Source organism: Uloborus diversus, chromosome 1, assembly GCF_026930045.1.
Source record: "Uloborus diversus isolate 005 chromosome 1, Udiv.v.3.1, whole genome shotgun sequence".
Lineage (NCBI taxonomy): Eukaryota > Metazoa > Arthropoda > Arachnida > Araneae > Uloboridae > Uloborus > Uloborus diversus.
In genome coordinates, this window is record NC_072731.1 from 195,090,638 (window position 1) to 195,234,816 (window position 144,179).

The 144,179-nt window shown below is 32.4% G+C and overlaps 1 protein-coding gene across 1 annotated transcript; it reads left to right on the plus strand.

Annotated features, from left to right (window-relative positions):
* The first annotated feature begins 2,066 nt into the window (after positions 1–2,066).
* LOC129218091 (hemicentin-1-like) lies at positions 2,067–118,848 on the plus strand. Its single transcript, XM_054852288.1, has 18 exons — positions 2,067–2,257; positions 30,772–31,016; positions 36,370–36,696; positions 58,896–59,234; positions 62,536–62,666; positions 63,629–63,815; positions 67,244–67,534; positions 68,132–68,404; positions 76,940–77,215; positions 82,963–83,152; positions 84,706–84,863; positions 87,043–87,309; positions 94,938–95,204; positions 97,621–97,749; positions 107,532–107,565; positions 110,708–110,889; positions 114,301–114,389; positions 118,581–118,848. The coding sequence occupies exons 1-17, from the start codon at positions 2,067–2,069 to the stop codon at positions 114,354–114,356; spliced, it is 3,543 nt and encodes a 1,180-aa protein (XP_054708263.1). The 3' UTR covers positions 114,357–114,389; positions 118,581–118,848.
* The last annotated feature ends 25,331 nt before the right edge of the window (positions 118,849–144,179 follow it).

A 144,179-nucleotide genomic window follows, 5' to 3' on the forward strand; every position in this document is an offset into this window, starting at 1 on the left:
GTTTTTATCTGAGGGCCGCACCTCATACTGAAATGATTCTTGCAGGTCAGAATACATCTAACATTTTCAAAACGTTTAATACTTTTCTAAATAATATGAGAAAATATATAAAAGGAAAGATAATTAAAACCAACAACTTTTGTTATTATTTTATTACTATTCTTCCTTTTAATAAATGCAGTTGTTTTTCATAAGCCATTTCTAAATATATATCTCCTGATTTGAAACATTGTCATTAATAGTGCTTTTCGATAAGGAAAATTAAACAAAAGAACGGGCCACACGGATCAGCTTATCAAACCGGATGTAGGCCGCGGGCAGTAGATTGGATTTTAGTTACCACTGGTTTAGACAGTAAAGTATCAAATTACTTATTTAGATCATAAAGTCAATAATAATGCTTGCTTATATAGAAAACATGATACAAAATGTAAACGATTTGAAAGGATTCCCAATTTAAAAACGTACATTTTAAGGTGAAACAATAAAGTACCTTTTTTGAGCATATTTTTGCATAAAAAGAATGATTAATTTAAGAATTATTAAATAGTATCTTTTACGCGTAAGCTTATTTAGGCAAGTAGTTTTTTTAACTCTTTTAACTTTAAAAGAATATATAAGAGAATATGAAAAGAAAAAAGTTTTTTTGACGACAAAAAATATTCAAGTATAAAAGAAACTTTTAAAGACATCAATGCAAGAAATAAATTCTTTTGTGCAGAGAAGTGAATGACAATCAACATCGTTTTAACACTCAAAATTAGGTAATGTTTTACCGGATGTCTGTACATCCAAAAACTATTTTGCATTGAAAAAAAGGGTTCCCTCTACCCTGAAGCACGTGTTTGTAGTAATCTGCCTATTTTGTGCGTCAACAGGGTGTTGATGGCCATTTATCAACTTAATGTCTTATTAAGACTTGTTTTTTGACAAATTTGGCGGGGTTTTTTTTAATCTGTTTCAATTTGGCCACTGTTGGTGATATTTAGAGAGAAAACTATTGAATCACATTGAAATTGCCAGTAATTGGGAAATGACATTAAATTGGAGTAAAAGGAAGTCATGTGATGCACACATCAGCTCTTTTTTTTTTTTTTGAATTTCGTTCTAAACGTCAAATATTAATGTGTCGACCACAACTAAAATGTTAAATACACTTTTTTTTCATGCGGTAGACAAAACTAACATGACATACACTGTAAAAAAATGTGTAACCTTACTCAGTAAAAGCAGTGACAGATTAGCTGTCTCCATAGCAATGGAGTAACTTCACCGATAAAATTGGTGTAACGTTCATACGTTACACCAGTTTTATCAGTTAAGTTACTCCATTGCTATGGAGGAAGCTATCCGCCAGAATAAGGTTATACAAAGTGCAAAATGCTTCCACCGTATTTACGGAGTTACACATTGTTTTACAGTGTACACTATTAAACAGATTAGCTGTCTCCATAGCAATGGAGTAACTTCACCGATAAAATTGGTGTAACGTTCATACGTTACACCAGTTTTATCAGTTAAGTTACTCCATTGCTATGGAGGAAGCTATCCGCCAGAATAAGGTTATACAAAATGCAAAATGCTTCCACCGTATTTACGGAGTTACACATTGTTTTACAGTGTACACTATTAAACTGATGGAACTCTTTCATCGAAATTTTAAAGTTTTAACACAAAATTTTTGGCAACAAGTAAAGGTAAAATGATTTTATTCGTCGAATTTAATAGTAACTTCATTAGTCATCACGTAAATTGTGTTTTATTTATTTTGTCGATGGTGTTGAAAACTAAAATGAAATGTTAGTATTTTGTAGTTCGATGAAGCATTGATTGAAAGACTATTATTCGTATTTACTAACGTTTTACTACAGATTTTTTGCATTGATATTTTGTTAGAAAAGTAATAGCTATAAAAACCAATTTTAAACGTGTTTTCAAACATGATGCACTCCAATTAAGCGTTGTAAAACATATTGGAAAAAGAAGATTATGCTAATCTGCGAAACATAACTTGGACACAAATTCCTCATTAGTTCCGGAAAAAAAAATGTTAACAAGGAACAAAAATGGGAACATCCTTTATTCCTCGAAAAGGAAGGAGCCTTGTCATGAGATTCTTGATTGGACAGCTGTGCGAGACTGAATCAATGACTGGTCTTTTAGGGTTCTTCATGACTCGTAAGCACATTGGGACATCTGAGGCAACAGCTGCTGGAGAAAAGGTAAAATATGGATCTTTTATGATAGATTTCGGGAGGTAAAACAATTTATTCTTTGAATAACTATTCTGCTTAGTCGTTTTGGTGAAGCATAAGCTCAGAGTTGCTCATTTACTGTATCGTAAAGTGAAGAAATCCGATGTACACTTCGTTTACTTTGTTATTAACAAAAAATTGCATATTTTGTTAACAACAGAGTGATTATTATATACTTAAATACTTCATATTATTTAATGCACTTAATTATGCATTAAAAATGTGCTTTTGTTTTACATCATGCTCTCAAGTACAAAACGTATTTGATGTACTTGGTCAATCCTCAAAACACACAAACCGAAAACCTATTTCCAAAATACTGATTGCATATTTATTCATACAGCATGATGTTGTGGTATTGATTATAATTGTGCGAAAATATTTATGATTAAAAAGAATTTGATCCCTAAGAGGAAGATACATAACGTAAATCCTTTTTTGACGCAGTTAGCAATTTAAGTGCTGATTTTCATTTGCAAACTTTCATTTAAGAAACAGAAGGATTTTTTATTCTACTAGGTAGTTTGAGATTGATGCAATATTACTTTTGATTAACAGTACTTTGAGATCTGCGGTAAGTTCTAGTGTAGTATAAATCCGGAACTAAAAGAACTATTCTCAATACTGAGGCAGAAAATGTGATAAATTTATTCATAAACATTTTCCAACTAGGGCAGTTTTACTCCAAAGTCACAAGGTTGCAATAGCTGAGCTGTATTTTCCAGAAAATATTTACACCAGAGTATATTTTTTAAACTAATGTGAAGGGCATGACAACGAAAAAAATGTTAAATAATATTCACACAGCAGACAAAAACAATTAAAATATTGCAAATAAAATCATTTCGAGTTTTCAAAACACATCTCCATCAATAACGAAGAAATCGCTGGTCAAGTACATGCTAAAGCATTTTATATTTCTTCTCACAAAGACGCTTAATTTAGTTCCACTATTTTTGACGTCCATAAAACGCGGAAATGATCAATTAATGTCATACGGCTATGATTAATCCTTAGAAAACAAGACCAATGAAAACGATTTTTTCCCGTCTTTTCTCCATTCTAAAGTATTAACAACGTTAGCAGCTTCAATCATTTCTAAAGAAGCTAATGATCATAACCGGTATGACGTCTTTAGATTAACTTCTTAATGATAAATCCTGATATATTATACGTTTATCCCAAAAAGGCTCCCAGCATCATGTAAGTGATTGGATCAATTAGCTACATATTTCTTATCAATCCAACCTGCCACTCTGTATGAATATTATTAATATCTTGGAACTTAGCTGAAGAAACTTTGATAAATAACATTATATGCTTTATTAAAAATGTTTCTGGCACCAAAAAACAAAATTTACTTTTAAATATTTTCATGTTTTCAATATTTTTTAAATACATTTAGTTGTTAGTACCGCTTTTTTTATTTTTTTTTCGGAAGTATTTTTTCAGTTGACGCGAACTTTTGACGTTCCATAATCTTAGCAGTAAAATCAAACGGTAAAATCACAAGAGGCAATGATGAATGTTTATTTGAAGCAAAACTTAATAAACTTTATACTCGGGCTTAATTATCCATATTTCCCTATATAACCATTTTTAATTTCTCAGTTTCAGCTCCAATTTAATTTAAACGTTTTTTAAACATTAGCAGTCATTACAGAAAACTGTCAGATGATAGTATGCTACTTCATTTCTTTATTTTCTTTCGTTTTTCCGAGGAACACAAATTTAGTTTTGTATTCTTTAGTTTCTTAATATTCATTGTATGGAACAGTAGTTGTTCTTTAGAGGTTAATTATTTTGCCGGAAGCGTGTAAAACATTACTGCTGGCGCTTTAGTGCTGTTCAAACGAATATGTCACATTACAAGGACGGTATTCTGACGGGCTTCTGAGACGTAATCGATTGCCATACGAATAGCTGTCGTACTTTAAGAAAGAGTATAGAAATCCTTAGAGAAGCAGGTGTGCCAAACAGGCACATTGATCACCACTTCTGTTTGAGGGATATGGTACTTGATCGGTATTGGCGACACTGAAGCATTAACATGAAATTTTGGATGATATTATTCAAATTAATCATTTAAAAATTAAACTGTTGGACTTATGTAAGCATGAATACCTTCATGTCTATGTCGAAACCAGCAGTGGGTAAATTGTATTGATACACAAGTGAGCACCATAGAACACTATTTTGGAAATATGACTGAGATGTGTGAGTTATGACATGATTGACTTCCCTTTATAAAGGTTTTGGCAACATTCGGAACATTGCCAATTTCCACCATGTAAAATCCATAGAAATCTAAATGGTAAACTTTTGGTTATCCCATGCTACATGAGATATATTTCGTAATTCAGAAAAAGTAACACGAGTGCAGGTCTTCTGGGACTGTTTATCGAGTTATTACTAAATAACCAGCTATAATTTCTTTCAAATAAATAGCAATTTAAATATTTTAAAAGGCACTGTGGGATTGGATAGTTTAATATTTTAATCATTTTTACAAAAAGAAGACTAAGATGACAGGATGATGTCAAGGTACATTGGATATGTGAAATTAAATAGTATTGATTTTATATTTCATATTTAAACTTAACTCAATTATTTTAAAACCGAATAGAGTGGAGTTTTGAAAGCTCCTCTGAATATCAACCGAAAACTTTCCGAGTTTGTTAAATTCCCGATTATTATGAATACTTGCGCAACCGGTCTTTTGTGCGGAGTTTCTTTCGTTCGGCCAAATTCGGTTTTCTGCATTTTCACGGGTAATTGAGAACTCAACTGTAGGGTAGACTGGGGCACGTTTGCGCTGATTTTTTTCAATGAATTTTCCAATTTTTATACTGAGGAAATAGTGGTTTTATGAAGCAGTTAATGAAATCAAAATTTGTATGTTTCGTTGTTGCTCAGCTTATGTTTCTAACCGTAAAAAAAATGTTTTTTTAGTCCAAGTCGGTTTCGAAGTCTTTCCATGAACACGGGGCAAGTTTATGCATCGAGTAGGGCACGTTAACGCATATTAAAAATGATAACAAGGAGTAAGTGAAATTATTATCCAAATTTAAAAGTTTTATTTCTCTTAAAACACTTTGAAAACAAGAAAATCTCAAATAATTAATTAAAGCGCAATTTATAGGCTAAACAGAGATTATAGGGCTTATTGCTAATTAAAAACAAACTATTTAGTCATCTTCTTCATCACTGATAGATTTTAGTAGCAAAATCATTTTGAATATTTTTCATGGGACTGCGTTTTGTCATCTAAGACATTGAACCCTGTCTTGTCCTTTTTTCGATTGGTTGTGTGATTTCAAACAATAGATGCAAGAACAATTGAACAATTTGCTACTTCGTGAACAGAATCGTTCACTAATTTCCTGTTTACAGAGCGTACTAACTTTTTACCTGTCGCAAGTTTTGGTTTCATACTTTTTTCTTTGATTTTTTCTATTTCTGTTTCAATAGAAACTTGTGAATTTTAAAGAAATTTCGCCTTTGTGTTTTGTTCAGCCCATTATGTTTTTTTTTATCTTCGTAGCTTCTAACTGTTCTTGACTGAGATCATCTTTAATCGGAGTATCAGTTAGGATTGTGAGCATCCTCTTTTTTTTCCTTTCCAGGTTATTAAGCTTTGGTCCTACTTTTTCAAATGGTCTCACTTGGGGTTGTCGATATATGACGATGTGGAAGGCCTAGTAAGAGAAATACTTGGATTATCGATAACCCATTTCATTATTTTCACGTATGACGTGGTTCTGTTAATGTTTTAGACGTAATGTCTTACCATCATTAAAATAAAGAAAATGTACTCGTATTTCAGGTTGAATTGAGTATAAATTGAGCATTGAGTATATAAGCTGATCAGGCATGAAGACAACACTGAATACTATATGATAGTAAGCTATAAGATACGAATCTGTTACTTAATTAAAAATGAAGGGTGATTTTCAAAACTAAACTTGAAAATACTGAAGGTTTGAAACAATATAGGGCGAAAAAAGCGTTTGGAAACCCCGTTTAGAAATAAGACGGAGTAATAAGACAAAAGAATGTGCGTAAATGTGCAGCTATGAAAATGCGTAAACGTGCCCCGTCGGCAAGTTTGGATTTATTTTTAACGTGAAGCAAAATTTAATAACTTTTCTTTCCATACAAATACAATTCTTTAAAAAATATAAAAATTCGGCCAATTTTTATATATTTATTTGTTTCCAAATGTGTAATATTTATTCACAATAAGCTTCAAAACGTTTAACACAAAATTCACTCAACTTGGTAGAAAACAGATTTTCCCATCCGCATGCTAAATTGAAGCTCGACTGATGCTCAAAAACTTGTAAGAATAGGGTCTGGTGGGTAAAGTGGTCATAAAATCGTAGGTTTTCAACTTAGGTGAATAATAAATTCAATAAATTCTTTAAAAACTTAAACTTTTTTTGTTTTTATTTTACATTGCATTATTAAAGAACACGGTACATTGAGTTTTAGGAAAATAAATATTGATTTAAGTAGCATTATAACCCTTTCTTTTCCCTTTGTATTTATGACCACTTTACCCCATGGGGAGGGGGAAAGTGGTCATAGCATGGGGTAAAGTGGTCATAGTTAAAAACAGATGCAAAACCATTATAAACAACCCTAATATTTGTATATTTTGCTTATTTTTATAGTTACAAGTATATGCACAAGCATATGTGAGTATACACGAGTATATACGTGTCGTGTAAACATTAGTAAACACGTTCATATATGAGTAGGTACATGTATGCATCAGGTACATGCATGCTCGTGCCTACTCAAGCATATACGTGTATATAAGCATGTATACGTGATAAGCTACAGGAGTGCATGCGTGTATACACGAGTATATACGTGTCACGTGTATGTACGGGTATATATGTGTGTAAACGAACATCATATGAGTGTATGCACTTGTATCTTGAGTATATACGTGCATACATGAGTATATACGTGTACAGTAGACGTATACACGCATATATATGTGTACATACACAAATATACGGGTATACACGAGTTAATTCGTGGATACATCCAGTGTATGTTTGGGGGTACGTGTCTACTCACATCGTGAAGCACGCGTATACGTATGTATACGTGCAAACATGGTTATATACCTGTATAGACGTATATACGTACATTTACGTGTATACACAAGTACATGTATGTATACACGAGTATACAAGCTTATATACATGTCTGCATACAGAGTGAAAACAAGATCTTGGGCAAAAATCTAAGGGGTGTGAGAGGGGAGGATAAGAAGTAAAGAATTACAAAGAACTTACGTTTGCTGACGCGCTACATGCACACAGTGCCAGAAACTGATGGATGCAAAACAAATCACCAATTTGTTACAAAGATGATTTTGCCCAAGATTTTAGTTTTTAAGAAATATTTAGAGCAGTTGTTAAAAGTTACGGCCTGTAGCTCTAATACAAGCATCGCAACAAAGGTGCATCGGCTGATGAAAGTTTTTCAAAAGTCTTGTTATTGTAATAGAGCGTGCTTTGTGATTGTGACGCACATATATCACAGCTGCAGGCCGCAAATTTCATCAATCGCTTTAAAATTTTCTTGAAACCTAAAATGTTGTGTAAAATTGTCTTTGGGTAATAAATTTTTGACCAGTTTTGCATCCATCAGTTTCTGACTTTGCGTGCATGTAGCGCGTCAGTATTGTGTTTGTTTCCTTATGTGATTCTTCCTTCTTATCCTCCCCTCTAACACCTTTTAATAATTAACTTAAAAGTTTAAACTCATCCTGTATACTTGTATATCATATGCTTGTATGTAAGTGTCTACTCGAGTACGTACGCGTATATGAGTGTCTACCTGAGTATATAAGTGTATATATACATAAATGAGTATATACGTTATAGTCAAATGTATATCTGTATAGATTAAAAATACTTGCAGATACCCATATATGTATTTATTGATGCATTCATGTGAATACGTCTATATACGTGCCTACACGAGTATATGCGTATACTTACGCATATACTCGTATATTTAACACCATTTACTGAAAAAACAATACATATTAAGTGAAATTAATATTTAATGCATATCTGCCTTATACTTAATGATTAAGTGACATTAGAAGAACAATACTTGTTAAGCCTAATATTATGACCACTTTACCCCATCTTACTAAAATTGTTCTAAAATATTATCTAAAATAGATTCAGCTAACTGTTCATGAGTATGAGTTCTTGAGACATGTAGGAAGCTTCCTATGCAGTCAATCTGTTCATAATTCTAACAAACAAAATTTCCCAAAGAAGCAGGTCTTTAGATTTAAAAACTTTTCACACTGACACAAAATACTTTTTTTTTACCGAATAACATTTTGCCAGTTGTAAAATTTTGTACTCAAAATGTAGTTTCTTACCACACTACTCTATAATAAAACTTTCACATTCATTCGAACATTTATTTCTAAGCTATAGCCATTTATTTGACGACTGACCACTTTACCCCATTGACCACTTTCCCCCACCAGACCCTATTTGCTAGGGAGCAGCATCAATCTAGTATGACTGTTGTCTCTCCAGTTATAACTCGTTTTGGAAAAAGGGCACTGCGTAAACGTGCCGTGGTCTACCCTACGTTTAAACCACCTAGCAGTTATTACATGTGTACACAGTACAGCCAAAAGAACACTATGGATTATGTTATTTACGAAAGTACGTTAATGAAGCATCCCATTGATAAATTGTAACATTGAAAGTGAACAGAAAAAAAATTTAAACTAAGCATTTGCCCAAATGTAGTTAAAGTTGACGTTACAGCTTATGCATAATTTATGTTCATTAAAAAAAAAAACGAGATTGAAAATATTCCGCATGTTAAAATAATTCACAATCACCAACTTTTATTTTATATTTATATTTTTAATTTGTAAACTAACGTCTCAAATAAAAAAAAGGAAGGATTTCATGTACAGAAACTATAACTTTTTCTTTTCTTAAAGTTTAAGTAATATAACACCAGGTACGACGCAAAGATCTCTTTAATTATTCAAAAATAAATTTAAAGACTTTAGAGCTTACGGTATTTTATCAGAATCATAAAATTTTTCAGCATTAGTTTTCCGGTAAAGCTCTACCCTATTTTCAACGTAAATTGCTTGCAATCCCCTACGTACATTTTATTTTTCTCTTAAATTCCTGGAGTCATTTTTTAGAAGAAAGCATTTTCCGCTACTAAGTCATGAATAATGTATCCTTATAATACCATGTTCTTCGGTTAAAAAAATTCAGGATCAAGTCAATAGACTATTTATTCGTTTGGAAGGTTTCAAAATATCTTTATAAGTTTGGCATCAGCTTGAATAACTTATACTTTAGATTATGATAGTATTAATGGTAAAGGAAAACGGTTTGTAAAAGTGTTTTACTAGATTTTGAAAACGTGTAATGTAATGTTTTTTTTTTACTTTCCATTTTCATTCATTAGTTTTAATGTATTGAAATTTAAAACATACACTGAAAAAAAAAACGACGCGTCACTGAGTATTTCCGTTCAACGTTTCGGGATTTCACCAGTTTTTATCTATTTCCCGCGTAAAATCAAGTATATTTGCATCAACGTTTCCTGCACTGCTACAAATTGAACGAATGTAGATTTTTCATTTTTTAAAAAAATATTTTTAGCTAGCTGTTCAAAGATTGACTGAGCGTATTTAATAAGTGAGTCGGCTTTAGTTCGATTACGGCCCGTCTAGATTGACCACGCTGAATAAGGGCAAATAAGTATCTGGATAGCTGCGTCATTGCAAGGCAAAGGAGGTACTTACTTGCAATTCTGCCTTAGCAACGGCCAATATTGTATTGGAACTTTTTTAGTAAATCAGGAGGGTTCTAATCAGTTACATTTAACCGAGGTAATTTCCCTTGAAGCTTCCAGACAGGCTTCAACCATGGAGGTTTCCCAATTTTTCAGAAATATTCAAGGATAATTTCATGAAGGTTATTGACTTTTAGCGGAAAGGGGGGGGGAGGTCAAAAATAAGGATGAAACTGTATAACCAACAGAGGATGTTACAATTATATTTGAATAGTTTAGCAAAACATTGATAGGTAATTAGTCTTATGTTGCTTTTCGCGCAAACTCACTTAGCTTAACCTTACGTAGGTAAAAGCATCGACTAGGGGGTGCCTTTGGTTTTTGTCACTTGAAGCTAACATGATTAAGCGAAAAACTCACCAGGTAAAGACACCTACACGGGATGTATCTATTATTCGGTAACACAAAAATAAAATTAGAAAACAACTATTTGCGCTTATTAATTAATTAATTTGCACTTCAAAAAATTATATATATATATATTCTCTGTTAAAACGCAGTCAATACGAGCCTAATTAAACGTTTTTGGTTTGCCTGACCCTCCCGCCCCCTATCCTGATAATAACCCTTGAGAAATAACCCTGACCAATTACACTTGCAACAGCATTTTAATCTTCACTTTCATTTTTACACTCTGGTGTTTAAAAAAAAAAAAAAAACATCACCACATACTGAGTGTTTGCTTAAAGTTGTGCCTCAGTTTACGTTCTGAGCTCCTTAAGCATATTTCTTTCCTCTTGATCATGTACATTAATTACGTTTAAAATCAAACTTTTAAGCTGTCTTAAATATACTTTACTCTATGAAGGCTATTCCGGAACTTTATTCAGTACAAAGAGCTTCAAGAACACCATAGCAAGCAAGAATCATACTTGAACATATGGTCGTATTTTTAAGAAGCGGTAATAAAATTGCTGATTGCCGTCGCAACATATGTGTCGCAGTGACAACGCAGCAACCCATTCTGATAGGCTTTCTTTAATCGCTGCGTTGTAATTTTGTAGTATTAAAGGAACCATCTGCAACTTGTGTAACCGTTCTTAAAATGCAAAATGTAATGTAAAATATTCATTTTGTAAAAAAAAAATGTTGTTTTCATCCGTCAGGTTCTGAGTTTGTGTGCATGCTGCTCATCAGCATCTTGTTTGTCGCCATATTCTCCTGCATTATTATAAATAATATGAGAATTTACAAAATAACTTTGAATTTTATTTATTAAAGACACTTTAATAGAAATGCGCAGTTGAGAATAATTCGTAGTAAGGTACAGAACAATTATTAAAAAATAATAATAATTTGAGATATAGCGATTTGGATTAAAATTAAACTTATAAAACTAATTTGACAAGAAAGAAAATTTGATCATTATTTAAATGTAGGGGAAACCCGGGCAACGTGAATACCATAAGCTTTTCTTGATTATTTTCGTTTAGTTATAACTTTAGAAATTGAAACAAATGTTTATAATCAGTCTTCATTTAATGAACTTGCGTAATGCAATAACAGTTGTCCTTAATATTAATTACACTATTAGATATAAGGCCAGTTTTCAACGATGGCATAAATATCCACTTTGCCCAACACCCCGGGTAAAGTGGATTCGTTACTAGGGCAAAGCGAGCAGCAACATTATTTGTCATGAAACTAAACATTAAAAATAAAATAACCATCGAAAATTAATGGAACATATCCGAAAACCATTTTTTTGCTACAATGGTAATTATTGTAGTTATTGCAAACAAAGAAATTAAATTTAAAAATAAAATAAACGCCGAAAATAAAAGGAACATATTTAAAAACATTTTTTTGCTGCAGTGCTAATTATTGTTGTTATTACAAACAAAGAAACTAAACTTAGGAATAAAATAAGCATTGAAAATTAAAGGCTCATATTAAAAAGCATTTTCCTACAATACTAATTATTGCAGTAATTATTGTAACAAGCAAAGAAATTTTTTAAAAAAATCAATATCTAAAATTTAGGAACATATAAAAAAGAAAAAAAAAAACATTTTTCTTCTACAATACTAATCATTGCAGTTATCACAAACAAAATCATTACCATATTCGAATGCTGAACACTCTTTATGACACCACTGAGTACAAACACATTGTATCCTGTTTTCCATTGGCTGATCATCTTCTTCAATGAACATTTTATCACAGAAAATGCACCTTACATCATCAAATTTCTATACTTCCTTAGTCTTATCATTATCTTATGCAGTCCTATGTTTTGTAGCAGAGATTTTTGATTAGACTTTTTGGTACTTGTTCTTTTTAATAGTCTTCTGAGAAGCTTAAGTCGAAACTTCATCTAGTTACTTCATGACTTTTTGGATTTTTCAAATTTTTGTCTCTGACTGTCCTTTACTGGAGTACTTGTAGGGAGTGTAGATATCTGTAGTTTTTGTTTACGTGTTGTTATTGGTTTAACAGGCTGAGGAATAGGTAGTAAAACTGAAGAACTGTAGTAGTTCGTAGAACTTTCAGGTTTGGGTGAAGCGGCGGGAACATCATTGCCTTGGATTTATTCTATTGTTTCAGATCCCATGGGAGTATAAGGACGGTCTTCAATGGTAGTATTGTCTTGATATCTTAATATTGAGGGACTTCCAGGTTCAGATGAAGTGACGTGTCATGACAGGGCAAAGTGAATATGGTATTCACTTTGCCCAATCCGCTATGCCCTTCAGGTACATTTTTGAGGTTGCTAAAAATTACTAACAAACCAGAGCATCTAAACTAGTCGTCTGCGAGTAGTTGAAAGCTACATAACCGTAAATCAAATCCCACTCATAACAAAGAACATGTCACAAATAGTATTAAAGTTATAAATGAAACACTAACCTCTGTTAACTAATATTATTTTCCCCAAAACATATTTTATTCGCTCACTGGCGTCGCGTGAGGGGAACTCGTCCCGACGTGTTTGCCCCACACGGAGCGGCAACAGGCGACCGTTGCTATGACAACGCGGCAGGCGACCAACTAATTATTTGGGAGTTATAGGCTAAATTTGCTTTTCCCGGTGTATCCACTTTAGCCGGGTTTCCCCTACATACAGATATTCCTGATAGAATTTACTAAAACAGATACACAAAAACATTTTACAGTACAGCTCCATGAAATAATGAAAAATTAGCCTTTGGTACGGTTTTCAAAACTGAGGCACCACCACATTTAAGGCAACTAAGACCAGCTCATTAAAGGCAAAAATAGGAGACATTCGGAATTGATTTGGCATTAATGTTGGCGATCATAAAGTTTATCATACAGATCAATTTCTTGCGTTTTAATACCTCAAATGAACTTCTGTAAATTCACTGACCAGTTCCACAATCCTTTCAATTGCCCAAGTTTGATACGGAAATTTAAAGGATGCATACTTAAGCAAATGTATAGTTCCTAGAAGTAATAAAATTTCCTTGTTTTCCACTTCATCACTCAAGTGGAGGTAAGTATAAACACGTTGGTCAATCAATTAACTCTTTAACTGTTGTAGTTTGAAGCTTCAAATCTTAATATTGGTGAAAGAAATTCTCTAATAGCTATAGAAGCGTTTCCTGATGGATAATCTTTTGCGTTGTATTGTACACCGTAGTGCAATCCAATTCCTTTGTATTGTGCCTCTAGTCAAATGCCATGACCAATAACCATTTCTTAAAAATGTCAAAGTAAGCATTTCTTTGGATCACCAGATCCAAGATGTTTTAAAGATCATCAGACACCTGACTTGTAGATTTTGTATTTTTTAATAACTGTACAGGTTCACGGAAGTTTGTTCTCTTCTTTAAATTTCCTTTTTTCGAACCATAGTTTTTAAACATATAATTTACGAGCTTAGTAATTTAGTTTGCAAAATATGTAGCATTAGTACTCCTTCAGCAGGTGTTGAGGAATGTTAATGACTGAAAGTTCTTCGTTTTGAGAGAGCGCGATCAGTTTTACACTTTTGCTTCTGTTTACATTGACAGTCCATCAAATATAATTTTGCTCGCTTTTTCTGTCAATTTTTAAAAGTTCGATTTCGTCCGACTGAGTTCAATCATAGTTAATATACGAAAACAGTTTTACCAATAATTCATTTAATGTTCATCTTTTACACTTTGGCTGTATAATGGCTGTAGGTTATTAAACTGGTTAGTGAGTCGGTGGGTTGGGTATTTCGGTATGAGATAAGATATGGATTAATGTGAAAAATTTTATGCTCGCGATCATCGCGCGCAGTTGAGTAACCAGTCCAAACTCAAACCTTGATTTAAATGTAGAAACTTGTTTAAAATATTATAGTTGTTGTGAATGTATGGTACTTTACAAATATATAAGTCGAGTCCTGTAAATAACAACTCTTCTTCGGAATTGCTTGGTGAAACACAAAGTGCAACCACCTACATGGGGTTGATTCTGGGCAGTCAATGGAACAAAATATAATATCATTTTCCGCAAACAGCTGTATACTGCACATTTATTGTAAAAATAGCTGTAACTAAAAGAAGAAATACTGCAAAATGCAAAATAAGCTAAAAAGGTCGATTTCTGTTTAATTTCACGTAAATTTGAGGCTCACGTACGAACTAAAAACTGTAAAGGAATGTAAGTATTTTGATAGATATATGAAAAGACTATTAAAGGAAAGCATTTAAACGGTATTAGAACAAAAAAATTAACATTTCAGTTTTTATAAAAATACTTGAAAATTGATAAATTTTACCTTTTTTTTCTAACTTTTCTACCAATGCGCGATCTGAAGACACAAATATTTATTTTTTTTAAATTATTTTTCCTATGTTTAGAATATCAATACACAACTTTTTTTTTTTTTTGGTATTAGAAGTTGCTTAGCGAAAATTTTCTTTTTTCGACCCACCCTAATCAACATGCCACTGTTCGGATTCATAGGATTAACATTGGCACTTACTTAAAAAAAAAAAAATCATTTAAGTCCTGGTATGCAAACGGCGCCAAATACTAATCAGCAAAAATTCAAATCAGATATCACTATTGTATTGATTTTTTCTTTTTCTTTTTTTGCTTACGAGTGCAACTTTTTTAACTCTTTAAAGTGCTCGCTCAATTAAACGCGCGCATTGACGACATTTAACGAACGTGGCCAAAATGCAATCGTCACTTATGAAAACTTGTAAAGTCAAAATCCTAAAATCGAAAATTTTAGAACGTAATGCTGCACTGTTTTGTTGTAGAAAAGGTTATTACTAATTAAAAAAAATATATATATATATATATATGTATATATATATATATATATATATATATATATATATATATATATATATATATATATATATATATATATATATGAAAAAGTATATAAAAAAAATAGATAGTGATATTATAGAAAATATGTTTATAAAAGAAAAAAAAAGTGTTTCAAAATTAGTCCTAAAGTTAGTTTTAAAAGTTTGCCTTAAACCACCAGAATAAAAGATTTTAGAGAAGGATTATGCATTGTACACTTATACATACATTTTTTAAAACAGAATTGTGCTTAGCCAAATGCGAATTTAATGTGCGCCTTTTGGGTCAATATACGTAACCCCTTTCTGTATACTTGTACAGAGATTAGCATTTTACTTTTCCGTTTGCATACGTAACTTTTAAGGATGCTCTTTACACATTTTCTAATTACCAAACTAATTAACTTCCAATGGTTTCGTTTTTAAAACCTTGTTTTCCCATGAAAACAAATATGATTTATGCTTCTTTTCACGATACATTTCCGACGTAACCTGTTACAAATTTTCTTCCAAGAAAACTCTCGTGAATTAATCATTCTTTGAAGTTTCTTTCAAGAAATATTACTTCAGTCAAAACTTGTTTCAAAAGTAGTAAATTTTAAGCCCACCAAATGTTACCACCTTGACTAAAAATAAGTCATGCATTTTTTAAAAAGTTCATAAGCTATTTTAGTCTTAGAATGTGTTACTTTATCTTGGTTATCCTATAATTACGAGTTTCAAATTAGTATTAAAAACCGATTTTAATATTTATAAAAGGCTAACTCATTTTGCTTTCCAACAAAACTTAATTTTAAGTACTGATTCTTTATGTAAACTGTTTAACACTTCAAGCTAGATTAAATCATATTCCGTAAATTTCATCTTATTTTTCTGGTTCTCGGAAACTTTTGAAAAATTTCTTAAATAATATTTAACTGTAACTATTCGGCTGAACGTAATTCTATGAAAAGAATTAATTTAATTGTGCTTTTATGCTTGTTTAAGGTAATTCACGTAAAATTTATTCATAAATCTGTATCAATCTGCATACATGAGTTTAATGGGTAAAACTTTGAATCTTAGAACTAGTTCTTAATTAGAAGCCTAGGCCTGTATATGCATAGCGTTGTTTGAAAACTGTTCTTTCTGATAAAATACGATACGTCAAAAATAATGACCCATGAAAAAAGTTTCTTTCTCTTCAAGATTTTATTTTTTAATTTTAATATTGTATCGCACCTACAACCCCCCCCCCCCCCCCCGAAGAAATACTAAGATAAAGTCGAGAATTTAAAAAACCATGTGATTCGCTGCTTATTCCCTATTATCCTATTACACTAGCAGGAATTTTGAGTATCTGAAACAAAAGCATAAAATATTCCTACTCCACTGCATTTGGTTATAAATTCATTTAAACTTCAGTTTTTGTCATTTGCTTTAAAACTATGTTATTTTTCTTTTTTTAACGTCATTTGTTTCACCACTGTTTTTTTTTCCACCATATTAAATGGTCATTGCCATCAGTCAAATTTGCTTTTTCAAAAATGTCACAAGCCAATTTTGTAACATGCAAATTGTTCAGCGATTCATTAACGGAACGATGTTCCGATGATCATATCTATTTCCTATTTTACAGGCATCGAAAACCAATACCCCAATACCACCGTCAGGCATTCTAAAATATTAATCGACATATATGGACAACAATCCGATCACATTCTGTGGGATAAATCAATCCCTGGGCGATAGAACTAGGAACATTGGATATCTAAATGTTTAGAAATTACATATATATATAGCAATGACTTACCTAGCACACCGGTCAGCTGTTGCGGAAATTTGTGGCATCAACTCACCCCCCCCCCCCCCCCCCCGATTGCAAAGCAACACATTTAAAAATCACGCAAACACTAATACGTTTCTTGCAAAAATGTTTTACTCTTTTTGAAATGCCCTTAATTTTCCAACTTGAAACCAATTTTCATTCCTTTTTATTCTTTTTTTCTTGTTAACAAAATAACACACATCCGTTACATTTTTTTTTCGTTATTATCAAATCACATGTGTTAAGTCTGCGTCTTTTTGAGAACAGCACAACGGCGTATTATTTTTCAATTTCGTTCACGTATTTTTTCCCTCGTTGATTTTCACAGGTAAACTTTATGGCTCTTTTGGTATTGATTTCACGGATAATGATTTGCTCAAATTATTTGCTGAATATTATCAAGAAAACGCGTTCTTTCCACAACTTCCTTTTAATTTAGTTCTTTTTTTTTTTTTTTTTTTTTCAATTTCGTCTCTCTAAAAATGTGAGGAAACCAATAGTAATTATTCATTCATTACTCATTTTGATGGGACTACTTCAGTCATATCTTTTCAAAAATGCTAGTAAAACATTATTTTTTTTTTTAAAGAAGCGAATGTGTTTACTTAAGACTGTACACTTTGCTTTTTTTTTTTTTTTGAGCAATCACGATTGTTTATTGGCTTATTGTTGTTACTTCACCGTTCTTGGCGTTTGGTTTCTTTTTCAGCATGAACCAGTCGCCTCTGCAGCACCACCACCCACCGGCCTCTGGTCCTGAGCGCTGTCCCTCGGAATCCGCTGCTCCTGGTCGGTGGTGTCCATGTCCTACAAACACGCACGCTCATACACATGCGCACTCTCACACATACAAACTCACACACACACGTCTACGTGCATACACACAGGTCTACACACACACACACACACACACACAAGCACACACATGCACGCACACACGCCTTCACCCACCAATATACATACGTAACCGCTCAGGAGGAGGGACAGGTTTGGGGGACAGGAGCCGTTTCTAGAAACAATAACTCCAATAAGTAAGGTCGTGTCGTAAATCGTGATTGCGAAAAATATAATATGAATTCAAAATTTAAGAATTTAAATTATTATTATTATTATTATTATTATTATTATTTTTAGTTTTACTTGCTGCACCTTCAGATAATGAAGAGTTAGGTCAAATTAAGTGACCTATTTCAACATTGAAATAAGTATATTCATAACTGTTCACCGTTTTTTTATGTGAACTGGTGCTTGATTCACCTTTTTAATGTTGTTTCAGCCGTCTCAGAAATGCTTATACTACTGAAAATTGACACATTATAGGTAATCATTGCCATGTGCTTCTTTTAATTTTAATTATGCTTTGTAACTTTTCTATTTTTATGTGAAATTTCACTACGAAGCATTGCTCTTTATTTTTTAATTTTAATTAAAAAAAAAAGGTCACGGTCAGACTAACTGTTTACACACACAGGAGGCGCGTAAGATTCGAACGAATAGACTTCATGAAACATAGCTGTTGATCGTTCGCGTTTAGTGTATGGGCCTTTCACGTGTAAATCGTCAGTCTCGTTAGATTGTAGGGGAATGTGAGGAAAAATGAAATGGTTAAGATGACTGAGCTTTTTCAAAAAGAAAAAAATTGGATTTTTTTTTTAAAAATTTACAGTACATAAAGAAAGAACATTATATTTTATGATAAAACTTGCGTTGAAACAGTATTTTTTTTATTTTTGGCAGCAAACTTGAGATTTTAAAAGAAAGTGAAAAATTGTCGCTTTTTTTCTTCGTGGAGCAGGTGAAAAATAATTTTTCTTATGAAATTCTTCCTTTTTGATTATAAAACATATTTTTGATCAAAAAAAAAAAAATCAGTTAACAAGAGGTTGATTGACTTAATGAAAAAATAATGACACAATAAAGGAATAATTTAATGAATAAATCAACTAATGTATAAAGAAAAATAAATGAGCGAGTAAAAGAATGAATGAATAAGAAAATAAGTCAATGAATGAATAAATAATTGATTACTACATGAAGGAATGTGAATGAATTACTTTAAAAATAAAAACGTAAGTGATTTATATTGAATGATTGAGTGAGTAAAGGAAACAAACTACATATTTCACTTCGCCCCATCCCCTTTGCCTGTACTTGACTAATGGTACAATTCATTTAAAATAAAAATAAGCTTAATATTAATTAAATTAATATTGCATTGAATATTAGGAGGTATCAATTAATATTTAAAATTTTAATACAAAATCTTTATTCTTTTAATAGTAACAAAAATATTTTTTTACTTACAACAAAATAATACAATATGAGTATCAGTTTTTTTTTTTTTTAATTGCCTGTATTATTAAATGCTTTAATCTTTGGCGGTATTTTTTCCTGACTGGAATAAACTACATATGTTACACATATTTAAAATATTACCAGATAGGTGGAGCTAATAGCAAAGTAAATATTTCACTATTTTACTTTGCCCCATGTCCCCCTACTTCATATGCTGATTTTATCGTTTTTCTTTTTCCTTCATTCTCGTTTTTTCCCCAGAAAAAACTGCAAACATGATTTTTTTCTTTTTGTTAATCTTTTAAGTTTTTAACTTATCACAAAACATTTATTACGAAAAGCATTATAAAACTCTTCTTAAGCATGAGTTTCCTTTATGTTCAGCCATTTTCATCTGTCGATTGCTTATCAAAGAGTTGTCTGACACTAAAAATACAGTTTTATGAGCGAGTAAAAACATTGTGGTGAATTTTGGAAAAGACCTATTTTATTGTGCCCTATTTTAGTGATGTATCTCATGCGAAATAACTTTTCATTCGTTATGAACTGGGCCATCATAAAATGTGCTTTCTGGTTGAAGCAGTCGTAAAATGACTACTAAGAGTTTTTATTTATATATAGGAAACTTAAATTTATTTTCCTGAGAATTTATGGAGTAGATATGTGATATTGTTACTGAAACACGGGATCTGCTTTCTCGGGGACTGAAACTGAGGAATTACGCTTAGAAAACATTGGCTTTTGGATTTCAATTTTGGTATTTTCTTACCATACGAGCTGTATCCAAATAAATAGTGTTGCGCATATATGCAAAATAGTAGTACTACGTATTTATGTTTCAAGAATGTTATGGAACATACGATGCTTCCGATGGAGGTCGATAGCTGACCTAAACAAAAACGTTGTTTAAAGAATCATGGAGAAACTCACGGTCCATATTTGGTGCTAGGACAGCATAATATGATTTTCAGGCATCCTTGCAGACAATCCACATCAGCTTGTCCTGAAAAGGACTGATTGTTTTCAAAAATTTATAACAGGAAAATGGTTAATGATAAAAAAACAAATTTTCCACAAAATTCATAAGGTGGGCCGTAAGTTTCGTCCCCCAAAATTCCAAATTTTAGTTAAAGAATTTTCCAATAGATGGCGCTGTAGATTGTAAGACCGTAAATCAACGAAAGACAAAAAATTACAGTTAGTTTTCGAAAAATGTTTTAATAAACAGAATTACACAGCAATATTTTCAAAATGCCTGCCGCCGGTTGCAATCGGAAGAAATATCAGTAAGTTCCAATATTTTTTTTTTTTTTGACTTCGAGGCTTACTATCTGCAACGCCATCTATTGAAAAAATTTTGAACTAAAATTTTTAACACTGAAGGACGAAACTTATGGCCCGCCACATGAATGTTTTGCAAAAATCATTTTTTTATCATTAACCATTTTCCCGTTATAATTTTTGAAAACAGTAAGTCTTTTTCGGACACCCTGATGTTGATTGTCGGCAAGGATGCCTGAAAAAAAAAAAAAAAAAACCTCACTTAATCAAAGAAAATTAATATTCTATTAAAATTCTCAAACGAACACGAAACCAAAGGTTTGGTTACAACAAAAGGTTTGTGCGAAGTCCTTTGACTTAGGCAAATCCAAGGTGTTTATTTGGAACTGATGGCGACCATATAGTGCATACGCCCAACAGTGAGGCATGGAAACGATCAGTAATTGTCTTAAGAGTTTTTCATCACTATGACGTCGTCTCCCACTTGCACATTGATGGAATTATAGATCAAAAAAATTTAGATCATCAGGAATTGAGTTAATCTTGCCAGAACAAAATGACCTTTTAGCAGGATAATGATCCCGAACATTCCTCCAAAGTGGTAACATATCAGTTTACAGCTAACAAAATAAAATTACTGGACTGACTAGGTAGGCCACCTAACCGCAATTCATATTATTCAATGCAGAGCTTCTTCAGGATCATCAAATAAAATGAGAAAAGCTCTTTAACATGGGAAAACTAGTAATATCATGTCCAGATGATGTGCTGCACTAATTAAAGCAGAAGGATAAACTACGTATGAATGCGTATTTCTGTACGATACTACATAAAAACAAATTTAATTCAGTGCAATTTAGGAGAAACTGAATCCTCGCAAAGCATTTAGTTTTTTTTTTTTTTTTTCAATTTAAAATTTGATTTTTCTTCTAATTTGCACTTTTTGTACATGTTGATAGCTTTTACACTTGTAGGATAACCAAAGGTACAAATGATTAATATACATCTATTCAAAATTCAGCGTACAGAAATTTCTAGGGGGGAAAAAAACAAATCGTCTCAAGCAGCACATATATACTATATACACACGAGTGTGTGTGTGTATGTGTGTTTTGTGTGCGTGTATGCACTCGTAGCTATATAAACAGTTGATTTCGTTTTAAATATAATCTAACAGATAAATATGTTTATTAGTACGGTTGGTTACGGAAAGTTCGTCACCCCCCTGAAACTCAAAAATGGATCAAGTTTTTTTATTTACAATGATCATGTCATATTTGATCACAGTGATTGGTTTTTGATTTGATTTGGATTTCGTGCATTTTTCTTTCTAGACCATAGAACCTAGTCAAAAAACAAATTCTGAAAAATATTTTTTTGGGGAATTCAAGCAACATTTTTCAAAAACGTGTTTCAAGGTTAGTTTTTATTGTTATTTTTATAACCGTCAAACTTTCGCGAGTATTTTAAATTAAAAAGAATATTTGCAACAAGAATTTTTGCACAACATTTTATTAACAAGTCTTTAAAAGCGGGGGTCCCACTTACCCGGTACATTTTTGCTATAAGAAGTAATAAGAGGTAAGCGAGCTCTCTCACTGTGGGATAACTGGATCCCCCCGTAATAGTGAGGATTTTAAAAAGAAAAGCTACTCTGATGAAATATTTATTTTTGTGAAATTCAAAACAACTATGATGACCTAGTAGGAATTGATGGTTCAGTTACAAAACTACTAAAGCTGGTGATTATGTATTTGTGAAACTTACATCAAAGAAAACTATAAAGGTCTAATGTTGGAAGTTGATGATACAAATTAAAAAAAAAAAAAAAAAGCTGTTGCATTTGAGAGAACGAATAGGAATAGTGACACCTTTTATTGGCCTGTTATAGATGATTTTGGAATTATTACTGAGAATGAAGTGATAATGGTTCTTCCTTAGCCAAATTGAAATTGATACGGCCATTTAGTGTTTTCAATTTATTTTTCTACTTAAAGTTTTGGCTAATTTACCAACATTGATCTTAAATAGCTGTATTACGTTTATTCAAAACAACTTTATATGTATAAATTAAAATAGGTACCAATAGGCTTTCAATAAATTTCACAGATGTGATTGTTTTGTTTTTTGTTTTAAACTTTTCTGAATAAGTTTCAAATGACAGTAGATTATTCTATCTCTTTTGATTGAGCCAAGAACCTTTTAATAGCTCTTGTTGCTTACTTATTCCTTCAGTATCCAGTGGCACATTAAATCCCCATCATATTTTGTCATCTCGTAAGTCAGCCTCAAAAATTATTGGTACTGGCCAGCTCGCTCATTCTGCCTGAATCTTTCCAACTTTCACTTTCGGATCATTCTCCAGAAAACATGACTTTTGAACACAAATATTTTTTTTAATTTCGAAACTTTTTTTTTCGTTCTTACATGAAAGTATTACCTGCTACAAGTAACATAAGCTATGGTCCAGCTAAGTTTCACTTATTAAACTCATAAATAAAATAAATTTCAAAAAAAAAAGCCTTGTTCATAGAAATTAAAAAAAAAGAAAAAGACTTTTAATATTTAAAAACCGAGGCCAATTTAATATCAAAGAAGTAATTTTGTTAATTGGTGCAAACAATCAGCTATTTTAGTGATTAGTCGGACTGTAATATTAAACCCTCTTAATTAAAGTACCGCTTAGTTAGTAGTTTCAAATGTATGTTAAAAATAGTATTTAGTAAATTTGAGAATATACTGGCAATTCATAATTTTGGTAGAATGCCTATTATTGATGTATTTCTTCTCCATCATTTATTTTCACCTCTGAAATAATGACATTCATAAGGTCTGTCACGGAGGTGAGGAATTCTCCATTAATATAGGCCTAGTAGATACATTGTTCAGGGATTTTTTTTCTTCGTTGCTGAAACCTGAACATGCTAAGCATATGAAAACATGTTCACTTTTTTTAAAATTAATTTACATCCCTGAAATTCAATTTCACGGAGGTGAGAAGTCAGAATAACCATACTAAGGTCTTGAATCAAAATCTATATTTTTGTTTTTCGACAAATATCTCACAACTTCAACTATGGCTGAAAGTAAACAACGGGGCACCCTTGTATAATGGAAACTAAAATTTGATGTCATTACTGCCACGTGTTAACGAGGAATGGCATTTCGTGCTTAGGTAACGGAGGTGAGAATTTATTTTGTTACATGTCTTCTTGTCCTATTAAAACGAACTAAAACACAATGTTTAAAAAAAATAAATATCCATACAAAATTAGTATTTGAGACACTTGTGAAAGGAATAAATAAGTATATACTTTTAATTAAACAAGTTCTTAAGCAACATAAACAGCCACACAAATTGTGTGACATGCCACGGAGGTGAGAATTCAAATGTTGTGAACCAAAAATATACTAAAATGAAAATTATTATTCAAAAATTGGTGGCAGGTTTAAATAGACATATTTTTGATGAAATTAAAAATCATTGTTAGATGAATTGTTCCTTAAAGTTTTTTCTGTAAAAGCCACGTGACAGAAAAATTACAGTTTTTTGAAGAATGACCCTTTTTTTACGCATATCCAAGTCGAGATGGAACTTCCTCGTTTGCTTTTGTGGCCTGACCCCTATCTAAAGGCCACTGTTGAAATTTTACTTGAACGCTTTCTCGGTACACTAACAATCCATCGTCATCTTTTTTGCTTCATATTAATTGAATCGACAGGTTTGAAAAGGAAATAAGTCCAAAAATCGAGTTTTTGAAAATTAAAAAAAAAATGTATAAGGTTCGTAAATTTCATTCAATAGTTTCCGGCATTGTGCATGGGTTTGAGAGTTCGGTTAAGTGTAATGTAGTATCGTGAAAAAAATATTGGAACTATTTAGAATTTTTATAAATCTGGTAGAAGTTGTTGGATTTATTTCTTTCTTAAAGCTTACGACATTTATCGGGGTAAAAATAGCAAACAACTTTTGAAATTAGTAAGAAATTGTTTCTTTATTTAAATGAAAGTTACAAAAGTGAAAAAGTGAAATTATGAGAAGTAAAAATTAAATTATAAAGGAAAAAACACAAAATCAATCATTCAATGATCTTCATCCTGATGACATGTAGTAGACCAAGTCACCATGGCGTCGTAAAATGGTTTCTTTTCGTCTGGAATGTAACGAAGAATTTTTTTCAGATCATCCATTTTTTTTAAAGAATTTATTGCAAGTTTAGCAATGTAAGCTGGACCCGTGGGGAGTTTCACATGAGTTCTTGTTTTTTTTGCAAGAGAAAACTTCATTTGACAGGGCCATCAATGAACTCACAAATAATTATATATCCTGCAGTTGAACATTCATATATTACATTTCTGTATTTTGAAATTGCGAATGTCTTCGTTTTATCAATATTATGAACTTGAACACCTCTTTTCCGTTGTAGGAAACCACAAACTTCCGACACTTTATCGGAACCTCCCGATGCCATTGTTGCAGTAAATAAGTTAATAATAAATAATTAATTAATCATACTTTGATGGAAATGACGATATAGACTGATACACTGAAAAATCAAACGTTTTGTAAACCAACAACGAACGAATATATAGTGAATATTTAAAATAGTTTTTTCAATTGGTTAAGTTCGAGTAACTACTCGTGCTGCAAACTAGCGGACTAATTAATTATAAGTTCTAAGAAGGAAATAAATCTCGGGTTTGTTTCCTTCTTACACATGACACTAAATTCAATGCATTATAACTATCTCTAGAGAATGTTTTTTATTTATTTCTTACCACCCACATGTAGATTGAAGCTTGGAGATATTTTAGATTGCAAAAACAAAATTTGAAATTTTTGGTCTTTATTCCCTTCTTAAACCTACTGATTCAATTGCAAGCGATTATTGCTTTGTCTTTTAATAAAGTATTTTTTATTTAATTTAATTTGCGGCCGAAAATATTCTTGGTCATCATTTGCCAACTGCAAACATACATTTTCATACATTTTTTTTACATGCTTGGTACTTTTCCGTAATTAAGTTTTATATGAATGTCATTAAGTTAAATATGTTAATCATTATTTTCAATCAGAACAATTTGACCTCAAAACGTTAGTTAACTTTATAAAAACATTTCTATTTTTCAAACTGATAATTTCATCACCCGTTTCTCTTTTCTTATCAACAATTGTTCCAAGAATGTAAATCTGTTAACACCCTCTATTTGGCCACTTTCCAGTTTAAATTCATTTTCAGTTCTCTTGTTTATTCTCATTGTTTGGGTCTTGTTTTTATTTACTTTTAACCCTACACTTTCTGGGTGGTTTTCAAAAATATTCCTTTTGAATAGCAGATCTTTGAATTTTCCTGAAACCTAAAACAATAGCACTGTAAAGGTCTATAACTTACACTACTGCAATACAGTTTCATCTTATTCCTGTTTTTGCTGCTTTATTCGTATTTTCAGTTATTCAAGCAATTAGAACAATGCAAAGTACTCGTTTTTTCCCAATGTCAGTGCTTAAGATCTCTATGGAATCTTTGTTTACTTCCATGAACCAATTAGACTTTTCTGCAAAGTTATCTCTCATAGTTATAAGTTTTTCAGGATTGCCATATATTTTCAAAATCATCCCTAGCATTACTCTATCAATAGAATCAAAGGCTTTTAGAAATTACATTAAACTTAGCTGACTACTTTTAACTTGCTCTTTTCTAACTCTTTAGTTAAAATATTTGATATACATAGATTAAGATTAAGGTGCTTATATTTTTCATAAATTTAACTGTACTTGATTTATTATTTATTCGTGAAATAAAAGGTATAAACTAGCAATTAAACTGGCAGTTGTCTAACATTTTACAATCTTTATTTGGCATCGCTCATTCTCGCAATCTTCGTTTGAACTAAAGATTTTTCCGAATATATTGGAGTAAAAAGTCAGGATTCAATAAGGTTGTTTCCCTCAGTCAAAAGTACTACTTTTAGACAGTTAAATTGATAGAGTAAGCAACACAATTACCATGGAGCCAGAAAAAGATTTTATTTTCCCAACAGTTATTTATTACTCAATTTTTTAAAAGTCCAATTTTGGAAGCAAAGTATCGTTTTTATGACGTCACAAGTGATGTACTTTGGCACGCTAGTCTACTGGAGCGCTGAATGTTTACGTTTTGCTGTCAACCGCGTTTCCAGGTTATGATAATTTGTCCTGTGCGCTAATGGCATCAGTGTATGACATTTCATCATTTGTGGTGTCATGTTCTGAAGCGTAAAAAAATGAATTTCAAACTGCGCACCAATTAAAATAATTATTAAAAATGTTAAACTTAAACAAATTATTTAAAAAATGGTTAAATCCAATGTTTTTAAGCTTGCACTTTCAGAAAAAAATTCTTTTAAAATTTTGGAAACAGCCCCATTGATGGCAATGACATTTTGGGGGGGGGGAGGGGGGAGGTTATGAGTCATATTACGTCTTCGATGTATCGAGTTATAGTGCAAGCCATTCTTACAGTAGACACAGAAATACATACGAAGATTAAGTGTTAATATAAATCAAAAATAAATGTATGGCAAAAAAAAAACTTATGTTTCGTGTTTTTTTTTTCTATTTTACGGCGTTGTTCTTTTTAATACCTTTTTTTTAACATTACGTTAAATTACGATCTTAAATATTTATAGAGGTTTTTGCCTTTTTTGTGTGTGTGTGAAATTATTGGAAACATCAGTTGTAATTTGTGTGAGTTATTATTTATTTTTAGCAAAAGTTTACTTACATTAGATCATAGTTTTAAGTGACATTTTTGGGAAAAAGAACATGGAAATTATATTCTTTAACACGTTTTTACATAAGACGGTAATAGAAACCCTCTAATTTTGTAATTCTAAGCACCATTAGAAAATGTCCAGCAAACAGTACAGCGGCAGCAAATGGTGTTTTGAGAAAAATGTATCAAAAAAAAAATGCTGAACATAAATAAAAAAACCCACGTGGAAGGTGTAGTGAAGCACCGTTTATAATTTTCTCTTGCATACGTTTTTATAAATTATGCGGGTTTTTTTTTTTTTTTTTTTTTTTTTTTTTGAAATAGTTTCTGTAGAATCTAATACACGTTAAATATATCGACAATTATATTTGGTTGTTCAGAAAATAATTTCGTTTTCTTTTCGCCAGGTTTCGTTGTAGTTTTTCATACCAAACTTTGCATTTCTATCCTATATTCGTAACACATTTTTACAGCTTATGTGGTAAGACTTAACTTGTCCAAAAGTCCATATGAGTCTACGCAGTACATTTTGGTTCGTGATTTTTCAAATATGAAGAGATAGAGCAGAATTTTTAGTGTATTTAACTTTTTGGTATCGAAAAGGCAAAACTTCTCTTCAAGAAATAAAAAATAGCCGATGTATACGGGGAATATATATTGATAGTACGCCAGCACCAAAGCTAATTTGATTCGGCAATTTTGATGTTGAAAAGACACCTCATTCTGGAAGGCGAATTGAAGCTAGTAAAGACACAAAAAGATGTTGTAAAACAATGAACAACAACGCCAGTGATCGTTAGAAGATTTTTTTTTTTCAAATTGAACTGGTTATGTCGATTAGAAAGGCCTAGGTTTAAACTACTGTCGGGGAAAAAACGAAACTACTTTCCAAACAACGCAATACGTTTTTCTTTTATATGCTTTTTTCATACAGCCCCTTCAAAAACGTACAAACGATGCTTCATTTCATTGATAAGAATGTAAGAACTATTTCGCCAAGTTTTATAAAGTTTCTAGAATTTTTTGCACGTTAAGCTAATTTAATAGAGGGGGGATACACTTGATTTATTATTTTTCATATGTAACAACAACTGCTCATTAAATCATTTATGTTCTACTCATTGAAACTGGGAAAAATCAGAACCTTTGGAAATTAATTATTTTATGCAATCAATATTATTTTCGACACGTGATTTTACGTATCACACAAATGAAGGCAGACTCAAAAAAAATTAATTTGAATTTTAACATCTTGAAATCAAATTATGTTTTTCGCACTCACGAGTGTGTGTACGTAGGCGCTTGTGTTTGTGTGTATAGGGTATGTGTGTGTGTGTGTAAGCATGTGTGTTTGTATCTGTGTGCTGGCATAAGTGTGTGGGTAGTTGTGTGTATGAATGTGTGTGCGTGGGGGCGGGGTATGTGTATGTAGGCATATGTGTTTGTGTCTGTGTGCAGGCATGAATGTGTGGGTAGTTGTGTGTATGTTTTTGTGTGTGTATGTGTAGGTGTCTATGTATGCGTGTGTGTATGTGTTTGTGTGTGTGTGTATGTGTTTGTGTGTGTATGTGTTTGTGTATATGTGTAGGTGTATGTAGGTGTATGTGCTTGTGTGTGTGTGTAGTTGTGTATGTATGCGCGTGTGTGTAGGACATGGATGCAACCTGGAGACGGCTTTCCCTATAGGAGCAGCATCGTGAGAGCCGGTCGACGGTGATGGTGCGGAGGATGGCGGTGGGAAAATAAAATGATAGAACGCCAAAAACAGTCAAATGAAAGCAATAAGCAATCGTGATTGCTCAAAAAATGGATGGGCTCGGACAAGAATGTGATATGCCATAAGATGTGAAATTTCAGAAAGCTAATTTCCAACTTATAAAAAATATTTGCAGAATTTGTGAAAGGTATTACCAATTCAATGTTCTGCTATATTGAAACCAGAAATGTTGTTCTCGAATTGACATAATCCATTGTCATTATTATTTCAGTTTTATTTTTGAGAAACAAAATTTTTGATCGAAAAGTCATTCCTTGTGGCTTTTCACATTTCAGCCCGAGCCCTTCAATAATTTAAATTCTTATTTACTCCTAAAACTATTCGTAGATTGTAATTACGTGGTATGCATTGCTCTTTTTTTTATTATTTTTTTTAAACGTATTCACTGTTGTATTAAAAAAAAGTCATGCAAACGTATTGTAATCAAATAATGATTGGCAAATTTGCATCATTAAAAATATATACATAAGGTCAGAAAAAACTACTTAATTCTCCCCACTTTCTCTCCGCTCATTTCTAAACCGTACGAAGCCATAAACGACTTACTACTTTAAGCACTTCCATTCTCATTCCATTAATATCTTTAATACCCGTCGAGATAAAGCGGATGACATATCTCCACGCACTTGATAAAGTGTGCTTCGTTAACAGCCCCAATCGGCAATTGTGGGATCAGAGATAAGCAATAGAAGAATCTCTAAAACACCAGAATCGCCGACTCGTGCCGAACAATGCATTGATATGCGTAACCGACGACGCTCGATTAAATGGATTATTAACTTAAGAGAGAAATGGACAGAGCAGATAATCACCTTGAGCTCGTCGGTGCTTATTCGAAATGAAGTATATTAAATATTGAATGATATATATATATATATATATATATATATGTGGCAACGGCCTAAACTCAGAGAAACAGCGCATGCAAATCTGGCAAAGTTTATTTAAAAGGCTCCAGCTGAGTTGGCTAGCGCGTGGTATCTGGATTGATGTGTTGTGTGTAAATGTTAGATTATTCCGAGATGGAACTGATTAATTTATATTTATTTCTTTTAATGGTAATGTGTTTTGTTGCAATTTACAATAAATGTTCGCTTTTAACAACTGGATTACCCGTCTCTACATTGGTGACCTGAACACGCAGTTATCAGTTGGTAGCGAAATGATTTCAAGAAAGAATGGGTCGCAGCAATTCGCCGGAAGGTAATTTATTTCGACGAAAAACTTCAATTTTTTTCAACTGTCTTGCTTTTCTGTGCATGTGTCCTTTGAGGTTCTTGAGTGTAGCATTGTACCTAAACTATAAGTTGTTTCATGTTAGTATGGAAACAAAAGAGAATTTAAATTTGACTCAAAAGGAAGTAAGTGCTGAAAACTTAACTTGCAATAGGGTTTCTGTAAAAGTACCTAATTTTTGGCCTAATAATGCGAAGTTATTTTTTGTACAACTTGAAGCTAGTTTTAGGTTAGCTGGCGTTACGGTTGAACAAACGCAGTTCGATCATTTGGTTGCGTCGCTAGATGCAGAAACTTTGTCTCATGCTACCGATATTTTATGTCAGCCGCCAGAAAAACCATACACCGCACTTAAAGAAAGATTGTTAGCGGAGTTCGAATTTTCTCAGAGTCGTAAAGTAAAGACATTAATTGAAGACTTAGAATTAGGTGACAAATCTCCATCTATGTTATTACGAAAAATGAAAGAATTAAGTGAGAGGCATGTAGACGATGATTTTTTAAAAAATATTTGGCTTCGTAGGTTACCGGTACCAGTGCAAACAATTTTAGCGGTCAGTTCTGAAAATTTAGAAAAGTTAGCGGAAATGGCAGACAAGATTTGCGAATATACTGGGTTGGTTGTAAACTCAATTGATAAGCAAACTTTTAAATACCAAACTGCTAGTACTGAAATGCAGTTGGAACAATTGCAACTGAAAGTAGACGAACTTACTAAAATTGTAAAAACACGCAGTCGCTCAAGGTCTCCAAATCGATCTCAGGGCCGTAAACAATTTAATTTGAGAGCTGAAAAGCGAAATAATTGGTTATGTTGGTATCATTTTAAATTTAAAGACAAAGCTACCAAATGTGTAAAACCATGCGCTTTTGAAGCGAAATTTTCAAATTTTTCAAAATCGTCGGAAGTTTCTATGACTTTTACTAAAAAAGGATTTAGTCGCAGACTGTATATCACTGATATTTTAACTCAAACGAGCTATCTAATTGACACAGGTAGTGATGTTTCTTGTTACCCAAAATCCTTTTTGAATTTAGACAGCGGAAAAAAAGAATTCACTTTGTACGCTGCAAATGGATCTGGGATTAATACTTACGGTACTAAGTTATTAAATTTAGATTTCGGGTTAGGACGCAGATTGAGATGGCCGTTTATCATAGCTGACGTTACAAAGCCTATAATAGGGGCGGACTTTTTGCAGCATTTTGAATTGCTAGTCGATTTAAAGAAAAGGCGTATTTTAGATCCGGTGACTAAATTTAGTGCAAGCGGTCGATCGATATTTTGCGAGGTTCCGAATGTAAAAACAATTTATGGGAATTCTGAATATCAAGAATTGTTAAAGAAATATATTGAGATTACACAACTTAATGTTCTTTCACAAAAGGTAATGAAACATAATACAGTTCATTTCATTCCGACTGAGGGACCCCCTGTTTCAGCTAAAGCGCGTCGGTTACACCCAACGCAACTTCAAATAGCTAAACAGGAATTTGAATATATGCTTGACAAAGGGATTTGTAGACCGTCAAAAAGTAATTGGGCTAGTCCTTTGCATATGGTCCCAAAAGGCGAGTATGACTGGAGACCAACTGGCGATTACAGAGCACTAAATCGTATAACAGTTCAGGACAAATATCCAATTCCTCATATTCAAGATTGTGTTAGCATTTTACAAGGAAAAAAAATATTCTCGAAAGTTGACTTAATAAGGGCGTATCACCAGATTCCTGTGAACCCCCCTGATATTCCGAAAACGGCTATAATAACACCTTTTGGGTTATATGAATTTCCGTTTCTAAACTTCGGGTTATGTTCAGCAGCACAAACATTTCAACGCTTTTTGGATGAGGTTTTGAGAGGGTTGAATTTCTGTTTTCCATACCTGGATGACATTTTAATCGCGAGTGAAAATCACCAGCAGCATAAAAAGCATTTAGAAGAAATTTTTAAACGTTTCCTTAACTACGGGATCGTTATAAACGAATCAAAATGTGAATTTGGGAAAGAAACTATAATTTTTTTAGGACATATGATAAACAGTAAGGGGTGTATGCCAGATCCAAAAAAGGTGAAGGCAGTGGTAGAGTTCCCTAAACCCAAAACTATTTCTGAACTTAGACGTTTTTTGGGTATGATAAACTATTATCATCGCTTTATTCCAGATATCGCCGTGATTTTAGCGCCACTTCATAAGTTTTTAATTAAAGCAAAAAAACGAGATAAGAGGGAAATTCCGTGGGATACTGCTTCAGAAACAAGCTTTGAAAAAATTAAAAGTACTTTAGCGGAAGCGACTTTGCTTTATCACCCTTCTACTAATGCAGAACTTGCTTTAACAACTGATTGCAGTGATTTTGCGATGGGTGGTGTATTGCATGAATTATCCCCCGAAGGTCCCAAGCCTTTAGGTTTTTTTTCAAAGAAACTATCGGCTACTCAATGTAAATATTCAACTTATGATAGAGAATTGTTGGCAGCATATAGTGCAATTCAGTATTTTCGATACATGTTAGAGGCAAGGAAATTTATTTTGTATGTAGACCACAAACCTCTAACTTTCGCATTTCGGCGGAAACATGAAAAATCCTCCCCCCGAACTATCCGTCAGTTGGATTTCATATCTCAATTTACTACGGATATCAGATATTTACCTGGCAAGGGAAATTTAGTTGCGGACAGCCTATCGCGAATATCGGAGATCACATTTTCATCTCTAGATGATATAGAAATGTGGGAAAAATCACAATCTGAGGATGAAGAACTTCAGGACGTTTTAGAGGGACGAATTAAGTACAGTGGTAAATTAGCTAAAGTTCCTATGCCTGGTACCGATAAATCTCTATATTGTGATACATCAGGAAATTATAATAGATTCTTTGTTCCGCAAATTCTAAGGCGTAAAATTTTTGATACAATGCACGGTTTGTCTCACCCCGGCATACGTGCTACAAAACGTCTTATCGATAGCAAATATGTCTGGCCAAATATAAACAAAGATATAACTGCTTGGTGCAGAGCTTGTGTTCCGTGTCAGCAGACTAAAGTACATTTGCATACTAAATCCCCGTTAGTTCAATTTTTAGTTCCGGATGAGAGATTTTCTCATATTCATTTAGACATAATAGGTCCACTAACACAAGTTCAAAATTTTAAGTATTGCTTGACTATAGTGGATAGATTTACGCGGTGGCCTGAAGTTGTGCCAATTACTGATATAACAGCAGAAACGGTAGCTCGTGCTTTCATTCAATCATGGGTTTCTCGATTTGGTACTCCGCAAAGGATAACATGTGACAGGGGCAGACAGTTTGAATCTGAACTTTTTACGAGTCTATCAAAGATGCTTGGCATAAAATTAGCAAGGACATCGCCGTACAGACCCCAAAGTAACGGTCTGGTGGAAAGATTGCACCGACCATTGAAGCAAGCTTTGATGTGTTACAAATCCGATTGGTTTGAAGCACTTCCATTAGTGCTGTTGGGACTCAGATCTACGTTACGTGAAGACCTTGGCGCGTCCGCGGCACAGCTGACTTATGGGTCAACTCTACGGTTACCTGGACAGTTGTATGAAGAAAAAACTTTATCTGATATGCCTGACTACGTTGCACGTCTTCAAAGACTGATTAGCTCGCTAAGTCCATCTACTCCTATTCGGCATGGTCAACAACGGATTTATATCCCTAAAGATCTGCAAAACTGTACACATGTTTTTGTGCGCTTGGATGCTGTAAAAAAGTCATTGCAGCCGCCATACGAAGGGCCTTATGAAGTCCTAAAGAGGATGGACAAGAACTTTTTGATTTCGGTGAACGACAAGGAAAAGATCGTTCACATCGATCGCTTAAAACCAGCATTTTTAATTGCTGGAGATTCCAATCCAAGGACTCCTGGAGTTACAACAAGGTTTGGCCGCAAAGTACGTTTTCGTCTCCCAATGGTCTTGTGAGACTGGTGAGGGAGTCTGTGGCAACGGCCTAAACTCAGAGAAACAGCGCATGCAAATCTGGCAAAGTTTATTTAAAAGGCTCCAGCTGAGTTGGCTAGCGCGCGGTATCTGGATTGATGTGTTGTGTGTAAATGTTAGATTATTCCGAGATGGAACTGATTAATTTATATTTATTTCTTTTAATGGTAATGTGTTTTGTTGCAATTTACAATAAATGTTCGCTTTTAACAACTGGATTACCCGTCTCTACATATATATATGTGTGTGTGTGTGTGTGTGTGTGTGTGTGTGTGTGTGTTTGCCTGTGTGTGCGTGTTTTACACGGAATATGTTATCACATCTATCTATATTTTCACATATACATCGTTTTACAAATTTTTGATGGATTCAAACCTAATTTAAAAAAGCTTAAAACTAATTTATAAAATAGGGGTTAATTGTGAGAATTAATATATATAACATGTATAATTAATATATATAACATGCCATTACTCTTTCTCAGGCTCTAGAATAATTCAATCTGTATAGTTTTAGCTAGGTAGAATGTACACTTTTTTTCTGTTTTTTGTTCATTTACTTGAGTTTAATTTTGTGGAACTATGTTCATCAGTTTTGTAATTTTTGAAGTGAAAACTTCTTTAGGTGCGTTGAGCTTTTCTGAGGTGAGGGGAAAAAGGTGGTACTGAAGTCTACTAAGGCTCTTTTCGGAGAAGCTGCATGTTGATTCATTTTAAACCATTTTCTCTCACATGTTAGCGATTTAGGGTTATTACAAAATAAAGTCAATAGGGAGACATCCATGTCCCTATTTGATGATTTGCATGTCTCTAATGGTTTCCGGATCTTACATCTTGTGTCTTTCACTTGCAGGGGCTACGTAAATTCACGTGGATATAGAGATAGACCTACTTCATTGGCTCAGTCAAAAGAAGCAATACGTCACCATGTGTCTGTTATATCCTCTGAAATGTTTTTTTAACACTAGGGTAACGGCACCAGTAACAGACATGCTTAAGACATCGCTCTCAGGGTTAAACAATTTTCTGAGCCTTTTAATGTATCTAGACTTTTAAAACTATTTTTCTTTCATGCATCTACATCTCTTCTACCGTTTGACTGCTTCTGGAGCCTCTGAATTAGTTAATTCTATTTTTATTTGCTCAATTTCGAAAAAAGATCCGACTCTCAGTAACAGACACCGACAATACTGATGATTCCCAGTAACAAATATTGATGAGGAAGTGACGGACAGATCTCCCGTTTTCTCTTCAAAATGTGCAAAAATTCTTTATTTTTAATTCTAAAACCTTATTAAATTCAAATAAACATGAAACACCGGTACACCTCGTGGTAGCTGTTCATAAGCTTCCACAACTACCTTGTAGGTACCAACTGACTCATAAAATTCTCTCTGATAACACTAGATGGTTGCACCGTATCCATGGGTCGCAGCAACACCAGTTTTACCCGCATAAATTTTTAATATTTAAATCCAAACTTACGACTGTCTGTTACTGGACCCTTGTCTGTTACTGGTGCCGTTAATCTATAAGGTGATTTACATCGTCTAATGGTTGTAATTTTTAATGACGGGAAATACGTTTAATAGCCCCTAAATAAAAGCACATTTGTTGATCAGAATGAGCTGTATTATAGCATTATTCCGTTTCTTGCACTCATGTGCCACTTTTTAGTCAAAAATGCAACACTATTCTAAACAAAAATCCCCCGTGTTTCTGATCGTATATGTGCAATCCACACTGCTTCAATAACTATAAGGTTTTAAAAAGTTTACTGATTATAAAATCATCCTAGGTATACATTTATCTCATGCACTGATGATACTTGAATACTTAAAGCAATATTTATTTCAGGTCGAGAGCACATGGTATCCGGTCAAGTAGGGTCATCAGTAGTTCTTCCATGTGAGGTAGACACTGTCCATTGTGGTAGAGTCTACGTCATCACGTGGACGAAGCGTCCTTCCCTTCCCGAAACTGCTGACTGGAGCAGAGTTTACTTGTATAGCGACACCCATTCCCGTCCCATGGGGGATCTCGCAGGACGGGCCCATTTCGGTCCCAGAGACGGGTTGCATCTGCGGAACCTGGGAGTCGCAGACGAAGGGATCTACAAATGTGACGTCACCTACGTGCACGGGAAATGCCCATCCCTTACCCTCACCAGACTACGAGCTTTGAGTAAGTAAGATGCACTAATGTGCAATTTTCTCCTTATTTATAAAATGATATAAATGCCTTTTTTTACTTGAATAAACAATTCATAGCCTTATGTTTCAATTGTTAATAGGCTAAATATGTTGTGATGAAGTAACGAAGAAGTTCCGTCCAGAACTAAACAAGCCTACTTTCCCGTACACCAATATAGGCCTTCTATTATATGATCAATATTCTCAAAACTAGCTAAAATTGCAAATTATTTAAAAATTATTTTTTCAATATTTTAAGTTGATATCTAGAAATAAAATATGCCTCGCTTATCAAAAGAATTATGTGCGTAAAATAAATAAACGAACAAATAAATTAGCAGCACCTTTTAAGCAAAGCAGCGAATATTTTTTTCCATATAAAAAATGTCTTTAATCGCTTTCAAAAAGAATTAAAATTAATAAGCTCATTACAATAAACACATCAAATCAAAAAAAAAAAAAAAAAAAAAAAACTTTGTTTTTCCCAGTTGCCAAAGCATAATTTAAAAAATGAATTAATGTTCTTTCAGAAATAAATAAAAACAATAAAACGTGAACTTAAAGAAATATATTTCACTGTCGAAAAAAAAATCGTCTGCGCATTTCATTATGTAGAAACATAAAGGACTCCGAATTTATCCGCCAAAAAACAAATATATAAAGTAAATCTTCAGCGTGAAAATAAAAACATATCATTTTTACAATAACTATTTCACAGTAAAAAACATGGCTGAGGAGTCGGAGTCAATCTCATTTTGGGACAAAAGAGTCGGATTCGAAAGTCAAAGGTTTTTAAAGACTCATAGTTGGAATCGAACCCTTTTCCCTTAAAGTTCGAACTTCTGCCAATGTTTAAGGAGTCGGACTTATTTTGGGATAAAAGAGTCGGAGTTAGTCATTTTTCCCGTATTTCCCCGTATGCGCTAATGTTAAGATTTTTTGAACTGTTCAAAATGGAACGAAAAATTTTGAAATCAAAAAATGAAATATATGAATGAGGTGTCCTTGCCGAGATCTTTCGGAAAAAGAAAATCGTCGAATCGGACTATTCACTCAAAAGTTATTAGGGAGGACAGACAGACAAACAAACCGACAGACAGACATACCGACAGACATTTTATCCCATCTCAATACCCTACTTTCCAATTTTTAATTTGCCGATGCTTATTAAATTATTTTATTTATTTTTGACTTTTTTTTTGTTTTGCGCAATATTTTAAAGATGCATTAAGCCTTCTTTCATGCTTTTTTCTTCTTCTTTCTCTGATTTTTAAAGGGAAAGTAGGCTAAAAAGTGTTGCGGTATACTAAAATTAATTCGAAACGTTCCGTGAAAATAATGGGCAGTTAATGATACCAATTTCTGCCAATAACATATCTGGTATAAAACAGGAAAGTTTCTGCAGAAGTAAGTAACTTTCCTGAAATTAACCGGAAATCCTTCAGAAGAATTTAGAAACCAATCATCACAGTCATGTATCTGAAATGAATCACAAAACTACATACATATGTATATATAAGCTTGGTAGTATTAGCTTATAGCTGAGTTTTCCCAAACTGTTGTCCGCGAGTTTATGCGAGGTGGTCCGCTGTGCTATCCAGCTAAAACGTTGACTATAATTGAGATTAAAGGGCGAGTAACGATATTTTAATTTTAAAAAAAAGCACATTTATGAGGAATAAAAAAGTTCTTGCTTAAGTACAAGTAGGAAGCAGCAGTCCCCCCCCCCTTTCGGAATTCTCGTATAACACACACTACACATTGATTAGTTTTGTATACATGACGTAGTTCATACTGTGACGAAACTATTTTAAGAAAAATGCAAACACTGAGACACATTTTTACAGCTTAGATAGTAATATTTTAAATGAAACTTTTGTTCCAAAATTTTCAAGACTAAATTTCAGTCATGTTTCGAAATTTCAAATAATTGCTAAAATAGATCAAATGCTATAGCAAGGCTTTACTTGATACGATCAAATGAAGCCTTGGCTATAGTTTACAGTGGATTTTAATAATTGTGGACTACCATTATTTTATAAATTTGTTGCATAATATGCTTTAGTTCATTCAGCAAAATCATTTGAACTGAAAGTAAACGTTTGACGCTTGAGATTTTCATACAGTCACCAAATTTTGGGCAATCGTCCTTTCATTTTGGCCAAATCTTCAAGGCCTAAAATATTTAGTGCTCAGAATATATTGATATTATTAGCATACTTCATACTATATTGAACCCGCACCTGCTGTACTCTATTGGGGTGCATTGAGAAACAAGGATCGGACGCCACGGTGCCACCACAAGCGTTCGGAAACGCTTGCGGGGAAACCGATGGCGTCACATAACCGCGTTCGGAAACGTTGCGGTCGCTTTCTGGCGGTCGACCAGGTAGCAACCTGTCGCACCTCTGTCTGGACGCAGTTAGCGAGTTCACAAACGTCACAAATTCTGTATTGGCCAATCGGGTCGTGTTTCATGTTTTGATCGTAACGCACCTGACTTTCCCATCATGAAAGTTACCCTGTATTGGAGCGTCGTTTGCTGCTTAACTAGAACTACCACGGTGGAGCCACGAGCGTTCGGAAACACAGCTGTTCCACCAGACTTCCTAGAGAAATTCCAGATACGTCATAACCACACCGGACTAACCAGTCGGTGTAACCGGCGGATTATTTCCGAACGCAGCCTTATTGTAGTTAGTATGTGGTGAAATGATGGAAAAGAGCGTTTAGCAAGGTAGCACGGGTGCAATATGAATTAGTTGATATTCTTTCTGTATTAACGACAAGCATATTATTTACTTCCTTTTACGAAGTAAAGGGAAGTATTGTATTCGCGAAAAAATGTTCACCCAAAAATCGGCCTTAATTTTCCTTTTGCTCGCCCCCGAATGAATGTTGATTTTTTTTTTTTTTTTTTTTCAACCCGACCAAAAGTGAATATTTACCTAAGAACGTATAAAAAACGCGGAAATATCCACTTTGACGATCCCGAATTAATTACAACAAGTTTTCTCGTGACGTCCGTATGTATGTGTGTATGTGTGTATGTGTTTATATTTGTATGTTGCGTATGTATCTCGCAGAACTCAAAAACCGTACGTCCTAGAGAGTTGGAATTTGATACGTAGACTTCTAGTGGGGTCTAGTTGTGCACCTCCCCTGTTGGTTGTATTCTGTTGTTCCTAAGGAGTTTTTTTCCACTTTTTTGGGGTGAAATCATTGTTAATGTCAAAACAAATTCAAGTGGTGTTATAATTTGGCTAACACTTGGCGACACATTTGGAGGTTTTTTTTTTTTTAAATCTGGTTTCATTTTGGCCCTATTGGCGATATTTAGAGAGTTAACCATTGAATCACATTAAAATGTCCAATGTTGGGAAAATTAAAAAGCGATAGCTTTTGTGCAAGGTAAATTAGATAAAAATGGAACAACGTTTAAAAGCACAAAAAGGAAGCTTGCTATGGGCAACCCTTTGAGTCCCATCCTCAGTGAAATCTACATGGACTTTTTCCAACGGAAATTGTTTCAGTTATTTGACTTTCCACTCTGGCTTAGATATGTTGATGACATTTCACCCTCTTAGATTGCACTGTCGATTTTGTTCCGTCTATCATTGATTTAATTAACTCCGTCGATTCTAATATTCAGTTTACTGCTGAGATTGACAACAATAATTCTTTGCCCTTTTTGGACGTTTTAATCACGAAGAATAATAATAAGTTCTCTACTACTGTTTACCGAAAACCATTTCCTGTCTGTCTTCCCCCACACTCTCGTTCATGCCACCCGAAGAAGCAAAAAATGTCTGCTTTTTATACTTATGTCAACCGAGCCATCTCCATATGTTCTGATCAGACCCTTCTTAATAATGAACTTAATTTTTTGAAAGGCGTGGCTCTGGACAGGGGTTATCCTCTTCAGGTCATCGACAGGGTTTTCTGCAAACTTTCAACCTGGAATAAAACCTCCAACATACTGTTACAAATTCTGTAAATAGTAATTATTGTAGTAACGTAACCTGTAAATAGTTTCCCGCAATAAATATACAGCCCCTATACATTCGGCTGAAGTATACGATCCCCCTATTTTTCATTGATAAGATTTGTGAATGAAAAGAAATAAGAAAGTGTGGAACTGTGTAACATTTTCTGGAATAGTTGAAAGATCTCTTTCGGTGTGTATAAAAAGCCGTTATGCATGATAAAAAGTTTAGTTTCGATTGAGAATTTGTACTGAGAGTGTATTAGCTCTGTTTATTGCGAGGCATTTCGCTGCGTTGTTTTTCGTATTTGGAAGTAAATACGTGTGTAACCGTTGAGTTTACGGTGTTGTGTGATATTTGCTTAATTGCTGATGATTAATTTAGCACTTGTTGACGATCTTTCCTGTACATAGTGGAAATAAATTTCCTGTGTGTTTAATCAAGAACTGTGTCGTCCTTTCAAGAAAGTTGGAAGTCGCACCGAATCCGTTACAATACGTAGTTTTTCTTCTACAAATTTTGTGGTTTTACCGTTTTATCCACACATTTCTTTTCGTATTTCTAGAATTCTCAGTAAATTTGACTTTCGCGTAATTTACAGACCCATAAATAAACTTTCTTTTTCCAAACTGAAGGACCCAATCCAACCACTTGATCAGTGGGGCATATGTCACATTCCTTGTCAATGTAATATTGCTTACGTGGGACAGACAAGGCGTTCACTTAAATTTCGTTTGAAAGAACATGAAAACCACGTTAAAAAACAGGAACTGAACAAATCTTCAATTGCTAAATATTGTTGGGACACAGGGCACAATTTTATCTTTTCGGAGGCTAAGATCATTTGCAGACCTACAACAGTAGGTGAATTATATTTTCTAGAATCCATTTACATTCATAAAAACTTAAATAATCTTTGCAATGAGTCTTTTGCTGTTCCGCATTTTTCTAAAATCTTATTCAATTTTACATGTTAAATCAGCATTCTTGTTGCAATTCAGGACATTTTTTTAAATTTTTGAAATTTAAAAATAAAAAATAAAAAAAAATGATGTTAACCCTTGAAATTCCAAAACCTTACCCGGAAGTAATCAGTGACACTTCGGCATTTATTTTAGTGTAGTATAGGAGGCTTTGGTAATGTTGTTTATCCTCTATTACATATAATAGATAGATTTTTTAGAGCTTCGAATGAATCTAATCCTTTACCACTTTGTCTCCCATGTTGCGTTGTGTTCTAGTGTCTGATGTGTCAATGAAAAACTATTCAAAATATCTCTCCCCCCCCCCCCCCAACTGAGCCATTCCCCTCCCCCAAACTGATACTTAATCTTATTACTTTATTTCAGAGACTCTCCGAACTTAATTTTTTTTTTTTTTTTTGGAAGGGTGTAAACCCTCAGTTTGCCGAATGGATTTAAAAATTCTCTCGAATGATGATCATTTTGCAAAATGGAACTTCAAACTTCGTCAAGTAAGGAAATTTTTGGGAGGTCACAGTTTCCTCCCATGACCTCTTATCGGGGCGAACTCTGCTTCAACGCACTAAATCTCAATACACGTTTTCATGAGCTTAGTAAATTTTCTTTTCTTTCTTTTCTTCACTGACGGCTTCAAATTCCATACTTTAGTTAACAAGTATTAATTCTCAAAAAAACTGAATATATGTTAGATATATTAAAGTTTAACTGTAGCATTTAATTCAATGTGTACTTCTTTATGTTTGGTTGGTCATATTTCCTTGTTACTTACACTATCAGTTTAATTATTATAATCCGCCCAAACAGCATTATTGGAAAAGCATTTCTGCTCAAAACCAGCATAACAATGTGAAATATTGATTCTTCTTTCGCATCGATTTACAAATGCCTCCAAAATAACAAGCCTTGATTTAACTAAAATTGAAGCGTACATACGAAAGTAGCAGCAATTCATTTTAGCGCAAAACCGAATCATATATTTGCAATGCAAATTCAAATGCTCTTGAAATGGTGCATATGGCATCTTACGCCGTACTGGTGATTTCATTTACTAGCTGTTGGATTATAACATTGATTCCTCGAATTTATTTCATTATATTTCATGGTGATTTAAGCAAAATATTTTGGAAAGCTTTCGTGAATCAATAGGAGGCAGCTGCAGAGAGCATATCTCGTCTTGGAATAAATTTTGTCTTCTGTCAATACCATCATAACGGAATTATTATTAATGTTTCTCATGAAGATAGTTTAAATTGAAGGCCATGTTCCATAATGTAATAAAATGTATGTCATGATTAAACCAACACATACGCATTTATGATGTAAACATTTTCAGTATTAGTGATAATAATAACACGATAAAATTAACTCAAAGTACAAATTGTATTAGGAAAAACATAATCGTATTCGAAGAATGAGAAGTAATTGAATTTAATATTGTCAGAATCCAATTTCAGCATCTTTAGATGTGAAACATTTTAGAATCGTAGAAGTTTTCAAAGAATTTAAAATGTGTATATCTCTGAAATTAATGGCAGTAATGTCACAGTTATTGCTGCCGTGGGCGGGTAAAGCGCAGTAATTGCAGATTTCACATTTTTACTTCCTTTTACAAAAAAAGGGAGTATTGTATTCGCGAAAAAATTTTCACTCAAAAATCGACCTTAATTTCCATTTTGCTCACCCCCAAATGAATGTTGAGGGGTTTTTTTTTTTTTTTTTTTGGTTTTTTGTTTTTCGACTCGACCACACGTGGATAAGTGCCCAAGAACGTATAGACACGCAAAATATCCATTTTGGCGATTCCCAAGTTAGTTCTCGTGACGTCTGTATGTACGTATGTATGTCGCATAACTCAAGAACGGCAATTCCTAGAAAGTTGAAATTTAGTACGTAGGCTCCTGGTGGGGTCTAGTTGTGCACCTCCCCTTTCGGTTGCATTCGGGTGTTTCTAAAGGGGTCTTTTGCCCCTTTTCATAGTTAATTTCGATGTAAACTTAATTGGTGTTATAATTTGGCGGACACTTGGCGAAATATCGCCAGTGTTTTAGACACCAAGTTTTGTCGCCAACTTGGCGACAAATTTGGAGATTTTGTTTTAAATCTGGTTTTGATTTGGCCCCTGTTGGTGATATTTAGAGAGTAAACTATTGAATCACATTAAAATTACTTATAATGGGAAAATGACATTAATTTGGAGTGAAAGGAAGTCATGTGAGGCACACATCAGCTCGTTTTTTTTTTTTTTTTTTTTTTTTTTTTTGCATTTTGCATTTTGCATTTTGCATTTTTGTTATCTATTATACGTTAACTTTATTGTACAAGCTTGCTCATTTCGTTTGCATTGAAAAAAAGAAAAAAAATCCAACATTTCACGATTGTTCTTATTAAATCCAAAACGCGTTTCTTCAAATATCTCGAAAACTCATTTCTGCAGATACTGCCATTTATCTACCCACGGCAGAATGATTTTTAATTATTAAAAAAAAAACTGATATACTGTAGAAGATGCACAGAAATACTACACTATTTAATAATCACAGGTTTTACTTTTTTATTTTATTATTTTTATTTATTACTATTATTAATTATAATTATTAATATTATTGTAATTATTATTCATTTTTTTTAAATTAAAACACAAATCGTATGTTGGATTACTATTATAGTGGAAATCAATAATAATATATTTCTCCTTTTTGTTTACATAGAAAATTTCTTACACATTTATATTAAGCTATAAGAGATAACTTTAGAATTTCACCTAGTAAAACAAAAAAATAAAAACATATTACACATCTACTTTAAACTCTATTTTAATGCATACATTAAACATATTGTTAGTTCTCAAACGAATGTGAAAACAGCTTTTATTCAAGTAATCAGTTTCCACACAACAACAGACAATTCATCCTCAAATTGGACTTGCTATCCACCAGAATACTTTCACTATAATCACTTCACGTTCCAAACTCATAAATCTGAATACTAAATTAAAAACCGCGCATGTGATCGTTTTACGAGCTCACATTAAACCACGTTTAAGAAATTAGGACTGCTCCCTGTATCAGCTTCCCGTGATTTTTCCCTTCGCCATTTCCTAGAAAAGGATAAGATGGTCCCGCCTGGGGATTTCTGGACAAAGGTATGCAAAAAGGTTAGTTTCGGGTGCAGTATTTCCTACTAGGTTAAATCGGAGGCAAAATGAAGTGGATTACCGACTTGGATAATTTATTGATATAACTCTTTGAGCTCGAACAAAATTTGATTTGAATCAAACTATCTCCAATTTTAACCTAACTTATATTTGTTTTAAATCATCAAAAATTTTCCAACAGTATCACATTTTATCGTATATATATATATATATATATATATATATATATATATATATATATATATATATATATATATATATATATACAGTGAAACCTGTGTAAGTTGACCACTTGCGGTCAACTTTGCAGTACTTTGGTAGTCAACTTATAAAGGGCGTAATGGTTTTTTTTTTTTTTTTTGTCATTTCTTGCACCATGTATTCATTTTTTGACTAATTGACACTTACTCTCTTCGTTCAACTCACTTTCATTGTTTAACATTACTTTGAAACAATAATTAAAAATGTTATTCAAATATTTTTAGAGGTTATTTTCTCAGAATGACGAATAATGTGTCATGTAAACTTAAAATTTCAGTAAATAGATAAAAAAACATTGTTTATAAAAAGTTACTTGATATTAATAGTTCTAAAAATTCATAGCTAATCGAAAATAACAAATTTTTCGCTTATTTTTTTTCTCATATACATTTAATACGTTTATAACCCTGATGATCTACCTTTCAACAAAATGACTTCTTTTTGAAGTTTGGCGCACTTATTAGACACTAGTTTTGGAAATTCCATATATGTCAGCTAATTTTCTCTGGATTTCTCCCTTTTCAATAAATTTTAATATTTCGTACTTTTTATCAATCTCAAGTTCAACTAATTTTCTTTTTGAAGCCATTTTATGTAAAACTATAACACAAAGAGCAACAAGCCGGACTCTCATAATTCTAAAAGGCAGTTGAAAATCAAAATGTCCTATTTCTTGATCCTTTGCACCAGAAATACTGCAATTCAAGTAACTTTTACTATAGCACAATTCCAGTGTTGCCACAAAATATTGCAACTCGAAAAAAATACTTTGTACTTTTCTACTGACACATGTTTTCCTTGAACAGAAAGTACAAAAGGGAATCTCAAATCGAACAACAAAAGAAAAACAAGTTTGGAGAATAAAAGGGTTCTTAGTAGTTTTCCAATGTGGGTTAAACTTACAAGGAGGTTTAGTTATGCTGCTGTTTTATTTAGTTAGTAAAATGCTGGTCTGGTATCAAAAATATTCTTGGAAAGGTATAAAAAGAATAATAATAAAATAAAATAATTTGCTAAATTAAGTTTTAAAAAATAAACCAAGTGGTCAACTTACAAAGGGTTTTTCACAATACTCCAAACCAAATTTGGGGTACATTATTGATCAAGATAGACAGGTGTTCAAGATAGAAAGGTTACAAAGGTTTTCCTTCATTATACAAGATAGGACTAATTCCGTTCCTGACAAAAGCAGTCAACATAGACAGGTGGTCAACTTTACAGGTTTTACTGTATATATATTAGGATAATCCTTATTTTTGAAGTTGTAGATATTTTACGCGATGTCCCCTCTATTTGTTTCATTATACAAATAAATTATCCTTGCAAAATTTTAAGTCAATCCATGAATATTAACCGATTCCCCTAGGGACCCTTTTTTGAGTTTCGAAGAAAGAAATGAGAGTTTTCTCAATTTTATGCAAAAATATTCTTATATTTTATATTTAAAGTTATTTTGTACCTCAATAGATGCTGCTAGTTCCAGACCGATCATTATCTCTCGTTCATTCAGTAAAATTTTACACGTTACAGAAATACAGGTACACCAATGGCCTTGGATTAGTCATACCGCTCTTCTGCTCTCGATCTAAACCAAGCGGCAGGGGAACATTTCTTCCACCAAAATGAACACAAGGGATTCTAGAGGCCATTAATAAATGGCCTAGGCCAGCCTGTTAATGAATGATCCTTGACAACAGCAAATTGTCTCCTCCAGGCTTTGAGGGTGAAGATTTACAAAATTTCCTGTGTCTGTAACTGGTGTGGCAAATAGTGTCGCTAGGTTTCAATGCTATTAATATAAATAATGGCAATTATATTTTAATTCGCAGTTCTTTAATTAGAACTGTAATTAAATGTTTATGCAATTTTTAATTCTTAAAACATAAATTTCAAAAAATCCTTGATTACTCTAACATAGAAATATATTGTATTCAAGGATGAAATTTTTAACTAGTGTTTTGAGGTTTTGTGTGAAAAAATGTACTGAGTTGAGTTTGAAAAATCCGCGGAGAGTTACGTATTTCAAATTTTTATTCCTTTGTTCAGGATAGAGCAAAAATATTTTGCCTGCCGCTACCTGGTGTAAGACTCTGATTGGCAAGAATTAAAAAGTTCTTCATGTATCGGATCATGGTTCTGGAGGTGGTGTCTCACTTTTTATTTATTCTTCTGCAAACCGTTTCTATTTACTCTGCCATAATTCATATCCTTTTACGTGTATAGTTTTCAATTCGTAATGAAAAATCATAAGTTTGTAATTGACTTTCACCAGCAAGGACTTTTTTATATCTTAATAATCACGCATTTCATCCTTTGAAGCTATAAATTGCAGGCATGGATAGTATTAGAATCTGAAACTAATTCAACGTAAAATGAATCAAGGCCTCGACTTAGGACATGTAAAAACGTAATTTTCAATGATTTAGTAGTAAATACCTAGTGCAAATAGTAAATTTAGACCGCAAAACTGCAGTAAAAACGTACAACACGAAAAAAAAAAAAAAAAATGCCGCCCAAAAATTGTCTGCAATTAGTAATTATCAAGTGTTATACATAACTAAGAAAAAAATCTTATTAGATATCGTGGAGATATAGAACCAAGCAGGTGACAAAGTGAGATGCCTGATTTGATGCCATTTGGCGATGAATATATATGATTGTGTGTGTGTCGTCACCACCGACGGTGCGTCGTTTGTCTTTAAATTCATTTGAATATTTTTTCGGTATTTTAATCGAACAAACAAAGGTTCTAGTAGCAAACATTACACATTGAACGCTTAATATATTGCTTATCCTTCAGATTGTTTTTAATGGCACTGGTCAGAAATATTCTTTAGTGATAATGATTTCGCCTAAATTAAAATCAGCAGTTTGTTAAATAAACATATAAAATTAAGTTGTTTTACTAAATTACCATTCGCTACACATTGCTTACAACACACGTAAATGGACATATAATTATAGAAACTTGTATAGGAACTTATACACGAGCAAGAATATGACACATACTGACACAGCATCAAGACGCAGGATATACTAGCTACTTCAACAATGGTCTAGAAAATAGTTAATGTACTAGTGATATTTCTTTTATCAAAATCATTTAGTCTACATTACTTGGCAATGTTTCAAACATATTTAGAAATTCACGGGATTGTTTACTTTCTTTATTATGCAAATGTAATTAATCTCGTTCATTTAGAGACGCATCTTTTATAATAATGATATATAATATTTTATTATAATAGTAATAATGTAAGAAATGTATGTCTAATTTAGCTCTAGCAGTAGAAATATACAACAAAATAATATGTATATTCCGGTGATTCTTGAAGTGATAATATTGAACTACCCGTAAAAACTAATATTGAATTACAAATTTAAAAAACTCAGACTTAAATCAATTCTATGACCGATCACTTTTCAATCAAAACAAAGTAAAATTTAGTTTATCTAGTTAAAATTCATAGTTCTTGATTGTAACATAGAACCTGACAACGGGCCACAAAAATCAGCTTCAGGGGCCCAATATGGCACGCAAACCGTAGGATAGGCTTCAGTGGCTAAGAACGCTCTAAAACTCAAATGCATTTGTGATTACAAATTACATTCGAAAACGCAATATAAATGAAAAGAGATACTTATAAACTTCCGTTGCTGGCATTCATGTCCTAAATGAATCACCGCAACATCATTCAAACTAGAGGCTTCCTTGAAATTCCAAGCGGAACACAACCGCAAACTACCATCTTGATAAAATGAAATCACCCATTATTCAATTCAATTCTCGTCACAAGTTACGTAGTTCTTTACATTTGTATACCAATAAACGCAAAGAAATAGTATTGCATTAGTGAATAAATTTAAATAAAGTAAATTCAGGCGGCTAAAATGAAATTTATAGAATTCAAAATGAAATCAACTGCATTTTTTTCCCTCCGGGCGCTGGAGGAACAGGAACAAAGTATTCACTAGCAAATTCCCCCCTTCTTGGCACGCCAGCACATGGAAAACAGAAAATACTTTAAGACAGGAATAAAAAATAAAAATATATTACAGGCCATTCATTTATGTGCACAAATTATAACTTAACAATTATGGAATAATTGAAACATTTCAAAAAAATTAAAAAACTCTATAAAAATATGCCATTGCAATTCTAAAGTCATTCGAATTCAAGCTTTACGTAAATTTTCCCTAGAAATAGGTTTTGTAAAACAATTAGCTAAATTATTTTTAGTTCCAACAAATTTTATTCAAAGTTCATTTTCACCAATCAAATTCCTTAGGAAATGGTACCCCACATCAATCTGCTTAGTTCTGCACTTTTCAATTGCAGAACTAGAAAAATCGATCGCAACTAGATTGTCACAGTACAGAGTACTATTAATCAATCAAAAATTCTGAACTCTTTTCGTGGCCAATTCATTTAAAATTTTTTTGATCCACATAACTTCCTTAGATTGTTCACTAATTGAAATACACTCCGTTACCATCGTTGACAGTGCTACGTATGTACATCATATTAAAGAATGTACATCATATTATTCATACCCTATCGAAAAACATTACAAGCCCCCGTCCCCTCGCCGCCGCCATTGAAATCCAGTCGTCGGGATTCGAGGCGTAATTTGTATCAGAATGACAATGATTTATTCAATTTACAGACAAAATTTAGATTTCAGGGATCGAAGAACCCTTTAGGTTGACTCATAAATCTCCTCTTTTAAATCCGCATATAGATACGCATTGCAAATATCTACTTATTATTTCATTCTGCACATCTGTTTTTAAATCAAAAACCCCATCTATACCCTTTTTTCTTTCTAAAATTTTCAGGTAGTGGAACCAATTTGTAAACGTTATTTTCTGAGATCACCTAAATTTCTTGAGCCACTGCGTTTTGGCATTCTTCACTTTCTGGCGTTCTCAAACTTTCTTTCAAATTCGAGGGTATTATATTTTCGGAAATGTTAGCTTCTAACTTACTTGAATTTGAACTTCAGAATCTGATACTTTTCTTGAATTATCATCACAAGTGAAGTTAAAATATTTTGGGTCAAATTCAATGTTATTTTCAGAACAATAAACCTCGGCTTCGCGATTCGGACTTTAGAACCGTCGTGTCAATAGAATAATACATATCCCTGCATTCTCTACTTTGTTGTGGTATTTTTTTAACCCATTTAATTCTCAACATGCTATTTTATGATTTTTAGGATACTCTTCTTCTACTTCAGACAAAACTCCAGTAGTGAAAAAAAAAACTGTATCTCTCTGTTTCCCGTTCTTTTTTTTTTTTTTTTTTTACCCCGCCCAGAATTTATTTTCATCGAATTTAACGTTCAGCGTTTCTGTCACATCGCGATTTTTAGGATCCCAAATTCTATAACCTTTCGTATGAAACGCATATCCTACCATGACTCCCTGTTTAGCTCTCATATGCAATTTGTTTATTTTCTGTTTTGGAAGTTCAATATATAAAATACAGCCAAAAAACACGGCAGTGTTTAATAGATGGCTTTCTTCCCCCAAATAGCTCAAAAAAGGATTTGGTTTTCCTTTTAAAACCGCTTTAGTTCATTAGTAGTGGAAGCACATAGCTGCTTCAACTCAAAACTACTGAGGCAAACCCGATTCATTTAAAAGTGTCCTAATTCCATTCATTAATCTTTAGTTAGTGTTCTACGACACTACTTTGTTAACTGGAGGATTTGTTTTTTGCAATTCTTATGCCTTGGTCGTTTAAGCAAATTTCAAACGGGAGTTCAGAAATTCTTTTCCGTAATCGGATCTTTCCTGCAAATCTCTGTTTCTTTTGAAACCTGACAAAATATTCGAAAACCTCACTTTTCTTCTTTAAGAAATAAACCGAAGACTATCTTGAAAAATCGTCTATTATTGTGAAACTAATCCCCCTCCACCCTGAAGAACTCAACTGATAAGAAATCCATCGCATTTAAATGAAAAGATCTTTACCGGCTGTGGCTTGAATCTCCGCTACAGGGTTAAGCGAAATTCTCCATTTTACACGGATAACAATCTGACATATTTTTACTTTTCATATGCAGTGAAAGACAGTGAAGTACAGAATCACATTTTTCAGCATTTATAACATAGTTTTTGTCTTATCATAAACACGTTGATGCCAAACTTTAAGACTCAAAGGTTTCTAAAAGTTAAAATGTAAGGAAACTGGCGAGTTCAAGGTTACAAGAGTTTCAAATTCTACTGTAGTTCTCGAGCATCTTCTTTTCTAAATGAGCATGTCCTTCAAGGCGAATAAAATATGACAAACAATGCATAATAATGTAAATATTCTACTTTAAATTAAAAAGCTGTAATTTTAACGAGGACGCAACACTGCCAGATCAGAAAATGAAAAGCTGAAAATTTTAAAATGTAACCAGGCACGGCCTGAACTAAAATATGTAGGGAAGGAGTAAAATCCCAATTTGTCAAATGGAACTTACATATTTGCCGATTAATAAAATACTGGTGCATGCACACATTAAGTACGCACAATTAAATACAATATCTAATAAAATTCGGACATTCGAGAATTCAAAAATTGCAACATTACAATTATGTCCCCAAATTTGCCGAATCGCCACACAAAATTTTCCCAATATGGCAATTTTGGGGAAGTCAGAGACTTCCCATCGAGTGCCTTGAAAATAGTTTTTAAAATAATTTTTACGTTCACAAGTTTCAATGGTACTAGTTTCGTGTTTGTATCTTAAGATGCTTGTTTTTTAATTGTTTTTTTTTTGGGGGGGGGGGAGAGGAGGGGGAGTGCTTAATGTTGAAACTCTTTGCATGTCTCTCGGTCACATTGTTACTTTATTAATTTACATTTTATTCATCGAATTATGTACAGGATATAAAAATTACTGGCGCTATAATGTAAAGTTTATTAATAAAATGCTTAAATGCAAACTGTTAAAGAATTTAAAACTGAACATAAGAAAGAAAATAAAACAGAAGAAAGAAGTCAATCGCGATACGCTAAAAATTTACTAGAAAACGCAAGAACTTAAATGCTTAGTACTACATCCTATATAACACAAAATATAATCGCAAACAAAGTCTAATGGTCTAATAACTTTAAATAGGATCAAGAAAGGAATTGATTTTTTTTAAAATCAAATTTGAGCTTCAGAAAATGTTTAAGAACTATCATACGTGCAGTAAAATATTCAAAATCACAACAACTACTCGGATATTTGCTATAAAGCAATCGCTACAACTTAGCAACTAAAAGAAATTGCAAAGCCAACATCACGAATATTGCAATACGAATTACAATTTCAAAATAAATTCTGTTATTTTACATACATTCTCGATGATAAAGAAAACTACATTTTGAGGAGAAGGGAATGAATAATATAACTAGCACTTACCTTTAACTTCGATTACAGCTGAGCAGTCCTATATACCAACAAACATGGATGTCGATACCTTGAATTCATTAGTTTCTCTTCCCCTACGAAAAAAAACACCTTTTGCGCATCGTTTTGCGCAATCTAAAACACTTTTACAGTTTTTCTCTGTTATTTAGCAGAGAGCAGTATTAAACTGTTGGAAAAAACAGAATATTACTATAAAAACAACAATAATTTTTCGCAGTGTTGTTCACTGGAAATAATATGTTGGTCTCTCTTGATCAGGAAATAGGGTAAATCAATTCGTTTTATGTGTCATAAAAACGAAACAAAACATGTTGCTTACTATTAAATTTAAAATTAAAAAGTACCTGCCAAATATTTATTCAAGATATGTAGTTTTTTATCCCGAAAAATGTTGGAATGTGCCGCTAGTTAGGTATAACTTTAAGACACTGCGGTTCTAAGCACGTCCCCATTGTAAAAAATCCCATACCACCTTTCGGTTTAAGCAGCATAATTTAAGTATCGACTTCAATTTTTACAGCAGTTTTTTTTTCTGTGATATCACTTTAATACAATACATTGTATTCAAAGCAATTGGTATTTTCAAATTAAATTTAAACTTTCAGAATGCGTGACGTATGTTCGAAAATGACTTATGTAAGTAAAAACTAAAAACTACTTATTACATTACGTCCAAGAAGTAGTTTAATAAGTTCATCCATGAGTTAAAACAGAAATATACTGCTATTTTTAATTACTTTTTGCTCTATATGCACTATGATACATTCATATTGATGTATTCTATATCTATCTATCTATCTATCTATCTATCTATCTATATATATATATATATATATATATATATATATATATATATATATATATATATATATATATATATATATATATATATATATATATATATATGATATGAGGCCCCTAGTTTCAAAACCGGATACTTGCAGAAAACCAAATTTTTCAGGAGACGTAAAACTCCGGTTTTGAAACTGAGGCAGACCTTCCCGCCCCATTTCAAGGGGGAAAGAAGAGGTTTTTGAACCTAATATTGAGCAGGCAAATAGGCCTTATGATTCTCTACAAGATTAACAAAAAAAAAAAAAAGAAAATCGAATTTTTTTGCAAGTATCCGGTTTTGAAACTAGGGGCCTCATATGTGCTCTATATGCACCATACTATTAACTTTACATGCCCTATGTCATGCGCTTTGAATTTTGTAGAAAGTTTATTTTCCATAAACGCTGCGTAAAAAACAGCAATCATTGAAAAATTTAAGTATTACTATCTGGTGTCCAATTTATTGTTTTTATTTTATGTTTAATCATGACCAGAAGCTTTTATATATATATATATATATATATATATATATATATATATTCTACCTGCTTAGTGGAAGTTGAAATTAAAAACATCACTTGAATATATTTTATAGAATTATGCAATGAAAATATCTTTCTTAGTTTTTACATTGCTTATCAAACCGCACTCTTAAATGCAACATGCTAAATGATGCAACTGTTTTAAGAATACTATTCCAGAAAATTTTCATCTTTCGCCATGCATGTAAGTCAATCAAATTTAGGTATTATCTTTACTAATAATAAAGCTGAAAGTGTCTCTGTCCGGACCTCTGTCTGTCAGGATCTCTGTGACGCGCATAGCGCCTAGACCGTTCGGCCGATTTTCATGAATTTTGTCACTAAGTTATGAGGGTGGGTGTGCATCTGGAAGCGATTTTTCGAAAATTCGATGTGTTTCTTTTTCTATTCCAAGTTTAAGAACAAAATTATCGTAAGATGGACGAGTAAATTACAAAATTATCATAACGTGGAACCGTAACACTGGGCAAAAGTCAATTGGCGAGAAAATTCACTATACATTATTTGGAAATATGCTGGCGACCCAAAAGACATTTTAATTTTTTATTATGGAGGCAAAGCCGTGCGGGTTCCACTGGTATTAAATTAAGCAATGTGCCTAATATAAATTCTTCTATGCGTACCTATTGAAACCTTGAGGGTTTTTTTTTCCTATACATAACTTTTATACACCAACATTTGTCAATGATGACAAATGTTGGCAAATTTTTTTGACGGTTGTTTCCATCCGTCAAAAGTACTGCTTTTGGTCACTGAGATTGATAGAATGAGCAAAAAAAAAAACATGAAGCGAGAAAAAACTTTTATTTTCAAAACGTTTAATTTTTTTAAAATGTCCGATTTTTCAAACAAGGTGTGGTCTTTATGCCGTCACAAGAGATGAACTATGGCGCGCATTCCCACTGACGCACTGAATGCCTACGCTTGCTGTCTACCGCGTTTCCAGGTTATGATAATTCAGAAGCGAACTAAACATTGCGCTCTACGCTTGCTATCAACCATATCGCTGACAGTACATATGAGTAAAGAAGCAAATTAATTACTGTGCTCTGTGCTAATGGCATCAGTGAACTGCGTTTCATCCTTTGTGATGTCATTTGCAGAAGCGTAAGGAAGGAAATTGAATATGCGCACCGATTAAAATAATTATTAAAAAATATTAAACTTTATCAAATTATTTTAAAGTTTGTCAAATCCTATATTTTTAAGCTTGCTCTTTCAGAAAAAAACCTTTTTAAAATTTTGGAAACAACCCCATTTTCCTATTTTATCTTACTTTTAAAATAAATAGGATCTGATGAAGAAATAAGGTAAGAGAATTGAGCGGTTTCCATTTTAATGAATTCGCAACAAGTGAAAGGCCCTTAACGTCGGACATCAAACTACAGCACTTATAATAATTGAATAAATGAATCTATTTTGAATACCTCAGTAATATTTTGTCTTCCGCGTTTCGTCACCCACATTTTGGCCACAGGAGTATTTAATTTAAATAATGAATTTAAAAAAGCATTTTCCAAAGCGGTTATATATTGCGATGCTCAACGCAATGTGTCGTGACAATCACATTTTGCTTCTCACGCAACGCTTTCGTTAAATAGTTTAGGTTTTACTTCATTGTTGATTGATTCCAGCGTCAAGATAAAACCTTTTCTCTTTCATAAAGATCATAAACTAACGTGGTAGGGCTTTGGGGAATTAAAATTACAGTTTAGGTGTGCATATTAAATATTTAACTTTTAGGCACATTGAAATAAACAAGTTCGAAATGTAGCCCGAAGAAGTAGGTTATGTATGGGTTTTGTCATTTTAAAAACTAATGTTGACATGAAACATTTATAAGTATCCCAATTTATGTTTTAATAAAATTGCATTAAATAAAAAATACGTAGATAAAAAGTGAATGCAAACATTATTTAGACAGTCAATTATTGTACTTACCGCGAGAATTGTACAGTTGGAAAAGTGAAGCAGCTCACCCCAAATTGCCAGCCTAGCTGGAACAAGAAAACAACAACCGCGAGAATAAATATCTTACGTAGTTATAAACAGGGCTGAGGAGTCGGAGACGAACGGATTTCGGAGTAAATGAGTCGGAGTCGGAGTCGTTCAAAAAATACCAATTCCGACTCCGGGTTTCTTTTTTTTTCTTTAATTTTCACTGACTCTCCTTACATTTTTTAAAAACTGACTACAAATTAATTTGGTTACATGTACAGAGGCCTACTAATAAGAAAATAACTGTTATTGTGGCAACCAGCTTGATTGTTTATCAAACTTTCTGTAACAGCTACCATCTACCTAGCTGTCTCCTAGTTTGCTTATTTTCTAAATTTATTTAACTGTTAGCAACTGTCAGTACACAGTTTTGTTGCCTAACCTTTTCTAAGTAATCACGTTCAAATAAAAATAATAAATTCTTTTTTACCTCGATCTCTGTTATAAAATAGTAAAAGAAATGTATGTATCATTTGAGCAAGTCGGGAAACGTCTGAGGGTGCTTGGTCAACTCAAAAACGTATTGACACGAAAGCGCAAATACAAAAGATCTGATAAAATATATATATTTTTTAATATCTAAAGACTGTATCTAAGAAAGCTTGGTTATCACTGAAAAGTACAAAATAAAATTAGTACATGATTTGTTGGTTATAAAACTCAACAATTGTAGTTAATCCTAAGATCTTCATATTAATGTTAATTCTGAAGCTGCCAATAAAATTAAAAATTGAGCCAAGAAAGTTGGTATAGTAAGAGCTATTCGTACAAAGCTGTATACCTCCGCATTTTGTGTAAAATTTCCTCCAGACGTGCAGTACATGTACCCGACCTCTCTCCGCAGTATAGTGCAATATTTTTGTTGAAATTTTAAAGATGAAATTTATTTTTCTTACTGTTGAAATTTTTCAGAATTAAATTATTTCATTTTTTATAAACTCTGAAATGAAGTTGAGATGTTAACCGGGAGGCGGGGGGACCGCCCCTTATCAAGAAAGGTTTCTCTGTGCTTTCAAAAATTGAAAGCACAGAACTAACGCTGTATGCATCTTAGGTTTACAATAAAATAGGACGGGAAAACTTCATAAAAAGGAACTTATATTTCAATCTCTGTTTAATGGTTTCCCCCTTCCCATGAGGGGGGGGGGGTGATTTGAAAAATAAAAAAATAGCAATAAAAAAGCCGGAGTCCAAGTCGGAGTTTGTACGTTTCAAACTCCTGGAGTCGGAGTCGGCCATTTTTCTTCCGACTTCGCAGCCCTGAGTTATAAAGAGATTTATTTTAGACATTAATCACAAAAAACTTTATAAAATTTTAAAACTGTTTTTCATTTAAATTTTGATGAACATTTTACAATGTTTCGGGTTTTTTTTTCAAATGCCTTTTTAATATTCCTTAAAAAATCTTTAAAGTAAAATATTTTCGCTGCGTAATTACTTCGTTTAAAAAGTAGTCCTTCTTTTTTCCCGCATTACTGTAAGCTTTTTGTGTAAAATTAGGTTTCATTTTTTTTTTCGATGGAAGCAGAAACCGAAGGAGAAAGAATAAGAAAAATAATGAACGAAATATATTTTTAAAACTACTATAGCTTTGGAACAACTGAATTAAATTATTTCAAATTATTTCATATTTATAAATATAGCACGGGATTTGATAACTGGGATATTTCCTTAGTTCAAAAAAGAGGGCATTTCAACTCGGATAATTTGAATGGATGAAAATTAAATGAATACAAACTACTTTTTGTATTTATTTATCTTTTATCCATTTGTAGTATCCCACTAAAATCTTCCTCTTACATCGAAATTCTTGCTTTATGCCAGAAGTTTTTATACCATTAAATAAATAAATAAATAAATAAAATAAATAAAAAACAAGGTAAAACATTACTGAAATTTGAACCAGTTTTAAAGTATTACTGTGGAATTGATTTTGTCTTAATACATCTCATTCTACTGAAAGGGGTTACAATATGATCTTCAGCATTTTATTCAAAAGAGAGCAGGACTTACCTGTAATGGCATATTTTATTTTTTTGTAAAGGGTTTTAAAAAGGACAACAAATTTTTACGCAATGAAATATTGTTCTGAAATTCTAAAGCAGAAGGATTCCTAGAGGAAAATCATTTTTTTTATGGATAAAAGCGCATCAATATTAATAACTTTAGTTTCACTGTTAGCTATAATGTAATTTTGCGATATTACACAATGTTTTGAGTTTAATGTAAAATAATTTAACCATTTAGCCTCGTCATCGTATTGAAAATACTAAAAATACTAACCACATTTAAGTACATACTCTATGGACATTCGAATTTCCATTTTTAAGAAGCAAAGAATTATATATATATATTTATATATATATATATATATATATATATATATATATATATATATATATATATATATATATATATATATATATATATATATATATATATATATATATATATATATATATTGAACTCTTACTTTCGTGATAAAATTGGTAAAAATAAAGAACAAGTGCCGACAATGAAGGATACTTGAACGCTGCTTCTTGCTAAGACAAAAGGAATGGGGGAAATATCATTTACACATTAATTCTATTTATCAAGAGAATAGAATTCTTAGGTATTTATAAATTTTTACTATTTTTTTTTTACTTACGTTCTTCAAGAATACGTTTTTTCTGCTATGCCTACGAAAACGAAAATTATGATAATATGAAGCAGTGAAAAGCAAAGGGATGTGAGTGGACATTTTCAGGTTTTCAGTAAACCGTGCTTAAAGTTTCTTCCTATGTAAAATTTGACTGAATTTTTCATAAATCATGCTGTGTAGCTGCACTTTCCAGAGCTACTAGTATTGTTGCCCCAAAACAGAGAAGTAGTTCATCATCCATTTGTACTGGATGTCTCCAAATTTTTGATTTTGGCACTTATATCTCTTTGCTTCTCACTGTATCATATATTTACGATTACATTAGTAATTTCTTTTCATTTTCAGCAAAATACAAATTTGCATTTTTTTTCTCACAGTGAAACCAAGCGCACCAGAGCTTTACATTAACAGCAATCCTGTTTTCAATGCCACAGAAACCGTTGGACCCTATATCGAAGGCACTCATCTAGTTGTCGATTGTCGATCGAGTGGAGGTCGACCGCCTCCAAATATAAGCTTGCTGAACGGAACAAGAGTAATACCAACACAGCAACAGCAGCAGCAAACCAGAGAAGGTGCTGATGGAGGAAGTGACGTCATTGCGACTGCTCGTTTCGTCTTGTCAAGATGGGATCTTGAGTCGAAGATTGAATGTCGAGTCGAGAGTGACGCAGTCCCGACGCCCATATCTCGGATAGTAAAGCTAGATGTGCACGGTAATTTACAGCTTTATTTCATACATAGATATTGTTTTTAAAACAAAATGTCAAATGTTAAAAAAACATATTTTTTTTCCTTCGAACATCGCAGAACAAATAAAGTAGTTGTTTTTCTTTAATTTTAGAAATATTTTTTTTTCTCATTTATAATATTGTGAGCATTTGGTTTGCTTTGATTAGTTGAAGATTTTTCAAACAATGTAAAAAGCGTTATGCAATATCCCCACGTTTTTTTAATGAAAACAAACTTGTTATAAAAGACTATGTTTTTTTTTTTTTTTAATTTAAAGAACTGAAAATAAAGTTAAAATTATTTTGACGTAACATTAACGCAAAATGTCAACATCACGAAATTTAAATTAGTTAAAATGCTGTGATTTAGAGTGTCTCCCAAAAACTCTATCTGATGATTCTTAGTATGTTTGACCAGCTATTTTAGATGATAAATTGCAGCTGTGCTTATTTAGAAGTTGCAAAAAGGCGGTATTTCTTGTGAATGTGCTATAATTTTAATTTCCTTCTGTAAAGTACAGAGATTCACGCATTTAATTGAAAGAAATTTACACTTAACTCCAGTGTAAATTTCTACTTTACGAACTCCAATGAATGCTGAATATTTTCTTTGGTCCCTCCGCTCGTTCATATGTAACTATAGGCATATGGAGGGCCGAAATTTTCATTATGATCATTCTTGAGTTCCCTGATCTCTGTATGTTTGTACGTAAGTACGTGCAAGTGCATATCTATACTAATAATATAAAGCTGAAGAGTTTGTTTATTTGTTTTTTTATTTGAACGCGCTAATTTCAGGAACTACTGGTTCGAATTGAAAAATTCTTACTGTAATGAATAGTCTATTTAATGAGGAAGGCTATGGGCTATTTTTTAAACAAATTGATCGAAATGTTTGTAATTGCAAATTAAGTATTTAATTAATTGTTCAGTTCTATGAATTCTTAATAGATGGCGGGGCAAGTTGCATCATCGAAAGGGCGCTGGCCGACAGTGTCGATACCTGTTAAGAACCATGCCACGCGGCTTAGACGCGTGGTCGGCTTCGCTATTGTGAGACTGTTGTGGTCAGCAAAATGGTTTTTGAATGCGAGGTTTTTTTTTTTTTTTTTTTTCGATATTCAGATACATAATTTGATTTTGTAGGATTTTTCTATTCTCTTGTCTCGAGTCTTGTTTTCCTTATTTAATGTTATTAATAATAACATTATTAATGTTATTAATAATTATAAATTATTATTTAATAATTTTTAACGATTGTTTTTGTTCCTATAGTTGAAAATAGTTACTTATCGAAGTAAATTATTTGTTTTGTAGTATTATTCAACTGTGATTGTTCTTTATAACGTTTTTATTATAGTATTGTTAATTTGGCAAAGCATTTTAAATTGCAGAAAAGAAACCGCTTCACTCGCTAAAGGGTAGGGTTAGTTGCGTGGTTGCTTCGCGCGTTAAGTGATGAACTATACAGTTGAAGGATTATTTTGAGTTTTAAAGCTACTGTTAATCTTTTTATACGTTTTTGCGAATAGTTTTAAATTCCAAAGTGACTATAACAGGTTTTTTGAAAAGGTGTGTAAGTGAAATACACCGCCAGCGCAGTCAATGTATGGTGTGCATGTATTTTAGTTGAAGAAAAAATATCATTTCATATCATAAGGAGGTGGGAAGAGGAGGGCGTGGATTTTACTTATTCAACGAACCTCCTTTGTATCGTCTGGTGGGTACTGCTATCTCGTATAACTTGCATTCCATACACAGTTTTGTGTGCTGGGCTGCGGAGTCGGAGTTGGATTGATTTTGGGGTAAAAGATCCGGGAGTCAAAGGTTATAGTTCCAATAGTTGGAGTAGGTCATGTTTTTTCAAAGTCCGCAACCCTGCCAGTGCTTGCGGAGTCGGAATTGAGCTAATTGGGGGGTAAAGGAGCAGGAGTCTGAGTCAAAGGTTCTAAAATTTCTTGACAGAGTCGTCATTTTCCCTCCGACTCCGCAGCCCTGTTTGTATGTAAGCGTGGTATCAATTTGACGCTTCAAAAGACTCTTAGTACGTTTTTTGTGGCAAATCAGTATTTAATTTTAATGCTGACTGAAATTATAGCATCAATTAGTGCTCCATTTGTGATTGATCACCTTGCTTTTGGTAGCCAAGTTTTCAGAGGAATTTGTTAAATACGATATCCTGCATTAACTAATAGAATTAAAATGATGTTGGTACACGGATAAAGTGTCCTGCTTGGTTGTAGAGAAAGTTGATTTTCGTTATACATCATGTTACAGAAAATATACTAAGTAATGTGCTAGCAAAATGTATAACATTCCCAAATTACATATATTTCAGAAATTTAAGAAGCAAAAATTTCTGATTATTGCCACAACGAACCATATTTATGTAAATATGTGTGGTTCTTTTTGTACAATTGAATGAATTGGTTACTTTTCTTCATTCACGATAAAGTTCATCATGAAATTTTGCAAATGCAGGGCGAGTTTGTAGGGACTTTCTCTAAATGTCAAACTTTCTAGCAATCAGTAGTTATCTTGACACTGCTCAGGTATTTGATCCTTCCAGTCAGTCATTACATCTGATACATCATTAAGGAAGGTGAGATTAATCCCGCTAAATTGCGCACATTCCTGGAATAGATCATTCTCCGAGCCATTTAGATCATTAGTAATAGAAACCGGAGTTGGTCTTCCTACACTTACTTTGAGCTGTTTTCTGGAACTCATTCCGGTATTCTCAATGGTATTATTCCAAATGAGAAACACTTTTCGTCAAACTAACGTTGGCTAATTTCCCAAATTGTGAACAACTTGAGAGCTCATTTTGTAATTATAATGTTGATGGCTAGTCAAAATATCGATTCCCCTCATTGCATACAATTGCAAGTATATTTGAAGCAATGTGAAAATTTTAAGCATAAAATAAAAGACATTTCTTAGTATCCTTTACCTATGCGAGAAAAGGCACGGGTAAGATGCTTGGATATTTATCAGTAAGCAATTTCCGTATTTATGGATAAGCAATAATATACAACTTTATCTTTTTTAATCGCCTACTGGAAACTTTTTGTATATGTGCTTTCAACAATATTCTTTTTGAAACCACGTGCTTTTATTTCTTGTATAAATACATTTTAGTAAGAAGCGCATATAATTAAACAAAAACGCTTTACAGGATGTAAGCTTATTTTCTGTTTATCCTCCCAACATCAAAATGTAATAATATAAGTAATAACTGAAAAAATTGAATAAATTTGTTTAACTTATGTTGTTGTCTCTGCAGTCAGCCCGGTTAGTTTGAGACTTAGAGGTCCTACTACTCCAGTTGTTGCTGGAGAAATGGTGTCCCTCACGTGTACAGCAGAAGGAGCAAGACCACCTGCTCATATAGCATGGTTTAACCGGTCCATTGAGGTATGAAACGTCTCTTTTACTAATATTGAGCTTTTCTTTTTAATTCGCTTAACCTTAATATCATTCTTTTTTTATGTTCTACATAAAATTACGCCCATTTCTGAGCAATAGTTTCGTCATCAGACAACTTCAAAGTTTCAAGTCGTTTAGCTATGGCCACCCTGTACTTGCATTAGCAAAACTAACAGACAAGTTTTACTTGTAATGATCCTTACTGAAAGCAGCCAATTATCTTATATTTTTGAACACATCTTTTTAACCCAAGATTGCTCGCGTGACCAAAACGAACGGGAGTGCTCGCGCAGGGTATCTCATTCCCGAAGAGGTTTTTTAGTATTTTCGAGTTCAATATTTTTTTTCAAAATGGTTGAAAATGCAAATAAGAGAAAAGAGTATAATTATAAAATACTTTCTTAAAAGACTTGCATTCAATTTCTACATTTTTTTGCAAGCGCATGCCATATGGTCCATGCAAATGTTTTTGTCGCATTTTTCACACACAAATTTGGTTTTTGTCTTTTATATTGGGGCTTTCAGTACAGCTTTTGTACATTTACTTTGCTTTTTTAGCAGGGGATGCAATATCCTTACTAGATCCTAGTTTTAATTTTAAGTCTCTTGAAGCATTGCGTACGCTTTAGTTCAGAACTGTAGCAGAAATACTCGCGCAGGGTATGATACACCCGTAGAAGTCAATTCCAAAGAAACTAATCTTAGAATGTCCCCATCGCCCACTTCCAAAAAAAAAAGGTGGGGAGAAATTTGATTGAAAGCGAAGAGGTGGGTATGTCATACCCTGCGCGAGCAATCTCGGGTGTTAAAGCTTTCCATTTGCTAACCCGAAATAATATTTTCATGGAAAATTTTGGTCTACGCTAATAACTTACAACTGATTTAAAATAGGAAACGTAAAAAATAAAAATACAGTAATATAATAATCTGCAAAAGTTTTTACTTCTCAGGTGTCTCCACGACCACCCCAATCTAGGGATCTGATGAGCGACGCGACTTGGAGGACATCTTCGACTCTTGTCTTCGTTGCTTCTCGACATGATCATCGGGCGGAATTTCGTTGCGAAGGTCGAAATGAAGTGCAAGAAACAGAAGGACAGTCTCCTCTCATTCATGCGATCACTTTAGAAGTATTATGTAAGGAAGTTAAGAAAAATATTTGATCCAAGTGCGTTCTTTGTTTTTATTTTCATATAAATAGCACAGATGGTATGAATGACAATTGGGCACTTCTGGCCACCTTTTACAAAATGTTTTGCGCTGTGTTGCTCTATTTGTGGCGCTATGTTACTCTTTCTGATGCGCCTTCTGATTTATGTTGCTACTTTCGATACACTATGCATTTTATGCTATATTGATCCTTTTGTTTCTTAGTTTTGTCTGTTTTGGTGCATCTTTTTGGTATTTTAAAGCATCTTGCAGCATTTTGACGAAATTTCTTACAGTTTTTGCAGCTCGCGTCGTTTTTAAAAGCCACTGGCTTGCGTTTTTGATTACTAAAGTCGCTTTTTTGCTTATCGGGCCACTTTCTGGCACTTGTTTTGGGAAAACTATTAAATTTGTTATCAATACGAAAAACATAAACATATGTGAAAACAATTTCTTTATCACTTTAATTTCAGCAACTCAAATGAATTAATGATATGTTTTTCGCTTTTGCAGACACAAATAATATTGCTACTCTGTTTAAATATAAAAATCTTAAAATGCCGAAGTTTTGATAGTCATCTCAAGGCATTCAATTTCAATACAAAGGATTAAATTAAGTCTTAGAAAAAGCTGCGTTTCACTCTAGGGGAGCAAAAACGTTTTTGCACCAATAAGAAATGCATATAACCTTGAAAGAAAGTAACTCAATAGTTTATGCATTAAGTTACTCAAAATGTTTTTATCTTCAGTGAGGTTCTGCTAGGATTAACATTAACTTCTTAATCACAATATTATCAAAACTTAAGGTCGTATACATGAAAAAATTGATACATTTGAAAGATAAAAGTCATCTTTCAAAAGAAAGCATCTTGTTTAAAGTGGAAACAAGGCTTTTAAGTGCATTTGTTTAATACGAAGTATTCAGAATTTAAGAATTGTGATAAACAGCTAGGCAGACATCCGAAGAAAATTGGAAGACAGCCTCCACTGAATTTCCGCTTCTTTGCACCCAGAAAATTTCATGGCTTCAGAAAGAACAGATATTGTTCTAATCGCCCTCTCTTGAGTAGGATTAAATCAATCCCCAAGAAACGGAAACAAATTCTTTTAACAACAACAGCACTAAGTCTCTCATTCATCTGGTAAATCACCTCGGAAAAAGAGGCATATGCGAGTAATCTGGTTTATCGTAAGACACCTCATTCACTGATTTGTATTTGCTTTCTTCGCTTGATTACACAACGGGAAGCAGCAAAAAATAATAACATGGTGCCAGTAGATTTCGTTTTGTTTGAATACATGGAGGGATAGGAAAGTCATTAAAGAGCTTATGTTAGATGATAAAAGGGAATTTTTCGGAGAGTATTTATCTTGATTAAAATTTTAATGAAAAATAATACATCATTAAACAATTTGCAACCTTTGTTACAAGAGATATTTGCTGTAACAAATGAGATCATTTTTGACTTTGTCATTGCTTTATTCCACAAACAATCTTAGAAATCTCTTTTAAACAGCTCATGAAGAAAAAAAAATTTTTTTCGTAAAGACATGTCATCAATACCATTTTTTGAAAAAATAATACCGATTTGTCTTTTCTTTTAGAGCACAATAATAAACTTTAAGAAAAAAATAATTTTTGTGCAACATCAAGCACAGTACTCAAACCATTAAAGCATTTTAAAACTATGTAATACTTTAAAATATGTAGCTTGATGATATTACAAAAAAAAAATAAAAAGACTTCACGGTTTGAGTGCTAAGTAAATTAAATCATATACTTTCTAATAAATTGATGCTTGATTTCTCCTTGAACGTACACTAGCGCATTTGACTATTTTCTGGCACTGCAAAAACTTTTCCCTTTATAATGATTGGCGTTATTGTGCACTTTTTTCTCTTTGTTATGGACTTCTATTTGCAAGGCACACTTAAAATTAAATTCACTTGAATGCGTAAAATGTTGTTTATGGTGTAGTAATGCTTATATCTGGTTATACAACACATTTTTGTACTTAATTAAACATACGTACTTTTATTTCTTATAATTTTAGAGCTATGATTAAAATTAAAAACATTTTAATCGTAGCTAAATCTTGTATTTGAGTTTCCTTCAAACAACTTTATACAAAATGTCCATAATGTATATGTATATATCTGTATATTTTCTTTAAAATATGTCAAAGGGAAAAACCTTCTAAATATTGAAACTAATCACTGCATTTACAAATATGTCGAGTGAACACCACTTTCTTGAGCTTTTACCATGTCAATAGGAAGCTTTTATGCCGTTGATTATTCCTTCTGAGAGAATGTGGCATAAAAAAGAAGTTGAATTGCTCGACTGCTTGTAGCTCAACATTTCGTACTCCTCGGTGTTATATTTGGTCAGAAATCGTTTCTTTTAATGCTCCTTGTTAGACGTTTTCTTTGAGCACCAAGTATAATCTTATCAGTAACGTAAAACTTAGTAACAGTACAATCTAGAAAAGTAAACGGAACTTCAGAGTAATGTCCGAACAAAAAAAAAAAAAAATCAAAAAGCAGAACAAAAGATACTTAAACTTCTATCACTTCCAATAATCACTTCAACCTATATAAACCAGTTAATCTTTCCGAACAGAGTTCCTGATTCTCGCTCCTGCGCAAATTTATCTATAGGTTATCTGAAACTGAGTTCAACTTCTAACCTTTGTTTAATTGTGAATAATTTCTGAGTTAATGTTACTTTAAAATATCTGTACTCATAGCTAAAGATTTACTCGAGTCAATACTGGTTGTTTCATAACGTTTCCGTTAAGAAAAATTCGTCAACTGTTGATAAAACGGTACGACATTAGATACATGAATGTCATAGATCGAGTCAACAATCCTTTTTTCCGAATAACCGAATAGCCACTGATTTTTGAATTATTTCATTGTCTACTGTAAACAAAAAATGTACTGTAATAGAGGATTGAATTATGGATTAGTTTACATTTAAAAACGAAATTTAGTTGCAAGCTGGAAAATAACATAAATAAACAAAAAATGTCTTTACCCTGCGTTTGCTATATTCTCAAATATTACAGAAATTTTCGGAGATAAAGGGAAAAAATATTTAACATTATTTTGAGACTTTTGACATGACATATTTTGAATACACTTAAGAGATGATTTGTACTTTGGCAGTTTTCACTTTTTCTAATCGCCTACAACGTTCCTCCTTATTTTTCTCAGTTGAAGAAATACGAATATCAGAACAATTTACGTATCACTTTTTTATAACAAACAAGTAGTTTTGCGGTTGCTTTCTTTTCTTTAATAAACTATAAAGAGTGTACTTTATGTGTAGAACTGTAAGTAGTAATGAAAATTAACCTGAATATTTTACAGAATGTTCAAAAATAAAAGCACTTACCTTGTTTTTTTTGCAGATCCACCATCAGTATGGGTGGAACCTGAAGAAGGATTAACTGTTAACGAGACAGGAGAAGCAACGTTAACATGCGGATTTAGTGCAAATCCACCGAATGTTACTGAAGTCACTTGGTACAAACAAGACACGCCTCTATCTAATAACCCCGCCTCATCTGCTTCGGCCCCGCCCAGCATTCATCTATTACTTAGAAACATTTCAAGAAAAGATACAGGCTCGTACAGTTGTCATGTAAGAAATGCTTTTGGGAGAGGGAATTCAAGTAATTCAGTTTCAATTAAGGTTTTATGTGAGTATTAATTTTGCATAACTCTAAATTTTGCCGAATGAACATAAACTAATGAATTTAAAATTATCTTATTCAAGCGGGACAGGCGCATTTTCCAATTACTTCAGTATTACACTTTTCTACAAAATTAAATATCGGTAAGCTCCAAATTTCAAAGCTGCAGCAACATGATAAACCAGTAATGCATCTTAGATGGAAAATTTGAGTGTTATCTAATGGTTTTAAATTTTTCAATTTTTGAAGCTCAGTTTCCATATAGATATTAAGTATTAGTTCTACAAATTAATTACATATAGGTTTTTAATAAAACCTATTTTTAAACATGTATCGAATAATGTTAGCTACACATGAATCTATACTAAATTAACAACAATTAATCTCAATTTTATAGGTATGAATGTAATCTAAAAACACCATTCTTAGCAGGGAAATAAACGCGTTAAACTTAAAATAAAGATAACCAATTTAATTTGCTCTTTTTAAGAACTTTTCTATTCTTGCTTCGAAGTTTACTGTAAGAACAATAGCAATAGAAGTGTATTTTCATTTCGTGTTCATTCTCGATATGAACCTGAAGTATTCATTTTCTAAACTTAGATCCTCCAACTGTCCGAATTACTGTAACACCAAGCGTGGCTACAGAACTCTCAGATGCCGTTCTTCAGTGTCACCCAGTTGACGGAAATCCTTTGGAATTGTCGGAAGTCAGGTGGTTTCGCGATGGACAAACGATATTATCCGACGAAGGCGGAGAATCGGAAATTCGACTGTCTAACCTCACTCGTTGGCATACTGGAAATTACTCGTGCCGTGGACTGAATACAGCAGGGTGGAGCAGAAATTCAGAAACTGAGTACCTCGACTTGCATTGTAAGCATAGTAATGTTTAAACTCATGATTTTAAGTAACCTTTTAAACACAAATTGTAGTTATATATCAAAAAGCATTTTCAAAAATATCGCAAACGAAAGAAATAAAGAAATGATTTTAAAATTGAAAAGTGGTTTGCTTCATTCATGCATTTTAATTCCACAATCGAATGCATAGCAAACATATGTCATTGACGTATACGACATTTTCATCTGCAATTCTTTTAAGCGTTCGGACATTTTACTTGATAATATAGATTAATCTTACTGTAAACTCTGCAAAATAAAAATTAGATACTAGTACTCTTCATGCTTTGTTTCTTTATCATTTGAAATTTAATTAAGATGTTTCATTAAACTGCACTGTTTGAAACTCCAGAAAATATACTCACGCGAATAAATTTACTACTTAAGTGGTGAATTCATATTTTAGAAGTAAAGTAATTCGTTGCAATTGTGTGTAAAGTAATTGCTGTTATCGTAAGTAATTTGCTGGAAAAAGTATTCAAAAAATTGAATTACTTTAGTCATGAAAGGCAGGTACACTCTCAGAAATGGACTTTCAAATTTGACGAAATTTTCTTCGTTTTTGACGAAACCACTTCCAGGGATATGCTCCGAGCGAACATTTCGTCAAATTGAAGAAACTGCTTTTGTTAGTGGTTTGAGGATGCGAATTTCATCAAATGTAACGAAATATTTCTTCATTCTAGTTTCGTCAAATTAACAATCATTTTCGTAGTTTTGAGAGCATTAGTTTCGTCAAATTAATTTCGTCATATATGAGGACGTTAATTTCGTAAATTTTTAAGAATTTTTTTTTCTTTGAGCACATTAGTTTTTTTTTTTTTTGAGAATACAGTCGAACCTCGTTAATTCGAACACGCTAAAAACAAATAACTGCTGAAATGAACTTTTTTGCAATCCTTGCCTTATTGTTTATTGTTCTTTTGGATAAAGCGAACCACGTTTTATAATAATCGATTTTATTGGTCCCTTTAAGTTCGTTATAACGAGGTTCGACTGTATTTTATAAGATTTGTGTGCGTGTGATCAAATTCTAACTTCAGAATCTTACCACTTTATTGCGTATAGTCACTTTCACAGGCCCGTCATTTACGGGGTCAGGGGGTCAATTGACCCCCCCCCCCTCCCGTCTTGATTTTTGAACATTCATGTTTTTACACATGACTGACCGTTGTTTTAGTTCGTTTTCTGTAAAATTTTTATTGAGTACAGACTCTTTGTCATATTTGGGAAAAAATTGAAACAACGGGCCTGCAGCCCCCCCCCCCCCCATCAAAAAAAGACAAGTACTTGTTAAAAAAAGAGGCACATAAAATATGTCAAGCAAATTTTTATTTATGTAAAAATGCAAACAAACAACTTCTTGAAAAAGGTAAAACAAATCATTGCAGAATAAACTCTCCACGGTATCTAATTAAACCCCCCATAATGGGGGTTTTCCTTCAAAAAATCTAATTTTTGTCGGATATTTTCCAAATTTGGGACAGAGGTTCGTTATTGGAGGCTCGGGAATTCACACAAGGTCGTTTATGTCCCTCTATGTGGGGGGGGGGGAAGGCAACCCCGCATTGGGGGTTCTCCGTATTAAAAAAAAGTTTTTGTCCGACCTTTTTTAAATTTGCCACTGAGGTTCTTAGATGCTCAAGAATCACGCAGGGTAGTTTTCATCATTTTATAAGGGGAGGGGGGGGGGGTTCCTTGAAAAAATCCAATTTTTGTCGGATCTTTCCAAAATTTGACACATAGGCTCTTTGATGCACGGGGATTCAAGCAGGGTATTTTTCGGCCTTCTATGGGGGGGGGGCAACCCCTATGGTAATTTTCCTACAAAAAATCCAGTTTTTGTTGGATCTTTCCGAATTTGGCAGAGTTTCGTTATTTGATGCTCAGGAATTCTCATAGGATGGTTTTCTTTCCGCTATGGAGGGCAACCCCCATACGGGATTGGGAACAGAGGTCCTCTGATGCTCGGGAATTCACACATGATAGCATGAACCCCCAATGCGGGGAGCAACCCCGCATTGGGGGTTCTCCTTATATAAAAAAAAAAGTTTTTGTCCGATCTTTACTAAATTTGCCATAGAGGTTCTTTGATGCTCAGGAATTCAAGGAGGTTAGCTTTTGTCAATGTATGGGTGTGGGGGGGGGGGGCAAATCCAATAGGGGTTTTCCTTGAAAAAAATTCATTTTTTGTCGGATCTTTCTAAAATTTGGCATAGAGGTTCGTTCATTGATGCTCAGGAATTCTCATAGGGTAGTTTTCGCCCCGCTAGTGGGGGACAACCACCAAATGAGGGGTTTTCTTACAAAAAAACCAGTTTTATCATGTCTTTTCCAAAATTGTCACAGATGTCCTTTGACGCTCGGGAGTTCCCGTTTTCGTCCCGCTATGGAGTGGGAAACCACGTATGTGTGGGGGGGGGGGGCTTAAAAGAACCCAGTTTTTGTCTGATCTGTTCCAAATTTGGTACATTTGTCTTTTGATGTTTCGGAATTCTCATAGTGTAGTTTTCGTCCCGCTATGTGTGGCAAACCCCATAGGAGTTTTCCTTATAAAAATCCAGTTTTCGTCGGATCTTTTCCAGATTCGACCCAGATATCCGTTGATGCTGGAAATCCACATAGGATAGTTTCCCATGGGGTAGTATTCATACGGGGTACTACCCCATGTGATTGAAGAACCTATGTGCCAAATTAGAAAAAGATCTGACAAAAGCCTGGATTTTTGTAAGGAAAACTCCCCTAATTGGGGAGGGGGGTGCCCCTAAAGCGGAAAGAATATTTCAAACTGTTTGACCTACATCGCTACATCGCGATGTAAGGATGGCGATGCATCACGATGTAGATATTCCTACATCGCCCTGTCCCTACTGGGAATATAAAAGTGCTACTTCCTCAGCAGACATTGGGTTGTGGAAAAATAAATCATGTGCCACTTTTATGCACAGTTAGATCGATATATGCTTGGGAGAAAATTGCTGAGAAGTTTCTTCTTCATTGCATCGCATGAAAAAATTCCAGAAAAAAAAAAGATTTTTATCCAACTTATACCACAAATTTCAAAGAAAAAGTACAATAAAATGGACAACTTTAAGTTAATACATATTTATTCTAAAGTTAGATACAGAAAATAAAATTAGATAATCTTAAGAAAAAGCTTACCTTTTTCTTTTTCCAATTAATTATTTGTTTTATTGATTTTGCTTGTATGTAGAATGTTTATTTGGCCAAATTTATGTTTAATACAGGAACTTTATTACTGCATGCATTTCATACTTCATACTTTGAAAACAATTCTCTGCCAAAATTGTAAAAGGTATTTGAAAATATAAATCTTAAAAAAATGCAGATGCGAAATAAATCTTTTGGTAAAATTAATTTAGTGTAATGTTTGTTAAATAATTATAAAAACATACCTTTGCTTTTTACCCCTAAGTTTTTATTTTTATTTCCAAACATGTGTAACATGAAATCAATGTATAATATACGAACATTTAGAATATTGTTATAATTATGAAAAGGTCTTCGTCTGTCCTTGTTCCGATTATCTCCGTAATGTTGGATCCATCCTAAAAAGTTTTAAAAAGAATATATACATAATAAGTAAAGGTTTAAGTCCATGGGTGTATGCCATCATGCACATGGATTTTTTTTCTATTTCGAGGAAAGTTTTACGATTAAATTCAGCAGTTTATTTCTGAAATAAAACATGTTTTCACGATTTCTTTCAAAATCTGAGTTTTTTTTTCTTAAGTTAAAAAGCTACGATTCGCTTGTGACTTTGAAAAACATCTGATTTAATTTTTGTATTTTTCAAAATATATGATTATTCCAATGCTGACAGCTTTTTTTCAAGCAGATTGCAAGAATGAGTTATTTTTACAGCGGATGAACAAAATTTTTATTTAGGCAGCTAGACTCTCAGATAGTTTCTGAAATTAATTTCTGAATAATATTCTAGAATTAGAGTTTCTACAATTTATCGAGAATCAGCATTATTTAGCCATTAAACGAGTTAATTCTTTTGCACATCAAGTCGTGAATTTTCATTTTTTGAGCTATAAAAAAATCAAAAGTGCGAAAATTGTTGATCTGTGATTTTTTTTTAAATTTATTTTTCATTTTAACCGATAGCCAAAATACACATTTTTTTTTTTTTTTTTCAGATTTTCGTGTTCCGTTTTCTTCACGAATGTTTTCTGAAGTACTCTCCCCCCCCCCCTACCCAAATTAGTTTCAATAAAGTACTTATGAATTAAGTAGTACTGAAACTGGTGATTATGATTTTATTTGCACATTTTTCAGAGATTTTATTGTGCTATGTTATCAATAAACAACATTTACTTACCGAGCTTTACCTCCTTAAACCACTATCAAATTAGAGTCAAAAACCCAGGGCTCCAACACTCGAAGCCACGCTCCATTTCATAAGTTAACTAGCAATTACATAAAGCTACCTTCTAGTTGATGGATAGGGATTTAGTAGGAAAAAAAACTGATTTTTCTGCTATACTGGGGGTAGAGTATACAAAATGGGGCGTAGCTTAGAGGCGTGTGTACTTCGGATTTTTTTTTAACTCAGCTGCTAATGATTTTAAGAGGGAATGCTTGCCGAGTAAAGTTGTTAATTGATAGTATAGTATCTTGAAATCTTTAAAAAATATTCGAACAAAATCATAAAATCATCAGAATCAACCACTAGTACAAAAATATTCAAACGTAGCTCTACTTACTAGTTTGGGACGGAGACGAAGGGAGTATCACCTTTTAACTAAGCATATTTGATTTTTAAAATATGCAATTTTCACGCAGTAATTAAAAAAACGCCAAGGGAGAAGAGCTGCCAAAGATAGGGGAAACCCAATAACAAAGTGCATTTTCTTGTTTGTTTGTGTCTTGAGAATTAATTGACTGATATCAATGGATTTTTTTACAAAGGTATATAATGAAAATAGGGACTAGTGTGGTGAGCAAAGCTTGTTACATATATAAAGCTTATCATATATTTTCATTATCCTTTTAATTTTTCATATATTTTCAATATCCTTTCAATTTTTCAATTGAAGTTCGGTTAAATTTTCAGACATTTTACTTTATATCCAGCAAAATCACAACTCCAACTAAAAGATTTGGATTTATTGGAAGTTCATCTATAAAATGCTTCTTAGTCTGGTTTAATGTAGACCTGGATTTCTCACTTTTTGTTGACTATATCTTGAGGCGGCAAATATGGCAATAAAATTAATGCTGCATTTATTTTAGCTGTAGAAACTATGTATAATGGAAAAATTCATAATTATGACAAATCATGTAACACAAATTGACATAGAAAAACTTATAAATTTAGTACATGAAGTGGGAAAATAAACAACAAAAAAAAATTTTTTTTGAAAAAAAAAAAAAAAATAGAACAAACTTCAAAATTGCTCTAAAAAGTGAAAAATAATTTTATTCTTTAAACACCATCGATAATGCTTTTAAACATAATTTTTGAAGTTGGCGCAAAAAAAAAACGTAAAATCCAGTGTAACCATACTTCGTTCATATTTTTTTTTCAGAAAATCGTCCAAAGTTACGAACGAAACATTTATATCGTTATTCAAATATGCTGTCATCAATGCATAATGCATGTGATAGTGAAGAAACTGGGCCTGGTTAAATTTATAGTTGTATTTTAGTTATGGCTGTGAATGATTTTATCTATCGTTTTTGCGCCAACTTCAAAAATTATGTTTAAAAGCATTATTGATGGTGTTTAAAGAATAAAATTATTTTTCACTTTTTAGAGCAATTTTGAAGTCGGTTCTATTTTTTTTTTTTTTTTTCAAAATTTTTTTATTTCATTCTTTTTAGTGTAAATGTAGGTATTTCAGAAATAGTAAGAAGTTACCATCACGAAACTTCACATTTTTTCTTAAAAATGCTCCATACCAAAAAAAAAAAAAAAACTAATGACACGCGTTAAACTTGAAGCGATTGGCACTAAAAACTTATCTTTGTTCCTCTCTGGAAATCATGTGTAGTCAATTTAATTATAACCATTTATGTATTGCGTTTTTCCTAACTAATTTACATTTTACAGCATCTAAGTTGCTCATGATGCAATCCTGTATTTTCTTACTTAGCCCCGATCATCTGTTATCGGCATAGATGATAACGATAAAAATACTACAGAGTAGTTGAGGCAAACCTAATGGTAGGCTAAGCAGATCCTAATCACTGCATCACCTCGCTTCCAGGTTAGGTTTTCCCCTACTATGCAGCAATAGCACTGAAGAAAGGAAGATTTTGATAATTCCCATAGGGTTACTATAAATCAACAGGGTTACTAAAATAAAATTATTTACGCCAAAAATGAGACGACAGCGCCAGATTTCCCATTATCGAAATATCCCTTGAAGAAATTTGATGCTTGCTTCAGAGAAGCCTTCATTCAAAATTATCATTACAATTACTATTAATGTTACTGTTGTATGGCACCAAACTTTCATAACAATGGGTTTCATATTTAATCTAATATGGAAATTGCATGAAATTTATTGTTTCTTGCCCATAACTTTTTTTCTAAAGGACAAATATGGTCAAACAAAGTAATGGGACCTAAGTTGAGCCATCCCCTATCCATTAAAAAAATAATCATCAAAATCGGTTCACTAGGTGAGAAGCTGTGAGTGGACAAAAAAAAAAAAAAAAAAGCATACATACGGTATGAACTGATAACCGCCTCCTTTTTGAAGTCGGTTAAAAATGCTTATTATTGTTATTACAATTTTCAAACATGCTATACTATCTTTTCTTTTTTTCTTTTTAAATCGAGGTTAAACATTAAAACTTCACTTCAATAATTTATTTTAATTTGCGGAAAAATTGAAAAAATATTGAAAATATTCTGCTGAAATATCAAGCACAAAGACAGAGTTCTTTATGGAAATTAATATTTTCTCTATCTTAAAATGATTTTATCAAATTGATATTTACTTTACTTCATGTTTTATGCAAGTAAAAAAAAAGGCTGCACAAATAATGAACATAAGCACTTATTGCTAGAAACATTTGCCGCAGGGAAAAAAATTATATAAACAACGTGGGGTAAGCTGGTAAGCATATTGGGGGATTGGTATATAGTATTTGTTTAAGAAAATAAAAATGCAGAATGAAACAAATTTGAACTATTAAACTTAAATATACACTTCGTTTAACAGAATAATTTTTGTTAAATTCATGGAGAAGAATGAAAACACATAACCATGTAATATATTCCATGTTGAAATTAAAAGCTTCAAAGTATTATGCCTTTCATAAAAGCAATGTATTTAACATCTGTGTTAGTTAAACTACGGTGGAGGGTTTTTTTTTTTTTTTTTTTTTTTTTTTTTGTAAGTTTAAATTCGTACAAACTCTTTAGTCATGTTTGTAATTTTTTTAACGAAATAAAGGAAGTACGCTTTTGGAAACAAATGTCAAAGAACCAACATTTTCTTTTACAAATAAAAAAAAAACAACGCTAGCTAAGCCTAACGTGGAGGTGACTCAAAGTTAACACACACAGAATTCTAAACCTAATCGAACCATTCGTTTTCAATTTTAATGTGTTTTAAATACAACTATAAACAGAACACTAAACAAAAATGTAACAATACATAAAAGAAGGCACATTGCACATACAAATTTCAATAAATACTAACCTTTTTTTATGAATCCTTGAGAATAAATTGAGGTAAGACAATTTAACGAGCAAGTACAAGATTGAAACGAAAACTCCCAGAATGCACTGCAATGTGACGAAATCGAGACGAAATAATTTAGTGAAAAATTTGAGATTTCTGGTTTCGTCAAATATCACGTGATTCGGTGACGAAAGGATCGTCGAAAATAACGAAATAGTGCTCGAGGATTGCCGAATCGTTAAAATTGAGCGTTTCATTTTTGACAGTGTAATTAGAGCCAATTCAATGTGTAGAAAATAAGCACCTTAAAATATACTAGAACTAAAAAAAAAAAGTGAAGTAATTTTTCAGGGCATTTTTTCAGAAGATAAAAGAAAAACAACAAGGTTCCAAACATAATCCAAGTGGTCTAAGGATTGAAAATGTTATATTAATCAATTTATTCACATAAAATTAGTGAAAAGAGATTCTCTTTCACATCTCTAAATTTTCGACCTGATTTCTGAAAAAGACGTGATATAATTATTTTTGTCAGCACGTGGCCACCAGTTGCTTCTAATATATCCGCTACGTTTAAGTTACGTCAAAGTCTAAACTCAGTATAGTGCATAGTTAAACCCCTATTTACAGCAAACTTGGATCCCATTGATCCCAATATTTTAAAGCGCAACCAGAAAAATGGTGCATTATCTTGAAGGTAAATGAATTAAAAACCATCCGAGAGAAAATTTATTTTATAGCACTATAGACCATTCAATAGACTTCTCAAATTATCAAAATATTACAAAATTTCTAATATGACATTTTGCACCGTACTCAATTCAGTTTCGTTCATTGCTTAGATCCTCCAGGGTCTGCTCACATCACTTTGCTAGAAGCTCATGCTCTCAAAGGGCAAACTGTAACGCTGAGTTGCGAGCTTGATGATCTAGGACATCCTCCAGCCAACAAGTATTTGTGGGAGAGTCCTACTGGAGAGCATCCCAGAAGAGTAGCCACTCCAGACTCCGTGCTTAGAATGGAAGGTGTTGGTGCAGGTGCTGAAGGAGTTTACTTCTGTGCTGGGAGGAACGAAGCTGGAACTGGACCATTAGGGCATTATTCATTAAAACTTTCAGGTGAGTTTTGTAAATTTAATTTTCCCTCAAAATAAACTTATGCATTTCAAACTTGCTGCTTCCGAGTGTGAAAAGACTTCTGTACAGTTTGGCAATTACACATTTGATTTTACCAGTCTCATCCTAATTTGTGCAATTATTTGTTGCTTAACATTAAGTTAATATCAAGCTTTATCTTACATCTAAAAATCACTTGCAGATTGTAACTAATGCATACGGACAGTTACTATTATTAGTGGCATATAGTATTTTTTAATAAGCATTATTTTTTCTTCAGTTTGAAATTTGACCCCGTACGATTTTGAATATATCAACTGAATTTGAGTGGCTTAATTGTTAGGTAGAAACTAAATAACAATGTAGTACGGATGAAAGGTAAAGTGATTCGCAATGCTATGAATAATTAACTTCAAGACCTTCATGTTGCAGAGAAGACTGAAAATTTATTTAAGCAATGATGTGATCTTTTTTATGATTAAATAAAAATATAATGATTTCTTTTTTTACAAGTATTTCTCTTACGGTATATGTGGAGAGGCTAAAAAAATTCCAGACCCTTAATAGGCACCAGTCTTTCTAACATTTTACTAATCAAGCTTGTGATGAATATTAATTCTTGAGCAGAAATTAGCTAATATTAGATGCATTAAAACCTTCCTGCTAAATAGTCGAAGTCTGTTCGGTAAGTAATGAAAATAAATGTGTTTAAAAGAAAAGTCTCATTTAGAAAGTCTGGAACTATCTACCTAAAGAACAATATATCTTACTCTGCTCGTCCACAAAATGACCGAATTAATCTCTTGGCCATAAACGGAGCAATCAACAGATGTATGCTTTCTCACCACTTTCAATTGTTATAGTTCCCCCGAAAATGACCTAGGTGTTATTCGTAGCAATAAAGTTCTCGGAAAAGCAACGACCAGACATTTAATATATTAAGCCTTTCGCGTTGCTGGGCAACAAATACTGGTGAAAGCTAAGCACAGGCTTCTATAATAAATTGTAAGCAAAGAACTTCTGAATTAAAATTATTAGCTTAGTTAAAGTCTGCTTCGTTTTAAAAGTGCATTAGTTTAAAGCTAGTTTAGAAATTAATGCGTGTTCTTGGTTTGATACTACGGAGAAAATACAATATTTAGTTAACATTTCACATTGTTGTAAAATAAGGAATTTGTTGTTTTGATTCCCATATTTCTTGTTAGTAAGCCAGTCTTAAGCGTTGACTTTGCATGCATTCAAGCAAATATAATGGTTTAATATCTGTACCTTAGAGCCAGAAGGATATAAGTCATATTATGGTAGGAGAGAGGAAAATCTTTTTTTCTGGTCCATGCAAAGGATGGGACGCGCGCTCTTTTAACCCTGGTAAAAAGTTGAAAAGGATTTTTTACTTCCTTTTACAAAAAAGGAAGTATTGTATTCGCGAAAAAAGATTTCACTCGAAAATCGGCCTTAATTTCCATTTTGCTCACCCCCAAATGAATGTTGAGTTTTTTTTCGACCCGACCACACGTACATATGTACCAAAGAACGTATAAACGCCCGAAATATCCATTTTGAAGTTTCCCGAGTTAATTACAACGAGTTTTCTCGTGACGTCTGTATGTACGTATGTATGTGCGTATGTGTGTATGTATGTCGCATAACTCAAAAACGGTATGTCCTAGAAAGTTGAAATTTGGTACGTAGACTCCTAGTGGGGTCTAGTTGTGCACCTCCTTTTTCAGTTGCATTCGGGTGTCTCTAAAGGGGTCTTTTGCACCTTTTTTTGGGGGGGGATTCATTGTTAATTTCGATGCAAACTCAAGTGGTGTTATAATTTGGCGGACACTTGGGGATATATCGCCAATCTTTCAGTCGCCAAGTTTTATCGCCAACTTGGCGACAAATTTTGCGCTTTTTTTTAAATATATATATTTTTTTAAATCTGGTTTCAATGTGACCCTTGTTGCTGATATTTAGAGAGTTAGAGAGAGAATCACATTAAATTGCAATAATAGGGAAATAACATCAAATTTGTGTAAGAGGAAGTCATGTGATGCACACATCAGCTCGTTTTTCAATTACTTTCACATGACTCGGGTTACTACATACGAAACACTAATAAACATAAAACCACAATTTTTGAACTTATATCAGCCTGGCTCCAAGGAGCAAATATTCCATGTTAGTGAACCAATCTATTTTGACTTTCGAAAGTGAATGCATTCAAGAAAATATAATGGTTTAATATCTGTACCTTAGATCCAGAAGAATCTAAGTCATATAATGATAATTTTACAGGAGAGAGGAAAATCTTTTTTCTGGTCCACGGAAAGGATGGGACGCGCGCTCTTTCGATCCTGGTAAAAAGTTGAAAAGGATTTTTTTTTTTGAATTACTTTCACATGGCTCGAGTTTCTACATACAATGCACTAATAAACATAAAGCCACAATTTTTGGACTTATATCAGCCTGGCTGTAAGGTGCAGATATTCCATGTTAGAGAGTCAATCTATTGTGTTGACTATATGCATTCAAGAAAATATAACCTTTGGTATTTTGGAACAAAAGAATAGTTATTTGTAATATGCACTTCAGGTTCCTTATTTTAAAATGCTTAAAGAAATTGTGCATGATATCCTAGCTTTATAATCGATCTCAGACAAGATTGTTGCTGCTAAAATAAATTTTAAACATCGTCTGCAAACAGGCACACTTTTCACACAAATGTTTTCGAAAGGACTAAACTTTATAAATTTATCAGAATATTTTACTATTGCAAATTAATTATTTTATTTAATTATTATGTAACTTGTAAAATGCATTTACATATTCACTACGTGATTGGAAGTCAAAAAAGATTTTATCTGAAAAACAGATGCAAAATGCATTTTAATATAATTATTCGAAAAAATATTTTTGGAAACATGTGACACTTTTTATGAAGTGTAACAAAAAATAAAAAGAATGGAAAACAATTGGTTTTTGGTATATAACGGAATCAACTTACGTTAAAGGGAAAACAAACTACAGCCTGTGTGATATAAATTGAATTACCAGTAAATAAAACTAAAACTGCAATAATTTAGTTTCAACTAAAGATTACTCCAAAGGGGGTTAAAAAGTAGGGAAAGTTGCTGTATAGACGGACGGTTGTACTTACAGACGTTGGTCGGGAACGTGTGTGTCTTAGCCCTCTCCAGTATCTCAAGAGGTTTCAATGCCATCAAACGAGCATGTAAAATTCTATCGCAATTTTTCGGTTTTAGTAGGATCTAAGTAAATTGCCAAGTTAGACGACAAGTTGTAGATTCTACAAAAAATTTTTACCGATAAAATATTCATCCACAGAAACCAGCAAAAATTGAAAAGTAAATTTTGTCCGTGGGTACAGCAGCTTCCCCTATGCAGTTTCACGCACCATGTGTATTATTTCACCAGGGTGTTATTTTTTCGTCTTTTTTTTCTTCCTCGGTACGCCTTCCTTAGCACTTAAACGAATTTCATAAGCAGAGCTTTATGTTAAGGCTTTTTTTTTTTCACTGCTAGGGAGTAATTAAACGGACAATTCACATTTTTCCTGAAATTTAAAAAAAAATCGAGGTTTGATGAATTCGTTCGGTTAAATTACAAACTTCCGCTTTTATTGTTCAAAGGCAGACCCGTGCTTCCTTCTAACATGTAGTAAGAAGGGTAAAGTAATTTCGCTGCTCGAAAGTTATTAATCTTGTCTTCATGCGCGATTTTTTTGCAGTCTCCTGTGTTTTTAATTAGATCATTTATAATTCATTATTTGCCACTCTTAATTTCTTGTCAGATTTTTCGTATTTTTAAAAACCACTTATCGGTTTACTGCTCACTGTTTTCTACTGAGTCAATCTTAAATGGGGAATCGCTTAACCTTTTACTCAATAATTCATTTCTGTTTTACCGAACAACTCATTTACTGCATAAACATTTCTCTCATTTTAAATGTATCCTCTTTCCGACTCATATTTTATTATTTTTTGCCGAAGTTGATCGTGAGTACGTAATATTATTTCAGATCTCTGAGCTGTCTACTTCGAATTGGCGCCAAAGCTCGCCTCATAACTGCCCTGTAAAATTAGTTCGACCGCTCCCTGACGGCAGCGTTCACGCTCAATCGAAGCCAGTAAATATCGCATTCTTCTGCCTCATAAAGCAAAACAATTTTTCCTTCTCCCTTAGCGAGTTTTTTCACGACTTCCTTCCCATAAATTCCCACTAGCTCAGCAGCTATTTTCTTCCTCGTCTTCCTTTCTATCTGAAATTTATCGAGAGGAGGATAAAAGCTCAATTGTTAATTTCTTGCGTAAACACCGGATTAATATGTATTCACGAATAAGCAGTTTTATTTTCTGAAATATTTAAATAAACATGCAATCTTTAAAAAGATTTTCATGAAAGGTAATGATATACATACGTTATGGCTCAACTAATTTAATTAAAAAACACAATTTTTTGCAGCACGCAAATGCCGAAAATTCCATTTTTAGATTGAAAAATGGAATTTTGTTTTTGGATGACTTTTTTACACTTAATTAATTCCTTTTTTTCCGGTTCAACATTTACGGTAGTACTTAAGCTTCAGTATGAAGGTCTAGTATTATTAAAATATTTAATGCGTATGGAATCCTCATCTGCACTCTTCACACACTGAATTTTAGAATCATACCGACTTTTACGAAAATAATCTTACATGTGAAAAAATATTAAAGTTATAACTTCTAAACTTAGTACATATTTCATTATTTCAAAAAGGAAGTGAAGCAATTTTTCTGCAGTTGCTGACTTAAAAAGATTTGAACTTCGTTTTATTCAAGAACTATGTTAGAGGTGTTAGCGGTTTCCACCTCGACGTTGTTTGAGGTAAAAGTTTAAAGCAAGTCGTCTTCGGTTAACCAAACAATGCCCATTAGATTAACAAAAATCTATAGAAGTGTTCACCAAAAAGGAACAACAATTTCTTAAAGTTGTGGTTAAGGATAACTTAAAGCGATCTTTCAATTAGAATAACAACAATAGCAACAAAAGTACCTAGTAACTCCTATTGGAATGTAGACCGCAGGTTCATACTAACGACTTTTTTCTACAAATCCCTATTAAAATTATGAAACAGTGTTTTAATGATAAAATTTCATTAGAAATCTCATTAGGTTAAAAATATTTCTCCTAATCAATCGTTATTAAAACAAATAACAAAGTTATAATGTTTTTTTTAAAGCTGATTTCATAAAAATGTCTGTTAGAATATAGTCAATAATCTCCAAAAACCTCCTTCCCTATAATGTATTCAACACTTTAAAAAATAAAAAAAAAAACGTATATATCAATCGTCAGTAAGAAATATACACAACATGAACCAAAAAACAAATTAAGGTAAAAAAAATCTAAATAAATAAATTGAAAATTGTGTTTCTAACGAAGTCAACTTTAGTAAAATTTTACAATTACTTACTTTGTTACTTACAATTACAACTTTAACAATTACTATTTTTATACAATTTCTGTCTTATGATGAAAAACTACTGCTTTCGAACAGTGTAAAATTTTTAAATTCTACGTCCAAAATAAGTTATATATAATACTTGCCTTTATAAAATGATGCATCCGCTAAGATTTTCAATATGCTCAAAAAAGTGGAAAACAGTTTTAAGCAATATGTTTTTAATTTTTTATTTTACAGCATAATAACTTCACAACTTTGTTTCTATTTTTTTTTTTTTTTTTTTCAAAATTTACAGCTACCCCTTCTTTTGTTCGAGCTCTACCTCCAGAAAGTGGAGCCCCACGCAACGCTTCATCCGTCCGTTTGGTGTGCCATGTGGAGTGCGATCCAGCGTGCGACATTTCTTGGTACCGAGGTACCGAACCTTTGAAAAATTCAAAGTTTTTTTCCATAGAGACTTTGACTTTAGATCCAGATCCAAAGAGGTAAAACAATATTTTCCTGATAGCATTATAAATGTATTTTTTGTGGTACAAACTTAAGCTTCTTTAAACACATCAACTATGATTACAATGGAAATTGCGGGATAATAGATTTTAATGTGTTCGAGACGTCATATTCGTTTCATGAATGATTATAGCCTAATCTCTGAGACGTCTGTCAATTCATCTGCGATTATTTATCTAAAACTAAATCATATGTCAAGGAGTTTAATACGTATTTTCGTTTAATTTGATTCCTCCAGTTTGTTTCGGGTAAATTGCGTAAATGATGGTGGCCTCAGGGTAACGCTTTGAACTTGTAACTGGGGGACACGAGTTAGATGTCTACTAGGTCATCTGTGTACGCTAATTGCGACTCGCGGACACTAAATCAGTCGTAGTCACAAAATCTTCCACGTTCCCATTCCAAATCATAACCTCTGTATCATGGATTAGGGGTTGTTCGGCCCCTCATCTTGATCAAGAAGTGGACGTAGTTTCGGGGTATTTTATAGTGCGGTGCAAGGGGGGTTCTCAACCTTTAAGACTCTGCGCCCCCTTTTGAGCACTGATGTGAGTTCTAGCCGCCGTGATTTTTACTGCCTATCGTATAAAATTGTATGTGCGTTAAGAGTTTTTTATTTTTTTTTCAACCGGCTTCAAAAAAAGACGTTCTCAGTTCGTCGAAATATTTTTTATGTATGTCTCCCCATAACTCGAACACGGATAGACCGATTAGGAAAATTCTTTTTTTTTTTTTGAAAAGATAAGCATACTTCCCAAGTGATCCCATGGTCATCAGGTCAACATCTGAAGATGGGATTCTTGAAAAATCAAGGAAACTCTTCCTATTTTATAGGCAAAGTTCAAGCGATTTCTGTTGTTTTCAGTGACTAGTACACTTCCTTTCGGAAACATACTTTGATAAAGTGAAACTGATGATGAAGACAATTTTCTTTGTAAATAATTGCGCATTTGATAATAAATAGAAAGACGCAAATAATTACTACTTTCTTCACAGTCTTCGGAAGTCTCCGAGATACTGTGCTCTATTTTTTTCTCTATTGTGCTCATCTTAGCTGTTTTTAGACTCATCTGCTAGTGCTCGACGCTTTCTTACACGAGAAAGAAATCGGCGGACGGCTCAATTGAATCTATTAAAGGTTAAGCTCAAATTACTTAATAAGTTAAACTGATATTATAAATGCATAAAATAAAGTGCCTATAGCAGTAGGTAAGTAGTGTTTATGATGTTACTGTAATTTTTTAAGCTTTATTGCAGAAAACAGATAAGTTTTTTTAAGTTTAAACAAAGTTATTGAAAAAATAGGAATTCAGATTCAAATACAGTTTTCTTTTGCACCGGTCAAACCAGAAAACGGATAGTAACATATAGTTTCAAGACTAGATTTTTTATGATTAGTGCATTTACCAAATTGTATCTTCATATTTTGTGCAGTTTCGTTTTTAACGAATGTATTTAAGTTTACGTTTCTCCGTAAAGGGAAACACTAATAATATTTAAGTTTTATTTCGGTAATTTTTCCTTCTTCCAGAAACTTATTGCGCTCATCTGTTGGAAGTTTGTCCTGGTCTCCGAGTCATCTTCCTGCAAGCAGTGGTGATTTTTTTGACTCCAGTACTTTTAGCTGTATTAGCTCTGGAAACGAATTAGGGGCTGGAGTTAACAGTTCGACGCTTTTCAAAATAGAATGTAAGCATTATTTTTTTTTGCTCATGCAAATCAATTGAAACGTCTATGGTTGTATTCTTTTAACACTCCGTCGGGCGCAACTGATCTATTAGGCACACCTCGAATACGTTAGTTAGCCACGCGCCCTCAATAGCTTATGGAAAAATGTATATTCATTTTCTCAAATAAACTTGTTACATTCGAAAATCATGAAAAACTTTTATTTCTCTTCTTTGGTGTTTGTAGTTGACATTTTTTTCGTAATAAAAATGTGAACATACGTAGAAAAGATCAGTAGATCAAAGTGTGCTTCCCAGGCTCAATACGCCCGATCATGTTCTACAACATATTGTGCCCGACGGAGTGTTAAAAAAATAGATGTGTGCAATTATTTAATTTTTAAATGATACTTTTTTTATCTACATTTAAGGTGATGAAGCAGATTTTTATTTTATTTTTCTGGATTAGAAAAACGAATAAGTTTTCTCTTTTAAAGGTTTAAGTAATTTTCGTGATTTATTAAGTACTTTAAAAGTGAACTAAAGAAAAGAAAACAGCTAATCCGGCTTAAAGTATGATACTTAAAATACTGCATCTATTGAAACGTTTATCTCATAGTTTTTTGAAAACTAATTCAGGGAAAAGTATTTTCATTGTCAAATGTAAATTATTTTCTCAGAAATTAACGTTAACGAATAAATTATATGTGTATCTATTACGTAAATCTATATATTGACAGATCTATAAAGCGCAAAAGATAAGTAAGGTGGTGGATAGATAGATGTGCATAGCCGTGTGCATTTTTATATTAATAGTTAGGTATAAGGGTCAAATGGAAGCAAAATTTATCGAAAATTGTTAAACACCTAAATATTGGATAAACAGAATTTATTCACTTATGAAACTACTAGTACCACAGTGCAGATCGACTTTCTCACCATCAATTCAACAACTCTCTTCATTTTAAAAAATCCATAATTTTCCAACAAGGAGTATTAAAGCAGCTCAACAGTTCTCTATAGCAAAACGCGGATACCATTTCACTGATGACATGCCATTTCATTGACGATTCCGTCTGGGAACACGAAATCGATGAATTCCGATAACGATGACGAGGATCTGGTTACAATTTTATACTATCGGGCCGCAGAGATGTCCATTTAGATATTCTGCCTTCATTTGATGACAATAGCACCTGCGACTCTTTTCTATAGGAAATGGAAAAATCGATGATTTTCGATGGCAAAACTTCAGCATTAAAGAGATCGTCTGTAGTAGGACTTAAAAAAAAACTACTCTCACTTCAGATTTCGACGATTCATCTGATAGGAAATTGTATAAAATCTACTGTACCATTCTATTGTTAAAAATAATTGAAATTAATTAAATTTCCACTGTTGTATTTAGTGGAAAACGAATTGAAACGAATCAATTTTTAAATATTAGCAATTCTGATCCATTTGGCCGGTTGTAGTTTAATTCATAGTTGAAAGAAGCCGGGAAAGACGCTTTCTGAGAAGTTCAATACTTCTTTACTGGAACATAAAATGTAATTGATTAAGCATTGCATTAAAAGTAATCGATTAAATTCCTGCGCGGTTTTTGTTTCATGTTACTTCTTTTGAAATGCATAAAGAATGGTGTTTCATTCAAATTTGTTAAGGAAATTAAACGATTATAATAGGTTGATTTAATTATAAGATTAGGGACCATGTTCTGTTCAACTTTCTTTAAAACCGGCAAAGTAGTTCTAAATGTGTAGTGAAATGCTTTATAATGTAAAACGTATATTTTGCAGTAAGTTACCGCCCTAAGCCAGGGCTAAAGCAGAAATACGTAAAATGAACCGCCAGCTCAGTCATTGCATCCAAGAACTGAAAAGCACGAAACTGCAGTCCCCGGATGGAATGACTGGGCAGGCGGTGTATTTTCTGTAAAACTTATATTTTTTTCCCTGAAAATAAAAAGTAATAATATTCAAATAGAAAAGAAATTTAAAACTCCCTTATAGGGATGCAGAGAAGTTCTTAAACACAGACCGTGTGTGTGCATATTAGAAAAATAAATGCATAAAAAATTATTCAAAAGAAAAAAAAAACATTTAAAAAAAAATTAAGAATCTTATTGCTTCAAACTGTAGCGCTAACGGTGTTTAGAAAACTTTCAAACTTTGATCACGTGCTTTTTTTTTCATACCTAGATCCACCAGAGAATATATATGTGTCTCCGCCCTCCTTAGAACTTACAGAAGGTACAGGAATCATCCCTCCCGAAGTGACGTGTGGGGTTTCTTCCTATCCTCCAGGAAAATTCCTGTGGACCCGAGGTGAAGACGGCGTTCTGTCCCATTCACCAAAACTGAAATTCAACGCGTCTGTTGTGTCCAGAGAAATAGCTGGAACTTATACCTGTCACGTCAGAAATTCACATGGAAAAGTTAGCAAAGAGTTCGAGCTCAAAGTTAGACGTAAGTACCATTGCTTTCATTCAAACCTTCTCTAAAGCACAGACACATTCTAGTACTTATAATATTTCAAGATTTCTTGCAAGTGTTAAAAGTGTTAAAAAAAAAGGAAATGCCTCTTTTAATCCGTTTGTGTGAAAATTTTCTATGCATTGGAAATAATAGGATGGCAGTGCTTTGAAGTGACGCGGCCGTCTCTAATACTGTGCTTGGGACACAGGAGATTGATATTTGAGACACCATCAGGATTTTCATTTAAGTGAGCCGTCCGACGTCAAGATAATTTTTTTCCCCAAGTCAGCAGTATTTTTAATTCTTAGTGGAAATGCATTGCTTTTCATTGTTCCATTAAATTTAAACTTTTATTATTTTATTTGATTTTACTTGTTTATGTAGTTCTTAACGCTAAAATTAAACTATGTACTAAAATCCTACACTACACCCTAACAGAAATTGAAGAAATGAGACTTACAGGCCTTATCCTTTGCATATCTTACGTAACATACAATGAACCTGTAGTTTAGGTTTGTGCGAGGGTTATTCGGATATAAAGGTCCAAATTGTCGTAGCTAATCGAATTCCACGCAAACATTGAAGCAGGCATGCGTATCAACTTTCGGCATGCCTTGCGCGTCAATCGACTTATTTGCAGTGGCATTGTTGCAGTGTGCTACGTGCAGTGCTATTTCAAATTGCTTAAAACAATCGATAAGCGCACTGACTGTGAAATACGATCAGTGATTCTGTTTTTGACAGAAAAGAACGTTTCAGCAGCGGAAATTTACAGACAGATAAGCGTGTTTTGACGTGGTGTTTTGACGTCTTGAGTTTTGTTGCTGCATGATAATGCCAGACCCCATTCTGTCATTCACACACAAAATCTTAGCACATATTTAGGATGGGAGCATATTGACCCCCCACCGCACAGTCCAGACTTGAGCCGCGTGATTTTCACTTATTCTGCTACCTAAAAGAGTTTCTCTTCGGCAAGCGCGTCACCACACGTCACGAGGTGAAAGAAGCAGTTCAAGACTGGTTGTCCCCACAGACGGCAGACGCCTACGACTTGCAACCAAACGGCACGACCTTGAGGGTGGCTGACCTGAACAAAATTTCAGATTTATGTCAATTCGCGTTAGATATGAACCCAGGTAAAGCGGTTTGATTGCATAGGCTCTTGCTTGGCCGCAATGGGAATCCAAAGTTGCTAGTTTAGCTCTAGAAAAGTAATGGTTTTTCCTTTGAAATTTAACTTTTTTACCTTGCAATTGCATTGCAGTATTACTCAACCGAATGCATTCACAATAAAGAATCAAGTCCCCCGACCGTTAATTGTACTAACAAGAGACGCGAAAGATCTTAGAAGAGTAAATATTGTCCCAAAGCTTCAAATTCCAAAGAAAACGGTATTGCAGTTCTGGAGCAAAACAAGAAAATTTAGACTTTTAACAAATTTTTGTAGCCGAACTAGAGCACTCATCCGCACTCAAACTATTTTACCTGGGCTCATATCTAGCCCGAGTTGACTTAAATCAGAAAATTTAGCCAGATTCGTGATCTTCAAGTTTTTGTCGTCTGATCCAAACTGGGTTCCAGGACTCGAGAGTTGCAATTCAATTTTCATTGAAATTTGAACCTTTGGCACAGTATTTGCCCTCCCAACGCTTTCGGTGTCTCTTGTTAGTACGACATAGGGGAGGAAATATTTATTCTATGCTGTGAATGCATTCTGTTGGCTCATACTGCAATGCAACTGAAAGGAAAGGGAGAAAAGAAAAATTTCAATTGAAAAATCATTGCTTTTCTGGACTTAAGTAGCATTTTTGGACCCCCATTGAGCCAAACTAGGGCGTATGCAGTCAAAACGCTTTACCCGAGTTCACATCTAGTGCGAACTGATCTAAATTCAGAATTTCATCCAGATCTCTGACCCTCAAGATCATGCTGTTTGGAAGTTAGGCATACAGAAGCTTGTAGAACGTTATGACAAATGTTTAAAACAAATATGGAAACTAAGTAGACAAAAGAGATACATGTAAGGAATTTAAAAAAAAAAAAAGTTTTTAGAAAAAATCCGTAATGTTTTATAAGTAAACGGATCTTAGTTTCTAACTAACCCTCGTATATTGAAATACGATTTTGTGATATTGAGGAGATGTGAGCTCAAGAAGTGTTATAGGATGATTCTCGAAAAAATGTTCCGTGCATAACGCTAAGTTTTGTACTTTTTCCAGCTAACCAAAGCCTTCAAAAAATAATGCTGTTGGGGAAGAATACATGCTTTAATATACTATCAAAGCATAACAGTTAATCCCACATTTAAATAATAGTTTCTTGAATAAAATAAAAAAAAAACTTTTTTGAGACATTTTTTTGAGAATCGAGCTACAGTTTGAAGTCCAAACTTATAAACAGAGGTTTTGGTTGTGGTCTTAGAAATTCATGAATATGCTAGAGAGCAGTCATTCTGAACACAGGAACCACCAAAACTGTTATTGGCAAATTGATTACTATTTCAAGATAGTTTCAAATGGAAAAATTATTCCCAGAAACTTTTTGAAATTGCGCCATTAATCGATGGGCAAAGTGTCTTCAAAAAGCGTTTTGCAAAAATTTCCTTCAGAAAACGAATTACTTTGAAAGACAAAAACTAAAAATATAAGCATACTTAAAACTCTGAAATCCATCATCTTTCGTTTTCAAATACATTCTGTCCCAAAGAAATTGGTTTTGAAACATGCTTCTTCCACATTTTGACAAAGACAAATTTAGACCCACTCTGAATGGAAAGATAACATTCATTTTAGAAGAATAATATATATTTCAGAAAAGACTGAAATGGAGGCAAAATACGAATAATCTTTTTTAGTTTTGAAGGGGTCTGTCTCAGAAAGGTAAACAGACTGCCGATTCATACATTTTGGAAATGTCACCATTGTTCATATTTATTTACCTCAATCGAGAGGAAACATTTATTTCAAGGAATTTGACGTTTAAGATAGGTACGGATTATGTAAGGGAATTTTTGCGCAGAGTTTTGTTTTAAGAAGTTTGATTTCTTTTCTTGGAATTCATAATGCTGTTTTCATATCCAAATTGAGTTGAACTCCACTAAAAGAACCTATCTGATAGAGAAATTCATATGAAATTATAAGTGCTTTTCTTTTTGTGGGAAAACAAAGCGTTTGCCGTGATATTAAAAGTCGATTTACTGCTCAATATGAAAAATGGGGTAATATGAAAAAGCAATATATCCAAGGGCACTCATATGCAAAATTGTAGGGGGGGGGAGCTCAGGTATTTTCCCCATTACTTTTAGCTGGATATTTTCCCCATAGAAACTGATTTCAGTGCAGATTAGAGTTGTTAAAGTTTGACATTTTTAATAACTTATTCATTAACTGCTGAAGAAGAAAAGCTTTTACACTTTTACCAAGAAAAAAGTACTAAAAGCAAGGAAGTTTTAAATTCTAAGGGGAGGAGGGTCTTGAGCCCCCACTTTTTCTCCCATATGGGCGCCTTTGAATATATCCTTTTTGAAACTAAAGTTTTTCAACTACGTCATTTATTCAGGGTAATAATTTTAAAGTTTTACTAACAGTGAAAAAAAAATACTAGTTTGCCTGCTTTCCTTCTTTATTATTTTAGTAATTCTATTTCAAAGACAATCCAACCAATCTCAAAATTACATAAAACTACTAAACTATTTCAAACTACTAAACTAATTCAACTTAGAAGAAATTCAAAAAAGGATATACTTTAGCTGTTTTCCGTTTGCTACTGTTTTATTGTTGTCTTTGATACTTGTAATAAAGGGATTGAACAACCTGTTCTAGGAGAGTATGTCAGATTAGTAAAAAAAAAACATCAGAAATGTTAAAGCTATCAGATTAAGATAAGGTTGATTAATTACTAGCTAAAAAGTGCACATTTAGAAAATCTGACGATTGGAGCTGACGTAAGTTGTAGAGGTGTTACGAAGTTGAAAGAAAAAGAAAAAAAAAACCTTGTCTTGATAGAGCGGTTGATTTTTTTTTTAATTATTTGTTTTAAAGGGAAAAAATTTTAATCTGTTTTTTTTTTCGCTTAAATGCCTTCAAAGGACGTTATCTTCTTTGGAAAATAATGATAGAATTTTTGTACGAATATTAACCTCTGGAGAACACAGCAAACATACTTTTCTTAATGTAAATTTTCTGAAGAGTTCAACCTCAAACCCTTCTTCTGTAAAATTTCATTTCTTCGTATTGTGGCATTCATCTTCCTGACTCGCTCAAGTAAGTTCACGTAACAGCTTTTATTTTTAATTTCTGAATTTCTGTAGACTCCTTTTCCCCACTGTTAAAGGGGACCATTATATACCATTGTCTTCGTCTTATAACCTAAACTACAAAATCTAATAGGTCCCCCCACGACGCTCTAGTAAATCTTTATTTAACATCATGGGTTTTCAAACTATAATGTTGTTATAAAATAATCCATCTTCGTTTTGAAATTTCAGCCTATTAGCGTGAAAATTGCTTGTTTTAGAAAGCACTGAAAATCAACTGACATTTCGGCAAATACGAGAAAAAAACATAAATAAATAAAATAAAACTAGTTAATATAATTGAATAATCTTCTACACAGTTTATCTATTACTCTTCCACAAAATAGGTACTATATTTCGCTTAAGTGCATTTTCATCACCATATTTATTGACAACAAGATCTTATGTCATACATTTCTTAAACATTTTCGAACTTTTTCAACATCACTTTGAGCGAGCCAAAGATCTCTCAAATAGTTGACGAACTTTATTACTCATTTCGTACACTGCAACTAATCAAACACATATTGAGCACGTACACTGGTCTCGTTTTTAAAATATATCTCAGTGCTCTTTCTAGCCTATTTTTAAAATACCGCTGAGAGCACTTTCTGAATACGGACACTTTCCCCCCTTTCTGGGAACAGTTTTCAATACTTTTTAAAAAACATCTTTAGTTCAGCCCAAACGATAGTTTCAAGTGGTATGTACAACCATAACTTTTTTCTGTTTTTTTACAGCGTATTAAAAAACATTATTTCCAACTGAATCAGTGTTTCGGAGTAATTTAAACAGGTTTATTACCATGATAAATATTTGTACATGAACAGAAGTAAAAAAAAACGATAGAATTACTTTGTTTAAAAATGATAAACATTTAGAAATGTGATTAATTTAGAAATGTGATAAATATTTAAAAATGATAAACATTTTTAGAAATGACTGTGACATGTGATGTTGAGTATAACTGTAATGATTTTCTCCAGGATTAGTTCCAATTATTCTAAATCTCAAAAGATTGAAATAGGTGTACTTCAAATATGAGTGGTTTACGAAAAGATATTACCCATAACAACCTTGGAACCATTTTAGGGATAATGCGAGAATTGAAGCAAAACAAAAAAAAAGTACTTTTCGCAAATGTACTCACGCAAACGAGTTCTCCTTTCAAGAGGACTCGTTTGGTTGCGTAAGTGGTAACTGTGATATAAATTGCTTGCAATTTAAAATCAGCAGCTGAAAAGTAATACGAGAACCCACATCTTTTCATTGAACACAAAGGTGGGATCCAAACATTCAACTTCACTGGATTGTGACTCTTTAAAACTTTAACGTAAAAAGGAAAACAAATTGCAACCTGCTTTAAAGATAGCGAAATATGATGGTCTAATGTGATTTCTACTTTCATTCTTTACATAAAGTGCGCTTTCCTAAATTATCTGAGACCATTTCAAACTCTTTTATGTGAAAAGTGCCGAGGAAGTAAGTGGAAACAGTTTTCCAAGCATTTAAATAAAATTCTGAAAGTTGCATCCCATGAAATAAAAAATAAGAATCGAAAGAATAAATTATTGCGCTTTTGAACTATTTTAATGAGTGCTATTATTAAAATTTATACAAGAATTTATAGATGGTTACGAATTTGTTCAGAACATTCTTTTCGTAATCCGAAGGATTTTCTTTAAAAAAATGTTCAATATAAATAAATAGAATGCTTTCATCTTTTATACATCGTCGCCTCAGAGCAACAGTGAGACATCGAAATCCAAGAAAAATAGTAAGATATCCTACTGTTGCTCTGAGACGACGATATATAAAAGAAATTGTCTTACATTGAAATCGCAGATACTTACGTTTGCATAAATGAAGGTGTGAGGAGGTCAGGGTTAAGAACGCTTTGAAGTTGGCTACTAAATATAATACTGCATGGGGAGGTAGATGGCAATATCTGCAGAACTTAGTTTTCTAGGTATTTTAAGAAACTACTGGAATACAAACAATAAGGAAATACGTGAAATACACCGCCAGCTCAGTCATTTCCAGCCGAGGACTGCAGTTTCGTGTTTATTAGCACTCATCTGTTCGGCATAGGAAAGTGACTGAGCTGGAGATGGAAAACCTCTTAAGGAAGCCAAGAGTGCGAAACACACTGGTAGCTAATATGAAATTAGCAGACCAGACGAGTGACCGAAGCAATGGTTCGGGTCAACTCGAAGATTGAACGCAAGGCAAGGTATATTCAGTAAATGGGCGGTAATTTACTGAATATACCTTGTTACTTTTTTTTTTTTTTTGTGGACGCTACAATGCAAATAATAATAATAAAATAATAATAATAAATAAATAAATAAATATTTGCAATTACTGCCTTTTACTTGCCCGTGGCAGAATAGTGGTGCATATTCGCGCAAATCTTGCATACTGAGGAACCAATTAACACAAACCTTCACTTCAAACGTACTTGATTTTTTTACTCAACGTTATAGAAATAGTGACATTATTACTTCACTTCTCATCAATACAAATGTCCGCCCTCTAAACTGAAATTAACCTATCAAACACACCAAATAATCATTAACATCAAGCGTAAAATAAATAGCATATTTTGAATAACATCGGAAAATATCTAGCTAGTTTTGGATGAGATTTAGAGGAAGCAAATATACATTGAGTTTGAAGTATAATGCGTGTCTGGATAGCTTGACTATGAAGTGTATTGACTACTAAGCACTATGAAGGGTTGCTATAGATATGAAGGACATGACTGTTTATGGTATTGTATGCTGTTTTATGTGATGGTATGTGCTGTAGTTCGTGGGATGGGTAATTGGGGGTTATGACCTGTTTTGAAAGTGACCAAAGATAGCCTGACACTGTGATTAGATGATGCCTATTTCGACAGATTAACAGGAAGGGTCTAAGACAACCTTTTTGTTCCTAAATATTACGCGTAAGGCACTCTTAAGAACTGTGTGCTCATATTTTAAATAATGACCCCCTCCTAAACCAAAAGCTGGGTCTGATCTCGAGCGACGCTTGTTTTACTGCGCTAAATTGTTTAATGTTTCTATTCAATGATATTATTAAGTACATAACTTTTCTGTATCTATTTTCCAAATAGTAATGTACACTTGTTTAATAGACAGGGCATTAACATATTATTGCCTAAATCAGATACTTAAACCTTAGCAAAACGTTTTCAAAAAACTTAAAATATCGCCCTTTACATTTACTTTCTCTTTGCATATGATTCCTATTAACGTAAAGAAAACAAACAATACATACATATAAAAATTGCTTCTAGCAAGACGTTCTTTTTCAGATCGCCCAGACTGCACAATTCGAAAGGATTCCGGTTCAGATCGTCGTATAGTTCTAGTTTGCAAATCTTCTGCTCACCCATCCGTCACATCTTTTTCTTGGTTTAGAGATAATGTATCTCTTGTACCTGGAGAAGAGCAAGTGAAAGAAGGAACTAGTTACCTTTCTCTTCCCCCAGAAGACTCAGAACCAGCTCGTTATTCTTGCGTTGCTACTAATCTCGTCGGAAGTTCTGAACCTTGCAGACTGCAAGTTGCAGCATTACCGGGTGCGTATAACTTAATTATCCCATATTTTGATATAAGTTTAAAACAACCTGAGACTATCAACGTAAAACCTATGTCTGAACTGATATAGATTCTACCTATTACAGGAATTAGAATAATATTGTAAACATCAACAATAACATTAATTTCGAGTGCTGTAAAATCAGCACTAATGGATAAAGTAACCCAACTTAAGTTAAACGGAAAGAGAAAGGTTAGAGTTATTAAACTTTTTGCGAAAAACATTACTTTGAATACGAGACTAATAAATACACGTGCGTTTAAATTTTAGGGGTAAACTAACTACTTGTCAAAATAAAGAACATATGAAATATTTTAGTTCCAGATACTTTAAAAATGTGCTTCAAATCTCATTGAAATAATTAAATATGTGTAGAAGTAACACAGAAACATAAACTGTACATATTGCAACTCTTGATGCTAGGCAATACTTTAACAGTGACAGTGGAAGTAGTCCTTTTACACGCTCTACAGATATAATAAAAAAATGAATTCGTCAACGTTTAATGAAAAATATTGTGATTAACTTTTTCAATGAAAGCAATTCGGTGCAATGTGTCCTCAAAGCGGAACCACCGACACAATTTGTTACTGATAATCATATGCTCGATTCCTGTTGTGCTAATTTTGGTCGCGTATGTAAAGGGAGCAACTTGTCACACCAAAGTTCGATATAAACTCTCCGTTTTTGCACAATCATCCGAAAATAAATATTATTCTACTAATATTTAAACAGAAAATAAAATCAAAATATTAGAATAGCAGTAATCTAAACTCAAAATATGAAAATCAAAAAGCATTACACAATGACTTACTTACACTTAAAATAACAAGTTATTATTTGAACAAAAGGTAGCCAATTTGTGTGAGCTATATTGAGGTGCAAATAGTTGCGTGTGTGTATGTGTGTGTCACTTGTGATAGTAACGTGATAATAAACTAAATTAGTAAAGCTTTTCAGCCAAGCTAATGTCTAGTTCGAAACTTTATGTTAATGTCAAACTATTGATAGTGGAGTACCAAGATGATCCTTGTATAATAAATTATGGCTATTAATTAAAAAATGGGACAGAATTAATTTGAACGATACTAGATGAGGGCAATGTCGTTCTTTTTAATGATCCGTTCATCAGAGGATCGTTCATTCTTTTGATCCGTTCATTCAACTTGTTCATTTGAACGACTTCGTAAAATTAGTAATAAGTAAGAAAATATGTCTTTGAAAAATTAATCAAAAAGCAGTTTATTCACGTTTTGATATTTTAAGCAATTCTAGTTCATCTTGTAAGATATTTCTCAGTGCCGAATGATAAAATATGTTTTCCATTCCAAAAATCGCAAGTTCCATTTCAGCATGGCACAAAGCTAAGTAATTAAATTTTTCGGGCTTAGCACTGTATATATATATATATATATATATATATATATATATATTATTACTAATAGATCATGTATAACGAAAAAAATAACAATAAATATATCGGTAGCTCAGCCGGAGTACCGGATAACTGAATTAAAAAAAAAAATAACGCAACACTCTTTTATTTGGGGAAAACATTAAACAATAATAATTCTTATTAAAAATCTCTGGATACTGAATATAAAACAAGCGACTTGGAAATCGCCAAGCAAGTTAAAAATAAAAAAATAAATCAATATAGATGGTAGTCGATTGGGATGTTATAGAAGACAACAGTATAGCCAGAAAAGTGACAAAAGGTATTTTCAGAAATAATTTTTGCGACAGAAAGCGTAAGAAAGTTTTTTGCAGGACACAAAACATTACTAATGGATAAAGTGTAAAATTTCAAATGAACTGCAACGGTTAACGAAAAATGCTGACTAAAGCAAAAAGTAAAAAGGTTTGAATGAATATATTGTACTGCACTGAGAAAAAGGAAATTTGAGACTGATCGAACCGAGCATTAAAAGCTTGAAGATAAATGCTATTTTTAAACAAATGCCATTTTATCACAAGTGTATCAAGACAATGTTCCAAACTGCTCACCGTTCAAAACAACGCGTCATTCATTTTTCAAGTGAACGAATGGATCAGTTCATTTTAAGGATTCGTTCTTTTTGACCAGTTCGTTAACGAACGACACATCCTTAAACTGTACGGAACTTGGGGAAAAAAGAAAACAGATAGATTTAATTATATTCTGAGACTGACCTTTTTTTCCCACAAATACTACAACTTAAACTTAGTTCCCCCTCCCCCTCCCAATAGCGTCACATAAATTTTGGATACTTTTTAGTAAATACAACTTTCTTGGGCCTCAATAATGCATTTTATCCTTGCTTTATTGCACGTTTCCATTGATGTATAAATGTTTTCTGTAAATAATGGTTTCATTAATAATTTGAGAACAGTAAAACATTTCGAAACTTTTACAGCGCCATCAGGTTGGGTGCTTCAAGAAGAAAACCTGATCATTGTAGCTGGAGTGGCTGGAGGGCTTCTAATATTAATGCTACTAATGGTTATTGCGGCAGCAGTCGTAGCAGTTCGACGGAGAATGTCTGGTGAGTGTTTTATTCATTTGGAAAGTTTTTGATGTTTTAAAAATTGCAATAGATCAATTCCAATTAAAACTATGTCATTCTGTATGATCGTACTTTGGAGTATGCCCTTGAAAAGTATCTCGAATCAGAAGCTAGTTACGTCGCAATTAGATTAATCACAAAATTAATTTGAATATTCATATTTAACAGTATAAATATATTTTTGAAAACGACGTATGTCTTTTGTGTTTGTAAATATTAACAATTAGGTAACAAAAAAAAAAGATATCAAATTATTATTTCAAAATGTTTACTAATATGTTTGCCAGTACGACGGCTATTAAAGCATTTCTTAGAGACATTGCAAACTATATCATGAATAAAGTGTAATACGGAAGTAAAATCCTCCCAATTCGTCCCCGGATATAAAACTTTTGATCGGAATTGGTAAAAAGAAAGCGTTATAAATTACTTATCTACGAATGCGCTTCTGCTTACTTATTTAGGAATTTTAGGAATATGGGAGTTAGGATTCTAAAATAGATAGATTTTGAACTAAGAATATTTTGTTCGAAAGTAATTGGAAGACAACGCTGGATAGATGGACACAGGGATCAACATACACATTTTCTGTCCTTTCGTTGCGTTACTTTTTTATTTTAAGATATTATTCAATTATAATTGTTTTCAGTATTATAGCTGTTTCACACCTAGTTTTTGGACATAATTTAGTGCTATGTATTTGTGAGTTCTATTATTATTATTACTTTACTTCTCTAGAAACAATTGATTAAAAAGGGAAAAAAACGAATTTTAACTTCAAAGAAACCGAAGGCACCACATTTTTTAATATGATTTCATAAGATCAATCTGTAGGGGAGAGTAAAAATGCGTAAGCAGGAAAAAATGGGATACCTATATTTCTGACAAAATAAAGTATTAGAATTCATTTCCTACTTTTGCATTAGATAGAATATCAATAGACTCATGTGGGATTCGAATCCTTACACGAAGTACAGTATTGTTGGTAGTTAATACAGAAAACTTTGTTTTTATATCTCAAACGTACGTAATTTTTTTTTCTCGATGATTTTCTCCCTATTGTTTTTCGTGAAAAAAAGTGTGCAAATGTATAACAAGTTTAAATATATAGTACTTAAAAACTAACAATAAAATTAAGCCTAACATTGCATACTTTGTTTGAAAAATATTATTAAAAAAAACCTGTTGTATGCAGGGTATGACGTCATCAGTGAGATAGGAAAGAGGCACGTTGTATTCCTCCCAAACTGATGCTATCCCCTTTTGTTCTATTATTTATTCGATTCAATTTAGCTAAATGTGTTAACATTTCAATTTTTGACTTTCTCTTGATGTTTTTTTTATTAATAAATTAATTAAAAGGATGTTGCAATGAAATAACAATTGATGATATTATATTTATAAAGGTGAGTTTATATGCACATGTATTGTTATTTTATCTAAATTATATATATATATATATATATATATATATATATATATATATATATTATTATTATTATTATAATGTAATATTGTACAACAGTGTAAAATTAGAATTTTGATGCACGAAAAGCAGACGTTATTTGAACGGAACTTACTTCAGAACACCAGCATCTGGAAACATTCAGTATAATTTCACATAAAAATGATGTTTCTGAACTAAAACCGTATTTATTACCTAATTTAAAACAATAGATAATGTACTGGTAATAAATGTCTCAGTAATAAAATATATATTGTTTTAATACTGAGAAAATTATTGAGTTTATTTACTCTAAATTAGCGAATAAATTTACTCGTGCTTCTTTTCTTATACACGTACAGTGGCTCCCAAAAGTGTTCGTACACTTTGAAATTTCTTAGAAAAATCAATATAACTCGAAACTGAATTCGAATATGAACTTCAATATTTTTTCACATCATTCCTATGTCATTCTAAATACAACCCATTGGTTTTTTCAAAATATTGACGGATCTTCTTTTTGAAATTGGTCAGAAAACGAAGAGACAGAGAAATAACACGCCACAAAAGTCATCGTACACTCAAATATTTTCGAATAAATTCATGATTAAAATTATCATATGCCATTTTATTAATATTTTTGCACTGCGTTGACACTTAAGAGTCATTTGGCTTTAATTTTTTGTTTATTTATTCCTTAATATTGTGCTTATTACTGTAAAATGGCTGGTATTCGTAAAAACCCACGAACACCATTCAAAATTTAAATTTTTTTCCCACAGTAGTGGTAAACTGGTTTGAAAGGTCTCTAAATTAGTTAAATTATTTGTTTGTATAGTAAAGTGCTTGATAAAATGCTTTAAGGAAAGGAATCGGACCGAAAAGAAGGTAAGAAAAGGTCAACCGGAAAAGTTGACAAAAGTTGATCGGAGATTTAAAGTTAAAAAATTTATGAAAAATACACATTTGAGTGCTGTAAAAGTTTCTGCAGAGTTAAATGAAACATTTTACATTTAATTTTTACCTAAAATTGTTCGCCAAGTTCTCTGATTAGCTGGATTAAATGGGACCTCTTCCCGCAGAAATTTTCTTGGTCGTGCGAAAAACAAAGCTTACGCTTTTCGCCGCAAAATCAATGATAAATAAGCTAAAAACATTTTAGAATCACGTCTAACTTACTGATAAAAATAAATTTAACATTTTTGGTTAAATTGTTGTATAACTGTATGTAGAAGAAAAAATTAGGAACTTAATCTTAAGAACTTATTTGGATCAGTTAATCAGGACGGTGGAGGTTTTCTAGTGTGAGGGTACATATCAGCATCAGGACTCGGTAGTTTGTAATTTTTTGATGAAATAATGAATAATGCTGTTCCTTTAAATATTTTAAAAACCTATTTTGAACTCTTAGCCGAAAATTTGGTAATTGGAAACAACTTTGTTTTTCATCAAGATAACGATAAGAAGCACACGGTTTTCAACGTTTGCGTCTAGTGCCTCAAAAATTGTCCTAAAGTTTAGAAAATACCCCCTCAATCTCCAGATTTTAACTTAATGTAACGTATTTAGAGATATCTGGAGGCTAGATTTCGAAAATAGGGCTTTAAAACGAAAATAGAGCTAGAAACAGTAAGACTCGAAGTGTGGTTGAACACTTACTCAGAAATTACACAAAAAAAAAAGAAAGAAAAAGAATGAAATCTATTCCCAGACGTTTAAAAGGTGTTATGAATACTGTATGATATTCTACTAATTAATAACTTAATAAAAAGTATAAAGATTATTCAATAAGATATAAATATTTTATAAAGTGTACGAAGACTTTTGTGAGATGAAATTTCCGGCACTTTTTGGTGTTTGATTTTTAAAAAATTAAGTTTTAATATTTTTAAAAAACTTTTTATGTAGTTTTGTTAAAAATTGATCTTAGATCTTATAATTAAATACCCATTCCGAAATATTGATTCTAACCAATGGATTGGGACCTATTTCGTTGAAAGTCGTAGGTGTACGAAGACTTTTGGGAGCCACTGTAAATGGCACTAATATGGAAGGAAAATTAGGTTGAAAGAGGAATCATTTCAAATAACGACATAGTGCAAGCAGTGGAATTGGTTGTAGAAGAAAAAATGTATGTAAGATGTAGCAGCTTCAATACAGTTTTTAAAGTCGGCCGGCCTTTAAGGAAAATAAATAATTTTTTAGCTCATTGGCAGAAGTATGTGTATAGACATCCCTCAATACAATAAAAATACATTTCCCGTTAAATTAAATCTCTACAAGTTTTGTCCCAGTCCTCTCTCACGTTCGTCCCACCTCTCTCTCACGTGAGAGATTTGGTACAAAAATATTACAATCTTAAAATATGCAAATAAAATCACGTTTTTTTTTTTTTTTTTTTTTTTTTTTTTTTTCTTTTTTTTTTTTTTTTTGAGCAATCACGATTGCTTATTGTTCTCACTTCATCGTCCTTGGCGTTTGGTTCCTTTTTCAGCTTGGACCAGGGGCCTCTGCAGTACCACCGCCCACCGGCCTCTGGTCCTGAACACTGTCCCCCGGAATCCGCTTCTCCTGGTCGGTAATGTCCATGTCCTACACACACGCACGCTCATAAACATGCACACTCTCACACATACAAAAACACACACACGCCTACGTGCATACACACAGGTCTAAGCACACACACAAGCATACACATGAACGCAAACACGCCTTCACACACCAATATACACAGACACACGTAACCGCCCAGGAAGAGGGGCAGATTTGGGGGGACAGGAGCCGTTTCTAGAAACAATAACTCCAATGAGTAGGATCGTGTCGCAACTCGTGGTTTCGAAAAACATAATTTGAGTACAAAATTTCAGAATTAAAATTAATATACACATATATATATATATATATATATATATATATATATATATATATATATATATATACATATATATTTATTTATTTATTTATTTATTTATTTCTGTATTTCTACGTTTTTTTACGTAGCTTAAGAAAAGTACTATTGGAATTCTATATTTTTTTAAATCTAAATTAGAGAAGTAAAAAAACGGAAATCCTTCCCAGCCTTCTCGATTCTCTACTCAATATTAAAAAATATCAGTGCTAAAATTCCAATTTTTTTGAATCTTTTTATTAATTGTGATACAAAGCTACTCAATTTATCCTTCGATACTTTGTTTGATCATTTTAAGAAACGTGTTTTGAGACTAAAGTGAAATCTCGTAACTGACCGCATTGAAATCAATAATTTCTTTAAGGATCCTATTTTAACGTTTTTTTTTTTTTTGTTTTTTTTTTGTTTTTTTTCGTGAAATATGTTTTGAGATTGACAGTTCAAGTCGGTGAATGAGAAACAAATAATGTTTCAATTTTTAAACTAATTTCATAGTTTAGCAATACAACTAACGATTTAGCAAAATACTACGGTAGAACTATCAGTTTAAAACGTGCTTTGCACGTTTGTGCTCGACATAAAAAACCCAAAAGTTATTGATGGAAATTTAATTTAACTATTTGATTCCTTTACAAAGCCTAAAAAAAATGTTATCAAACAGTATTTTTTTCCCAAATTTGTAAAGAGTTACATCGATTTTCAGCCCCCCTCCCCCTCTATGTTCCCAGCTTGTTGTATGGAAGAAAAATACGGTTTTTTTTTTTTCGAACGTGCAAACGTTATGCTAAAATTCAAACGTCTTACGTTCTACCTGCAGCATATTATCAACGGTTTCTTTGAACGCCTACCCTTAGAACCGAAATATTCTAGAACTTGAAATCCAATCTCAAAACTAGAATCTTAATGAAATAGCAGTTTGTGAAATATGAAAATGAAACAACTATATAGCTCTATCAAAGCATAGACCTATTCAAGAAAAATAGATCTTCCACCAAAATCTTTTTTTATTATTATTAGTATGTTTAGATTCGCGATATGCGAGAGTTCCTTTGAGCTGTCTACTCTGTAATACTAATTTTAAATAACTCCGAATTAAAATTTACTAAAAGCACTGCTTTAGTTTATAAATCAACAAAATAAATTTTATTACTCTGAAAACGTTCAAAAATGCAAAGTATATGTTTTAAAGTAAAAAATCTACAGATTGCATTAACTAAAAACAAAAATAGAACTTTCCATCCTCGCGAACTACTTTGTCTTCAACAATTATTTAAAAATATTCTGCAAGTCATCAAAAGTTTAATGTACAAGGACAGTTTGAAGGTTTTGAAAAAAAAGTTTTTACAAAAGATACAGATGGGATACGGAAACATAAAATTACATCATTAGAATTTCAAATTTCTTCGGAGCCTCATAAATGCCGTTAGGAAAAGCTACATTACCATATTGCATAAAATTGAAATCGCTTCATTTTGTCAAAACATGTGTATCACAAAGTTAAAAATAAGTAAGAAGGGCTGCATTACATAATACGGAACTATAAAGGATTATTAAAATTATCTTCTTGCTCAAAGTGCGAGATTTTTTAAAAGAACATTTGTAGCTCTTTAAAATATGGAAGTAGTTCGAAGTAAACCTTAAGGGATAAGAATGGTTTTGCTATTCTTCTGCAGGAAATAGTGATTTTTACAATAGATTACTTTTAAATACTTTATAGAAATTTTGTGCGTACGGAAAGGGGTTTTTTGGGCTTTTCCTGAAAATGCAAAACTGAGTGTGATAATAAGATCTTCAATAAAGAACATGTTTTCAACTTTGGAGTTTATAATACTAGAGTGAAAAACTGCATTTAGTGAAACTTAATACCGATTATAATTTTTATGTTCGCATATTATGTTATTAAATACAGTCATGAAGAAAACTAGTCATGCATCTGGACCTCTCAGTTCATCTTTAAAATGTTTCTATTTTTTAATTTTTTTTCTGTAGGCATACGAACATTATTCCGGTCTTCCGTGTGTATTATAACCTACTCTTGTATTAATATTAAGTAATAATTCTAAGCTTTTATACTCTATCTCATAGTAAGATGATTGATTGATTTATCTCTCATTTTTATCTGCATGGTGTGAAATATATATTTATGTACAAAGGAACTGCGGTTAAATTGCAAAAGAAAAGGAAAAGTTCTTTGATCCATACACTTGCCTTCACAAGTTTTAAAATTAAAAACGTATCGATTCAGATTTTTGCATGACAGGAGATTATATTTAGAGCATACAAGTAGTGGATATTATCCTGCTACATCTTGTGCAAAATACTCTCCAAACAGAACACTACATAAGTTTCAACAGAAATGCCTTTCAATCATATCGCAAACATAAATTAGCGCTAAAAGTTGTCGAATCAACTAATCAGAGAATATTTTGACAAGTACGGGGCCATTTAAAATTCAGGGCAGTTACACGAGGCGGAATTACACGCACACATTCGTATACAATTACACGTCCTCTAGTAGAAAATCAAGTCAAGAGAGGGAGCAGTTGTGCTGGAATAAGAACAGCAACGTATCCGAGTGAATAGGGAAGTTTTCGATTTTTCAATTTTATTTTTATATGATAGAGTAACATGTATGAACATCATAGGTGTAAAAATTTTTGCGATACGATAAATAGTTTTTTTTTTTAATTAATTTTTACAGTTCAAGCTCTTGTGACGTCAAATGGCATAGGAAGTGACGTCATGCGCTCTTCCGATAGGGCAGAAGCCGAAGGTCACGCATTCGACTTCGAAGACGAAACGTAAAAGGCTTATCTCCTCGCATTTAACTCCTCGCGTTTCTGGAACATTAAACCTCTCATCCTCTCGGAAATTTTCGAATATAACCATTGATGTTACATGAGAAAGATTATTTAAATTGTGCTTTAACGCATCCAGTCTCCATAGTGTGTTCAAAAGGATTATTGAATTTCTAAAAAATATAAATATCAGCGCGCTCAAAATGTTCCTAGCGAAAACAAGGGATCTTCGGCGGAAGGCTGCCCATTCGCGCCCTGTGACGTAGGCTCGTGACGTTTCAGAAGAGCGCACTTTTGCGCGTGGATTTTTTAAAATTCATTGAAAATCAACCATGGTGTTTTAAAATTCGGCGATGGTGAATTTTTTAGTTTTGAGGGTCAATTAACAATATCCAATAGCCAAAATATGAACATTTAATAGGTTGCAACATTCCTATTGTATTATCATTATCAGACTATTGTACTGCCAAGGTCATAAAGGACAACTAAAACACGACTCGTATTAAAAATGTCTTCCTATACCACAATACTATATTAACGGGTCTTTTGACTGGATGTAATTATGGTGATACATGGCATACAATGCGCATAATGCACATTGTTGTTGGGTAGGAGGTAGCAATCCGAGACCAAATATCGCTCAAAACAATCCTCCTTCAATCCTTATGAGTGAAGTTAAGTGAGGCCAGTACCGTTTCAAAAGTTCTCGTCGATGCGCCACAGAGGGCAGTTGTTATGTGATTTGAAATTCAAGAATAGACATGATTTTTAGCCACCATTACGTTCTCCAATGTTCAAATCGAAATTACTTTTAGTTGAAATTGCATGTAAATCATCATGCCATGATTTAACCTTTCGTGTGAAAATATATTTTGTGCTTTGTCTGTTACTTCAATTGAGCCACCGTTTTAGTTTTTGCAATTGAGATCTTACAATTTTAATATACCTAATATTGTGTAAATAATTCATAAAAACACAACGAGAACTTCAAACACGATAAACTAAAAAAAAAAACAATATGGAAGGCATATAAGTATAACTATAGGATGTATCCTTTTTATTTCATTTTGGGATGTAGAGACGTTCACTTGCTCAAAAGAAAAGAAAAAAAAAAGACTTTGACATTCGAAATTAACTGATTGTGACGTGTCATTCCCTACGAAAACAGAACTGTTTTTTATTCAAACTGCAATTGTAGAATATATTTGTAAATTACATTTAGGCCCATGAAACGTAAAGGATACTGAGAAGATCAGCAAAAGTATTGAAAATTACTGTCGCGTTTCTAAATTTCTTTCATTTTAAATGAGCTCTTATTTTGATCATTAATTTTTTTTTATCAAAATTTATTTTTGTCTCTATAACCTCCAATTCTGCCATCAATGCATTTAAAGCATAATTCATTGTGACTTATAATCACGCTGTTATTTTTACTTGTTAGATAATAATAACTGATAAAAATGATCATAATTTTAAAACATGTCAGTAAAGTCATTAGAGGACGGTAAGTAAATATCGAGGCAGAATTATAATAAACTAAAATTAGTTAATCACCTTTGAATTCGCTTATAGATATGGTTGGCTCTCTGTTTAACGACGCTCTATTTAACGACTTTCTCTATTTAACGACGGCTTTTCACGTTTCCAGATGCTCCGCTGTAGTTTTAAAAGCATTCTATTTAAGGACGATTTCTACTTAAGGACGATTTTTTTGTGGTCCCTTGAAAGTCGTTAAATAGAGAATCACCTGTACATTGGTAAATCTAACTTTCAGTAATTCACAATAAAAAAATGCGCACACACATTGGGGTTTATTTAGTACTGGAAATTCGGCCGTTAAGTTATGACGGATAAAAACTTCATTTCTTCTTTCTCCTAAAATTAGTCTTACCAGTAAAACAGTTAAATTGCCGGATCCAGTTCAGCCTCGTCAAAATAAAGCATTTCTCTGCATGTCAAACATTGCCAGAACATATTGTAAAATTTTAAATAATCTACTGAGATTTTGGTGCTTCAACAATAAAATAATGCCGCCACAAAAGCTACGACACGAATCTCATTGTTGGTGACGTCAGGAGCGTTACTCGATCAGCGAATTGGCTATTATGTATCTGAGAATACCTTTCACGAAGCAAGATGCATCTATGGAAAATGTTAAAACTGGTGTCCCTTATGTAATAATTAACTATCAAGCTATTATATCGTTAAACTATTGAATTTAGAAAAGATAGGAAACATTTTAAACTAAAAAATCAAATTCTAACTTTGAGAATCATTGTAATTGGCTAACCATATTAATGTCTGAAACTTAATGTGTTGTTTGTGTTAATGCATTGTTACTTACTTGTGTGAAAAAGTTTTCTCCTAGCTATTTGGGATTCTAAAGACCTTTCTGAACCTGATCACAAGAGGTGGGCAGCCCCTTACTCAGCATTCAAAAGAACATTAAAGAAGGCATTATAATTTTTTTTTGTTTCAATCGGTACTTACTTGAAGAACACGCCTCGGTTTCATTCTTTAAAATTCAGTGACATTACACTAAGCTAAAACAAGCAATACATTAAATTATACTTTCTCATTCTTTTAACTGTATCTTTTCTTTTCATTTTAGCTATTGATAAACCAGATATGGATGAAAGGCAAAAGTAAGTCTCATATCCTAACCATGGTAAAATGTTAACAACAGTGAGAAAATTTAAACTCTAATTACATTTAGTATTATTATGTAAGAAAATATTCCAATATTGAGTGTTATCTAACAGTCAAAAATGCGAATTCTAATTGGAAAACTGCTAGCAAAAATAGTTAGGTAAATGTATTTACTTTCGGTTCTTAATTTCTTAAAATAAGATTTAACTTAGAAATAAGGGAAAATTTCACATTGAATTCTATTTCCTACTAACATTTTTCTTCTGGGACGGTAAAAGTTAATGTAAAAAGAACTTAACCAACATTACTTTTAGATAAAATTTCAATTTCAATCAACATTACTTTTACTCGATTATGTCGTATGTTTTGTCAATGCAATATGCAATCTTAGTGGATGATCAGCTATTGAGCAACGTAAGTAAAATGCTAAGTTAACCATCATTTTAAACAATTTATTTATTTCAATGTACTTTGACTTTTATATGCATACAAAAATTTAAATGTTAGCATTACTTCTCGTATATTACTAATTTATAGGGTCTGGTGGGGTAAAGTGGTCATAAAATCGTAGGTTTTCAACTTAGGTGGATAATAAATGCAACAAATTCTTTAAACACTTCAACTTTTTTTGTTGTTATTTTACATTGCATTATTAAAGAACACGGTACATTGAATTTTAGGAAGAAAAATATTGATTTTAGTAGTTTTATAGAACTTTCTTTTCCCTATGTTTTTATGACCACTTTACCCCATGGGGTGGGGGAAAGTGGTCATAGCATGGGGTAAAGTGGTCATAGTTAAAAATAGTAACAAAACCATTATAAAGAACCCTAATACTTGTATATTTCAGTTGTTTTTATAATTACAAGTATATTCACGAGTACATGCGTGTGTACACGAATATATACGTGTCGTGTTATACACGAGTAAACACGTTCCTATACGAGTAGATACATGTATACATCATATACATGCATGCACGTGCCTACTCAAGTATATACGTGTATATACGAGTATATAAGCATGTATACTTGATTACCTACAGGAGTGTTTACGTGTCTACATGAGTACATACGTATCACATGTATATACGTGTCACGTATATGTACGTGTCACGTGTATATACGAGTATATACGCGTATAAACGAACATCATATGCGCGCATGCACTTGTATCTCGAGAAAATACGTGCATACTTGAGTATATATGTGTAGAGTAGACGTATATACGCATATATAAGTGTACATGCATACATATACGAGTATACACGAGTTAATTCGTGGATATATCCAGTGCGTCTTTGTACGTGTCTACTCACGTATATATAATATAGAAGCACGAGTATATACACATGTACACACGATTATATACCTGTATAGACGTATATACGTACATTAACGTGTATACACCAGTACATGTATGTATACCCGAGAATATACGCTTATATACATGTCGGCCTACAGAGTGAATCTAAGCTCTTGGGCAAAAATCAAAGGGGTGTGAGAGGGGAGGATAGAAAGATAAGAGGAAGAAAGATAAGAAGCAAAGAATCATAAGGAAGTTATAATCACTGACGGGCTACATGCACACAAAGCCAGAAGGCAAAGCAAGGCACAAATTTCTTGCACAAAGATGATTTTACCTAACATGTTAGTTTTTAAGAAATATTTAGAGCAGTTGTTGAAAGTTACGGTCCGTAGTAGCTCTAATACACGCATCGCAACAAAGGCGCAGCGGCTGATGAAAGTTTTTCAAAAGTCTCGTTATTGCAACAGAGAGGGATCTGAATGCGACGCATCATGTTTTTCAGCTAAAGGCCATAAATTTCATCAATCGATTTAAAACTTTCTTAAGTCCTAAAATGTTGTGTAAAATTGTATTTGTGTAATATATATATATATATATATATATATATATATATATATATATATATATATATATATATATATATTACACAAATACAATTTTACACAACATTTTAGGACTTAAGAAAGTTTTAAATCGATTGATGAAATTTATGGCGTGTGTCTACCTGAGTATATAAGTGTTCTTATATATACGAGTATAAGCGAGCATATACGTGTATAGTAGAATGTATAGCTGTGTGGATAAAAAATACTTGCAGATACCCTTATATGTATTTATTGGCGCATTTATGTGAATACGTCTATGTACATGTCTACACGAGTATATATGCGTATATATACGCATATACTCGTATATTTAACCCCGTTTACTGTACAAACAATACATATTGAGTAAAATTGATATTTAATTTGTATCTGCCTTATACCTAAAGATTAACTGACATTAGAAGAACACTATTCGTTAAGCCTAATATTATGACCACTTTACCCCATCTTACTTAAATTGTTCTAAAAAATTATCTAAAATAGATTCAGCTAACTGCTAATGAGTAAGAGTTCTTGAGAAATGTAGGAAGCTTCCAGTACAGTCAATCTGTTCCTAATTCTAACAAACAAAATTTCCCAAGGATGTTAAAATAGGTGTTAAGATTTTAAAATTTTTCACATTCACGCAAAATATTTTTTTTTTACCAAATAAAATTTTCCAGTTGTAAAATTTTGTATTCAAAAGGTAGTTTCTAACTGCTTTACTCTAAAATAAAAGTTTCACATTCATTCGAACGTTTATTTCCAAGCTATAGCCATTTATTTGACGTATGACCACTTTACCCCATTGACCACTTTCCCCCACCAGACCCTATAGAATTTATAGTTATGTATAAATATTGTAAATGTATTTGAAGCAAAAGAAAGCAGACTTATTATTGGCGTGAAAATTATTTTTTTGATTTTAAAATCAAGATTACCATTGAAGCTAAGCAGAAAAGTGATTTGTAACAATTTAATTTACATTAAATGTAAATAGGTATTTCTAGAAGTATATTCCGTACCTTCCTTTGAACTTTTCTTTATTTGTGAAGTAAAAACTTAGATATTTATAATTCAGTTATATCTGACAGTATGCATAAGATTTGAAACAATATTTTTTCACCGCTTTTGGAAAACTTAGACTTGTGTGTTAACGCTACGCATCACTTGCTGTGGTTTCGTAATATAATCGGCAATTTTCTAATGATGTAAATATTGTTCTACTCACGATTTTGTTCTTCAGTTTAGAAGTACGTGGCTGTAGTGAGGTTTCAGCTTTGTGTGGCAGCTTGACTCCTCCACCTTTAACGGGATCAGGACTTATAAAACCTCCACTAATACAAGAAGAAAAGAAGCACCCGTACCTGCTAAGTACGACACCTGTTCATTCTAGAGGAAGAAGATTTCTTCCAAATAATTGCCCAGGTATAAAGGCATTAATAAACCTACCTTAAAAGTTAACATTCTGTCATATGCACAGGTAGCGTATAACTGGCTGGTATCTACTACTTTTACACACTATTCAACAGCGCAAAATTTTATTTATATGTATTTTAGACTTCCTTTAACGTTTAAAATAACACGCATAGTTTTTTCTCTTTTTAAATGTTAATTGTGCAGAAGAATGTTCAATTCATTTTTTGCAATAAAAAGTTGTTATTTCCTTTTTGTAATTTTTACTTCCTTTTACAAAAAAGGAAGTACTGCATTCGCAAAAAATTTTCACTCAAAAATCGATCTTAATTTCCAATTTACTCAACCCCGAATGAATGTTGAATTTTTTTTTTTTTTTTTTTGACTCGACCACAAGTAAATAAGTGCCTAAGAATGTATAGACACGAGAAATATCCATTTTGACGATTCCTGAGTTAATTACAACGTGTTTTCTCTTGACGTCTGTATGTGCGGATGTGCGTATGTTTGTCGCATAACAGCTGTACATCTTCCTTTTTGGTTGCATTCGGGTGTTTCTAAAGAGTCTTTGCCCCTTTTTGGGAGGGAAATCATAGTTAATTTCGATGTTAACTCAAGTGGTGTTATAATTTGGCTGACACTTGGCGATATATCACCAGTATTTTGGTCGCCAAGATTTGCCGCCAACTTGGAGACATATTTGACGATTTTTTTTTTAAATCTAGTTTCAATTTGGCCATTGTTGATGACATTTATAGAGTAAACTATGGAATCACATTAAAAATGCCAATAATGCTGAAATGACATTAAATTGGAGTAAAAGGAAGTTATGTAATGCACACATCAGCTTGTTTTCTAAAGAAAACAAGTGTTAGATTGATTGTTCTTATGCAAAGAAGTCATAGAACGGGCACTCAAACGCCGTATATTCTCGTATTGATACATTTTCAGATACAATTCTTCGGCACTTTCTGTCTGGGATTTATGATTTTTATATTAAATGACGCTTCGTAAAATCTGTGAACTGCTGCTAAAGTAAATTTTAAATTTTGAGTTCTCATAAATGTTTCTTTTCAGTTATGTTTCTAAATGTCAAGAATTTTCGTAGAGCACTAAACGAGTCAACTTCCCCGTACACAAAAAATAGTTTTCTAGAATTTATATGAAAAACACCAATGATCCTTTAAAGCTGATTTCTAAGATTAAAATATGCCACTCATTAAAATAAAAAAAGGGGAAAAAAAACTACCTGTAAACATACCCAATATCAATTTTTCAGTTTTCTTCTCCAAATTTCAAACATTAATCACATTTTTAATAGGGCCTCTTCAAATTTATCTATTTTGTCAAATGTTAAGCGTAAACTTTTCATGAGAGGTAAACTGGCGAACAAAATGATAAAAAATATTTAAAAGAATCATCCTAACATAAACTTTCGTATTTAAATCATTAAGAAGAAAGTAATAATGTAGCAGATTTTTTTTTAACAATGCAAAAGCGTCTTAAATGTTTGTTTTTTCCTAATAAAACCTTTAATCGTTAAAAAAATTACAAATAAAAAAACATGTTGAAATAAATAATTCCAGCCAAAAAAAGTTCGCAGTTCCTTTCCTTTAGGTCAAAAAAAAAAAAAAAAAACAATGCCTTGAATTTTCTAAACAAAAAAAAAAAAAAAAGAAAATAAATAGTAAACAAATAAATTCGTCTAAAAATTTTTTTTCATGAAAAACAAAATCGTTTGCAACTTTTTCTTTTGAAAAAAAAAAGTTCCTCCAAATTTCGATTTATTTTCCGTTGCGAAAAAAAAACTTTGCAACTAAACTTAAAAACATAAATTAAAAATCATTATTGCAAAGTAAGAGGATTTAAGCTTTGAATTCACTTCACTTCGATTCAGCCGAACTATAGTTTAAAGCAAACCTAACCTGGCAGTATTATGAAGGCTACGCAGATCAGATTTGACTGCCAGGTTAGGATTCCCGAAGCTATAACTTTCCATAGATAATTTTCATGAGTTATAACCTACAATAAAATATATTTTGAGTTTTCTTAGGAATTTGTTTCTTATTTCTTGAGACAAAGAGTTGAAAATATATTGAGAATCAGCACTATTTTCAGAATGATTTGATCCTAAAAATAGTTTTTAGTGCTGTTGATTTCTCACACAAAAATGTATGAATTTTTAGGTTAATCAAAAAAATATTGTTCATGTATGGTCTTCATCAGTAACGTTTATTAACGAATTTTGTTTGAAGCACATCCGCCTTTAAATCTCTTGCTCTATATTGACCTAAAAGTTCCCCATACGCATTAATTTTAAAGTTCTTTAGCTGTTCATAATTGAAAGAAAAAAAGTTCATATCTAAAAGTGAAATATGGAAATAAGGTGTTCTTGCCGAGATCTTTCGAGCAAAAAACGTTTGTTTGAATTGTGCTATTAACTGAAAAGTTATTAGGAGGGACAGAAAACCCGACGTACACACGTTTCCCTCATCTCAAAAACCTTCCCTTTCATTTTTTTAAAAAATATTTATTTAGTTATTTTATTTTTTTTTTACTTTTTTTTTTTGTAAATTCTTTCATAACTTTTTCATCATTTTTTTACGTTAGACTGTACTGGACAAACGTACTGCAAGTTTGAGAAAACTAACATTTTTTCAAGCATGAGATGATAATAATGTTTAGTAATTATTTAATTTCACAAAAAAATAGATTAAGTAAGAAATTTGTTAAAAGATTTTTGGAAATTAGATTCCATTTCGACTCTTTTGAAATAAAGTGAAAAAAAGATACAATTTAGAATTACTCTGATCAGAAAAAATAATAAATGAGAGCAACTGAACCGAAGCACATCATGTGTTTGGAACGCCTTTCATTTGATGACCCTAACCGCTCTTTTAGGCATGGATTAAATGAAGTTTTGAAACGCTTCTTTCGTTTTTTTTTTTATCATACAAAACTTCACTTTTTGTTTCTTTAAAAAAAATTCTACATTTGTACTTAAAAAAATTAATTTACGTTCAATAACTAACGTTCAATACTATTTTTGTGACTCATATTGAAAAAAAAAAAAAGACAGATTTCTCAAACTTGCAATCATTTTGACTCGTAATGTAAATTTATTCTCAAAACATCTGGCTATTATTTTTGCACACCGTAAACTTTGCGAGATCTAGAAGACATGATAATCCTGTCAATATTCTTTAGAATAAAATGATGACTATTGAAATAGAGAAAAATTAATGACAGAATGTTTAAATTTAAAGTGCTGTATGACTGAATAAAATCATAAGTGGTTAAATATGAACTTTTTGTCCCTTTAAAATACTTGAAAGTTATTTTTTAGTAATAGTTTTGCACATAAGCTTCAATCTCATCATCTTGCTTTAACTTCAATATGTTCTTTTTTTTAAATCATTTCAGACATGTACAGAGTAAGAGATATATGTCAGCTCGACCATGTGAATAAAGCAGGATGATGAAGCGCGGAAAACATTAGTACATTAATAAAGGTGAGTAAAGCATTATTCTTTTATAGGCCGGAATTTTTATTACTACTTTTTGTTTTCGATTTTTTACTAAGCTATGGATGAAATGCGCAATTCTTCAGCAAAAGTATCTGCGGAAGTCTATGTGACAAATCATGACAAACATATTGGGCACCAACAGTTATGACAAAGTTTGCAGCATTTAAGAAGACTACCTTTGTTACAACCTAATTTTTATCTGGTTTCACCATTTCACCAGATACCTTGATGAAACTCAAGAATTTAAACAGTGATGCAACAATTGAGATTTCGCGGATTGCGGGCACAATATGATGGGGGATCAGGACTTTTATGGGAAATATTTACTTGATTTAAAATCTGTTGATTTTATAGGAATTAGAATTTCCAGTCGTCCGCATTCAAAACGACTTCCCATCGCTCCGAGAGTTCATAGGCGACCGAACCAGGCATTCCCGGAAAGTTTAGAGTCCCCTTCACCATTTCCAACCGATCGCGAAGGTGTGCGTGGTGTATTCGCGTGGCAAAAAAGTAAGGCCCATTACTTTTGGGGCAAACCTTGTTTTGATAAATAAATATGACGGATTTTTTTTTTAAACAGCTTTACATTGTTATAGCTAGATGCGTAACATTATTCTACATGCAATGCAGTAGTAACCTGAAAATAACAATTTTTGGACCCGTTAGTATGACTTTAAAAGTAGATATACGTATATGAGAAAGAAATTTTAAAAACTCATTCAGAAATCTACATAAAAAGTTAAATACCCATTATGTTCATAACACCATGAAATTAACAACTCCTCTAGCATTTTAAATGTCTAAGGATTTCCTTTTCGAAATTATTCTAGTATAAAGCTGTTCTCAGCTTGTCAACATTGCCAAAAAATTTTGCTCAAGTGTGTTATCACAATTGCAATAAATAAAACTTTTGTGTAATGTATACACCTGATTTAATTTACTATTTTTTGCTAGAAATATAAATGAATTGAAGCATAGTGAAACCCTGATTTTACGTTTCTAAAAGGACCGAACAAAAAAAAACGTAAAAATATGAGAAATATGTAGAAAGCAAAAACTAAATTAGAAAAAAAAAATAAATCTAGTAACGATGACTCCCTTATAAAAGGAAAAAATTGATTCCTTACGAAAAGAGCATTAATGTACCTATCATTTTAAAACATTTAGTTGTGAATCCGGGCGTTTAGGCGAAAACAGTCCGTAAAAATGTACTGGTCATTGAATCCAAAGTAAAAGCAGCATCCTTCAAAATTGAAATACTTAGCAAGTTTTTTTCCTGGTCTTTATGATAAAAAGTTAGTATTTCAACTTCACAGTTATTAAATGTAATATTGAAAGAAGATACGAGTTGTGTGTCTGCTTCTTCTTGTTCATCTTCATTGGCAGCTGGAAAGTACAAAAGTTCGGCTACAGATGGAGCAGTAGCATTTTTGTTTTCATGGATTAACTTTCATTAGATTGGATTATCTTAAAAAATGCACAAAAGGAAACACATTACTTATTTCGGAATCATTTTTTTTAACTTCCCAGGGGATATGTAAAATGCCGGAAATTCATAATTAACAAACTTTTTATCCGGGTTAAATTAATATTATTAGTATACGGAAAAACTGGAACCTGATGTTAGAAATCGTAAAATGAGGGAAAAACGTAGATACGGGTTACGTAAATTTGAGTTTTCACTCTGTATACGACCAGCAAGCATGAAGATAAATATTATCATACACCAATTTTGACGATTTTTCGTAGCATTTTTTGAGAATATTCGAAGTTATTGGATTTTTTCCGCTCTTCTGTTGTTTTGAATCACTGTGCGACGTCTTGCAGGAAGATGAGTTTGTGAAGAAACGGGATTTCACCATACCGCAGCAAGCACTCACTCAGAGTTTTAGATACATCTCTTAGTTGGGGCTGTCAACCAGGAAGCTAAAAGTACTTTTTCCATTTTTGCCAAAATGGCTGCCCGCAGTTGTAGCAAACACCTGATTGCCTGGCAGCTCAGAGCGTTCCTTTAGATCACGTCAATGAAAGGAAATACAAGGTTCAGACTGGTTTGAAATAAATGATAAATGTAAAGTATAGTGTTTACAGTGCAAAAAAATATTGCAGTGAATTTTACGGAAAAAGTAATAGATTTCAGCCTGATCTCCTATTACTGCTTTCCCGTTCAGTTCTATCCCGTTCTCTTTTACTCAGTGGAACTAGCCACAGAACTTTGTTTTTTTTTCTCCTACCGCAAAATTTTACATCAAAATAGGATTTTAAGGTAAAAAGTACTTGCAATGTGGATGTCAGTACTTTTTACCGTAAAATTTCAGGAAAAGTTGTAACAATGTATTTGAACCAGAATTTCCGTCTAGAACTAAACGAACCTACTTTCCCGTATACCCATACTACTTTCTAGTACATAAACAATATTCTCAAAAATAGCTAAAATCGCAAATTGCTTCAACCATATTTTTTAAATATTTTAAGCTGATTTCTAGGAATAAAATATTCTTTACTCATCTAAAAAAATTAGATGCGTAAAAAAACGAACAAATAAAATAGCAGCACCTTTTAAACAAAGCAGCTAATACACTTTTTTCCATAAAAAAAATCTTTAACAGCTTTCAAAACGAAAAAATAATAATTAAAATTAATAAATTCAATAAAATAAATACAACATATCAAAAAAAAATCGTTTCTTTTTCCCCTGTTGCCAAATTTTTTTTAATGAATTAATGCACTTACCAAAATAAATAAAAACAGTAAAAACAATTTAAAAAAATAATTTTCATTGTCAAAAAAAAAAAAATCGTCTGCGCATATCTTTATGCAGAAACATAAATGACTTCGAGTTTATTCGCCGAAAACTGAATACATAAATTAAAACTTTAGCGTGAAAATAAAAACAAGTCATATCAACCATAATTATTTCACAGTTAAAACCATAGCTGCGCAGTCGGAGTTGGAGTCAATCTCATTTTGGGATAAAAGAGTCGGAGTCGAATATCCAAAAACCGTAGTCAGTCATTTGTCCTCCGTGTATAAATTTTTGCCAAAGCTACGAAGTCAGAGTCGAAGTCGGGGAGTCGGAGTCGATTAATTATCGGGCACAGGAGTCGAGTCGGAGTCAGGTGCCCCTAAATTGTCGGAGTCTGGAGTTTGGCGTCAAGAGATGTTTCCAACAAAATTTGTTTGAAGTAAATCCGCCGTCAAGTATGGAATCTACATTGACTTTCAGTTTCCCCGTAGGCGCTAATGTTAAGGGATTTGAATTGTTCAAAATTGAACGGAAAATTGTTCAAATCAAAAAGATATTTTATATACAAGTTTTTCATCAAAAGCTTTCTCCTACAAAGTTGGTTTGAAGCAAATTCGCCTCACAGTTCGAAATTGCCTTGAATTTCTCCGTAGGCGCTAATGTTAAGTTTTTTTGAACTGTTCAAAATTGAACAAAAAATGTTCAAATCAAAAAGCGAAGTATGGGAATGAGTTGTCCTCGTCGAGATCTCTAGATCAAAAAAAGTTTGTTCGAATCGGACTATTCATTTAAAAGTTATTAGAGGGGACAGACAGAACGACAGACAGACATTTTCCCCATCTCAATACCCTACTTTCCAATTTTTAATTTTTCGATATTTATTTAATTATTTTATTTATTTTTGACTTTTTTTTCGCGATATTTTTAAGATGCATTAAGCCTTCTTTCATGCCTTTTTCTTCTTTTTCTCACTTTTACTGGGAAAGTAGACTAAAAACGGATTTAATTTTAACTTTTACCTATCAAACTATCAACTAAGCTAGCTTCTCCAGGCCAGATTTAAAATTTTCATAATTCTTCAGCGCAAAATCACATTTTTGCATAATCTGTTGTGACACAGATGAAAAAAAAATGCATTTTATTTTTTTAAGTTAATATTTGTGGTTCTGGTAATAGATTTCAAAACTGTAGCAATGTACTTATGATTAAAGTATTCACCTGCACTTGATGTTTTAAAGCGTTACGTAAAATAATTTGCTTTTCAAAATATATGTTTAATGTTAAAAAAAAAAAATAACATTAAACACATTTTATAAATTTAAAATACTTTGGCTTGTGTTTAAATTTCGTGCTGCATTTTTCAATTCGTGCCGCGCGCAAGTACTTTTTACAAAAAAATAAAGGTTTAATTATGTTTATATATTTTGCAGGTTATGATTACATTCCCAAGACTAAATGACTAAGAGGATACAAAGAAGTATGTAAGAAGAAAAAGACTCCAGATTCATTATTTTATGTCCAGCATGTCAACGATTTATTGTGAAGTACAGATCGTGATCAACATGCTACTGTTATAAGTGGTGAAGATTCTTGAGACATAAGAGGGACTTATGAGAATAAATAACCGAAAATCCATTGGATTACATAATCTGTGCCTTCCTGGGTTTTCTCGGCACGTAGTCCCATTGTCTTTTATACACATGCTACGATTCACACAAGGAATATTTTTGGCATGGCTTCTGGAAACAAACCACGAAATTATAAAAATTTCGTAGTTTTAAGAAATTTATAATAAAAAGTAAATGCAACAGCTTTTGTAAAATTTATCGATTCCAAAGATTCATACGACCAAAAAGTTTAAAAACTGGAGAACAAAAGATTATTCCGTTATCAACTTTGAAAATTGTTCGACTTCTTTTCAAATTATTTAATTCTTACGCAGTGAAAATAATCTAAACGCATTTTCTTAAATACGCAACATGTTTAACTCTTAATTATTATATAATATGATTTTTCTACATGTATCTGCTGTTGTTAGGGACAGTGTTTACCTTGAGACACGTTAGATCGCTTAACAGCTTAATATTTTGCCCTAGATTTTAAATTAACTGGTAGATCTTGTGAACATATTTATATGGCTAACTTTCGGATACATTTTGATTCCTCTCAAGAAAGAGATGGGTTCTTAAGATATTAATTTGCTAATAAGTCAAGTAACTTTCATATGCAAGTCTTACAGGGTTAACACAGAAATATTATCCAAATATTTTGAAATAAAATACAATACAATGAAATTAAAGGCTTTCTCATAAATTTATAGTGTAGTAGGAGTTTCAGTGCCATGTCTAACAACTTGACATTCCAAAAGTTGTACCTTAGCAGCACCGTATGATATGTAGAGCTGGGGGCACTAGAAGACACAAAATATGCTTAGCGAATATTTATAGAATATTTTTGAACAAAAATATCCTCTTTTTAAAACTTCAGGACGGATTCCATTTCAAAAAGGGGTGATAAGTTGAGGATGGATACTTTCCGCTCGCACTTGCTATCTCTGTCTTCTTCGACGCTGCATTGGAAGAACTGCTGAACACGTTATTTTACATCGTTTACTTCCGGGTTTTCCTCCCTATTTTGATAAAGTTTGAACAAACCTGAAGCATGCGCTAATTGTCGCTAAGTCTCGGCTAAGGAAAACAAACAGTAATTGGTCATTACCTCAGTAAATATTCATGCTTCATCTCAAAACCTTTGTGGAACATGTGTTTTTTTTTCTCTCAGAAAAGTTTGTTTATGTATGTTGTAATTAAATTACTGAGTTTTTAATGTCACTTTTTGTCTTAAACAACCCCACGAGGCACCAGGTACAACACTTTCGGCAAAAATAAAAGTTTACGAAATATGTTCTACTTTCTATAATTTAAAAAAAAAAAAAAAAAAATTTGAAATCTGCTTTAAAATGTAGGCAAATGTTAAACACTACTAGATATTTACCAATTTATTTTCAACAAAAACTGATCAATATCAAGAAATTAGAAAAAACAAGAAAATAAGCTTATCAATGTGAACCACTTTCTTCTCTAACAATTACTAAGTCCATAATTGCACAATTTTTGACGCAGATAACTAGTGAAAAATTTCTGCATTGAAATTGAACGGAAAATAAATATTTAATTTTTGAATTTGCAAAGCTATTTTCATAATTTGTATGCTTTCTCGAAGTTTATTTCAATTACAGCAATGCAAAACTTGTATAAAATAATATAGTTATGTTTATGCCTTCTTGTTCATTGTAAGTTTTTACTGCAGACAATAGCAATACCAAGTTTCATAGTTCACAAAACTGAAATTTTGTGGATCACCGAGATTTAGTTTTATGGAAACTTTTATGCTTTTTTTTTCAAAAATAAAAGAAATAAAGTGAAACTGAATTTTTCTAAGAATTGACATGAGCAATAAAAAGTGTTTTTAGAGTATCAGTGTAGATGTACAGAAATGAAAATATTTTGCTCCTGAAATGTATAAAAATACGCCATAAAAGAAATGGGATGCATCTTTATTTTCAAGAAGTGCAAGTTTTGTAAAAAGAAGAACAATATGTCTGTGTTCGAGCAAGTGTTTATTTCAGAAAATACATTACTAACAGAAGACAATTTGTGCATTTCGTGCAAATTATTTGTGGTACAAAAAGATAATAATTTACTACACACTTTAAATGCTGGGAATTAACTAATTATGCAGTGAAACTACCCTTTTCTTCTAATATAACTCTTAGATGTTACAAAAATTTATTTGCAAAGACGTTTAAGAAATTACTTCATTTTTCAATCTGTAAAATTAAAAAAATAAGTCCTAAAAGAGACTAGGATCTATGAGCATCACTTTATTTGACTATGAGACCTATCTTAATTTTATTTCGAATAATATCTTTTGTACATGCCTGAAGTTTTTTTTTTTTTTATTTTCAAGGTACGTAATAAGTATTTATCTCTATAACTCAGCGTTTTAAAGTATCAAATTTAAATTACGTATCGGTGAGATGAAATTGATTACTTATCGCATAAACAACCATCGAAAAATGGAAAAATTTCACTGGATATAACTGGTATACCCATGAAGACTTGAGGACACGGCACGGCGTGCCTCCCCAGACCAGTTTAACTAGTATATTCTTAAGGACAGTATTATTTAGAAACTGGCAGGTAATTGTTTGAATATACATTTTTGTCCTTCAGATGAAGTTTGTTTACTGTATTTGGGACTTCAATACATGACAACTGAATTACAATGACATAATCTTCGTTAGCAATTTATATGCACACCTGATTTTATGTAGCTACAATTTACACACAAGACTGTAGACATATGTGCACTTAGGGATCAACTTGTATTACCATACGAAAATCAGCTCAACCCGATAGAATATTTTTGTGAGTAAAATACTTTCATTAAAATAAACGACTATGATTTTTTGTATCATAATACAGACAGGAAAGAATAATCAATGAAGAGTGTGTTGAAAACTGTGTTGTGATATGGGAATGTGAGCTTCTTGCTTTGTATACATTTCACAGAAATAAATATTATTTTTTTCAATACATCTTTGTTTTAATTGTGTAGTTTTAAATCTTATTATTTATAATTTACCCTTACTAAGAGCAAATGAGAAAGTAATAGAATTTCATCGAAACGAATTTTTGAGCGGTTACAATGTTCTCCCAACCTTTGTAAAGAGTTAAGGGGAAATGTTTCTAGCGAGATTAAAAGTTATGCATAGTTAATTTATTAAAATGTCAGAAAATAAATTTGTAATTCTGGTCAGTAATAAATAATAACTGTAGTTTAATCAATATCTTGCTGCATGAATGAAAGATTGGGAAAATTACAAGATTCAATATTAAACAAATTAAAAAAAAAAACACTTATGATACTTTTAAAAAAAGTAAGCAAGTTAAAATACATTTTAAAAATGAAAAAACTTAACCTGTTGAAGGTTAATCACGTTAATATGCACAAAAAGTATCTAGTATCATTTGACACCCGAAAGTTTCCTCTTTACACTGTCCCGCAGACAATGTTGACTGCCAGGTGCAAGAAATTTTTGACGAAGCTCATGTTTAATTTTAGCACATTTATAAATAAAGTTTTACTTATATGAGATAGAACTAGAGGAATTTCAGACAAAATATTATGGATATTTCAGAAAAAATCACAAAAAAAATTAATCTTCGAAACAAATCAAAATCGCGAAGCGTGAAAAATATTAGAAATACAAAAATATTCTAGAAAAAATACATGTTCAATTCATTCAAGGATGCTTTAGAAAGCAAAAGCAGTTCAGGAACACCGAATCAAAAAGTAAGAAGTGCAGTTTTTTAAAAAGTAATCGACAATTTTTTAAACTACCAAACTCGCCGCCAATTTCACTGTTCAAATTGAAGTGAAATTTAATAAAACAAGAATTTTGATTGATACAGTAATCGATGCATGGGTAAAATTACTCAAATATCATGTACTTGCATAGTAAAATACCAAAGCTTATTATTGTAAAGGGTCACACTATGCAAGTGATGCTAGCTTTGATAAGTCTCCAAATTTTGTTCTTGAAAAAAAAAAAACAGTAAGTTAAGTTTTTACTATTAAAAAAAATTAGTAGTAGTTTTTTTTAATCAGATTGGACAGACAGGCCCGCCCACGTGGACCATAAGTAGCATCAAAATCTTGATGGTGAAAAAGGGGTAATAAGCTGTTAGAACGAGAATGTCAGTTTTTCTGCTCAAATCCCCTCGAACAAAATAGATTCATTTGCTCCACTGTCTTTGGGATTATCTGAACTTTAAGGAAAGATAACTTTTAGGTAGAGAAAAAAAACTTTAAGGCCACTTATTTTCAGAAAAAAATGAACTTGTAAGTAGATAGAATTAAAATTTCAGGAATTTAAGAGGGCTTTTATTTTTTTTCTAAAAAAGATGTAAGTTAGTAAGAAGCATTCGAACCCTGATGTGATCAAACACAAGATGCTATTACTCATTTATACATTCCCAGAATCTCTTATGAACAGTGTCAGCAAGTGAGATTTTATTAAAAAATCCAATATCAAGCTGCAACAGAGAGGACATCCCAGCTGTGTCTCCTCTATTATGGCTATATTTCTTCTAATTAATAACAACTTTTCAAAATTATTACAAAAGATGATTAAACTACTAAATGTTACTGTGTAGGGGAGACCGGGGCAAGATGACGAATGCCTTAATTTTTCCGTGTTTCACTAGATAACAACATCGACTACCTACTACTGCCTATCCTATCTGTTGTTCGTTCAGCAATAGTATAGAGACGCTGAAATCACCGTATTTGTGTTATTTCTGAAGCTCCGATTGTTTACCGTGGCTACGGTATGCATGAATAAATAAGCTCTGCTACAGATACAGATAACATATATCGTGTCTCTTTAATATTTACGAGTAACTTTGTTTAAATACTACCTATTACCATGAATAAATGCAATTAATCGCCTTCTTTTGTGGCAATGGAGAAGAATCCGTACAAACAGCAGTCCGCGGCAAGATGATGAGCGGAATCGCGGAGCATGATGACGAGCTCGTCATCTTGTCCCGTGTTTCGGAATTCATTAAACTAACTATGTTGTCCATTTTATTAAATCCTGTAAACGTGTCGGTGTGATTGCCCACGCGACCTTACGTTTCTATATCCTCTGGGGATGAAGGACGCATTGAATCAATGGAGGTGTCGTTCGAAAGCGGGTGACCAGAGGCTATTTATAAATTAGTTGACCAAATGACTAGTTGACTGAATTAAACCAAGCATAGAATCTCCTGTTCTGTTGATTATTGACAATCATAAACATCATATAATTTTGCCGGCTATCTTATAATGCAATGAAAAAACATTATCATGGTTGGGTTGCCACCCCACACATCACATCTGCTATAGCTCCTGATGCGTCATTTTTCTGCCCTTTACAAACATACTATAGCCCAGCATATGACAACTTTATGGCCATTCATCTAGGACAAACTATCATAGACAAAAATGTTGGTGAGCTTCTGAGCACCGCTTACTTTAAAGCACCTAAAGTTGGAAATATCGATAAAGGATTTAAAAAATGGGGGATCGAGACTCATAATTCTCTTGTTTTTAGTGAACTATGGTGTTGTTGGTGATGAAACTGAGAATAATAGTGCGAATCTTCAGACCTTGGGAGTAGAAAACCGACATATAAATCCTCCAGACGAAGCAAAAATTATGGCAAATGCTAATTCCTAAGCACCGAAAAAGCCTCTTAGTGTTTCTGATTTCAATGATTGCTTGTCAACAAAACAAAAAGAAAGTATTTTTCTTTCAAAAAAAAAACAGTTTTTCTTGTAAACACCCTTCTTTTTTTGTCTCTAGTTAGTTCTGCAATGATTTCTAATAGGTAAAGCCACATTGGACCATGGTAACCCAAACGTAAGGCTAACATTAGACCAAATTGAAAACAATTAAATAGGGTGATAATACTTTGAAACAATGTGATCAGTACTCAAAAATTAAATTAAGATAAATCTAGCAGCGTAAAACAGGTTTCGACAGCTTGGAAGTATGAATAGCTACAAAATTATTAAAAATAAAATGAGAAAAGTTACAAAATATGGGCCAAAGCAGCCCGCGTTTACGGTATATATGAGGCAGTGAGAATCAAAGAGATGTAAGTGTCAAAATAAAAAAATTGGAGATAATCAGTACAAATAGTAGAGGAACATCTCCTCTGTTTTAGGGCAAGAGATGGTACTAGTAACTCTGATGGGTGTTGCTATGCAATTTGATTTCAAAGAAGTTTCAATGAAAACCTATCTAATGATCTGAATTTTAAACTCGCTTTTCTCGAAACTTTAAAATGTTCACTTACATCCCTCTGCTTCTCACTGCCTTTTATGAGGCAAGGAAATTGGTATGTAAGTGGACAATTTAAAGTTTCGAGTATATCTCGTTGAAAGTTCAGATCATAGGTAGACTTTCATTTGAAAAAAAATCTAAATTATGCTGTACAGCAGGACGTACTACGGCTACTACTACTTCTTGTCCCAAAGCAAAGAAAAGGTTTTTCTATTTTTTGTATTGGTCATCTTGATATTTTCATTTTTTTCACTTACATTCCTTTGCTTCTCACTGCCTCATATGGCTTTTCATTTTAATTCATTCCATCACAAAAGTTCTGCCACTTTCTATAAGTCCCAAAATATTAACTAAATCAGTAATTAAAAGCAATTTTGTTCGTTTATTCTAAACTATTGCAGACTAGTATAATTAAAGTTTTTGTAATAACATCATTATGTGTTACGTAACTTTAAAACAGTTTCAGATACTACGGTTCCTTTCGAGTTTGTTAAAGCGGTATGTAAGTTATTTTTTCACTATTCTACGGGACTAGCATCCTCTTTATTGCTATTCATACGGGTGCTCTCTGTGAAAAAACGGTAATACTGAGACTGTGTAAATATTTTTGTGTAAAATTTAAAGAATAAATGAAGTAGAATTCAATTCGAGTTATCCTCAGTCCATTTCTCAAATAAACATTACGAGTACAATCCACTACCAGCCTCCAACATACATGTCTACAATATTAATATAGTGTATAACAGTTCTCGTTAATTAAGGCACTACGTAAACAAAGTATTTGATTCAGTACCTTTGTCCACCAAACCAGTTTTTACTCATTCTTAGGAATTCATAAATTTATAAATGCCCGTTTTGTTTCGTTTGCGACGGTCACGAAATTAATCATCATGACTACAAGCTTCAATTAGTGCCTAGCGTTCAGTCAATTCCTTCTTTCTTCGGAGGGCATGCCAAATTTAACAACAAAAAATTTAGACCACGAAAGATACTTACATTGAAAAAAGTAAAAACTGGTTATTTTAATAAAATGTTGAGTATTTGTGAAATATTTACCATAGAAATATATAGAATATGTTGAAACATAACACTCACCGAAAAAGATACAGCTAGAACATATTCGTACAAATGCATACATTGTCCTATAGTTTTCTAAAGGAGTTTATAGATGGAAATATTCATAAAAGCATGACGGAATTTCAACAAGAGAAGAAGATGTAGATTTAGAAAATATTATACATATTGCAAAGAAAAATATTATACTATAACGTATTGCTTGTCTTCACATAGCATAGTAGAATATTTTGGATACAGAAAAGAGCAATGGCTAAAATAACACTACATAACATATTAATTCCGATTTGATACATGTTTTACAGTTTTATTTAGAGCTTAATTTTAAAACAAGAGTAGCTTTTTTTTCTCAAAAGTTATGCAAAACAAAATGCGTCGAGAAGCAACCAATACATATATACTACCGTCACTAGGAATTACAATACCGGACCGAAAATTCAATACCGGTACCCGGTATTTTTAAAACGTGATACCGGAATATCGGTATTAATACCGGTATTAGAAATTTCTTGAAGAATGATCCAAAACATATTGTTCCGTTGCCACATTTCATAATTTTGTGCTAAAATTGTATTATGTACAAACGTACTGTGAACAAATATAAAATGAAGGAACAAATGTCATAATGAAATATAAAAAATAGTAAGAAAAATAATGATATTAATTGAATTGTCTTTGAGCCTGGAAATTATTTTAGTGCACAACTTCCTTACAGCTGAAAATACTCTTTCTGAATTCACGCAGGCCACTGGTACTGTTAACAATGCGCGATGCACCTCCTCTATTTGTCTCCTCCATCTTCAAATAATACTTCATTTTAGTCCTTCATCTTCAAATATTTTAGACTCTTGCGTGTTATGTTTTGAATAAATCTTCGTGTGGTTGTGTGTGTATGTGTGTTTCTTTTGCATTGTATGTATTATTATTTTTATAGATTGTTTTGTTTTTCTTTTTGAATCATCTTCAACGATTTTTTCTTGTTCAGGAAAGGCTTGTATTTGCTTTTTATTAGCCCTTCAGTTTAAAATTTACGATGAACTTAAATAAATTTGATCTTGTTTGTTTATTTTAATCGTTTTCGTTTTCTTTGCAAAATACTTTACAACTACAATTGTATAATTATGTGAAAATATGTTCCAGTTAGTTATGCCTTACCTCTATACAAATTTTCAAGGCACTTTATAATTTTTAAATATTATCTTGCTAAGTATAAATCTAGACATTGGCGTGAGAAGAGAACAAACCAGCACCCGGTGACAACAAATTACCATTAGTTATTCTAACAAGAAAAATGTTTTTGTCTAAATGCAGTGCAGTTGAGACAAATATTTTATAAAAATTTATAAAGTATTACTGCAATTGATGATCGGGACAAATTACTTATATGACAATCATATTCAAAATTACACTCGAAAGTAACTTTCACAAAAGTGAAAATGAGGCATCTGGGAAATGGAAAAAATAAAAATAATATGCACATAAGATCACGAAAATGCGATTCATCGCTCCATCTAGCAATGAAAATCTCATTTTGCAATATTTTTGCTATTTTTATTTAATGATATTCTATTAGTTCGTGCTTTTGAAGTCAAGTTCTTACATCAGTAGGTTGATTTCGGTTCTGTATCAAGGGGGGAGAATGGACACGTTTAATGAAAAAGTACACATTTAATAAGTTAAATTGAAAACTCTTTAATCAAAAATATTGATTATTTTCTGTTAATACCGAAAATACCGGTATTTTACCTCAGCTAATACAGGTATTTCAAAATTGCAAAATTGCTCAAAATATCGGTATTCGGTACACCGGTATACCGGTATTGCAATCACTAACCGTCACTATATAACCACTATATAGCTTCGCTTTTTATTTTACCTCAAATTCATTTTTTAAAACTATGAGCCTGAATAATTTAAGCAAATTAAGACAGCATTATAAAATACATTCTAAGTATCCTGCACTTCTCCACCTACAATACTTGTTCGAGACCAACCACTGGATTTTCGAACCCACGGGATTTATGAGGGGTATTTATTGGCGCCGGATTTGGAATTTAAATTTTTTGTATTAAAAAGGGCACACTGTAATAAGTAAGCACTCCGATAAAATTTTGTATTATCTCTAGCAACTCTCCACTTACGATACTTGCTAGAGACTGATCGCAGGACTTTCGGACCTACGAGATTAACGATGTTTATTTGGTGGTGTCCCTCGAGTCGCAGTCCAGTATATTATTCACTAAACTACCCACGACCTTAATGGCATACATTACATTTAACTGTTGAAATAAAATTTTCACAAAATTATAGTAGTTTCTGATACAATATGTACTTATCCTTTAAAAATCCGCTATGCTATTATTTATTTACTTATTTATTAAATAATTTCCCTTAAAAATATATAACTATTGTTTTTGAAGGTTTGGCTAAGTTTTCATCAGGTTCTTGCTACAAAGTTTTAACGTATGCTCAACAAAACGTTTAATTCCTTCTCTCTTCTCTATTCAAATCATTATCACTATTTAAATCATTATTTAAGAAATTCTCGTGGGAATGAAGAAACGTCGTTTGATTCATCTTGATCCATTTTTTCTTAACAGAAGCTGAAACTAATCAATTTTAAAAAGTAACAAGAAAAGCAATAGTTTTAGAACACGAAAATCAGTTTAAAAGTGGATTCTTTCTCTTGATCATTTATTGAATCTTACTCTTTGAACTATTTTAAGTTGTTTCTCCTCCCTTACAGAAAATAATTTTTATTTTATTTAATATTAGGTTGATTTTCTTTTTACTATCACAAGAAGTACAAGCAATTTGTCTATAAAAGTTTAATCGCTAAAAAAACAAAAGCAATTTGGCTATTTGTTGAAAAATACTCTCAACTTTTGATAATTCGAAGCTTTATAACTTAAATTTTCTTTTATCTCGAAGTGTTCTTTAAGTCCCTAACTCATCGGACGGATGTAAGAACTTCCCCGGACTCGAATTACCAAGAACTTCAAGGTTTAAGCCGGTCCCTAAATGCAGTTTAATTGTAGCATATGTTTTATGAGTTATCTGAGTTTTTATTGCAAAGCTCACTGGTAATTTATTTTCTATGAAATGACTATAGTGATGCTTTATTATGGATACCTCTAATACTATTCGATTACTTATTTTACTAAGCAATTTCAATTGCTTATTCGTTTCACTGGACAGTAGTTGGCACCGTGCCCTTTTTTGAGATCTACAGGCAAGCGGGTGATCCCCAGTGGTAGCAATGGTGACTGCTCCGACTCTTTGTCTTCGTTCATACCCCCCCCCCCCCCCCACCCACCAACCCGAAATTGACTTTGTTTATACCTGGCCCTCCTTACTTTTGACAATCCTCTTTAGACAAAAACAACATCCAGTATCCAGCACGCAAGATTTAGCTTTCAACCCTTAGCAAAAAATCCCACCCCTAAGCATTCATTTGAATTTTAATATCGTGCTTTCAAATTACGTTTTTCGCGGCTATGATTGCTGTAGGATCAGTTGTAGACGCAAGAAAACCACCGATTAGGTTCCTATCACAATTCAAGATTGCGAAAACATAATTTGAATTCAAGATGTTAAAATTCAAACTGATGTTTTCTTTTATTTTCTTTCTTTATTTTTTTTTTTTTTTTGACTTTATAAATCTTAATGCATATTATCATCCTTTTTTATATAATCTTGATTTTGTGATTATTTATTACCTGTGTTCAATGTCTTCAATTTTTCTCAAATAAATGTACCTTGGAATGATGGGCATTGACCAAGACCTGATCTGTACCGAACTGTTTACTCCAAATTTGCTTGTCAGCGTTATACTAATCGACAGAGAATCTTGCCGTTCGAAACACAATTTGTCAACATCAAAAAGTCAAATTTACCATTTTTTTAAATTTTTATTTTATTAATATAGTGTCATTTTGCTTTTCGTACATTAAACACTATTTTTAAGCAGACCCACTGAGAGCCAAGGTTGTTATCCCCTTGTAAGTGTTGTCTCCCTGAACCCTTACCCCCTTGAAATTAACAAATTTTAATATTCCGATTTCAATTCCCTCATCCATCAAGAGCTGACAAGATAGATGGCCTCTCGTCGTCCTTAAGGTTCGCAGGTATTAAGATTATTTGAATCACGGGACGCGGGAGCGTCCCGCCCCGCCAAGGAAACCAAACGTTAGCAGCCAACAGTAGCAAATCCATCGCCAAAGACGAAAGAAAATAAAGCGACCAAGAATCACGGGACGCGGGAGCGTCCCGCCCCGCCAAGGAAACCAAACGTCAGCAGCCAACAGTAGCAAATCCATCGCCAAAGACGAAAGAAAATAAAGCGACCAAGAATCACGGGACGCGGGAGCGTCCCGCCCCGCCAAGGAAACCAAACGTCAGCAGCCAACAGAAGCAAATCCACCGCCAAAGACGAAAGAAAATAAAGCGACCAAGAACAAGATTACGCGACAGAACGAATTGGGTTTTTTTGGGGTTTTCACCCCTCTGTATCTCAGCCCCATGAAGACCCCCGGATTTGATTTTTGGTACACTCAATTTCTAGTGGCCCCTGACGCCGTAAACCAAAATACAATCCCCTAGACCATCAGGGGGAGGAGATATGAAAGTTATAAATCGCTGTTCCAAAAAGTTTTCGCTTTCTTTGACAGGGCTACAGCCCAGACGAAAAAAGGAATCAAGCTAAAATTTCGCACACACATTCCTTGTGCCTTCTGATGTGCCTTTTGTGCCATTTGACCCCCTCCCCTTCCCCCCTCGTTTTTACCCCCCAAATTGTACCTTCCCGGGGTTCTATCACAGCCCCCCGGGGGGCTACGGTAATGATTTTTTGTATACATATTCTTGAGGGGCCATTGAGTACATATACAAAAATTCAACCCGCAGGGATATCATGGGCCGGAGTAATTTAAGTTTGAAAATCACTAATTTTCCCTAAATTCTTATGTACTTACTCTCAGCTCATAGGGTTTGTTTATCTCGGACTGCAATTGCAAGGTTAGAACAGATCTAACAGTTATTCCAAAGTTGTCTTAGGAAATGAAATTTAATCAAGACTAAAACATATCCAACAGTTGCAACTAGACGTTAAATCGCGGATATCACAAATTTGCCACAGCGACTGCGCATGCGCGCAGACTTAGCTCATTGGGCTTTCTGTTTTCAGATTCTATTTTGTTTGTTTATACTTAAGCAGAGAAACAAATTAATGAATGAGATTAGAATGCTGTCCCCCCCTCCCCAGTTTCGCCGATCTAAAATTTCTTTTCTTCCTGTTTTTCAGTTTTGATATATTTATGGAGGGAAGAAATTTTAAATGTCGGCACGAAACTGGGGTTAAACCATTACAATATTTTACGTGACGAATTATATGAAACTGTACGCATATGAATACGGCACATATAACTTTTTAATTGAAAGCGAAAAAATAGCCCTTTTTTTGGTAGTTTGCTTATTTTCTAAATTAATGGATTTTTCAAACAATACATAATGAATTGAAAATATATGAAATACGTGTGTGGATATCCGTGCTTTGCAGTAATTTGTTAGCTGAAAAATTTTTTGCAATTAATTTAAGCAAGACTTTTAATGAGCTTAGTCCGCGCGCAACATGCGCATTCGCTATGGCAAATTTAGGATATCCGCGATTTGACATCGAGTAAAGTTGAATAGATCTTCTGACACATTCAAATTTAAAATATTTAATGGCTTTTTTTTTTTTTTTTGCTAGGTGATAACATGCGTTATTTCGTTTTTTTAAATGAACTTTTAAACAAAACTAGGTATTAAACAAGACAAAGACTTCTATCAAGAAAAGGATAAATCTTGAAACAATTAAAATTATCCCATAAAACGTAAAATCATCCACGATTTAAGAAAAAATGTAATTAAACAAAAAGTGAAAAGCTAGATTAAAATAGCCCTCAAGCTGTAAAACATTTAAAGAAACCTTCATGAAAATGTTGAATAATCTGTCAAATAAAGAAACTGTAATAGAATTTATTGCGAAGTTGTAAAATACTCGAAAGCAATATAATTTGAAATATAGTATTTTATTATCCAAGAAATTTTCTTTGCAACAGAGAGAGGATACAAGGATTGTAATAAAATTTAAACCGCCCAATTCTCACAAAATGAACATAGAATCTTAATAGTCAGAAAATAACTTTTAAGATTCTCTTTTTTTTTTTCCAAAATTTTGCCCGACTTTAAGAACTGATATTTCTATAACGGGCGGGGGAGAAAACGAGAGCAAATGATTTATAGGGAGTTTGCCGTCAATGAACCACATAACAGATTTCGATATTTTTAGAAAGGAAATCCAACTCAAATTTCACGTTAATTATAGGAACAATTTCTCAGCACGTTTCTCTTGATCATATCTTTAATAACATTCACTTTCATCATAAATATACACAATAAAGAATGAAAATTTAAAATAAATATTTTAGCATGTGGTCCATTCATGGCTACCTGTTGCTATGGATGGACCATCAAGTTTCCATCGATGGACCACATTCTGAAATTAAAAAATCAATGCGTAACTTACAAATATTTCTAACAGGTGATCAATAAACACTACAAATAATAATAAGTGATAGAAAAATAGATTTATTTTCTAAAATGTTTTATTTTCGTATAAACGAAACGTTAAAAAAAAAAAAAAAACTAGCACTCACACAACTGTTGTCATCACGCCTCACTCACCACTTGATATTTTCCCAACCTGTGCAGCACCGTTCTTAGATAATATCTTTTCAACCTCTTTTGAACTTCTGGGAGTTTTGTTAAATCCATTTTGAAAATATTCGTTCCACGCAAGATTGTTCTTGCTCTCTAAAATGTCAAAGAACTTATTAACCATTTTATTACTGAAACCAGAAGCTTAAGTCTCAAACTACCAGAGAATAGAGAACTAACAGACTTTCGGTCTTAATTAAATCTTTGGGCCATTTTTTTTCCTCAGCCTCTTGACAGGCCAATTCCCCCAATTTTTCGGAAGTAGTTCCAAAAACGTCTTCCCTAGTTTCAAAATATGATTCACTAATCATATTCTTATTTCAGTGGGCATATCTCCTAAATTTCTAATAAGTGACTAAGGTAACAACAAACTGGTTTTTTATCTTCCATGCTATTGTTTAAAGTTGCTTCCAAGACTCTATATTGTCGGCAGATTTCGTTAAGATCCGTGTCACCATGCCATTTCTGTAAGCTAATGTAGCACGTTACGTACTCTCACTTGTCTACTGGCAATATTTTACTAATTTTTGCATTATTCTGGAACAGCAAAAGTATTTGCAACTGTATTATTATGTTTTAAATTTTTAACAAATGTTATAAAACTGTTTTCAGACAAAGGAAGGTGCTAAAACTGATTACGCGTCTGCACATACTCTAGTACGGGAAATATCTTCGCGGTCTAGTCATGGAACCGGTTCATTGATGCGTCCTTCCCCTATGCGTCAAAATGCGTTTTCCACTATGTTCTTTTGATTGATATTTAGTTCAATTTTGCTGTTCGGGTGTTTCCCTGGTTAGGGTATGTCAGTCGATATCGAAAATGGGAATTTAAGGGGTCTAAGGACCTTTAAACTTCAAACTTTTCGACTTTCTGGAAAAAATGTATGTTATGAATAATTTAATTCTGAACAATTTGATACCTTAATTATTACCATACGCAAAAATCTTTTCAAATTATAGTAAAAATACGTAAACTTTCCCCATAGAGATATATGAGCAGCTGTTTAGCCTCTTTTTCGCAGGTGCCGGTTTCTCGTATTGTGTGCGTGATATCTCAGAACGTCTCGTATAAACTTTTAATGCATGTTTATCTGGTTAATTTTTATAATCTGTATCTAAATCTATTTTTTTAAATTATTTATTTATTTATTTACTTTTTTTTTTTTTTTTTTTTTGAAATTTTATAAGTTAACCTCAAAATGTTTCAAAATTTTGGGCTAAAGTATATTTTCTTTTCTTTTTGAGATATCATATACGCAAAACGAGAAACCAGAACCTGAGAAAAAGAGGCTTAAACAGCTGCTGTTAACATAAATCTCTATGGGGAATATTTACGCATTTTTACTATAACTTGAAAAGTTTTTGCGTATGGTAATAAATAAGGTATCAAATTGTTCAAAATTAAATTATGCATAACATAATTTTTTTCCCAGAAAGTCGAAAATTTTGAAGGACCTTTTCCCATCTGAACAATTAACATTCGGTATTTTAGAACGATTATAATTTCACCTGTAACTTCATTTCCATATTTAGGTCAAGTCATTGCTTTTTTACAAACTTTTGCGACAAACCACGTCAACGAAGATCCTCCAGTCAATGGGGTTGTTTAATTCATTTAAAAGTAGTACTTTTTGTCACTGAAATTGATAGAATAAGCAAAAAAAAACTCAGAAAATACTTTCATTTTCCCAACAGTTATTTTGTAACTAATTTTTTAAAATGTGGGATTCTAATTTAAACATTTTCAAAAGTCGTCCTAGATAGGGTTTCATGTCAGTAAGGAGCCTGAAAGACAGGAGAATGGGGTTGTTTCCTTCAGCCAAAAGTACTACTTTTAGTCACTGAAATTGATAGAATGAGTAAAAAAAATACATAGATCCAGAAAATACTTTTATTTTACCTACAGTTATTTTTAATTAATTTTTTTAAATGTCCGATTTTTCAAACAAGGCGTGGTCTTTATGACGTCACAAATGATGCACTATGGCGCGTCTTTCTACCGCATTTCCACGTTATGATAATCAAGAGGCGAATTATAATTGCGCTCTACGCTTGCTATCAACCATATCTCTGCCAATACATGTGAGTAAAGATACGAATTAAATATTTTGAACCGTGAATGGCAACACTGAATGGTATTTCATCATTTGTGATGTCATCGGCAGAAGCATTAAACGGTGAAAGAGCTCCGATTTAAGTAATTTTTCAAAAATATTAAACTTAAAGAAATTGTTTAAAAAATGGTCAGAGTCTATGTTTTTAAACATGCTCTTTCAGAAAAAAATACTTTTAAAATTTTGGAAACAATCCCATTCCGAAAGACTGAAAATAGCTATGATTCCGAATTGCCAAAAACGAAATCTGAATTTTTCGAATAACCTAAGAAAAGAAGTTCCACAATAAAGAATATCAGTTTGGAAACAAAAAGAAGTGCTTCTTTTATTGTTTATTGAACTTTACTTTTGAAATTCTTTTCAATTGTTGTTTTTTTTTCTCAACTCATTTTTTCTCCCATTGGAAATATAATCGGCTCTTCGGTTCTTGTTCTCGGTTTGTAACACCCCGTCTGGATTGACCAACTTTCCAATTTCATGGCTGAATGAACCGCTGCGCTTCAGCATCCAAGAAAAATAACTGGCGATAAAGCTCCGGAGAAAAGTTTAATTAAAAGTTCAAGCTAGAAACTTCGTTTCAGAAAACAATTTTTTGGGGGTTTCTCCTATTCTCTTCCCCTTTTGGTAAAAGGGATGAATAAAAGTGCTGCATGGTTTCTTTTTTTAATAAAATGGCTTAAGCAAATAATTTCTTTTGCATCTTAATGAAACTTTACAAAAGAATCAAAATGTTTCACATCTGCATCGAATTATGATGATAGCTTTTGAATCTGCTATTCTAGTTATACAATCTTATTTATTAAATACCAGCATCATTTCCAGAACGGAGCTAGTTTTGATTTATACGTATACAAATGTCCTCTAGTATTTAAGTTAATAATAATAATAATAATAATAACAATCACAATAATAATAATAATAATAATAATAATAATTATTATTATTATTATTATTATTATTATTATTATTATTATTATTATTATTATTATTATTATTATTATTATTATTATCTTTTGGGAACCTTTTTGGTCTATCATTCTTAATATAAAATTTTGAGAATCAGGTTCTTTTCGGAGCCGCTATGTTGTCCATTCAGATTTGCTTCCGGAAATTAAAAGTTCTTCACGTGTTTAACTTTTGGCAATTAGTAGGGGAAAGTAATCGAATCCTGCGCACCTACAGTTGTGTGATAAAATAATTTCAGTTGGAACTCTGGAACTGTCTAAAGGGATCTTCATGCTTTGAACATTTATAAAGGAGCTGCGATTTATGAAACCGTTTATAATGTCACGCGAGGCTTTTTACAGACACCAATGGTCAAGATGCTTAAAAAAAAAAAAGATACTGCTGGACACTTTTATGTGTGGAGAAAACTCACAGAAGCCTGCCACTTACAGACTGAATCATGGAAATGTTTCCCTTATGGCACGGAGTGGGATATCTTAGCATGTTCTTGAGCCCTTTGTTGCTCTGGAAGGGAAGGTATCAGTTTCTTACACTGTCGTTATTCCAGAAGATCAAGTGAATCCTTTTGTAGACTTGGTTTTCAGTAAAACATCCTATTCATCAAAACGACTCAGCCACTACTCGCACAGGCTTGTCTATTCGAAACGATTTGAAGAACTATGTCGTTATTCCACAAGATCAAGTGGATCAATTTGTGCAGAATGGATTTTCAGTAGAACACTCTCTTCATCAAAACGAATAAGCCACTACGCGCACTGGTTTGTCTTTCCGAAACGGTTTGAAGAACATTAGGAGGAAATAAAACATTTTGCTTAGCCCCCTTAGCCCCAACCCTGATCACTAGTAAACACTTGTGGGTGTATACGGTGTCATATGGCTTGATTTCCTCCGTCAACTTTACTATTATTGTTAGAGCCTGCTCTTCACGGAAAAAGGTTTCATATTCCTCCAGATGCTGTTATCAATCTCCCCAATGGCATACCTCCTCGCAGAGACTGCAGTTAAGTCAAGGAATGGTTTCAACCCTGAATAATAAAATACAACGCTGCATCCAAGTGTATTTATATGACTTTGTTCCATCTATTTTCTTTATTTATAACTGCTGAAAAAGTAATTATTTAAAATTCATTTTTATGTAATGAAAAAAAGTTATTTTCCCCGTAAATGATATTTCTAACAACGAAATGTAATTTCGTGTTCTTTTCTTGTTCTATTGTATTTTGAACTACAATGTACAAAGGATTTTGCTATAAGTTTCGAACAATTTTCAGCTTTATTTTACAGTCATTTGAATGATTGTGAACTGTACAAGTAGAAACACGTGACAACAATAACAAAGAAAACAATGCACAAACTTGATCATATATTACTTTGAGAAATATACGTTTTGTCCATATTTTATGCTCTGATGGAAGAAGGCTGAAAACTAACAGAGTTTCTTCTTCTACCGCCATACGCCTGACGTAGTTTCCAATATGCAAGCATGTGTTCTTAGAAATACGAACACTTTGGTTGTTTTCATGTATTTGAACCACATTGGCTTTTATGAAATTGCATTCCATAAGAAAGTTTAGAGCTTCAGTTTCATTTTCTTAAGATAAAAGCATACATTTAGAAAGTAATTTGTCTCAAACGGTTTGAATGTTTGACGTTCAGTAATCTCAGTATATTTCAGATTAGACTTTGGATACTTTTGTTTCATATACTAAATTGAAAATAAAAGGTAGCATGATCGGTAATTGATGCAATTTTTAAGAACTACTGAGGAAAAATTCGTTTTTTGCTATTAAATGGAACGACTTCTGGAGATTAAAATCGCATGCAAAATTCCATTAAAAATGTTCTCATAAAAACTTAAAGAGAACCAATGACATCATAGGAATTATCATACTAAAACCAATATTGATTTTAATATAATAACTGATGTGAAATTATCATATTTTTGAAGCGTAAGGTGTTAAAATTTTATTAAATACATGAAGCATTTCAAGTACGCCATCATCATATTTCAGTATCATCGTTATAGGGAAATGTAATCAGCATTTATAGATGAACATCTACGTCATAAATTATCGTAAATGAATAATAAGTTCTTAATAAGTTCAGTAATTTATTTTTTCTTTCACAACATTTTATTTGCAAACTATACGGGATTTTACTTATGAAAATCATTAACATTTTTACAAAATACAAAGTTGCGTATAACGTGGAAATACATATGCCTTTTCATTCAGAAAAACACACAAGAATCAACGAGGAAAAAAAATATTGTTAGAATTCCTTTTTAAAACCCGTCGATTCAGGAACAATTAAGTTGCAACAAGCTTAGTCATCAGAGTTCTTTGCCGTAATTTTTTTTCAAAATAATCTACCACATATTGCAGGAAAAAATGAAGTCTAAAAACATTTGTTAAAAATAAATTTATTATAAATTATAAGCGTGAAAATTTATTAGCTTATTTATAGATTAGAGAAAATAAATTGAGGCAACAACTTCAAAGAAGTGTAATTCACGAAAATGCATCAACAAACCTCTTTATGCAACAGAAAACTCTTTCGAAGTTACTCTATTTTTCCAGTACACATCAAGATGAAATTATATGCGAATTGGGCATGATAAACGGTACATTCAGGTTAACATTTTCCTTGCGAGAATTTATACATAAAGTTAAAAAAACAATTAATTCGACAAATTCAAAAATCCGTTCATGCAAGATCATAGTTAGAAAATATTAACAGCCAAAAAATAATAATTAATTAAATAAATTAATAATAATAATAAATAAATAAATAAAATGAAAATATTAACATTTTGAAGAATGTTAAAACGTGAGACAATAAAGTAGCTGAAATAATGAAGTTAGTCGATTAAAAATGTTAGCTACATAAACGTAAGTTTTTTTTTTATTTATTTTAAAATTGACACAAGTTTTTCCACTCGTAAAGCCAAACAAACAAAACTGAAAGATTTTTTTTTACTTACCGAAAGTGTTCTTTTTGAGGTTAAAGAAAAAGGTCTATTAGAGAAGATAGGTTTTTTTTTTTCGCCATCTATTCCCAGGCTCCTCTCCCGCTGAAAAAAAATTAAAACATTTTCTTGTGATTAACAGTGTGTTAAAAATGGTTTCTATGTATTACCATGCTTTTTTCCAATATAACCTACTACAAATTGCAGGAAATGTGAAGTCTAAAAAAAGTTGTTAGAAAAAAGTAGAATAAGGTCACAAAAAAGTATTAACTTCGTCTTTACTCGCATATGATTTGAGAGCAGGAACACAAAAAGAAGGGATTTTCAAACATTCTAAATGGTTTACCTCACTGCAGTTACTGCAATAGCATTGATATTCACGATATTGTTCATAGGGCTACATTAGACAAGGGTATATTATGTATATCGATTAATTTAAAATGCTGAGGATGAATCTATCATTTTTAAATGAGAATATCACAAGTAAAAGGCTTGTGAGAAAGGAAAAGCTATGTTTATCTCTTCCCATGCTTCTTACTTTTGTTTACTTTCTAGATAGTTCTCTTCACATTGCATCTTTACCTATCACTTGATTCCTATTTTCATACTCTTGTGAAAGAGAAAAACAATCTTTTCCTTTGGCGTTTCATTTTATCCCTTTTTCAATATACAGCATTGGCGTTATCCGTAGAATCAGTGGAAAATATGTCACCTCTGCAAGTTCAAGTAAAGCAAATAAAATGCGTACCTTAAAATATATTTTCCTATGCAATGCGTAAGTCCTATGCAAGTAACGTGTTCGTAGAATAAGTGACATCAGTACCTAACTTTTAATTTTGCTGTGCTTTATTTATCAAATCTTTTTCAATTTGTATGTATTGTCGCAATAATTAATTGGAAAACCTATTAAAAATTTTTATGGTAATTTTAAAAAATTCGAATCTTTTTGTAGAGAGCCAAGAAACAGCTGTTAGCCGAGAGGACTTTTTTCACACCCTTACGCCATTCACCTACGGTGATCTCTCTTTATCTTGTTAGAAATTGGAAAAAAAAAACAATTATATTACAATGAGCGGAAAGTTTCATGAAATAGATACCAAATAAGCATTGGAATTTTATAGTTGATTTAAAGCTCGTTTTTAATTATTATTGTTTTATGAAGCAGTCGCTTATTGGTAATTTATATTACAATTAATAATATTGCTTTACCCTTTTTATGAGATACAGACAGTTCAATTTTTTGAAAGACTTAGCCACTGTTTAAGTTTCTGACGTTTTAAAATTTAAGTAAAGAAATATTTATTTTGGATTTTTTTTATTACACTAAAATATTTGAAAAGAACTGCATCCTGCAAACAAATATTAACACACAAAACCATTTTCTTTTCTTTCTTTCTTTCTTTTTTTTTTTTTCATTTTAGTCTACGAAAACTAGTACTAAGTTTAGAATATCACTTTGAAAATGAAAAAGGAGTACTTTCTTACTTGATTATTTATTGAATCTTATTTCTAGAATTCATTCGAGTTGTTATTTCTTTTGAAACAAAATTTCCTTCTCCTCCGTACGAAATGTAAGAGGCTTTTTGGTATTTGTTATCTGTTTGTAACACCTCGTCTGGATTGGTCACCTCTCCAATTTCATGGGCGTATGGAACACAGAGCTTCAGTAACTCCTGCGATAAAAATACGGAGAAAAGTTTAATTAAAACTTCAAGAAAGAAACTTTGTTTCTAAAAACATTATCCAAGATCTGAAGAAAAAATAATGAATAATCGTCCCTTTTTGTGGTATTTGTATATTCTTTTTAACTGCAGGAAAGCTTTCTGCTTGTCGATATGAGAATCAAATGGTTCATTTGAAATCATACTTTAAAAAAGGTTTTGAAAGAACAGAAGTCATCAGATCATTGTTTAGGCAACTTTTCTTAGAAAAGTTACTGAAAAAAAACGGAATTTTCTTTGTTTGATTGCAACACATTAGTTGTCTCAGATACATCTTTAAGCGTGAATTTAAAATGTTACATTTTTGTGAATCTGTATTATATTTCTTCGTTTGCCCATTATTTATTGCTGCATTAAAAAAAGCACGATGAAAGCATTAGTAAAGTGAAAAAAATAAATATGTAAATACCAGTAATGGTGTTTCTTTAACACAACCATGCTCCGGCTACACCGCTAAAATTTTTCAGGGCGTTTTAAATTCACCTAAGACAACGTGTTGGAGATACATGTTTTTCTGTTACAAGCTGCTGTCATGAAAGTGATAAAAACGGAAAGTAAACTTGGAAAATGGTACATAAATATAGAGTAAATGGTAATCAACGAAGTTTTAAGGCACAGAATTAGCAGAACACTGCATACACGTGTTTCGGAGGTAACAGAGAACCCATTATTCATTGCGATATGGATTGCAAAACTCAATTGCCAAATCGATTAACACCATAAAACAAAAAGTAGATAAAAGTTATGAAGAAGATAATGTTATCCAGAGGAGTGAATAGGCTCTTGTGTTACATTTTCTGCCATCACATTGTCAGAAATGTGCTGAACCAAAACTTTAATATAAATTCACAAGCTAAGCATTGATAAAGCAATATTAAAGCAGAAATGAGGATTTTTTTAGAAAGTGGAGCTAATCGATTTGGCATCTGAGACATCCATATAATGATCGTTTTGGATGTAAGTACATCCGGTAAAAGCAACGAGAATGAAAAACTAACAGCTTAAATAGTAAGAATAGCAAATTAACAAAACAAACATGAAAAAACGGAACTTCAATTTGAAATTCATGCCATGACTCCCTTCGAGAAAAAGTCCTTAAGCAAAAAAAAGTAAATAAATAAAATTAAAAAAAACATAATAATAATAAATATTGCTGACAAAAAGAAACTGCCAATAAATAAAATAGCATTATTAGCATACATTACCATTATTGTAATGATCCAGAGAACAAAAACCAAAAAGCCTCTTATATTTTTATCAGAAAAAATTCTATTGATTTAGTTGTAACATTTAGCGAAAGACAGGTTAAGTATAGTACAGGAAAAACTGAAAAACGTAGAGAAAACAGCAAAATACTATTGTAAAATATGTGTAACAGGAGAAAAAAAATGAAAAAGACAAATAAAAATAATTAAGAAAGACAGAACAATAACACCTGAATGACTAAAACCAAATTAGTTCAAAGAAAAAAGGGGGGGGATATAAAGAGTGTCCCAAAAAGGTATACCCTCTTTAAATGTTTATAACGACTGCAATATTTGTCTGTTTTTTCAAGTGTGATACCTTAAAATAATGGGTGAATCAGAATTAAATTTCAGTTTAAAAAATTCACACTTAAGTACAATTGGAAGTTTAAGGCAGAATTAACTTAAGAATATCCATGAGAACCATTTTCGATGATTACGATCGTCCGCAGCCTCTAACAGCAAAGAAAAGTCATTAAATATCTCTTCAATCTCCCATAAAATATGTTCCTCAAGAGACTCGCGAAACAATAAAATTTCAAATGCATTTTGAACCGTGCCCAATGAAAGGGTTTAATTCCAGACTTTGAACACATCTTTAATAAAGATGATTATGACAAAAGAATTGAATTCTGTGCATGGTACTGTGTGAAGTTTCTTAAGGATAACAAATTCTCATTTACCCCGTCCCCAACGGTCTCTGGATTTAACCCCAATGATTTTTTTTTTTCTTTTGGACACATCAAGAACAATGTTCAGCACAAAACTTATTGCAAACAATAAGTTCAGAGCAACAATTGAGAATAAATGTTTCTAAATACCAATCTAAGTGATTAGATGCGTTTTGGATTTTATTTTCTCAGCGTTATCAGATGTGCATCAGACACATAGCCAGCAATTTGTGAATTTTCATTCAACACCTGATTTCTATATTGGTTCACATTTTTTGTATGTTTAAAATGTTTCCGTATCATAATAATAGTTTGTGTTTCAATTATTCAAACAGGGTATACCTTTTGTTCGACAGATTAAAAAAAAAAAAAAAAAAAAACCACGGAGAAAGGATTATGAAAGAAATAGAAATGTAAGACATTTACATAACAAAATAAAAGATGTATTTAAATTTAATATTTTATTACTAATTGAAATTGAAAGATCAGATTTTAAGCAAACAAAATAATATTTGCATTGGAAAGGAGCAATACTTTTTTAGAATACTAGAAAATTAGCATAATAACCTACGGAATATCTAAGGAACAATTTAAAGAAATTTCATCTGTCAGTAGGATTGTTTTTGTTAGTAAATTATAGAGTGCGTGTTCTGTAATTACTTGTTTTTGTGCCCCTATGTGAACTTGTGCCCATTGCTTTTTGGCGCGAATTCCTCCAAGGATGGTGGAGCAATGGGACTTTTCTTGAGTTATGTATGCCTGCTATTCCCCAAGAAGTAACTGGCGGAATCAAACAAAATTTGGTCCATATGCTGCCCCTAACAGGTACAGGTGCTGATTCAATTTTGGTGTCAATAGCTAAAACTGGGGTTGCAGCTATAGATTTTTTTTCGTCAATTGTGACTGCTGTATCCAAGAAATAATGAAAGGAATAAAACAAAAATTTATCGACAAGTAGCCCTTAAAAGGTGTAAGAGCTGATTCTATTTTGGCGTCAACAGCTGAAAAGGGGGACACAATCGAACGTTGTTTCTTTTTTTTTCCATTGTGAGTGCCATATTTCAAGAAGTAATGCTTCGTTCTGGATGAAATTTGGAATAAATGTGAATCCATATGTAAACAGGCGTTGGTTAAATATTGGCGCCAATCGTTCTATGGGGGGGGGGGCTGATTTTTTTTTTTTTTTGTGTGAATACAAATCGCTTTATAATTGCAATAATAGGAAAGATATATCGTAATAGCCTGTCGTCTGCGTATTTCGCGTGATTTTAATTGTTGGAAAATGACCAGAAAATCGCGATGATTTAAACTTTTTAACTGTTGCCATCTTGTGTTTTTTAACAAATAAATGTTTGTAACTATTTCAGCAAGGCTTTTAAAATAATTTTCAATTTCCATTCTTTGCTGTGCTTTCGAGATAAATCGGCAATTGGGATGCTCGTCAAGTTTGGGCGTGTGTAATTTTGTTTTTGTTGGGAATATTGCTTCCTCGTCAAGCAAGGGGAGGAATCAGAATGATAAGAAAGATATAGAAGTTTCGTGATGGCCACAACATACTAGTTTAAATAGTTTAAGAAAGTTTAATATTTAAAAAAAATATTTTAATCCATACTCAG

Coding starts and splice junctions, on each gene's coding strand:
- LOC129218091 (XM_054852288.1), top strand. CDS start 2,067: ATGGGAACATCCTTTATTCCTCGAAAAGGAAGGAGCCTTGTCATGAGA. Junction 77,216..82,962: donor TTATTCATTAAAACTTTCAG/GTGAGTTTTGTA, acceptor CAAAATTTACAG/CTACCCCTTCTTTTGTTCGA. Junction 83,153..84,705: donor TTAGATCCAGATCCAAAGAG/GTAAAACAATAT, acceptor TCCTTCTTCCAG/AAACTTATTGCGCTCATCTG.